At 40.3% G+C, this 123,827-nt stretch overlaps 3 protein-coding genes and 1 long non-coding RNA gene across 14 annotated transcripts in view; 1 reads left to right on the top strand and 3 right to left on the bottom strand.

Annotated features, from left to right (window-relative positions):
- CDKL5 (cyclin dependent kinase like 5) overlaps positions 1-643 on the bottom strand; it is a 131,861-nt gene extending 131,218 nt beyond the window's left edge. For both annotated transcript variants that reach the window (XM_017812288.1, XM_017812289.1), the window contains exon 1: positions 579-643. The gene's annotated coding sequence lies outside the window, so the exon portion shown is untranslated. The remainder of the gene's footprint in view (positions 1-578) is intronic.
- Positions 644-24,465: 23,822 nt separating this feature from the next.
- On the bottom strand, positions 24,466-30,737 carry LOC108496019. The gene is made up of 3 exons (XR_001874289.1): positions 30,628-30,737; positions 25,377-25,473; positions 24,466-24,590 (listed from the first exon to the last, which is right to left on the bottom strand). It is a non-coding gene; the product is annotated as an uncharacterized LOC108496019 (long non-coding RNA).
- On the top strand, positions 29,829-99,885 carry SCML2 (sex comb on midleg-like 2 (Drosophila)). Of its 7 annotated transcripts, none has more exons than XM_017812347.1 (15): positions 29,829-29,915; positions 43,128-43,235; positions 47,946-48,014; positions 54,655-54,725; positions 58,854-59,088; positions 63,137-63,225; positions 64,644-64,887; positions 76,744-76,994; positions 81,719-81,854; positions 83,664-83,867; positions 88,237-88,419; positions 89,472-89,585; positions 95,336-95,617; positions 96,304-96,467; positions 97,949-99,885. In XM_017812347.1, the coding sequence occupies exons 2-15, from the start codon at positions 43,214-43,216 to the stop codon at positions 98,072-98,074; spliced, it is 2,190 nt and encodes a 729-aa protein (XP_017667836.1). In that variant the 5' UTR covers positions 29,829-29,915; positions 43,128-43,213; the 3' UTR covers positions 98,075-99,885. The 7 variants fall into 7 exon arrangements, with proteins under 7 accessions (XP_017667836.1, XP_017667838.1, XP_017667837.1 ...); XM_017812349.1 differs by lacking the exon at positions 29,829-29,915 and adding an exon at positions 30,255-30,350; XM_017812348.1 differs by lacking the exon at positions 29,829-29,915 and adding an exon at positions 30,741-30,825.
- Positions 99,886-113,361: 13,476 nt separating this feature from the next.
- The window catches only part of RAI2 (retinoic acid induced 2), a 48,174-nt gene continuing 37,708 nt past the window's right edge, over positions 113,362-123,827 (bottom strand). For all 4 annotated transcript variants that reach the window (XM_017812372.1, XM_017812374.1, XM_017812373.1 and 1 more), the window contains exon 2: positions 113,362-116,128. In XM_017812372.1, coding sequence (XP_017667861.1) covers positions 114,341-116,023 — 1,683 coding nt within the window. In that variant the 5' untranslated portion in view covers positions 116,024-116,128 and the 3' untranslated portion in view covers positions 113,362-114,340. The remainder of the gene's footprint in view (positions 116,129-123,827) is intronic.

The raw sequence follows: 123,827 nt of genomic DNA, 5'->3' as shown, positions 1-123,827 counted from the left end.
ACAAAAAAAAAAAATAAAAAAAAAACACAAAAACAAACAAACAAAAAAAAAAAACCAAAAAAAAACCCCAAACCAACCAGAGAAATACGCTCCCCTCTAAATCATAATAATCTAAAGAGCACCTTTTTTAAAAAAAATCCCTCAGCCCTTCCAGCCAGACGGGAGAGGGGATCAGAGAGGAAGAGGGGAGAGCTCGTGCAAGACAAGGCACTCGGGCGGAATCCCACGGGTAGAACCCCACGAGCGGCCGCCCCGGGGCACCCCCGTGGAACCACCCCCGGCTCTGCCCCTGCCGAGACCCCGCCGGGCACCGCCGCCTCGCCCCCGGCCCCCCGGGCGCACCTGGGCTGGGAGCGGAGCGGGGCGCACACACCACCCGGCCCCGGCGGGATCGGGGGAGGGCGGGCGGGGAGAGAAGCGCGGCTGGCCGGGGAGCAGCGGGGACGGACGCGGAGCCGAGCGAAGGGGGCGAGGCGCGGGGCTGCCTCGCCGCAGCAGCGGCAAGAGCCCGGCAGGCGGGCGGTGACAGGTGAGGGCGGTGGAGGGCACGGGGCGACCCCCCGGCGCGACTCGCCTACCTGCGCTCCGGCGCTGCCGCTGCTCCCGCTGCGCCCGGCGGCGCCTCCCCACCCGCCACCGCCCCCTCGCTCCGCTCCGCGCCCCCGCCGCCACCGCCCCTCCCAGCACCGCCCAGCCGGCCCCGCCCCCCGCCCGCACTGACGTGTCCTCCCGCCAGTAGCAGAGCAGCCAGCCGGCCCCGGGCCACGCCCATGTCCTCTCAGCCAATAGAAGGCGGCCGTCAGCTCTTGTTCCCGCCCCCCGCGGCACCGCCCGGGCCGGGCCGGTTCGGTTGAGGCGCAGCGGGCGCGGTGGGCGGCGGGGTCGCGGCCGAGGGGCTGGCGGCACGTCCGGCCGCGGGCGTGAGGTATAGAGGTGCACCGCCGCAGGTGGAGGGGCGGAGGTCAGCTCCCGGCAGCAGGGCACGGCACGGCATGGCCGTGAAGGATATGTCCCTCCCTGACAGGGAGGTGGCTTCTCGTGCGGGGGATTCCGCGGAACGGATGGGCGCGTTCTTTATTTTTTTTTTTTATTATTTTTTTTCCCATTTTTTGGCATGGAAACCGGTCCCCGCCCCCGGCACGCAGGGCCGTTAGTCACCCGAGTGCGGGGCGGGGAGGCGGGAGAAGCGCCGTGGGAGCCGCCGCTGCTGCTTTTGCTGGATGGGTGGAGGGAAGAGCAGCGGGGATGTTAAAATCCAGTGACTCCTTTCTTTTGTTTTTTTTTCCTCAGATCAGCTCCTGACACGGTGAAAATCCGTCCAGCACTCAAGCCATTTCTCCATCCTCTTTTTTACAAAACCACAATCTGGGCTTGCAGATTCTGTTGCTGGTGGCTGTGAGGCTTTCACCTTTCGGCTTCGCTCACACAAATTAAAATTACAGTTTAAAACTAAAGCCACTTTCAGGCAAACATCGAATGTCAGATGCACCACGGCAAAATGTAGTTCTGGGTGCTTGAACTTGGCTCCCGTTTTCTTGGTATGCTTCAATGGTTATTTAAATTTGAAAGATATTATGAAGCCCACTGGACATAACAGGACACAGAACTCAGCAATGGTTGAGTATTGCTAATCTAACACTAACCAAAAGTATGTTTTTTCTGTAAGGATATAAACCTTAAAAAAAACCTGCATAGACAGATAACAGAGCATGAAAATCAGGCATCTCATTTTCATTTGTTGTTCCACACAGAATGCTTCATGAGCCTTGGGGCACTGAAGTGTTTTAGTTTGGATCAGGGAGGCACTTTTGAAGTAACTGCTGTCATCATCTCTGCTAACAGTGCTGTAATTCAGAGTGTAGAGTGGTATTGGAGTGCATGAAGTAGATCTCTTTTGTATGAAGCTAAACTAATGCATTCCAGCCACAAATGGGCACTGGGTGGGACTCAAACTGAACTAGTCAAACAGTAGGAATCCTTGAACTGTGTACAGCTTGAAGATCAGGCTTTCAGCACCAACTGCTGCACTCTACAGGTCTTCTGTTAGACCTTGGTGCTTGCCTGTGTAGTTGAAGATTTGGAGCTTTTTAGTTCAGAAGGAAGATCCCAGAGGGTTTCTAATGTAACATCTAAAAGACCTGACTCATGGTTCACAGCAGACAGTCAAACCGATGCTTAAAAACTTTGATGCTTAAAAGTCTGCCAAAACTCCCAGTTTGTATATGGATCTTCCCATATTCTTGTGTCAGGAGTACATCACATCGTCCCTAGCAATAAGGATAACTTGAACTGAGTTCAAAATCTGACGCTGTTGTCTAAAGGGTAAAAAAATGTGCTGCCAATGTTGCTATTTCAGATATTGTCAATGGCTTTGTGGTCCCTAATTATCCCCCTATACCTGCAACTGATTCCACGATAGAAGGCAGTGGTGCTACAAGTTAAAAATAAATGACTGGGCAATGCTTTAATGCTTAAAAATAACTGTATTAACTTCTGATAACATATGGTAGCAATTAAAACAATTTTTTTCTGTTAGTGTATCTTGTCATTTTAATATGAGGCCATATTGCAAGCAATGTAGCAGATGTTGAATTTTTGTGAGAAGGCATAGACAGAACCACTGTGGTGGCAAAATCAGAGATGAGGGTTTTTTTGTTATAATGTACACAAAATAAATTACCTTTTCCTACAGTGCTTCTCACAGGTAACCAGTTTCATGCCCTAATATGACATAATTACTCTTTTTACTGAGATCTGTCTTCTTTTGGAAGGGGTGTGTGAGAGAAATTTCTTATTTGGTAGGTAAGATAGAATGCTTTATTATAAACTTTAATCTTGGGCTTTGCAAAGCCTTTACATGCCTGAAATCAAACATAATAGCTCACTTGTGTTCTAGGTTACTTCTGTATTCATTATAATATTTTTTGCCCTCATCTTGTGGTTGTACAGAAATGTTAGAACAGCAGATTTTTGGTTACTGTGTCCAAAAGTTTAGGGCTAATTTCACTCAACTATAAAGATGGAATTTTCTAATGTGAACTCTTCAAATCAGGAATGGATGTGGAGGCCAGGCGCTTTTATTCTGACACTCACATCATGGTCTATTATAGAGATTTTTTTTTTGGAAGCCTAGGCTAGACTCCACCAAGTCACTAAAACAAAATATAGGAAAAAAATATGATTTTCCAGGTGAAACAAGCATTTATGACTGAATATAAACAAGCAGCAGGTCTCATTCATAACACGATATCTTTTTTAAAAGACATTTTTCCTGTAAAAAAGAGGGGAAATGCCCAAGTTACCCAAAGGCCACCTGAGTGTTTTTTCTGGGGACTCCTAATGGGGTTGTGATGAATTGACCAGGGCCAGAGACAAACACTTGCAGGCAGCAGCTGGATTGTCTTGGCTTCCTTTTTTTTGGTCCCACAAACAAGCTGGCTCTGTGTCAGGCTGGCCCTCCAGTGCAGATCAGAGTAGTCTGATCCGTTCTGCTGGAAACGGCGTGAAGTGCCAAGTCCTGCACTCAGCTTCTGTGGGAGCGCCTGTGAGTCACCGCATCAGCTCGGCCCACGGGCAGCTCACGGGCAGCTCCTGGTTTGGTGTCCAGCCCATGTCACATGGCCTGGAAGGAAAGAGCTGATCACCCACTGCATCCGTATTAACCACTGACACTAAGAACCAAGTAGGAATAAGTTTGATGTAAACATCAGTGGAAGTGGATGGCGAAGTTTAGTGAGGTATAAATGTATATACGTGGGGCAAGATACTATCGTGGCATTTTAGAAGAGCCTTGAAACATGCAAAAATCAATGGGAGTTTTACTAAGCTTAAAAGTGCAGAAATTGGCACATGGGTAGAAGCAGATTATTCATTTCTTGTTTCTTGCAGTGATATTTCATTACTTACAGAAGAAAAGAAAACAGGAAATAGTCAATAGATATTGTTTCTTTCCTAGGGTCTTGAGAGAAAACAATGTAACAAAAGGGAACAATGCTGGTTTAATTATTATTCTCTACAAACTGGCTGTTGCTTTCCCAGGAACCAAGCTCTCAGTTGAGCAATCAGTAATTTAAAAATAATTTTATTGTGAATTTCCTATACAGTGTTGCATATTTAATACATACAATAAAGGCTGACAGCCACAATTCTCAGGTGGTAGAGTCTGCTATAACTGCACTGACATCCCTTTATAAAACTTCTCCTAAAATGTATCTTTTAAAATGTGTAATTTACTGCCACTGTCCGAGTTTCACTCGGCCCCGGCAGATGAACCTCAGGATTAAAGGGTGGGCTCAGTTCAGCGCAAGCTGTGTCTCACCTAAAAAATCCACTGCGCAGGCTCAAAGGGTTAATGACCTTTCCAAATCTTCGCTCGCGAAGACTGGCCATTATATTATTATTATTATAAAATTTGCAACTATCACTCTTGAATGGGATCATTTAATTTTGAAGATTGGGCCTATGGTCAAAGAGTTAAGGCTTTATTCCTTCCTGCACAATCATTTCCATGCAAGGACTACAAACCAATACTTTCTTAATCTATTTGTTAGGTGATGCAACCATCCTTCACCGAAATGGCAAGTGGTTCACTCCACAAGATTTCCCTGGCATGGGTATTTGGGGGCGTGTGTGTGTGAGTAAAGATGAGGATTTTCTGCACATCCCCACTACAGAACTGCAAACTGCTCTGCCCAGCCCTTCCAAGAGTGGGAAAGTAACAGAAGAAATACTGCTTGATCTGTAAGAAATAGTTTTACTGTCTTATTTAAAAAGACTTGTTTAGGCTATGAAAAGTACCTACTCTCTGCCTCTTAGTTTAAAAATAGGCTTTCTGTGCTTCTTAACCACCTGCTATGTTCTCCTCATGCATTACCACTGCCCTTTCTGCTGGCTTCCTAAACTAATGTGGGTAGATTGCAAGATAGACATTCTGCTTTTACAGAGCCAGGACTCAGCCTAATTATAACTTGCAAGTTCAGGATGTGACTGTTTTGACTTGCAGAAGCAAAGATGAATAACTGAGTTGTAGGCATTGAATTTGTTTAGATACTGCGAACTTGGTCCACTTGTTACTGTAATTTATTGTACTTACGACAGTGCTGATACCTGATGAAAACGACCTATGTGTGCAAGCCATAATTTGCATCGTATTTTCTAATGAAGTAAATTGACTTTTAGCAAAGTAAAAACACTTCTGCTTTTCTTTTGTGAAAATCAGTGTTTTTATTACTTCTCTATGACAAGAAAATAGTACACAGTATAATGTTAAAAAATATTTCTTTCCAGACTACAGTAATTTAGACAATCTGGCATTTCAAAGAGCCATACATCTTTATTTCAATAATAATGACCAGTTATGGTTAATGGATTTCATTCATCCTAATATCTCTTACTGTGTGTAATAGGCACCTTCAGCATGCACCTAGGTACCTTTGCCCGTGAGGTATTTCATCCTTGAGCATAATTTATAGGTTTATGTCAGCATTTGGTTGGAACAAGACAGGGGGTAAGATGACATGTTTGCAGGGTGGCTTTCTGCTGCAGTAGTCTGTGTGTTAAGCTCTTGAGGGCAATTCCTGCTTGTACAGACCCTTCAACGCTCCAGTCCTCACCCTCATCTCAGAAAAATGGTACTGACATATATCATTATAGTCTCACATATCACATCATTTTCCACCTATTTTTTCCCCATGAGGCTCTAGTGTCTCTTGTAATGATGTCACAATGAGAACAGATTAGATAGGATAGCTCTCATATTTTTCTAGTTCATAGCTAGGCTTCATGAACAAAGATTTGGGAAAGGCCCTATCCACATTTGTTACAGGCACGCTGGTGGCTAATAAGGCCAATAGGAGATAGACATGTCCAGTTGCAAAAGGTACAGCAGAAAGACTCCTTAGGTGGTATATTCTGCAAGACATGGTTCTTTCTGCGTTGTCTTTTCTCCTTGAGAGTGATCCTGTGTGCGTTCTCAAAGGAAGCAGCAGTGTTATAGATGGTGTGTCTCCAGGCCTCCCGATTTGAGGCCAGAGTAGACCAGTTATGTTGATCAATGTGGCCAAGGCTGAGATGTTGTTTCAGGGGATCCTTGTATCTTCTCTTCGGGGCTCCTCTCATGCGGCAGCCAGTGGCAAGTTCACCATAGAGCAGGATCTTAGGGAGGCAGTGATCCTTCATCCTTGAGATGTGTCCTGCCCAATGCAGCTGTGTTCTCAGCAAATTTTTCTAGTGATTATTTTCTTAAAATCAGTTTTGTTTTCAGAACATTTGTAACTTTCTCTAAACAGTTTTCCAAAGTAGGCCCCTTTCATTATATTCAAATACTCTACTTTCCTTCACTGTCTGACTTCTCCTTCATACGCGTTTCTCTCTTGGTTGCATTTAAACTACTTAATTACTATTGTTTTCTGCTATACCAGCAGTATCCCTCATTTGGGGCTCTTTTAACCTAATTTTTAAGAGATGTTTCCATATGAAAGAAGAATCACCCTTTCTCTCGAGAAGAAATAGAATTTGTTAACTGTTTTACTAAGCCAAGCCTAATTGAGCTCGTGCCACTACATTTAGCATCTGTGTACAGAATCCAAAACCTCTATGTAATATATGTAATATTGCATCTAGGCTGACATCCCTCTAAATGTAATCTTCATTTAAATAAAAATATAACTTGCTTTCAATGTATTTTTAATAAGGGGAAAGTGTTTTTGTAGCCTGACATACAGAAGATTATGTTCTAAAATCTGATTTTAAATATAGCAGAGAAAGAGGGGTTGGACAACAATATCAACCCAGTTGAGATGTTACAATTCTACTTACTGTAACATTATCATCACAATTGTTCTTAAAAAGAATCTTGCTCTTGGAGAGAATTCTTATTTAGGTGGATCAGATGTCATATAAACACAAAATAATAGGATGATCCCTGTCCCCCAGAACCTTATAATTCAAGAGATAATGGTGAGAGAGTATTGGGAAAGGATGAAGTAGTTCACACACGTGATAGACAGTTGGCTAGACTTATCCAAATTTGTAGCATTGTGGCAGAGGTGAACCTCAAACAAAGATTTTTAAGGAAAATACTTAAGTGGCTCTGTTAAGAAAATATGAGAAATGCAGCAAGAGCATGTGGGAGCATATGGGAGATAACATGGAGGTGTGCATGCCTGAACTTTTAACAAGCAAATGATGCTTATCATCCTGGGTAGAGTGAATGGAAGAGCTTGAGAGATTATATGGGGGGGATAAATTGCAAAAGGACTTGAAAATGAAAGCAGTGTATCCTAATGCTGTAAAGATGGGGAGAACAGAGGGGGTTGTAAGAGAGGAAGATTTAGAATTTACCATCTCCCTGAATGATGATGAATTATTAAGGTAGTCCATGGCAAGGGTAAGGAAACAGATGTTGCAGCAATAAATGTATGGCATAATGAAAATTCGAATGGATTTAAAGTATGCAGATATATGCAAAAAGCCTTCTACTAGAAATGTTGGAAAGAAGTCTTGTTAGGATTACAGCATAATTTGACTGTGAGAAAAAAGATAGAGGTGGAAGGTGCAAGTGGCAGGCTAGATATGATTTGTCATGGTGACTGTGAAGGAGATGCAACTGAAAGTGCTGTTTAAAACACACTGTTCTTGGGGTCATGTCCCTGGAGAACAAATCTGAGCCAAATTTTGTGAGACTTTCCTTTGGATAAAAACAGGCAGATCTGCAGTGAAGAGATGAATATTCAAAATAATAACTAAATCATACTAGGGTTCAATTGTCATAAATGCTGGAGGTGGGTCTTGAAAGAATTCCACATGGCATGAAGTGCTAATGGATAGATACACAGAGGGAAAACAAAGAAAAACAACAGTCGTGGAAACTTAAGGAGGACAAGGTTTCAGTGATGCATTATTATTTTTCAACTTTAGGTCAGTTCAATAAGAGACAAAGGTAAGAGCAGATTATGTTGTGTCCAAGGGGAGAAGGCTCATTTACAGAGGTTCTGGGATGAAGCTGGAGAAGACGTAAGTTTAATGAGCTTGGAGATGGGAAACAGGAGCAGAGCTGGTGAGAAAAGGGGATCAGAAAAAGAGTGGTTTTGGTGGGAGCGTGAGAACCGAAGTAGGAGTGAACAACAGTTTGCTCAAGATGGAAGAACTGAGGCAAACGGAGTTGGAAAAGAGAAAATCTGAAGATGTGACAAGGAAGAAGGAAAGGAGTTACAGAAAGGGAAGTGATGGAAAGCAGATGCTTTCATGTAGAAGACATTGGTGACATCCCAATGTGGAGAGTGAAGGAGATGCAGGAGCAGAGTAAAAGGGAGGATGATTCAGGGTAGCAAAAAACGTACTTGTGATGACAGATGTTCTTCAGCTGGAGAATGGAGAATTACTTAACTAGGAAACCAGAAAAAACAAAGATGGATAAAACAAACTTGCAGTGGAAAAAAGGGGTGAAGAGAAGCAAGTAGAAAATTAACAACAATCCTTGAGATAGAAAGAGAAAGGAGAAAAGAAATGTGGGAAAAGTGAAGGGAAACAAATACTGAGAATTACCGATCATCTGAAAATTGTGATGAGATTGATTGACAAAGCATGAGGGAGAGAAGACAATCTCAACTATGAGGCTGCAAGTTATATGATCATTGTTTAAAAGGGAGGAACTCAGCATCAGAGATTCAAGAATATGGCTGATGAAAATCAGTGCAAGACAGTAAGCTTTGGCATATGCTGAGCTGAAGGAGGAATGCCCACTGAACACATAGTGGAGATGTGGGGGTCTTCAGCAAGGGGACTGAGTGAATCAGGAAAGGTTTACATGGCATACAGTGAAAATAAAATAATGCCTTGACTTGAAATCAAAGGACAAGGTTGAAGAGAACTACATGGAGAGCAGACAAAAAGAAAATGATAGGAGGAAGTGAGAAAGGTTGTATTTAATGCTGCTAAGAATGGAGAAAGACTATAAGAGATGTAGCCAGGGAGAAGCATGGGCAGGGAAAGAGAAGCAGCCCAGTCTGACTGCCATGAAATTAAGCCTGGGGGGTAGAAATGAACGGAAAAGAGAAACTTCTGAAAGAGAGAAGAGAAACAAAAGGATCCAGGACTTGGTGAGGCTGAAGGGAATGATGTATGAAGAAGTCATGGAAGACAGGGGTTTTTCACAGAGACAAAGAGAGTAGGAGGAAAGAAGGGTGTGGGTGTGAAATTTGAAGCTGTGAAACAAGACAGGTAGAAGTAGTAAAAAAGGAAGATGTAGCATAAGACAAAATTCTGTTTAGCCATCTTAGCAGAAAGTGGCCTTAAAGCAGAGTCCCTCAAAACATTTTTCTATTTTCTTTCCAGACATCGTCTACAAATAGTAGCTCAGATGTGTGGGCTTTTCTCTGGAGAGAGCAGAGGGAAATGAACTATGGATTCCTACTCTCTCCTCTTCAGTATGTTCATTAGTCTGGTGGAAAGGCTGATAGAAACTATATTTAATGAAGTATTAGATGATTCATTTAGCTGAGAGAAGCGATAGATGTTAATACTGTTATTCCTAAACAAGTTTAGATGTTTCTGTTTCATCAGATTTGGCAGATCTGTTAGGATGACGTCCGTACTAATGCATAATATGAACTTCAGCTTGAATGCAGCCTAAATGGCTGAGATCAGGTTTATCTCAGCAGTCTGCCCTGGAGGGCTCTGCTGCTTGATAATGGTGTGATAAAGTATTTAATTCTTATGGACTTCCCTGTTTCTCCAGAGAAAAATTCTTCCACTGTGAGCTCTGTTTGGAAGTGGATACCTTTTTTTTCCTGGACACAGGCCTTGCTGTGCTTCTGTCACCTGGAGTTTGGGTTTATGGAGAGAACACTCCATAAGACCATGCCCAGAGATCAAAAAGGAGCTTCCCCACATGAGCATAGAACACCCACCAACAGAGTGAGTTCCTCCTAATGTTCCCGGCAGGCAGCTTTGGCTCCTGTGAAATTCAAAGTGTGTTTTTTTACATGCAGAGCTTTGGGATGGGATCCATCTTGCTTGACTACACCACTCAGTCCTTGTAATAACTGAGCAGTTGAGGCTTTTCAGGCGAAGGGCTTCTGCTCTCACCTCGATTGGGGAAAGGTCTGCTGGTCTCATACTTCGGGTACTCACGACAGTGCTCTCGACCAGCATCAGCATTTCAGTCATAATGTCTACAAAAGAGCTTGAAGCTACAAAGCCTGTTTCTGAGATAAGCTTTCTCCTTCCTGTTTTTGAAAAGGGATTTGGTTGTTAGGCTTGGGAAGCCACAGCAGACTGCGGTTCTGATTTGTTTTCTAGGAATGACTAAGAAAGGAGGAGTTTGTACGCACTGACTACATTCTGATGACTCTGTTAGCAACCGCATTTCTTTAACTGTACATGAGCTTGCTGAAAGTATGTTTTTAATCTTGTAAAACCCTCCTCGGTTTCTGATGTTGCTTCTCACATACATTCTGTTATTTTCTATTTTTAGCTTCAGTCCTTCTGTGTTTGACATCCAGGCATTTCCAGGAATATTTTTATATGGATATTTTTTAACTTAGTAACATATTACTTTCATATATTTTAATTGTTGGCTAATGTCTTAAGATTTCTTGTTTTGAGTAAAACCCCTTGACCCTGGTTAAAACCAACATTTTGTTTTACTATATAAGCAACCAAGCCATCTTAGAAGTGAAATACATTAAATCAGAAAAATTAAAAACTAATTTGGTAGAGATTTTGCTTTCAAGTTATAGCAAGGAATGCAGAGAGAGTTCAAATCTTGATCAGAATAATGCATATGTGGCATTAAGGACATGGAAGCTGCATCAGAAAAAAGGTTGTGATTTGAATCCCCAGAAGCAACATGAATGAGGTACATGAAAGCTGATTTTGGTTCAGAATGATGATTGTCCCAGATTAGCTTCCCTGATGTGATTTCAGCTGCATCCAACCATGACAGTGAATAGTTTCTCATGTTTGGTCCCCAACCAAAAGAAAAAAAAGCATAAGACAAAAATTTGGATGTGAGGTCTGATACTCGGAGCTGCTGAAAATCTGAAAACTAAGGCTTCAGTTCTCCATTGTGGACCACTCCCCAGTGAAACTAATATTCTTTTCTCCAAAACTGTGTTGGAACTAGTTATCCTGTACTGCAGTGACATCTACTGAAGGAAAGCAACAAAAGTCTCGGGAAAGCAGCACTGGCCTCTTAAACATAATACAAACATCAGAGATTTAATATACTTTTAAATACTGAGGGGTTTCATATTTTTCCTTTGGATGTTTCAGAGCTATTATTATCTGATTGTTATTCAGCACCCATCATCACAATGTTTCCAGACTTTAAACACATACCTAACTAATGTATTCTGCGACATGTTTTGTATGCAAATATTTAATTCCTGAAAGACTGGGTTTAATTTTAGTCCTTTCTTCATTTGAGAATGGAAGTGATTTTTTTTTTTTCTCACTGAAGGAGGGGAGAGATTAGAATTTAGGGGCCTGGCAAGCATACAAAGTGTTCAGACAGAGCTGGCTGCAACCCGGGTGCTGCAGCAGGTGGAAAAAGGTGGAAAGGACAAAGAAAATTGTCACTTCTGCAATTAAGGTGAACTGCTTGTATTTTTATTACATTTAGGTAGAGCATATTTGATTTTGTGTTTTCTTTATACTCTCCTCTTGCCAGCAAGCGCTGTTTTATGCCGGAACTGAAACAGAACCCCTGCTTTTACTGACTAATGACTTGTGTTACGTACAGCTGCTTGTAGGGAAGATCTGCCTTATTTGCTGACAAAGCTTTGTGGTCTGTAGCTGCCTTATCTAGATACTTCCATCTCTGTCTTCCAGGGAACTGGATTATGAGATTTAACCTTCTGGTAACTGGCAGCAGTGGATGAAGGTCTCAGGAGGAATATGGTATTCATGCCTGCACCTCCATTCTTCTGAAGCAGATAACATTTTATCTTTTTTAGCTGCAAGATCTTCCTTGAGGGGATACTTCCAAGCAGAATAAACCCCATAATTGTATGCATGTGCCAAAGTATCAATGAGCTAGATAAAAAAGCATAATGTAGCTGCAAAATATTTTTTATTGAGAATACTGTTGTTTAAAAAAGACCTGAAAATACCAGTGGGATGGTTTTATGGTTTTGCTCTCTCCTGCATTTTTTTTGGTCTCCCAGCATGCAACATTTCCAGCCTATAATTAAAACAGTTGCTGATATTTGCATTTTCATGAAAGGAGCCTCTTCTAATATACCACTCTTAAATCTCCTATTTGATATCGAGTGAAATTGAATTTCAAGGCTTTACTCTTTGCAGATCATTTAACTCTTAATGGCTTTTTATCCTAAATCTATCTCTGCTTCTGTCTGAGCATGTGTGCCTCCCTCCCCATCTCTCTGGTCTCTCTTCCTCATTATTTGTTCACCTTTAAGCCATTCCAAAGCTATTGGAAAGACAGATTGCAAAGACAGAAGCCTGAATCTTGCTATTATGTTCTACAACTCTGGCATGAGTTCCTACACATTTCTATTAGAAATATTTCTGGAACTGAAAACCCAGTGAGGGAAAAAATGGGCTTCAGGCTGATTATTAGTTAAATAGGTCTGTATGGCACTATTTGCACATGGGGATCATATTTATGGATTTAGATGAACAGTGGAAGAATAGTGCTTGACACTTTTTTCTTGGAAGTGCTGAACTTAAGGACATGCATAAAATTAAAATACAGTATATATGCTAAGTGTTAGGTACTTTGTGTAAGGCATCCCTTAGAAAAGTGATAGCTAGCAGTAAAGAATGTCTAGCAAGTGGAACTTTCTGTTGATTCTCCCATTCCCTTCCATATCTTTCCTTTTCCTGACAGAAACAGATGGAATTTTATTTTCTCACAATTACTATGAACTGAAACTAACAGCTCCCAAATTGGCAGTGAGGAGGTGGAAAGGTGTGGAAAAAAATAAAAACATGCAAATCCTCTGTAACAGTCTGAACAGTGAAATATGGAAATAAAAGTTGTCAATCAATTAACTATGACTGGCCAGTGGCTTGCAGATTACACCCAATATATGTAATAACCCATCAGTTCTTCAAATAATTTGTGTATATTAAATAAGAACACAATTCTGTTGTCCTTATACTGATGATTAGACCTTCCAAACTACTACGCAAAAGAGGAGCACTGGCATTTTTTTTACCTACTGATGAGGTCTGCAAAGGGGGCTTTTTTCAGCTTTGAAATTGTTGTTTAAGCATGACCTATATGGAAGCCATTGACTTAGAACATTTCCTTTAGGTTCTTCTTTGCCCAGTTTCCTCTTTCTTTCCTCAGTTTCCTCTTTTCCAAAATTTAATTTTTTTTTTACCATTATCTTATTTTTTTTTAATTGTAGTATTTAATCACAAGAGAGGTCACAATGGTAATAAACTCAGTTTAAAATCTTCACTCCACTTACCATATGGGCATCTTCTGAGAAAGCAGCCACTTGACTTTCTTGCAGGCTAGTTCTGGAGATAGTCTGGATGTGCCCCTGGTACTGGCCATGATGTGATTGTCTGCCACATGCCTCAGGAGTCACACAAGGATTTTTTATCCTACAGCTACCCTTAATTTTGAGAAACAAGACTTTCTACACTGAACAGATTAAATCACTTAACCTCTAAGCAGGCTATATGGAAAGATGAGGAAATTAATATTCAGAGAAGTAGAAGCTACTGAGATGCCATTTTATAAACCTTGACTGTGGCGCCTGGGAGGAAGGCCTGATCCAATGCTCGGTTTTGTTCCTGAGGAGGATCTCATGGGAGAAAATGCACATCACCTGAGCCAGAATGAGGGTTCCCCTTCAGTATGAACACAGTGAGGATATTCTCTCAGGCAAAGAGCAGTAAAGATATTTTCTGCAAGGGAAAGAAAAAAGATGGGGTATATTTCAAGCTCACTTTTGTCTTTGCTACAGAACCAAGATTCATGTTGGTCTTGAGTACTGTCTGTGCGCTGCTCTAAGATCAGTAAATTTTTTGGGTAGGATGGACTTTGCCATACTGATATTGCCAATACCAACCTGTTATTTCAAGAGATGGAGCATTCTTGGTAGTGTTTGTATTGATAATAAACCTCTCTAGAGTTGATTATTAGTGCCAAGTGATCAGAATTGCTGCTTCTGGTCTGACATATGTGTATCCCTTCTTTTTTGCTCCCACACATGCATGATTGAGATTATCTAACACTTAGCTGAGGCTGCTGTATAAAGCAATAGTCTCAGAAACTGTCAGTGATTCCTTCTCATCACCAAGGAAGCTGAAATACAGAGGTTGCTGATGGTTACACACCTTCAGCTTAAGTAGAGCTTCCGGGAATATGACTGTGATGCATGGGATAAAAGATGTTGAGTACACTAAAATTATTCAGCTACACATTTTCTGCCAAGTAGACCCTGAAAATTCTGGGAGAAATGCCAAAGTGACGCTAGTAAATGAATGTTTCTGAGCCATCTTGTCCTTGACTGCAGGAAAACAGAAGTGTTGGATCAGAATAATTTTTACAAAGTTACCCACTCTTTGTTTTGTTTCTCTTTGTATGGAGTCATGTTAAATAATGGCTAAAAATCTTTAGAGTCATTTTGATAGTGCCCTTCTCATGGAAAACTGCATGTTGGATAAAGCTTTTAGCTATGCAGTTTCCATAGATTGACTTTATTTTTTTTATGGATACCTCCTACCATTATCATATGCATTTTCCTGGGTCTCCTGGGTTTGCATTGTTTTGCTGATTCACTGCATAAAACACATAAAAAATTCTTGGTAACCTTGCAAACACAGTCAGCCTGATTTACATTCCTTATAGTGTGTATTCATTTCATGGAAGGTCCAGCTTCAGTCTGCCTAAGTGTATGCACCTGGGAAAGGTCTGACCCAAAACATATCCAATACTTCCTTCTTGAGCATTTGTTTAGCAGGATTCTGCACTGTGTGTTGTCTTGTATTTTGGACTTTTGTATCTGTGCCCAAAGGCAGTGGCTGTTAGCATTTCTGCCATGCTGGCTCCTTTATACAGAACTCGCCTCTGAAATATGGCTTGTTTCATTCGCCCAGATACTTTTCTTTACCTAAAAAAATTAAAAATTACTGCCACAATTACATTATGATTGTTTGAATTAAATTCTTTGTTCCTGGTAATTTTCATGAGATTGGAATGTTTCTAGATAATGATATATTCTTGCCAAGCCCTTTTCAGCACCTTAAGTCTCTAGTATTATTTTGACAATATTATTATTATTGCAATTCTAGAGCTTTCTTTTCTGTTTAGCATAGCCAATATGGAGAAATTTATGCCATTTTATGTCTGTCATTTCCCCCTACATTGTAACAGGAAGATTTCTTTCTATTTTATTTCAATCATACGCTGATTGATGCTTCTGATGCTCTCTTTCATGCCTTACTTTTAGTAATTGTGATTGCACCTTCAATGGAACATTCATTTCACATTTGCTTCTTCATGTAGAAAAATAATCTTAAAAGCTGTTAAAGAAAGATTGTCCAAAATTAAATTTTTTTAGTTAATTTTTTAAACATTTTCTGATTTTTCTAATTTTTTACCCCTGTGAGAACTCAAGTAGGCAAATCCAGTACATACTAAAATATTAAGCATTTTTATTCTGTAATATATTACTATATGCATAGAGGGAAGGGAGGTACTGAGCACACAGGCATTCAGGAGGTGCTGAATAAGTAAGAGTCAGTCAGCCTGTAGTCCCACTTAATGTGTGCAATGCTGGATTTAAAGGCATAGTTAAGAATTCTGGATTACATACAACATTAAGAGCTCTGAACAGGTATATCTTTGTCTGGGGTTTGCAGATTTATTTGTTTATGCTGCATACAATGCTCTGAGTTGAAAAAAAACCATTTGCTTACTAGTAGCTCCAGAAATGGAGACACTGCTGCAGTACAGAGCCAAACGTAGGGTACTGTCTTCTGCTGAGGCTCTGCTGATGGCAGCTTTAAAATCCATGTAGAATTAGGAGATAGCAAAAGAAACACTGTTGCATGATAGCTTCATCAGGTTGTTTTTTGGAAAAGCAGGCTTGGTATTGTGAAGGAGACCAGCTTCCTCCTATCTGACTCCTCCGGTGCACAGGGCAACAGGGATGTGCAAAGAGCCTCTGTAAACCACAAAAGATAGCACCAAAGAAATGCTCCTGTAATCAGTGACTGATGTAATTAGCTTTCTTCCTAGTGGAAATAGCCAACAAAGCCTCAAGGAAACCATGAAGCATCTTGATAAAATAAGTATTGATATATATGAAAATCTACTATGGCACATAAACTTCAAATGCAGCTAAAAGAAAAAAAAAGGAAAACCACATATAAATGCATCTTTTTTTTTTTTTTAATGGGCTTATACTTATATTGAAGGTAGGTTGAGGGTGGGGTCACCAGGACCTGTAACATCATGCAGGCTGATATTATGTGGAAGTTGTTCAGAGCAATGTGATTTGGATTCAGTGTTATTTGAAGCGATGTTAACACAGTCCTGACTCACAAGAGAGAGAAAATTAATTTGATCTGGATCCCATTATTCTCCCTGAGAATATATCTTTGTTGGAATATGTTTTTGATAAAATTCAGTATCTGATTTTCACATCCTAGTTTACAGTCAGATTTACAGATTTGCAGTCCTAGTTTACCTCCTATTTTTAAAAAATGTAGAGCTTTGGAGGGGCTAAGCTAAAGCTTGGGGGCTTTCCAAAGCTGCAAAACAAAGCCAGCAGTTACTTTCTTTTTCTGTTCAGTCTGCTGCTTTTTCCTTCTGCTGGAGCATACACCATCTCACAAGAGTTTGTAGCCCAGTCTTCAGATTTGGTGTTTACCTCCCTGTTTCCTGCATAACTACTTTGCCATTTCTGAAGTAAGGCAATTTCATGTCCTACTGCTATATTTTCTTAAGATCATTGTTTCCTAAAGCTACTGAAGCACTGAAAATGAGCACAAAAGGGCAGATTTCATTTAAGGGCATTACATGAGTTTAATTATAACCAAAATAAGAGAAACTGACACTTCTTTGCATCATCTCTATGCAGTAGTCATTTCTCCAAATGCCTTGGGCATCTTGCAATGTCAGTTTATTAAACTTGACTCAACAAAGAATTCTAGGAAATGATTTCGCAAAGGATATTTTATTACTGAGTTAGCATTAAGAATCATAAAAAGATAAAGGTTTCTGACTTTGTATATTAAAATAAACTGAGTTTAGAGTCTCTTCAGTAGTGAAAACTTTCTATCTTCAAAAGGAGTTTCCTGTGACTAGGACTCGATAGTGTAGTGATACATGATGGGGATAGTGCAATGGCATTTCTGTTTTCTCATCTCACAATCTCTTGGGTGTTACTCTCTTCTTGTCCTTCAATATCACTCCTTCAGGTATTTACATTGGCTCAGAAAAGTCAACCAAACAAATTACATCTATATGCTATTCCATGGTGAGCATGGAGGCATAAAACACTTCCAGCTTCAGCTGGAAGCATAAAATACCCCAAAGTGTGGGTTCAGGTCCATAAGAAAAATTGATCATAGTTCTCATGGTTTCTACAGGCTAATGTCCTGGCACACTTCCAGCATGTGTGAGATTTTACAAATGTATTTNCTTTCAGCCAAAAAATTATGAATTAAGAGGGTCCTGTAACTTCGCTGCTGCTGTGGTGTGTCTGAACAGAGCACCACCACAGCTAGCTGGCCATAGCCAAGAGTGGCAGATGGAATGAATATCGAAATGTTGCCATAAACTGCAACGGTTGACTGTGAACGCAGGTCAGGGCCCTATTCTGCACGTGGAAACATGCCACTTTGTAAATTAAAAACAAAAAAAGTGGAGGTTTTTAATCTTCAAATTATTTAGGTGATAATATTCACTAGTTAGTACATGGCTGGGGACTGGGAAGGGAGTGAAATGTTTTTAAAATAACAATATTTTAAAATAATAATCTTTACCTAAATAATAAATTACAATCTTTATGTTAAATAATAATCTTTTAAAAATCCAAAATAACTGAGTTTTTCATTGCTACTAAGTAGTTGTAAGTAGGACATTAGTAATTTGCTATTTGTTTACAAGGGCAGTCTGGTAGAAAGATAACTTTTAGCTCAATTAAGAGAAGCAAAAAAAAAAAACCCTAAAAAACTACAAGCCTCAAATAAAGTCTGTCCATACAATAGTATGACATTAGCTAAGTAATCCATGTCCTGTCAGTGTATTACCTCAACTTGTTCTTCACTTGTCACAGGTAGTAAAAAGGGTCTTTGTCTTGTGCAAATAAAAAGACATTTGAGCATTTCTAAGTAAAACTTGGACAGAAGAAATATTTGCTTGAGACAAACAACTGTTTTGTGACAGAACTATTTCGGGTGAAAAGAATGTAAAAATCTAAGCAATGTGTCTGTGGTGTATAAATAAATGCCCTGTAATTGTCTTTGCTAAAAGTGGAGGTAATGGTGTTGAAACAATAGACTCCATTGAAAAATGAAATCCTGTAAAGTGATAAATGAGTAGGGTCAGCTGAACTATTTGAAGGTAAATCACTTTTCTTTCCTTAGCTACTGGCATCTTTAATCTGAGAAAGAAGACATCCAGAAGTTAACTCTATGTGTTCCACGGGGATAGGAGAAGACCTATAACAGGTATGGGATCACACCTGCCACTTCACTTAGTGGCAACCCCTCCATTACACTGCCTCTTGACTGGATTAGATAATTCCTAGCACAAAAATGTCCAACCTGTGTTCAGACATGCTCAGCTCCTGCTAAGACAGTTTCATACAGATGACTGGCAAGACTGATGAGGCCAATGCATTTCTGACCAGCTTGTGGCCAAGGGGCTAATGCTTCACATTCTTTCTAAGAGGATGAGGTCCTTTAAACAGGTAATGGGCAAAACTCCACTTGTATACACAAAAAATTGCCAGATCAGTGGTCCCACCTTGCAGTTGGAGGTTCCATCTGAAAAGGAGAGTGCTGACCAGGAGGTAGTTACAGTTTAGGGGTGCTTTGACTACTCACACAACTCACACAGATTGCTGTAACAGGCAACAGCTGCCAACAGCCTCCAACAGGCTGCATGCATCAGGTAATGCCACCAGGAGCAGAGCACTGATTTAGCAATGCAAAAGTAGTATCGTATTGCATCTTATTTCATGTTAGCTTACACCATGTATTCATGCCATACTTCCTCCATTTCTCAGTTTCCATTGCACCTTCCAGCCATTCTCAAGTCTGATCTCTCCCATCCCACTCCAATTTTATATATACTTTATATATAGAAAACACTCTTTGTGTTATATTGTATATCTATCTATCTATCTATCTGGTACCTACACATCTATATAGCACTGCTGTTGTCCCAGGCAGCAGCAGTATCCTGCTGTAAAGAATTCTCCTCTCAAGCACTTAAGTCAGCAGCAGAGCTCAAGGATCCTTATTGCATGTGTAGAAACAATTCACTCGTGACGGGAACATCAACCTCTACACCAACAACTGGGTGCAAGTGCAGAGGGCTTCATTTGAAAGGCTTTGGGCTCTGTCTCTGTGCTTATATACTCCTTCCTTTGAAGGCATGAGAATTTTTCCATTAGAGCTTACTTAAAGTTATTTTGGGAATAACTTCACAAGCAACTGAACAAGAATAAAGATTGAGAAAGCTATTAATGCCAAGCATGTAAGAACTTACACCCTTGGCAAAAAAATTGAACTACTAGAAAGAAAAAATACTATGTTCTGATAATTCAGATATTTGATATCTTACTTTTCATGCAACTCATTCTTTTTACATCTCTGGTGTTTCCATTAGAAATATGATTCTCCTTCCCTGCCTCCTGTTCAGCTGGTATTTTGGTCATGACAGTTTTTCATCTTTAGGAACAAAGGAATTTTTGTACTTTATAAGATCAGAAGTCCCATGACTTGCCTCTGACAATGACAACATAAATGATTGTATAAAAAGTACAAGCAATTGTTACAGGCAAAAAAAAAAAAGAATTTTCTTTCTTAGCCTTACCAGCTGTCTGCTACAAAATAAAAAACCTGAAGGGATGTTCCCTATTTAAAATTATCTCTATTATTATCATTATAAGACAGACAGGACTATTCTAATCTCTACAGGTCTATCCCTTTGTAATATCCTCTTAACTGTTGGTAACAGCAATGTTATATTGTGGTAAGGAGTTTCACAGATTTTTCTATTTTAGATCTTCACATTTTCTGATATTCAAGTTCAGTGTTATGTTCTTATGCTTGTGATAAAAAGACTATATGACTTTGCATTCTTTGTATTTCTCTATTTTTTTAAATATTTATTTATTTCCCCTCACTCATCTTGACATTAAACAGCCCCATGTATTTGGGCTTTCCTTGTATAAAAGTCTCAAGAGAATTTCTAATTTGTTTCATCATCTGTTTTTGAAATAGTTTTGTTTGCATTGTTTTGAGGTGGAAAGAATAAACCAAAACACAGTAGATAATATACAGCTAATTTAAATAATGCTTGTATACTGTCAGTGTTATTTTCAATATTCCTTATAGACTGTTCTTGATAAAGATCCTTTTATGCAGATGCTTCCGAAGTGTAGCAGGATTTGCCTTAGGGACCAGTAGCATCTTTGACCCTTTCTTAGGGTTGAGGCAGGGAAAGTAGTCCTAAGAAGTTCCTGAGAAGTATCTCTTTGTTCTGCCTAAGAGTGAGTGCATATTATTTTAGCAGTGCCACCATTTATTTCAAAACTCTCTGAATGTACTATTTAACTTGACTTGTTCTTCACTTCATCCTGCTGTTTCAATACCTCTCCCTCTGATTCCTCAGTCTTCATCTTTACTACCTGGACATAGAATAGAAATGGTGTAGGGCTATTCTGGCATTTTCTTACTGTTTCTTTCCTCCTTGATACCTGAACTTTACTCATCCCCTCATATTTTTAACAAAGAAGATTTACTTTTTTTTTTTTTATGTAACATATGGGAAAATGTTGTTAAAATTGAAAGCTAACTAAAATAGTTGAAATGCTTCATTTTCTTCACCCAAAAGCTGAAAGCTGTAAAGTGGTATATATATGGGAACATTTTTTTTTGTATCTTTGTGAAAAAATAGTTCAACTGCCATAACATCATTTCTTATACTAACAAATTATGTATTTGTTCTAAATATTTAATAGTAATGTTTTGACACAGAGAAAGTAAAAACCCCATTACCTCTATGTACTGCTGTTTTGGTGTTGTCTGTTATTAATTCAAACAGTTGCCTTGGTAAAAATAATACTTACTTACAAATATTAATAAGGACGCTCCATTTGGGACTCTTATTCTGCTTCAGAGCTTTTGACATTCCCTTATCCTTCCTTGCTTGATCTTGTTGCTGTGCAGATGAGGTGCAGCTCCACAGGAGGACAGGGATGGGTGGCAGGAGATGACCACTCTTGCCTTGCAGAAGGGGAAAGACAGAGGTGCAAGCAGAAGCTGCTTGTGTTCATGGTCCTTGTCCTACCCCCTTTCCCTGGACATCTGCCTTTTTGCTCTCCCTTCACTCTCTCCAGCAGCCAGAGTACACCCTGGGCCCTTCTGCGCTTGGTGGGGCTCCAGCACCAGGAAGCTGAGAAAAGCTGTGCCTTGCAGAGATGCCCGCACTACCACAGTGCTCGTGGTGTTCTGAAGGTGGGTGCTGAGGACCCTCGTGGGCAGAAGGATCTATTCTTAATAAAGCCAAATAAACTAAACTACAAATAAATTAATAAATAAATGATTGAGAAACTGAACAAGTAAAACGGCACTTTATGCGTTCTACTTAAACCAAGCTATGCTGTTTACACAGACCAGTGTTTTAAGGAAAGCAGAAGTCACTGGCGTTTGTGAGGTGAGGCTGAGAGCTGCAAACAAACTGCCTCTGTCATCATTTGAAAACATAACGCTGACAGATCTCTGCCTTGGCGGTAGCACTAAACAGGATTAACCACTTTGGCATCTCAGGTTTCATTGCGCTGAAATAGAAATAAGTGCTGATCACACAAAGAATGGCATTTGTCATATTATTCATGCCTGTGGTGGCCTCAGGGTGTACATGGTTGGTCACATCATGCCAAACAATGTATAACTTGAAACTAAACTTTCAAGAGTGCTTTAATGGTGTTACTATCAGTTAATTGTTCTTTTGTTTTTAGGGTACTAATGGAAAGAGATAGCAACCTGGCTCAAACATCCTGATATACTCAGCTTCAAGAAAAGCACCATTCTGGTTTTATTCTTATGCAGCACATTTATTTAGCAGTTAGCCTTTCACCCATCCATGGCACTCCCTATCATCTGCATTCCATCTGGGGCATGCTCACCAAGGTGTGTAGCACAAGCAGGACTTACACAGCCATCATTTAGAGGCCTAATTCATTTGATGGTGGATTTGAGATCCCGTTGCCAGCTGGGGCGGCTCCTTTCCATGATTCCCCCAGGTCACTGTTGCTGCCCTGCCTCAAAGGCAGCCCAGGTGGTGGCCAGCTTGTGCTTCTGGCCCGCATCCCCTTTCCTCTTGCCAGCTGGACTCTTCCTTGCTACCGTGCTTGCTCAATGTCTTGACCTCCTTCTGCCCACCCTCCCCACCAGTAGAGCTAAGGGGCCACAGGAGGCTGTCAGTAGGTGCTGGCAGGTCAAGGAGACAAAAGAAAATGTCAGGGAACTATTGACAGCAACTGGCAAATCCCATGGCAGAAGTGCTCAGTTTGGTAGTATCACAGAAACTGTACTGGATTTGGAAGCAGTGGGACCATGGGGTCCAAAGGCTCAGTATGAGAGAGAGTCACCCCTCACATGTGTCAGTATGACCATGTCAGATTGCTTAAAAATAGTGGGGGACAACAGTGCATTTGCTTTAATTTTTCATTTTCTCAAAGCTTTCCCACAGCAGGAAGAGCTGGATTTTTTTTTTTGTTAATCACTCAGATAGCTGTCAAACCTTGCCACACAGACCTTCTGCTGCGTGCCTGGGACTGAGTTCGGCACTGATGGCCCCAGACAGCTGGATAAGTACCAGCAGCAGAGACATGGAAGCCTTTGCACCAACTGTTGAGTTCAAGGGTAGGGATTACAGGCACTTCATCTTTTTTGCTCTCTCTCTTAGGGATGAGGGTGCTCTATTTTTCTTGAACTTCTTTTTCACTTTTAAAGAGCATCCAAAGGAGAAATGTTAGCACATTAAAGGAGAATTTGATTTTGCTTGCCAAAATATGAAGCTGGAATCAGAATAGTTCTTCTGTGGCAACTGAAGAGCTCAACCATTCATTACCCTATCTAGACTTCAGTAAAGCATTTGACACCACAGCATCCTCCTAAAAAAACTGGCTTGGACGGGTGGATGCTTCAATGGGTAAAAAACCTGTTTGGAATGGCCAAGCCCAGAGAGTTGTGGTGAATGGAGCTAAATCCAGTTGGCAGCCGGTCACTAGCGTTTTCCCCAGGGAACAGTTTTGGGGCTGGTCCTAATAAACATCTTTATCAAAGATCTGGATGTGGGGATTGAGGCCACTCTTGGTGAATTTGCAGATGGGAGTTGGACGGGAGTGTTGGTCCGCTTGAGGGTAAGAAAGCTCTCCAGAGAGACCTGGACAAACTCAATCAATGGGCTAGGGACAGTTGCGGGAGGTTCAACAATGCGAAGTGCTGGGTCCTGCACTTGGGTCACAGCAACCCCAGGCAGCACTACAGCCTGGGGGAGGAGTGGCTTGAGAACTGCCCAGCAGAAAGGGACTTAGGGGTGCTGGTTGACAGGCAGCTAAACATGAGCCAACAATGTGCCTGGGTGTCCAAGAAGGCCAGTGGCATCTTAGCCTGTATCAAGAATAGTGTAGCATGACTAGGGAAGTGATTGTCCCACTGTACTGGGCACTGGTGAGGCTGCACCTTGAATACTGTGTTCAGTTCTGGGCCCCTCACTTTAAAAAGGACATTGAGGTGCTGGAGTGTGTCCAGAGAAGAGCAAGAAGGCTTCTGAAGGGTCTAGAAAACATGTCTTATGAGGAACAGCTGCGGGAGCTGGGCTTGTTTAGTCTAGAGAAGAGGAGCCTCAGAGGGGACCTCATTGCTTTCTACAACCACCTGAAAGGTGATTGTAGTGAGGTGGGAGCTGATCTTTTCTACTGTGCCTACAGTGAGAGGACCAGAGGAAATGGCCTTAAGCTGAGATAGGGGAGATTGAGATTAGATATTAGAAAAAAAAATTTCACTGTTAGGGTGGTTAGGCACTGAAATAGGTTGCCCAGCAAGGTAGTGAAGCCACTATCCCTGGAGGTGTTCAAGGCATCTGAATCTGGTGCTGAGTGATATGGTTTAGGGGTTTAGGAGTTACTTGAAGATCTCTTCCCACCTTGATGATTCTATAATTATAACCCGGAAGTAGCAGTTTTGCTTCCTGATTCCATGCTTTATTTCAAATCCCATGTGTAAATCCATTTCATAAAATGTTTTGTGCCATTTTATTAATGAGTTTTAGCCTAGCTGGAAAGCTCCCTATGACTCCCTCTCAGTAGTTCTGATTCACTAAAATTGTCTCTGGTAAAGGGATGATTTTTCTGCCATTCCTAGATGCAAACAAACAAACAAACAAACAAAAAGCCAAACAAGGTTGATATTTTAACTGTCAAAATGGGATATTTGGAGCTAAGAGTTCTGAAAACATTTGATTCACATAATTTCAGTTCAAACACAATGCAATTTATGTGAAAACGAAGAAAGAAAGGGTCAAAATCAGGTATTTAGAAATACTGAAACAAACCATTTCTATTTACAGAAATGGTTTTACTTGGTCAGTTTACTAACATGTTGAGGATTTTGATATTTCAGCTATAGAAAAAATACCACTTCAAATTTAATCTTTTTTTGGTATTACAAATCTATTGCAGGCTTTTGTCCCCAAGATTTTAGGAGTAAACATTTTTTTTCTCCTTTTTGTTTGTCACTGTGCAGAGAGTGCTCACTTTAAATAATACAAATACAAAAAATCTGTTTCCCCTTGCTGAGGCAATTTTAATCACTATTCACCCAATGGCAAAAGCTTACCCATAGCTTAAATCTGTCTTACCTGAAATTGGTTTCTCCCTGCTTTTCCCCTACAAATCAATTTTTAACTAATACAGCCAAATATTTTAACAGGTTGTGTGGCAAATATTCTGTTCCCACTTGTTTCTGTGTTCCTGTACCTCAGAGAAGCTATTTTCAGGTTTGCAGCTATGCAAATGAAAGTAACATAACTTTTTTTCTTTCAGTGTTACCAGTTCCTACATGAATGTCTAAACATCTTATGTATATACTGTAATATTATAGCATTAAATGAAACTGCTTTAGAATGACTGAATGTTTTTACTTACTCTAGTCACAGTGAATGTTCTTTACACTTGTCATCTGAAATTATTCCTGCTCTTAATCTACACAGTTTAAAAACTGTGAAGGAGGTGATGGCATTTTCTACAAGCCAGCATGAAAGAAAGAAAAAATTTACAGAAGATGTTATTAAAAGCATATGTCATTGTCACACTTCAGGCCTTGAAAGACTTCTGAGGCTGTTCTGGAAAAGGTAAACTTCATTCTTGGGAAAGAACACAATGTTAACTTGCTGTCAGATAAAAATTTACAGTATTGGTTGAATTCACATAAACCGAATGTGAAGGCAGACCTATTTATGTCTAAATTATGGCTCTCTGCAGGTAGTGAAGCTGCACATCCTCTCATGTATCTGCAATATACTTGGTCTCATAGGACAATCATATTGGGACAGCTTGAAAGAAGGAGGATTCAGAAAATAGAAAAGCAGTTTAAAATTCTTATTGAAACAATTTATTTTTGGAAGATAGTGGTATGCACATTGCAGAAACAACAAAATGCTTTCCCTAAGGAAGCTGATACTTTCCAATGGCCTTAAAGAAAGCTTACATTCATTGAGTTGGGTTGTTGGCAGAGGCCATGGGAGGTGGCTGAGTCCACCTGCTGCCTGAGGGCCACTCTACCTGTGCCAGCTCTGACCAATGGTGCCCAGCTCTTCTTGAAGAGTCTGAGCTGGAAGGCTGCACAAAAACACAGCCAATCTTCTTCCCTATCCTTACCATTTTTATTTTCTACTATTCTTGCTTTGTTTTAAACCTGACCCATCCTTGATCCATCCAATATGGAACTGTAGAGCAAATTAATCCTTTTCTCTTCACAACAGTCCTCCATATATCTGATATACATTCATATCAGTACTACATAGATATGTATGCTATTTCCACTTCTTCCACTTCCCCCCTTCAACCTAAATCCCTGTTGATTTTTTTAAGTTCCTTCTTAAGTCATGTTTTATAGACATATGATCATTCAGATTGTTCTCTTCTGCTCTCTTAATGGGCTACATATTTACTGAAGTCAGATAGACCATGGCTACTGAGTTTTCCTAGGGCCATGTAAATCAGGATGTTTCACAAAGAGTCTGTGCTTCTTTTTTTGTATTGTTTCATGTGGTTTAACTTTCTCACTGTAGCTCTCTGACATTGTCCCCTTTGTATAGATTGTGATTCACATAACAACAGAACTTTTTCTTCTTTTTTTTTTTTTTTTGGTCACATATTTGAAGCTTTTTTCACTGCAGAACACCCAGTAGTTCCTCCTTTCCTGTTTGTGTAGCTGATCATATCTGCCTCCGCCCAGTAGTGTGCACTTATCCCTGTTGAATAGAACCCTCCTTTTTCCAGACCAAATCACTAGTGTGCGAAAATCATTCTAAATCCTACATCTGTCCTCCAGCATGCTAAAGCCTCCCAGTTTGGTATAATCTCCAGTTATGTAAACATGTTTTCTGAACCATCGCTGAGTTCATTACCATCCTTCTGACGAGGCGCTTGTACCACCTTCCTAAATAACTTAATCTACATTATTTTCACTGTTTACTGAAAGAGTATCATATGAAACCATGTCAAAAAATCTTACTAAAGGGACATCCAACATGACCTTCAGTGTTTCTCCTCCACTGATGATTCCTCTTACTTTGTTGCAGGAGAGATTAGATTTGACATTTTTGTTCTTGACAAAGCTGTGTTGGCTGTTACTTGTTGTGTTACAACTGCTTAAGCATAGCTTGTTTAGTTGCTCCAGTATCTTTAAATAAATTGGTATATATAATTTCCTATTTCCTTCTTTCCTTTCAACAATACTGTTTGTTCCTTTCTGTCCTGTAATATTCCTTCACTGTGTGTAATCTACAATAACCACTAGTAAGTGAGATTTTATTATCCAGTCCTTTAAATCCAGCTGACAGGAAAGCAGCAAATTTTGTTTGAATAATTTCTCACTTGGTCTTTTTATAGTATAATATGAAATCTGCTTGTTTTCCCCATTATCAATGATGCCTAATATATACATATATAAAAATAAAAATTAGATGCAAAAATGTTGAGAAATTTGGCTTTCTCAGTGTTGTCTGCTAAAAACTTTTCAGTTCTGCTTGATACTGGCATAATCACTTGCCTCGTTTTTTCTGGCAATGTACTTGAAATTATTTCATGTAAGCCCAAATATCCCAAAATTACTAGTTGTGTTTCATTTCCTGCTGCCTTTTCTGACTTTATTCCTGCATGATTAGGCTACACTTTTGTAATTCTCCCAAGTAACCCAACCCAGCTTCTTTCCTGGATGCTTCATTCCTATTTGAGGTTCAGAAAGAGCTTGTGACAGCCAGGATGATCTTTTACTCTGCCCTTACCTCTTCTGCACAGAGAGTTCACTTACTTATACTCCTAATGTTATTTCTTTGAGGAAGTGCCAGTTCTCTTAAACATTTTTTTTGCCTGCATCAACCTCTCAGAACATCATATTGACACATTGCATGAGTTCATTGAAGCCTACCTCTATGAAATGTCTTGCTTTTGTTTTGATGTTGTTACTTCTTTCTAAAATCACAGAATCTCCCTCCAAAAAACTGTGAAGCCATACATATATGTATACATATACACATATATTTATACATACATACTTATATATACATGCATACACACGTGTCTATCTCTCTCTTTGTGAAGAACATTGAGAACTTACAAAATGCCTAGTTTTTCTGACCCAAATATTTCAGTTTAATATCTACAAAAGAAAAATGAAAAATGATGAGTGAGCCATCAGAAAACAAGCTCATAATTCTGCTGGAAAATTGTTAGCTGGGCTTCCTGATTTCAGCCTCCTGGGGCAAGCAAGAATAGTAGAAAATAAAAATGGTAAGGATAGGGAAGAAGATTGGCTGTGTTTTTGTGCAGCCTTCCAGCTCAGACTCTTCAAGAAGAGCTGGGCATCATTGGTCAGAGCTGGCACAGGCAGAGTGGCCCTCAGGCAGCAGGTGGACTCAGGTACAGGTCTGCAGCAGTTCATCTGACAGGCTCTGCAGCAACAGAGTGGTGTCCCACTGGCTCACAGGGAACAGATTCCTCAGACGCTATACCTAGCACTGGCTTGGGCTTAAAGAATAACTTTAAAATATGTTTTCGTTTCCTCTGTGTTTCACAGGGACTTATTCTGTGACACTTGGAACATTTCTGTATCCATCTCTATGATGAACATAATCTCTCCTTTTTCTGCAGAAGTTCCATATGACAGAAAGGGGAAAATATTTCAAATTAAGCAGCATTCATCTGCATTGGCGATGAGCATAACACACTTCACTATAAAGATTTTCTGTAAGCATATTTCACTATTTCTCTTGTGTATTTTTAATCACTTCAATTAGCATAGTTTTACTTGTTTCTCTCATGTTTTCAAAATATTAAATATTTATAATTACGGCAAGGGCTCATTTTCCTTGTTTCTAAAGAACCATTTACTGCTTATGGGAGTGCTTAACATAAATTGTTAGTAGTGACTTGCAGTATATGCAGGATACTAAAATGGGCTGTAAGAATTCCAATTTCATGTAGAAGAATTAGAGGGGGTTTGGTTATATATTTGAGCTTTCTTTTTTGTGTGTTTGGTTTGGTTTTTTGTTCATTAAAAGAACTCTTAGAATCGCATTCTCATGACCTTAGATTAATTTAGAACTTAAAATTTCACTTTTCAAGTCATGTTAAATAGTGAAGTTGAAACTTGGGCACAAAATCCCCTTAAGGTTGGTAGTATTTAAGTTATGATTTTTTTACCAGTTATGCCTACATACCACTTGGGGTCTGAATTATAATACCCGAAGCTTACACAATGGGAATACCCCCTCCTAAAAATCTAAGGAGGCACTTCTTGGCTATTATACAGTTTTTATAAGCGTGGATCTCTGCAAAATAATTGTGTAAAATTTCCCAGGTGAATATGCACCAATTTTAACGCGCATTATACACGCTGATTATATACAATTGTGCACGTACATTGCGATCCTTGTGCACCATAACGCGGGGCACTGTCCCGGTCCGTGCACACGGACGGTGCCGGCGGCACTGCAGCGCCTGACACTGGCTGCCTCAGGTTTCCCTGCAGAAACCCCTGCCGTCGATCCCTCACACACCGAAGTCTCGCACAGAAACACCTGCCAGGGAGTGATTTTCTCCCCTCACAAGGCGGTCCTGCTCCTCGGGCGCAGGAGCCCGCGCCGACCTCGACCCTCCTATCGAGCGGCCCCCCGCAGGTCCCGCTCGTTCGCTTCTGCCGCCGCAGGTGCGGGCGCGGGGCGGGACGCTGCGGCTGCCGCGAAACCCCGACCGCCGCTCCCCGCTCCCCCTGCGGCGCCGCCCCTGTCGCTGCCGCCGCCGCTGCCCCGCCGGGCGGGCGGAAGGGGGGCGGTGGGGGGGAGGCCCCGCGCCCCCGGTGCCGCTGCCGGGCATGCGCCGTGCCCCCGGAACATGGCGGCGGCGTGAGGCGGCCGACGGCAGCAGCGGCTTGACAGGACCCGCGTCCCGCCCGCCCGCCCAGTGAGTGGCGGCGGCGGCGCTGCCCGCTCCCCGCGGCAGGCAGGGGGAGGGAGGAGCGGGGAGAGAAAGGGAGGCGAGGCGGCGGTCGCGCCCCTTCCCGGGACTCGCACCGCGACCTCCGCCCGCCGTGGCCGCGCCGGGCGCCGCGGTCCCGGGAGCCCCCGGGTGCCCCTCCCCGCCAGCCCCGCTGCGCTGGAGGCGGCACCGGGTCCGACCGCGGCTGCACCGCGCTCTGGCACCGCGTCCAGGCCTTTCTGCGCTGCCCGCTCCCCTCCTCGGAGGGTCCCGCCGCCCCCCGCCCGCGGGGACCCGCCGGTAGCCGCGGCAGGAGCGGCTTCCCGGGCGACAGGAGCGGGGCGGCTGTGCCTCCCGGCACCAACAAAGCGCCTCCCTCTCTATCGGGGTGGCCGCGAGTCCCGGACAGCGGGAGTCCCGGTGAGCAAGGGCAGTGCGGGAGGTCCCGGAGCCGGCGGTGCCGCCTTGGCGGGGCTGCATCGGGGCCGGCGGCGTTTGACAGGAGCGTGGGCAGGACACGCCTCCCCCGGCCGGGGCGGCCCCGCTGTCTCCCCCGCGGCGGCGGCTCCGCGCCCTCCGGGCCCGGGCGGCGGGGCTGCCCCTGTCCCGCTCCCGCCGTGGCCCCTGGTGCTGGGAAAGGGGCGTCCTCCAGAAAAACTGGATGCGCGTTAAAAATGATACAATTCGGGGCGCGCACCTGTGTTTGTTGAGGAGGCCGGGGGTGCCGCTTGGAGACAGCGCGGTGGTCGGGTGGGGGCACTTGCGCGTTGCGATGCGCTGCGGCGATCTTCCCGTTTTCTTGAGGGTTAAACTGCGTATGTGGCAAATACTGGTTAACGACTTCGAGAGAGTGTGTTGCACGGGGAGTCATATTTTGGATGTTCCGAAGAAAGTGGTTTAAGTATAGAAAATTCTGTTCTTACAGTGTCGTGCATCATCGCTGTCTTAGCTGTTGTGACAAACTACAGAATATATTGCAGTGCTGTAGTAATTAAATCAATATTCAAGTTAAATTTTATGCTTAATTATTCTTAACACGCTTTAAGTGTTACTGCAATTTCAAGTTGAAGTCTTTCCCTACAGTTATTTTCTGTTTCTCACTGATTATTTAGGCTATAGGAGATAGCAAAAAATAATTCTAAAACCTAAAAGGTTTAGAAGAGGTGAAATACTGATATCTTAGTGAGTTCTACTAATGTAAACTTCACTTGTGACTCATGCGTATTCTAACTATTGTAGCTGTGGTGATTAAAACTTAAAAAGCATAGAATGTAGATAGGACAGTAGGTTTTCAGAGCATGCCGCATCTGACTTGTAAACAGCTCTTCAAGTCTGACTGGTTGTGAATCTTTTCGTATTCAGAGTAGCAGTCTTAAACTTCTGCATTTTTAAAGCATTCATGCTGCTCTTTACTCTTGGGAAGTGGCAGAGAAAAGCAGTTGGTGAAGCTCGGGTCAGTAACAACTGCAGAACTGGTGCAGGTGGAACAGGAGTGACAGGAGGGCATTCACTGTGTCACAGTTGGGTTTTAAGCTGTCATGTAAAGTTATGGAATAAATAGGGGAGTGACCGTGTTGGGGTGTACCAGTTTTTCACAGGCCATCAGCAAGTGCTGCTCAGTCTGCAGCAACCAACAGCCCATGTGAGTGATCTCGCTGGTGGTGCGTCCAGGGCAATTACTTGTACAGCCAGGCTGTGCGCTTGGGGGCAGGGGGAGCTGGTTTTCTCACTTAGGGTATCATAAAATGTAAGTACTATTTAAGGATGATATTACTTGAATTGATATAAAGAAAAACACATTGGAGACGCTTCTGTTAGTATTTTATTTATGGGAAGTTTCACAGTAATGCAAGCGGGAGGCAGCAGGAAACAGCGTATGGTGAAACTGAGGTTGAGACTGGGAAGTGCTTGTGTGGCTTTTAACTTTAACATGATCTGGTCTTGAATATCAAAGTAGCATTTACTGGTTTTGTTTAAAACTCAGCTAATGGAGTTGGTGTTCTAGTTTTCTATTTGGTGTAAATAGGCAGCAATATTTGTGTAATATCTTTCAGGTTGCTTGGTATTTTATATTTTTATAGTAATGTTCGGATTCAGCAAACACAAATGCTGGCTTTTCATGATGTGTTATAGCTGCAAGTATAAACTACTTTCACACCAATTAGAAGCTGTGTAGATGCATAAATGGAACATAATTAGATTGTTCTTAACATTTGGACATGTGTAAGTATTGATCTTGATGTAGGAATTTTGGGGAAGAAACAATGATAGTCCTTTTAAATATTTTTCCTTAGATTTTGTATATTCCTACTTTAAATGTGCAGATGCTTTTTATTTTTCCCTTCGCTGTGACTGCCCTTGCTGTGCCCAGATAGTATGCTGTCATAATGTAGAGGCATTGTTTTCTGGAGTAGCTGCTCGAGTTCAAAAGAGGCATTTTGCTAGTGTGAAATTTGTAGTACTGAGAAAGTATTAATTCCATTACGTGTCTAAAATCAGTGTGTATAAAACAATGATGCGGCTTTACTTAAGAGAGAATGGGTGTCTTTCATTGTTTTCTTAGTATTCCAATGGGATTATGAGCTGTGATCAAGTCCTCTTTACTCCCTTTACTGAGTGAATGTATGAGGAGAAATGAAGTGTTCTCAGTAATTATCCCCTGGTATGAAATAGTGTCACTAACAGGAAACGCCCTTTGCCATTAACTGTCCAGGACAGTGATGCTGGTTTTCTTATTTGTCTGGATGCACCTACCTCAAACAAGGTTGGGTGAAATACATAGTTGTTCTTGCATGTTTTAAGGTAATCTTTAGAAATACCATTTGACAGTCTACTGTGATATTGTCTAATTGTAGATACAGAACAGGTAGGGACCAGCAAACTGCTTCAAGGAGTCTACACAAGGGAGGTTGTTAACCAACTTTGTGACCTCCACATCTGCAGGGCATTTAAAGTTCTGTTCGTTCCCATTTGAAAGAAGTAGCCTCAGGCACTCAGCCTTAGTGCCCTTCTTCCAGAGATTAAAATCTTAAATGTGAAGGACTATACAATTTGTATTCTTTAAAGTGTAAGACACGCAACATAAATTGCCCAGAACTCTGAGATTTTTCTAGCGTGTGGGAAGAGCAGAAAAACCTGTATAAAGTTGTCACGGCTTAATAGTGCAGTGTGTAAATATAAAGTGATGGAAATGTTAAATGGAAAATTATTTTTGCTTGAATGTTACAGGTGTTTTCATTATATGTAGTAGTCCTGGTATTTTTGCAAATCCTTCTGATTTACATTTTGGCTCAATGTAACTTGAAGTCCCAGAATATTTGTTAACATTGTAATACAATTTGGTGAATAATTTTTTATTACTGTGATTTGTGATTTTTGTATATGAGGGTGCTGTTCCTAATACAATTTGTACTGTTTCTTTGGAGACTTCTTTTAAGGTCCAAGTGATCTATAATTCAGTGGTAGAAGCTTTAGTATTAGTTATATGCAGTTAAGTTTATTTTTGCATTGTAACAGTGACTGATAATGGTGTATGCGAACAGCTTTACTTATGATGTCTAAGCGGAGAGGCAATTAATTTGTTTGAGATATAGCCTCTACAAAGTGAGACAGTTAAGTCCCTAAGTGAGCTGTAGCTTTTTTTTCTTAAGGGTATGTTTCTGTGTAAGTACTATTTTTGTACCTTCATGCACCTGCCAGCTGACTTGACCTGTGTGGGCAGTGAGGCTGAGGGTGTGTTTCCAGCTCCTGCCGCCCCTTGCTCCTGCTGCAGTGCTGGGCATGGAGCAGCAACAGATGATTTGGTGAGTGACCAGCTCAGTCCAGGTGTGTTTGTGTAAACTCCCCACATTGCCTAAAACTTGTATTCTGTATCTGTGATCTCTTCAAGTAGATTATTGTCTTTTGGGATGGGAAGAGTGTCTTCAGGTACCTGAGCCAACACTGAGCAGGCTCCCCTTTTATCTGCAGCAGGTATATACACAAAGAGTAACTGGTGCATAAGTGGTGATGATGACCCTCAGAGGTACTTTTATCTCTTCCTTGTTAGTCTTTCTGCTTCCTCAACAAGGACAGAGATCTGGAGGAAAGTCAAGAGCTGCTTCACAACCATTCAGAAAGCAGCAGCTGTCTTTATCAGCCACCTTATCTCTTTTATTTGGGCTTGCTCTGATAATTTCTTTTGTATACAATGGACGTTGGGCACAGGTGTACACAACTGAACCATTTGTAGCTGAGGGGATATAACATGCTATACCATTAGCAGTGTGTGTATGCAGGGATGTACTGTGTGTTTACCCTTAGCAACTCTCCTCTCAAATTCCCTGTCACAAAAAGTAATAGCTTTAGTTTCTATGTTCTTGGGATATGACCAAAAATTTATTATTTTCTTATCTTGGATCTAAATGAAGTACACAGTTCCTTATGGTGATATGTTACATGTCTCTTTTATTTCAGCAGTGTAGATTCAAGACCGGTTCATAGTTCTGCACTTTAGCTGAGACACCTGCTTTGTGGGTAGTGGTTGATCGCTTTGGATCCAAATTGGTGCAATACCTAGTGTGCGCTTACTGTGGTTCTTTCATGTGCTCTCTTCCTGCTTTTCTGAATTACTTACAGAGACTAATATCAAAGTCTCTCTGAAATACTAAACCTTTAACAGAATTTTAGTGTGCTTTGATTTGTTTTAGCAGGGTGATAGCCTTTCTGCTCCACAGGGAATATACCATCTAGATACCTTATGTCCAGACTAATCCTAAAGTACATTTTCCTTTTTGGCTTTGTAAGAGTATTGCTGTATGCAGCTTAAGCGTGAGCAGTATTTTGGGCTGATTTTTATTTTTAACCAATAAATGGTATGTATTCTCCCCATTTGTATGTTATCATTGAAAACCAAGTAAGACATTGCATTAAAGGTAGATGGGTTGTTTAAATCTTTTGATTCTAGGCCTTCAGCTTCACAAATCAGGTCAAATTCTATTTAAGATACCAAGGGAATTCAGTCTTTTCATAAAAGTGACGAACTTCTTTGACGGAAATCTATCTGAGTCAGTTGTCTTCTCAAGGTAATACGATATTCCTTTTAGTGTAGGGCAAAGATGGGGTTGAGCCTTTCATCCTCTGTAGCATACATTAGTTCAGGGAGCAGCTGAAGTTTATAAAACCTATAAGAGAGTAGCACCATTATAATGAGGTGCATACCTAAAATGAAGCATGTACCATTATTTATGTACTGTGTGGAATCTATCAGAGATTAATGCAGGAAGTTTCAGTGGAAGGAGTACAATTCTTGGGGCACTTTTAAAAGCCCACTTAAAAAGAATAGTTTGTAAAAGTGAGTCTTGTGCATGGAGGAATGTGAGCTGCTAAATTTGGTGGAACTCTTATAGTCACTATCGTTTGTCAGAGGCTCAGAGATTAAAAGGGCTGCCACATGTTTGATGGCACCTCCCATTCCAAACCTCTTGTATGTGTACCCTGCACTGGAGGGCTATAAAGAGGCAGACAGTGGTTTTCTGGGAAGGTCAGAGGATATGAATTGGTTTTAATCCCAAAATGAGCAGTGTTGTAGTTAGATGGAAAACTTTGAATGTGGCATGTAGGTTTTTTTCAGCTTGTTGTAGGTAAATACTGCCTAGTCTGAATATTCCCTAGTGCTCAATGGCGTAAGCACTGGGTGGAGGAGGGAGAGGGAGTTGCCTCCAGAAGGGTGATCTCCTGAAGTAGCAGAAAGGGGGATGCTCTGCCTCTGTCCTGGTCTGGGCAGTGGCAGCTGTGTAGTCATGCTGAGGAAGGGGTGGAGGAGGTTGCCCTGTAGCTGCTTGCTTCACTTGTAGGTGGGGTTTTATTATCTATAATTGTTGTCATGGGAAATGGGAGAGAGACAGATTTGCTGTGAATGTGCCTGATGCTTTGAGTCTTTCGTCTTCTTTCATTTTTGAAGAGTGAAGCAAATAGTGCAGCTGAGTATTTGCAGCTGTCTAGTTCTTTGAGCATTTAGGAATTGTGTCTTTTATGACCTGTTAGTGCTTTGTTAGCTGCAGAAATGTCCAGCAGCACTGAATGGTGCTTAGGAATGGCACATGGTGTGATTCTCAGGGTTGTCCTGTGCAAGGCCAGGAGCTGAACTTTGATGATCCTTGTGAGTCCCTTCCAACTCATGATATTCTATGATTCTACGATAAAGTTTGTCCAAATAGATGGACAAATATTTTTGTTGGCAACTGCATAAAGATCCCTTGTGTAAGGGGACTGAAGAAGGCTTTTGGCACCAGCAACAGGTGAGCCCAGTGCGGGGATGTGCGTGTGCCTGGAAACTGCAAGCAGCTCTCTGGGCTTGTCTTTCTTCAGAAAAATTGTCTGGAAAGGGAAGCTATCAGGAAATTGCTAAAGGGCTTATTTAGTTTTGGTTGGTTTGTTTTTGTTCCCTGACTGGACACCAGTACATGGGATCAGTGTAGTTATTTCATTATATAAGCCAGGGTACACCGTGGAGTGTTGCAGCAGTGGAAAAATGTGGTGAGGCAAGTTGTGTCTTTGTTAATGTACAGTGGCATGGCACCTCAGCAAGCATTATGTTGTTTGGATTCTCACGTGGGGAGAGAGAGACAGATACTTTATGCACTGGAAGAGGATGGCAGCAGAAGTATGTTGCTGCTGGCATTGAGTACAAGCAAGGGGAGCCAAAAATGTTGTTCTGAAACAAGCCAACTTCACCTGGGGTGCTGGCAGCAGTTGGCTCTTATGCAGAAATGCCCCAAGGCTGTTCTTCATACCTTTAATGAAAAAAATAAATTGTGCATGCTGTTTGACTTCTACAGATTTCTGCATCAGACTAGAAGTGTTTGTGTTTCTCTGGATACACTGTTGTGAGTAAAAAATCTGGACTGCAGGAATGGGTTTGCTGACTATGCACTATGTGGATAGAGCTCCATGTGATCATATCTGAAACCAAGCTTCCACAGTTCCTTTTCCAGTTTGGAGACCGTGTAGAAGTGAGGAAGCCAAAGTTGCCTAAAACAGTGAAAAATCCCTTTTCTGCCATCCCACCCCTGCTTGTCTTTCTCCCCCTTTTCCCCTTATGTATACACACACTATGTGACTGCTGCTGGTGGTGTTGCTTGTCTGCTAAAGACAAGCGCAGAAAAGCTATATAGGGATCTCTAGCATCTGGGCATCTCTTACTGTGTTTGCAACAGCAATTTCTTTTCTCCCCTACCTGCTGTATTTACACTGTGCTAAAATTATGCTCAATGCCTCGCAGAACAAATAGTTTGAGACCCCTCTGTGTCAAGGGAGGCTGAGCAGAAGGCAGAGGAGATGTGTCTGGGTATAGAGAGAATATCATGCAGGTATGTAGCTCTTACCCAGTGCTAATCATACAAAATTATGTTGGTTTTTTTTTTTGTGCATAGTTTAATTAGTTTGCTTTATGAAAGAAATTTGAGTTAGACATTTGGACAAAGCCAGGTTGAATAATGATGATGAATGTTTTCAGGAAGAGTATTCCAGGCTTGAAGGAGGAAGTGGAAAACAGCACAGAGGTTTCAGTGTGAATTCGCCAAAATGTTTAAACAAATTGTCAAAGTCTTGTGCTACTGTAAATATGTACTAGTAAACTCCTGAAACTGGCAGCTTTACTTAAGACAGAAATGTAAGCTGTATTTTTTTATTTATTTGAATATAACAGTGAAATACCTTTCATGTGGTAAGACTGGCATTTTAGGAATATTTAAAGCTGTTAATGGTCAGTCAGCCGCTTTGCTGAACTGCTGACTTCACACATACCATTTCCTTTTTCAGGTTTTTACAACCCCACATCTTCTGACTTTTAAAGGAGGATAGGGAGGGAGGGAAGGAGGAGAAAAGCTATTTTCATTTTTTGCTGGTAGCCATAGAGCAGCTCTAAACTACAGTTTTTAAAATTACTCTCAGTTTAGTAAATGTTAAATCTACGTGACAAAAATTGTTTCTGTTTTGTGTTGATACAAACTCTGCTGTTTAACTTGGAGACCTTAGTTCTCTGATGTTCTCATTTATAAGTATTATTTCTTATTTTAGGAATTTTTGGGACAAGTCTTTGGTCTAAACCTTGTTAATGTTGCTTTTCAAATATACAATGCTTTACTCTGTACTGAATAACACACTTAATAGGGTTTGAGAGTTTAGAGAGATTTTTGTAGTCTTGAAATGTATGACTTACTGTAATTACAGTTGCTCATATTCTTAAGCAGATCGTAAACTTACCTGGTGAGAGAGCAGAACATTTACAGGCAATATTTTACTACTGACAGCTTAAAAGTTTGTTTATGCTAATCACTTCATAAATAGTGAGCAGTACACTGCTGGTGACTTTCAGAGCATTTTTGCAAGTGCAGAAAATTTCTTCTTGCTGTTAAAGCAAATGACATTACAAAAATATATTTGTAAGGCACTAAGTACCCACTCTCTTCCTTTAACAACTTAAGAAATATTCAAGCTTAGTTGTTCTAATGATATATATGACTAGCTAATATTTGTTGTTCTGAGAGCTTGTAAATTTGACAAAAGTCTATCTGTCCTAGCTCTATTTTTATTAACTAGAAGAGGGTTTTAGATATAGCGGTTTATTAGAAGCTCTGCTATATGAAAATCTGGAAGTTTAATTTCCTTTCCTTGAAAGAATCTCTTTTTTTTTTTTTTTACACGAGGAATGTGAACTTAAAGGGATTCCAACTTGGATCAAATTTCTTGTCAGAACACTGACTGATTATATATTTGTGTGTATAAATGAAAGAAGACCCCATCTTAAATGTTTCAAAATCATAAATGATTTCAAATACATACTGAATTTACAACTTACAACTACAAAGCTTGTGTTACATTTTGTGAAGTTCTGATTCATTTGTGTTTTTTTCTTTTAGCCTTTGAGATCTTACTCTTTTTTAATGATGCCACAGTATGCTCTAAGAGGTGTGAAGTGATTATCTGTATTACAGAAATAAGGAAGTAGATACTGTTTTGTCTTGAAGTGTACCAGATGAGTTTACACGCTGGGTAACTTGCTGGAGAGTAAATTTTCAAGTATTGGAAATTTGAAACCAATGTATTTTATTAAAAACCTCCTTTTAAGTCTTACTCTCTTTGTCTCTTTTCAGTCCCTTAAAGACTTGTGAAAATGGTATGAAGTAGAGATTTTAATTAAGAGACAACAGATGAATAGATGATTATGTTTAAGAAAAGGGTATTCCAGATTAATGATGGATAACTTTGAAGTAATGCAGTGAAACCACATTTGTTTGGGAAGCAACTGGTGCCTGTGGGTGCTTGTTACCCATGTGTGGAAGCTGGAGTGGGAACTGTGGTTGCCAGATTGTGTGTTGTTCCAAGGAAAGGCTGCATAAGTCCTTTTCTTGAAGGCCTCTGCAGTGCTGGCAGTAACAAACAGCAGGAAGGAGGTGAGGAGCAATGGGAGCGTGGCCAGCAGTTGTAACTGCTGTCTCTTGTGTTTCTAAAGGTAACAGCACGTGAACACTGGCAAGTATAACTCCTTGTTCATATTAAGCCTGAAAAATATCTGCCTTTATTTCAAGCTAAAATTAAGAACTTCACTGATGCTTCAGAGTGAATGTTCTGATAGATTCCTCCTCTGTGCTGTGTACCTGTGTAAAAGAACAGCCTCAGTCCTTATCCAGCCGAGACTACCCATTGACAGCTGTCCATTCCACAAGTGACGTCACCAAGAATGAGGTCTGAGTTACTGCATTTGTACCAGTGGTAGGGTCAAAAAAGCTAACAGGCTCTAAAACTGGTGTCTCTTGTCTTACCTCTCGAAAAGAGATGCAGAGTCATTGACAGAAAAACTTTAACCTTTTGGTAGGGAATAAACCCACAATCTCCTAGGGGATTAGGCTTCTTTTAAATGTTATGTTTATCTTCATAATTATGTGCTGTGTATTTTTATGAGCAAACATGCTGTCAAGATAAACTTGCACTGGGAAGCCCTAAATATACATGATTTTTTTTCAGGACATTCGGCTTATTTGAGTGCCTGGCTTACAGTGAAAAGGATAATGGCGATGCATGGCAGGCAAAACAGAGCAAGTTAGATGCTTTCTGTAGAATACTAGCTTCTTTGAAATGCAGCAATACATGTCCTTTGGGTAATTCTTTCAAAATAAAAAGAGCAAAGTTAGTCAGGAAAAATGTTTTCCATCCTGTTTTCTGACACCTAGTATTATGTACTAGCAATGCAGAGAGAGCAAAGGCTTAGGCTTGTCTGCTAATATATGGCTTTCTGACAAAGGACTTGCACAGTGGGAGGTGGCTAATAGAAGTGATTAACAATAAAAACTTCAGTAAGGAATTAAAGGCAGATGAATGCATTCCATCTGATTTTTAAAAAAGTAACTGGTGTAAGGGGTGTTAACCAGAGAAAGACTAAAACTTGGTTTACAGGATGAATTGAGATGTGATGTAAATAATACACTTCATGAGTGTTGAGGTCTTTTACATGCTCTTTGGATTGAAGATATTTTGATAATGAATCCAATATTAGCCTGGGTTCATGGATTGTTTTCCACTTGCCTTTTCAGTTTCCATAATTTACAGCGAATGGGTTCTCAATGGATTCTGTACTGACAGTCCCTAAATGTTTTGGCCATTTTCTGTCCATGACTGACAACCTCTGTGCTTAGCTTGGTCTTTGTAACTTTGGTTTTCATTCTGCTCCTTTGTACACCTTCAAGCCATTGCACTGCAGCCTTGCCATTGCATTTCTTTGTTTGCTCATATCTTCCTGACCTTGTTTTGTTTAGTTTTTCCTTTAATTTCTAGAAGCTGCTACGTAAATTTCTTAACCTGTCTTTCTCACTCAGCTTGCTTGTACAAGAATGCCTTGAGCTCTGTCCTTGCTGTGTAATTTTACCAAAATGTCCCCTGGAGGTGTTGCCCTGTATTTTCTGGTGGTTTTCTTCTCTTCTGTGGTGGATGTGGTGTGAGTTGATCCAGGCTGGTGATGGTGAGCGCGACAGAAGAAAACTTTGTCTTGGTTAGCAAAGGACATAACTGCCTTATTTATGGTTTACCAGTTAATTATGTGAGGTGATGGAAAGTTGTTCCTTGGTCTGCCCCTGCAAAAGAAGTTACACTTTGTTTCAGGCTGACCATGCTCTGTTTTGGAGGTAACTGGTTTTCATTTTGCGGTAGTTCAGCAGCATGTAGTGGTTGTTAGATGGAGGCTCAGAAATACCGTTCTGGGATGTTTCTGTGACAAACAGCACAATCTATGCGCTAATTTAATAGCAGCTCTAAATTGAATACTTAGGTGTAACTGAGTTTTAAGTAGCACCTCTTCAAACCAGCAATATATTGTGTTCCTGCAGTTGGGTTTACCTCGTTTCAAACAGCACTTTCAGAACTTTCAGTTGTCTTATATTTTTAACAGGCTGGTGGGCATGCTGTAAAACAGCCTATCTGGTACAACACAAGCTAATGAAAAGCTGGAATCCTTTTTATGTCCTGACAGACGCTCCGGTTGTGCTAAACTTGATGACTATCACTGCAGGGTTGGAATCTTTATTACTGCACCAAGTGCAATCTGGTACTTGGAACAAAAAGATAAAAACCATTCACTGTTTTAAAGTAATCTGTAAAAACAGTTACTTTGACTCTGCATCACCTTTCATGATTTATTACTTGCAGTGGAAAAGCTTTGAATTTTTGGGGGAGTCTATGAAAGTATCAAGTATTTCAAATTCATTTGATGGCTTAAAAGGATTTCTGTTCTTAATCCTGATGATCACTTACGGTATGAATGCTATTGTGTAGCAAAACCTGCTCATTTTATGGTAGTATTCAGTTTTATTTATAACTGCTTTCAAGTCTCAATCTTGAGAATTTTTGTAGTAAGTGTCCAGAATGTTCACACACAACACACACACACACAAAATGAATTCTTAGGTCCCTGGTATTTTAACAAAACATATTTAATTAGTTTTAGCCATGAGACTTGCACTGTATAAAGTTTTCATCATGCAGTCCATCAGCACAGTGTGCAAGTTCCTTGAAGTTTCACTAAAAGTCACAGTTTCAGGAAAATACTCAATTGTATGATGCCTCTCTTGTTAGATGTAATACATATGAGTATTTTATTTTTTTCGCATGTGAATAAAAGATTCAAGAAATCCCAAGTAGATAGCCTCCTTTTTAACTATTACATCTTTCCAGCATTATGTAAAAGAAATATCTTCTAAAAATGTTACCTTTGAGAAAATTAATTTTGGAAAAAGTATACACACATTTAAATTTAAAAAAAAATCTCAGACTTTTGATGATGTCAGTTTTAAACCTCATGGGTGTTCCTTGGAAGGAAATGAATATATATATATATAAGAATATAATTCAGAAATTTGAATGTATTTTTATCCATTATTACTTGAAAAGTTAGTGGAAAAAATAATAAATTTGCTTGCTTTGTTGCTTCAAGGCTAAATGCTTCAAATGAGTTTGACTTGGACACAGTCAAAGTTCAAAAACCTAGGTGCTGGAGTAGAAAATCACAGTACACACACACACACACAAAGTTTGGTTTTGCTGTTTTACACTAGATCAACTAATCTGTCCCTTCTGGTTTCCAAACCCTACAAGAATCTAGCTGATGCTTTTATCTACAGTTAGCATTTCCCTAACAAGTTCTCTGTGCTGTGTTACAAGTTGTGCTGGGCAGGGGTGTCAGTGAGCACTTGGGCCTTTGTGTAAATTTTTTAGATCAGTGTTTTTTTCCCTCTTCAGCTGTAGTTGTGGAAGATAGTGTGTTTTACCCAGAGATGTTTAAGTTGATGATTGTTTAACTGTGCAAGTGAGGCAGGGTGAGTAGGTTACATATAATAGTCTTTCTTCCCTTTTTCAGTGATGTTTCTTGGGGGAAAAAAGGAATAATGCACATTTTATATCTTTGTATTAAAAACCCACAGAAAATGCAGATCATTATAGAATGAACTGTCTAAAACAACAAAATGAAAGGTAGAATGTGGTACCCTTGCTCCTTGTATGTAACTGATGTTTACATGTTACTCTTTACACATAGTTTGTTAAACATTTGCAACTTAAAACCAGCAAGATAATTATACATCAATACAAAAAAAATCATCCTTTCCGAAAATAGAAAACCCAAGTGCCAACAACAGCCTCCCCCTAACTTGTTGTATTACTGCTCCACAGGAAACTGTTGTGCTGAAAGGAAGAATTAACTGGTCTTTCAACTTCAGCCTTTTTATTGTGAGAGGGAAGATCACAGAAGTGTTACCATGGGGAGAACAGCAGTTAAAGGTAAGGCCTGGTAGCTTTAATACAAGAGAATGAAAATACAGAACGTGCTAAATTCTCTTTTTGAAGCCAGTGGGATATTAGTTGACAATTACTATACTGTTAGATTAAAAAGTCAGTTTGTGATATGTACTGAATACAAGTAAGTTCAAACTTCACATTGTTGTACAGTAACTATGCTAAATTTGGCTGTCCTGCAAATTCAGCCAAAGCTATTCTATCCTGTGGCAGCTTTGAAACAATTGTTCTCCTCTGAAATTGAAGAATGTGTCTAGATGTGCTATTAATGAACATGGAGGGCTTTATTCTGTAACTGCATGTAATTTAGCAGGACAATAACTGAGTAGTACAAGGAATCAACTTTTATCAAGATGATTGGCATTAGCAGCTGTTTCTGGGAGATAAAATGAACATTTTAAAAGAAATTCATCCACAAATACAGAGTGTACCACAGAGACGTGATTTCTGCTGTGTCATGTCTGAAGATGTTAGTTGTGAATTGTGTGCTAAAATAAAGAGTAAGACTTAAGAAGAAATGAGTGTTTGGGCTGGTAAAACAAAGAGAATGTGAAGAGAGAAAGACTCACTGTCTGAAACTAGGTTGCTGCTGCTTTCAAAGCTTTCAGATTGGTAGTCCTCCCTCATAAAAGGCTGCTAACATTTTTGTACTTTCCTTGAGCTTTCCACCTTCAGCCCAAGGTGCTTTATGTGCTTGTGTGTTCCCTTGGTAAATAGTTGTCTTTTGCTATAATATATGTTCTGTAATGGCAGGAGTCATCCGTTTCATTGTTGCACCAGAAGTTTATGGAGGAGGTCTATCCCCTTCTCTTGTAGGTTTTCTGCATGGCTGTTGTCTAAATATACTGAGAGACTCCCTGTTCCAGGCAGATAAGATAAGAATCCCACTAGGGAGACACAAAAAGAAGGGAAAGGAGAAATTTCGTATTCACTCTGTCTTGATATCCTTAACTGTGTGCACTGAGGCTTGGTGAAGGGCAGCTAAAAGGTGCTCATAACCCTGTGTGGTAGGGAGTGCGAAGAAGGCCCCTTCCTGAGCAATAGTAAGGTTTACTAAAGCTCATCTGAAGGTGAGTAACTGCATGGCACAGGAAGAGCAAAAGTTTCAGTCATCCAAAGGTATTCTCATCCATCGGGAAGAGACAAGGGGTTTCTTTGAGCAAAGTGTTATCCTGTCATGTTTTGAGCACCCAGCAGAGTTGAAGACTTTAAGGGGGTTGAGAGATAGCTGCAGAAACCTTGAAAGCATGACTGTGAACTTTTTCCTCACATTGCAACAAGCAAATAGCAAGTCTTAGAAGATAGCACATGCATGCCTCCTCATGTAGCACACCATTCTGTGATAAAAACTATTACTGTCAAGAGACATGATGCTTGCCATCACTCAGACAAAGCAATCATCTTGTTTTTTGACAGGTTAATTCTTCTAGAAAGAAGCATTGCAGAGTTTCAAAGCATCTCAGGCTAGAAGCTGGAGTTTAACACAGGAGTTTATAGGAGGAAATATGCATTGGTTGCCAGGATTATCTTTACCAGAGCTTTACCACTGCCTTCTCTGATTCTTTTTTTTTGGTATTCACAAATCAGTCAAGATAGCTTTGTCTTTTTCTTCTTTGTTTTTAATTTCTTGCATGATAGATGTGGTTGCTCTTGACTGTCTTCTGTTGAGTAATCTTATCAGCAGAATTCTGTGGTTACAGATAGGGTGGGAGTTATGTAAACAGATGGAATTTTGCATCGGTAAACAGAAAGCACTATGTTAAATAATCCGAACTCTAATCTTGGTTTGTATCTAAAGGTTTAGCTTGTGAAGTGCACTGTAGAAAAAAAATTAGTTGGTGAACAACAGAATGTGTTGCTTTTATAATTTCAGTATATGTTGTACTCTGATCTTGCTACCTAGAAGAAAGCAATCTTTCATGAGGTATTTAGCCTGTATGTGTTATAGTTTAAATATATTTAGTTACATAGCAAATATATAAACTCTGTGTACTTATATGTATTACTTTATTTTTAAAACTTTCTTTGAAATTGATATCCCATTCTTTGTTGTTTTTTTAAAGAGAGCCGAGTATCATTTGGTTAAGTCCACAGCAGCAGCATTTCATTCTAACTCTTGTTTGGGTAAATGATCTGAAACATACTGTGCTTTATATTGGAAAGTAAACTGAAACTCATCTCTTCAGAAATGAACTTTGTGAACAGAAGAGGATAGATAATGAATTAAACTGACCTATTTTTTTTGTCACAATGAGCTTCAAGACTCTAGAACTAATAAGTCTCCCCTGTCTCCAGTTTATGTGTAAAGTTCCTATTTTCAAGTCTGTTTTTCAGGTTTCAAGGAATTAGTCATTGAATGTGGCTAGGAGATGAATTTGGAAGGAGATGAAAACAAAATAACTGTACCTGTAGAAGTATTTTCCTCTTTCATAATCTCATTTTTGAGGTTCGATCTCAAAGTTTGACCAAGCTGAGGATCATGTGTGGAGGGAGTCATCTTCAGCCTAGTGATTTGATATAATAGTCTTCTGTCTCATTTTTTTTTCCATGATCTTTGGAAACTAAATTCACTAGAATATAGAATATCAAAATTTCAAATGCAGACTGGCATGCATTAAAGAAAAAAAAAAGAAAAAGCATGTGTTTATATTTATAAAATTGAATTTCAATAAAATTTTATTGTTGCTTTTGAAAATAAACCATGGTTTTTTATCCACCCTAACTGCTGACATTGGAAAAGGCACACCTGACCAAGGCATAATAGCAATTGTGAAGTATAGACTGGGCAGAACTTTTCTGTGGTGGTAGTAGATACAGGGTGTCTCATGTAGAATCAGGTAGGTAATTTTTCCTGCTAGCAGCTTTTCATCTGCTCAGACAAAACACTCCAGCTTTGTAATGGTGTTCCCAATTTCCCACTGAAGGTTGGAATGCATAAAAGCAGGGGGAGTTTTTGAAAGCAGTCTTGGCTTTATTCAGACATATTTTTGGATGCTTCTGCATGTGCTGGGTGAGATTTACTTGAGCATTTTAAAGAGCAAATTTCTGGCCATCAAAAACAAGTGATAGTGACAATGCTTTGTGTTTACTGTGAATGAAAATGCCTCCACCTCAAATGAACTAGATGGTTAAATTGCTGTTGAGAAATCCAGTTCTCATTAATATAATCATCTCCTCTTGTTCTTGTAGTTTTCCAGTGGCTGATAAGAAAACTGTGTTGCGAAGAGTGTTTTGTTTCAGCTTTCATATTTGCTGTGGTATTTTTGAGATAGGCACTAAACTTAAGTGGTACAGAGAATAAATAATTCGTGTGGTGATTGTCAGCAAGAGCACATGTGGTGTCCAGGCTGCAGTTTTTCACATTCTTCCACCTGTTCTTGATGTCTCTCATCATAAAAGGCTGTCATCTTGTTTGAAATCTGGCACTCTGTGCTTTCAAGCTTTGGGTGTTCACAGGAAGCAGTTATTAGTTCTCTTATTTCAATGGAGTCCCACATGAGAGACTTACTGATTTCCTCTTTGGAAATAGGTGTATTGGGAAGTTATTTATTCTGTAAGCTTGATAGCCTGATGTTTGCAATAGTCCCATGACTGTTTTTGGGAAAACCTGACTAACTGAGGTTATAGAACATGGCAAAAGGCTCTGCTGTTGCTTGCTGCTGCTCAGTAGAATTAGTTCTAACACTCTCCCTTCTCAGATTCCCACAGGTAGTTGTAGGGTGTCCGTTTGAGTGGCTTAAGGCCTACTTCTGAGGAATTATTTGGGTTAAAGCTTATGGGCACCATCCTGAATAATTTCAACAGTTCCATCTGAAGTTGACCTCCATAAGGATTTTTTTCCATGAACCTATCCAGTAAAAAATGTTCCAAAGCAAACTTCTTTTTCAAAAAAAAAAGCATTGCCCGCTTGGTGTCATATTTGAATTGTGCTTGAGTCCATGAGTGTCAAAAGCAGGTCACCAAACCAACATATATTAAAGACTAAAAGGAATGAGTGGACTGTCTCCTTCAGTCTTCTGAGCTGCCCAGTTCCACTGTGTCTCTCATACGTGCTGAAATCCTTCAGAAATGAAATATGACCGACTCCTTTCTGAATGAGTGTAGAGATGAATCATAGGGAAGGTAGATTCTTCTGGATGATTCTTTTAAATAACCAGCATGTGCAGTGAGATAGCTGCTTTGAATATTCAAGAATTTAATATTGAGAATATTGAGTATTCAAGAATCTAAATATAGAATGGAATCTTTAACTCAGAAATATGCTTTTGGGGTGGGTTTATTTTTTTTTCCCTTTGTTTCTCAGTTCAAAGTGATCTATACAAGATTTATAAAGATATCCAATGATCTTAAGGATCTCAAATTGTGTGTGGTTTGAGTAAAACTATTAAAAATTAGGACAGGGTTACTGTCTGTAGAGCTAATACTACATGTTCTGCAACTACATTTATTCTGATAATGTGATATAAAGTAATCAGAAGCTCTGCTTTTTTATGGTGTACTTCTCAGGATATTTTGAAAGGAAAATAGTGCAGTGAATAAATTTAGAGTACCCTTTGATTGTGCACTGAAATGAATAAAAGAACGTCAGTATTTGGAACAAGATATTCTGTATTGTTTGAAAGCATTCTGTGTTATGCTGGACATTGTTATGATGTGAATATTACATTTATTATGTAACGGAATCTTGTCTTTTAGATTCAAAGAATATTAAAAAAGAGAAAGATGGAAAGAATCAGCAGGCAAACAACCCGTCTTTAAAAAGTGGTAGGTATTGCAGCTGACAGGTTATTAGTTAAGGTACCCTAAAAGAAAAAGTGTGTGTTGGGATCATACTATTTCCTGAGGCCTTTTTTTTTTTTTTGGCACTCTCTTGTGTTATTATTGGTGGGTAGTTAAAAACATACCATTGCTTTTGTCTAACTCTGTTAGGAAAGTATGTTTTGGTATAGAAGATGGTAGTTGAAACTGCTTGACTTGAGCTTGATTATTTTACTAGCCAAGACAAGTACTCTTTGTATGTATGATAAAAGATGCTGTGTAAACATTAATATTGTTAGACCATTACTCATTTGCTGTTCTTCTCATCATGTATTTCTCAGTTTCATGCCTTATCTGCTGAAGTTATTTTCTCTTTCCTTAATATGTTTGCTGGTGCCAAAGAAGGAATTTTTGGTTTGATAGGCTGAGTTTTTAGGATCGCTAACTGGATTAAATTGCCTGGGATTCTAATTTTACTTTAAAGAAATTATTTGAAAACAGAATTTGTGTTTTCATACTAAATTGAGGAAACTACACACTTGCCAGAAATAATCCAGATTCTTACTGAACTTAACCTCTGCTGTCCTCAACAGGTGCTATAAGGCAGCATATACATGAGACTACTGTCAGTTTAGCTTTTGTGGGCTGCAGTGAGAGGACAGCAGCACCCTTTTACATATCCTTTGTATGTTCATGATGGTTGCTCAAATTTGGGACATTAGGAAATGTCATGAGTACTATTGACCTAAGTACAAAATCTCTTCAGGAGTTCTCGGAAAAATGTCACAGAGTTATTTAAACTCTTGCTCTGCTCACATTTCTGTGCCCTCTGACTCCTGAGAGATGATCTGGTTCAGGACTTTTCTTAGGTACTGGTGGAGAAGTTCCTTAGGAGTAGCATAGTCACTGAACAAACATGCTGAGATACCAACACAGTAGCTAGGTAGTTGAGGTGGTGACATCATATAAAAGATACAATGCCTTGTTACCACCAGCCATAGTAGAGCCTTCTGCTGTTCCATTTACCAGACCTAATTTTTTTGTTTATTGGGGTTCTAGCAGTCGCAGAATAGGCAAGGTTGGAAGGGACCGCTAGAAGTCATCTTAGTCCTGCAAGCAGAGTCCCCGAGAGTGCATTACTCAGGATTGTGTCTAGATGACTCTTGAATATCTCCTGAGAAGGAGACTCCACAACTTCTCTGGGCAACCTGTCATCTTTGTTATTTGTCCCTGTTACTTTGAGACAGAAAAGGAATCATATTTGTGTCTTTTTGCCTCTTCTGCAGTGTAAAAGGAGCTCCAGTCAAACTGGACTCAGCGTATCTGTGTTTTAAAATAATGTCGTCTGACATGACAGACGGAGCCCCATAGGGTACCCCCCCACCAGCAATACGCTTTTCATATGTGGATAAGATAACCATATTTCATGAGTCACTGGAAAATGTCCCTGCCACCTCCTGCAGCAGAGAGCAAAGTGTTGAAAAAGCTTTGTGGAGAAGCAGTGCTAAGCAGGCAAACCTTATTCAGTCATCTGTGTTCTTCCACTTGGGCTACATGTTAATCGACTGTCTGGGCACTGAACTTACGCATGAAACCTGGGCTCAACTCTGTCAAACAGAGAAGAGTGCCTTGCAAAATCTCTGATTTTCTACAGATGAGAAGATAATTTTTATCCAGTGTTGTTGCTTTTTGGTGGCAAGGAAGCAGAACAAGCCTCTTGATGCTGGATGAAGAAAAATGCCTTTCAATGCCTTGGGCTAACATCCAGGAAGTCTCCAGAGTTCCCAGGGAGATGTGTGATAAGAAAAGTTGAAGAGGAGGGGAAACACAGAGATACAGGTGAAAAAATAGACCAAAGTGAGTAGAGAAAGACATGAGGATGAGAAAAATTCTAACTGAATGATCACAACATATAGAAGAAGGTACAAGGTATAAAGTGATGTATGACATGCCTTACACTTAAACTACTGTATTTGCAAGAGTATGTAAATGAGAATTAGAAGGAAATCTCATCTTTGAAGAAGAGAGATTGTGGGATGAAGACTAGAAAAGATACTTCTCTATGTCCAAAGTCTCAGATGCATGCCAAGGGAACGTTGGGGTGATATGAGAAGACATGAGGTGCTCCATCTGTCCAAACAGTGTTTAGGCTGTAGTGATACTGTATTAAACTAACCTAAATAAACCAGGACCTTAAATTCTGCCAATCTACAAGTGACGCTTAACTCATAGTTTAAATCTTCAATTTAAATTTTGAAAAACTTTTGACTTACACTAAAGTGAAGCATTATGTACAGTGGAACACAGGGAGCACTTCAGCAAACTGGCATTCACATATTGTGGCAGCAGGTGTCACACCTCTGAGGGTGCTGAGGTAGTTGACTGATGTCACTGTGAGGCTTCTTGCTCATTTTGGAGAGGTCATAGTGATTGAGGAGGTTTCATGATGAAAAGGTAAAACAGTATGCCCACTATCAAGAAGGACAATAATGGAGCACCTGGGGAATTGCAGGCTGGTATGCCTGATACAAGTCTTTAGGAAGACTGTGGAGAAAACCCTCCAGGAAGTCATTTCCAAGCAAATAAAGGACAAAGATGGAGTTATGAACAGCTGAGATGGATTTGCCAGGTGTGAACCATACATGACTGATTACCTTCTGTTGTGATTCTGTAAACAAGGGGAGAGCAGTGGATGTCATTCATCTCTACTTCAGCAAAGCTTTCTGTACAGTTTGTGTAGTGTCCTTTCAGCCAAACTGGTGAGATGTGCTTTGGATAGGTCGATGAAAAATTGACTGGGCTGCCAGGCAGTGCAAGGTCCATCTGGCAGCTGGTAGCTCGTGGCATTTCTTAGAGGCCAAGGCTAGAGCTGATGCTGTTTTACACTTTGCTGTTGGATGGGATGTTGGGACAGAACACACTGTCAAGCCAGTTTGTGGGCGGCATCTCATGGGGAGGGGTAGACTGTACGCTGGAAGGCAGAACTGCTCTTCGTATGTACTTGCCCATGCTAAGGGAACTGAATGACAGGAGCCCCCTGGGATTCAAAGGTGAATGGAGAGTCCCTCCCTGCCTCGGGCAGACCGGAGCCCTGCAGCAGCCTAGGAGGGAAGCTGGCTGCCTGGAAAGGAATTTAGCTTGAAAGGCCCTAGAACCCTGGCAGGCGGAGAGCTGAGTGTGGATCAGCAGTGTGCTCTTGTGGTGAAAGATGACAACTGCATAGGGATCCTGTCGGCAGGACTGCAGGCAGCAGGCAGAGAGGAGGGATTCGCTGCTTTGTGGTATTTCAGAGACTACATCTGGAGAACTATGTTCACTTTTGAGCTGCGCAGTACAAGGAAGGCACTGCTATACTGGAGCAGGCTGGCTGACTGTCCACCAAAAACAGTGAAGGTGCTGGAATGCAAGGTGTAAGCAAAAAAAATGATATGGAAACCAGAAAATGTTTTTTTCTGCCAAAAGAAGAGAAAGCTTGCGGGAGATGGTCTTGCTGTCTTCACATACCTGACAGGCAGCTGTAGAGAGGGCACAGCCAGGCTTTTCTGAGGTGCAGTGGAAGGAGAAGTGACAAATAACTGGCTGGAGCATAAGAAATTCCTCCTTGATGGAAGGAAAAAAATCTTCACATTGAAGCTGATGGAACCCTGGAGGAGCAGGAGGCTGAACTAGAGACCTCCTGGGGTCCCTTTTAGCTTGAGTTACTTTAGGATTGGCAGGTTTGACAAGAAGTGATAGGGTATTGGTACAGCACTGCAGAGAGCAATGGGTCATTTCAAGTAATGAAGGCAAGTATGGTATAAACAGTTTCCTTAATTTTTAAATTAATCAGACTTTTTGCCCATGCCGCTTATTTTGAATCACTGTTTTAGAGCCTCCCTCCTGTGTTGACTATAAACTAATTTTTTTTTTTTAAATAAAATTTCTGTTGTGTTCTTTTTTTTTTTTGATGTGGGTTTTTGTTTGTTTGTTTGTTTTTTTCCCCCCCCCCCCCGTTTCCAGTATATGCTGATTTGTTCTTCAATGTAAAATTTCCTTCTCTCTCATTTACACTTTGCTGATAGGTTATAAAGTTGTGCTTGTTGCATAACAAGTTTTTCTTGAGCTGTTTAATTCAGCCTGCAGATTTGAGTGTGAGGTGCATGTTAAATCATTTAGTGCGAGCTGATTTTTTTAAGAATTTCTAGTTGTCGGAAGCTGCATGTTTTCAGGGGCTTCAGAATTAGAAATATATATATATATACAGCTGCTTCTTTACCTCTGCACACTGAGAATACAGAGAAGCTTTTGTGTAGATATTTTTTTCAATGTGATTGTCTTTTTAGAGATGCATCTTACATGTTGCAAACATTCATACGTCTCCTATTTCTATGACTGCAGTAATTAAATGATAATTAGCACCATCTCTGAGAGCTTGGCTCCAATTTAATGCAGTGTATCTTCGCAGGTGGAGAGGTTCTAATTTTAACTCCAGGACATTTCTGCTTGATACAAGAGCTTTTGATAGCCAGGATTTAAAGCAAAGAGCCAGGCAATCTTTTTTTACTCTTGGCTTTATCTGCAGCTGGCTGCTTGTGTTGCTGTACATGTCTTTCTAGTAGATGTTCCCTGGAAGAAATAAGACTGTTTCCCTCTGTATTTTTGGGTCATTCCACCAAATTTACAGTCCTGTTATAACAACTGAGATTATTTGAGATATGCTGGTATATAATTTTTTTTGGAGGAGGTGATTGGGGGTTTCTCCTGGTAAAAGGTGCTGTCTCTGATCTGTATTTATACACTCCTTAACACAGAGAGGTTCTGATTCATGATTACAGCTTTTACATCATGTTAGCTCTGAGACAGCTAGGACACAGCTAACATATTCTTTTTGCTAGATTTAATTTTATTGAGTTAGGTAGTTTGTTAAGGCAAACTGATTAAAAACCAAAATTTTTAAATTTTTTTTGTAAATCAGAAGGCAACCTGAAGTGGCAACTTTATTATTAAGCTCCAAGAAGAACTTCTGTAAGATGAAACCTTCCTAGAAGTTTATCATCTTTAGTTTTTGTACCCTCCTTGGCTTATTAATGAGAAGAGCAACAAATCTGGAGGCTACTTTTTGGAGAAAGCTCTGAAGAGCCATTTCTGCCTTCCTGAAATACAAATATCTAACATATGCTGAGGTTAACATACCCTGCCTTTTCTAAGTAATACAATATCAGTGTTACTGTATAAATATATGAATAAAATTTTCATTCCAAAATAGGCAGACTTCCAAGATGTTGTATGGAAATGTCTTTGTTACCAGCCTACATATACTACAGACCAACAAATTAACAGTTTTTGAGATTTCACTGAATTGCTGCTGACTTATCACGTAGCTAACAGTCATATGGCTTCTGCAGTGCCAAGGACAAATCATTTGTACACCTTTGAGTGTTATGCTGAAAAAAGAGGATCTTGTCAGGCCAAGGGGACAGTCTAAATGCTGTGCTAATGGAGACACACTGCACTTGAGCCACCATGCATCTTTCAGAGAAGCAGTGTGTGAGTGCTGAAAAATGCTGCCGTTTTCTGATTGTTTCTTTGCTGCTTCTCTCTTCTTGAAAATTGCAGGGATGTGTTTAAGTGTCTGTGCCCAGTGGTGGTTTTGGAAGGGTTACTGGCAAGCCCTGTGTGGGCTCTTGGTCGTCACCAAGGATTTTGCTATGGGCTGTGTGAATGACTGTTGCTGAGCCGCTGGGTGGCATCACAGCATCATTTTGAGGTTTAGGAGTAATTTGTTATTCAGGAACATCAGAAAGATGTCGGCTGCCCAAACAAGAAAAATAAGCAAAATAACTCAGATAATTTAGTAACAAAAATATTAGCTGTGCTATTGAAGCATTTATCTTCCACTTTATATTAATTTAATTAATGCTTGCTTGTATCTTTGATGTTAGTACTTCATGTTTTTCCATTCATGCAAAACTGATAACACTGATTAAATCAAATGCAGAGTACACTTGCCCATGCTCATAAACAATGCCACTCTTAACACTGGAAAAAACCCCATGATTCTGTTTCTTAATGTTTACCTATAATTGCTGTAATACTTAATATTCTACAAAGAGAAACCTTTATCAGACTTCAGATGAAAAGAGGCAAAGATGCCGTTGGAAGGCTTTTTGCTTTCGAGTGGACTGGAGATAGTGTTCATAATATACATTTCAACAGAATCTGTGTGTGTGTTTTTCAATGTGTATCATCCCAGTACTCATATGAAGTTATAACAATCCTGCTGTTAGGGGAACTAAGATACAGAAAGGCTAACGTGATTTATACACGGATGCTCAGGAGGATCCTTATGCAGAGATTTGAATCTAAGTATCCTAACTTGTATATTTTTGTATGTGGACCACAAAAAAAAATAATTTGGGAAGATTTATATTAATTTTGCCTATTGTATGATCACCCCTGTGAATTAATGGTACTCTTGAAGCTCTTTTGAAGGTTGTATGTATTTCAAAGGTAGAGTTTCCATTTGAGAGTAATCCTATTCTTGAAAAAAAAGGTATTCTACAAGATAGTTGGGTTATTTTGTCCCTTTCTTTCCCCAACTCCCCTTTTAATTTAAGTTCCATTTTAAAACTGTGTATATGGTCTTTTTTTATCTTGTGTCTTCCAGAACAGTTTAATTGGGATGACTATCTGAAAGAGACTGAATCAGTAGCTGCCCCTCTACATTGTTTCAGACAGGTATGCCAGATACAGTTTTGCAAGTGTGTGTGTATGTATACATGTTACAGGGTGATCCTGGAGCAACTTTTATGGTTAGACTTCCTATTTGACTCCTTTTGATCTCTAGTTATCAGTAGCTTACAGTTTGGGCAGATGAGAGCTACGGAAGTTTTTCATTCTTGGTTTCCGCCTCAAGCCAAACTTTAAGGATTCCATTAAAATTGTATCTTTGGACTCTGTTTTTCTTTAAAAAAAAGACTAGTTAATGAAAACAGATAGTCTTATCAGAGTTAAAAAATATTTTCTACCTTTTTCAGTAATCTTAGAGGTACCATGGTTTTAGTGAGAATTAAAAATTTTGCTGATTGTCAGAGAGCCTTTCCTCTGCCTCATTTCTGAAAGATTCCTTTCAATTCTGTCTAGCTACAAGATATGTGTTTAGCAGAGTTTAGTCACCACTTCTTTCCTGGATCTCTCAAATATGTTTAATTTTGTCTCTTTCTGAGCAGAGTGCTTTTTACTAAGGAGTAACACATATTGAAGTTAAAAAAAAAAATCAAGGGAATATATGGGAATACAAAGGAAATACTGGATTTATAACAAAGGGTGTTTAATGTACTATTTTATATCTTACACTGTAGCCTACAAGTCTGATTCCCCCCCCGCCTGATGGTTTGGTATGTATTTGCAGGTGCAATTTAAGTGTACCATCTTGTGTAAGCTGATGACCTCCAGTTATTCAGCCCTCTGGAGGCTGAGTCGATCTCTGCAGGCATCTTTCTCTCTGTATAGGGAGTCAAGGCTGGTGTTTTCCCAAGCTGAGGAGTATCTTGTCTGTGTAATAGGATGTGGTTTGGTCTGTATGCCCTCGTTGTGTTAGGAAGATAGTTGCTGAAGGAATTGGATAGTTCAGGTTGATAGAAGTGTAATAGGTGTGACAAGCAGTGCATGTCTAGTTTAGTGGCTTGGGCACGTTCTGAAAGTGTCTTCTAGGGTGTGTTGGTAGTCCAGTTGTACTGTACATGATACTGGCCTGCAGTGGGAGACCAAATAAAAAGCAACATGAATGGATTAGTCTGAGGAGGGGAGGAACCGTCACTCAGTGAATCTAAAGTAGTTGCAGGAGTGGAGAATAAGGAGAGAGAAACACAGGTGGTAGCATTTCCTCGTGCTAAATCTTGAATCTCAGCTTGCTCCTTGCAGATGAGGATAAAGGGCAAAGAGCCCCTTGCATGCTTCTTTCAATGAGACATGGCTAAGAGGAGTGGTGTCGATAACTCTGTGTGAGTGGAGCTTCAGAAATTTGTGTCACAGTATGTGTTTTACACAGTGGATACCAGCTCAAGGCAGAGACCTCAAACTCTGCTTGGATAGAGGCAGAGGGTGGTAGCATATCCCTGGATCATCCTGAGGTTAATGCCATACTCACAGACCATAAACCACAGTGTATGCTCCTAAGAAATGTAGCTACTGCAGGAAGCTGCTCAGAAGCCTTTCTGTGTGCCTTTCTTGCATCTCCCTCTTCCCTAATAATGCTCAAGAAGTCCAAACTGAACAACCAAATAACACCTTATATAGAGATGCTTAGGTGACATGCACTGACCGAGGTGAATCAAAGTGGCCTGGATTGCTTAAGGAGTGTGTGGGTTGGAAAGATGAGCTTTAATTTATGTGCATAGCAAAATTCAAAACAATTTACATATGCAGATTTTCAGTTTTTCTAAGAGTCGACCTTTAAGTAGAAAGTGATATGCAATGTTGATTAGTGCATAGCTCGATCCTCTCTCTACATAATGTTTGCAGATTTTAAACCTAAAGTGCTTGTGCTTTGTGTAGGACTAATTTGATTTTTATTGGGTTACACGTGAATTTTACGTGTCATTATCTATATAACGCAAATAAATACACTGCTGTGGCCAGCCAGAAAATAAAGAGCAGAGAGAAACTCAATTTGACATTTATATCCAGAATTTGTGACTTGTGGGAATTCTAAAAGTTTAAATTTTATAGTAATTAAAAATGACCTGGGGAACAATAAATTAAAGCCTCTACCATAATTTAAGATACAGGCACAGACAGCTAATGGAAATTGATTAAAGTATTTATCTTAATTTAGAAGGTATTTTATCTGTTGCTTTAAGTTGTTTTTAATTACTACTTAAAATTTCAGTGGATTTCACATCCCATTTGCTTGCCCTGAAACTTTTTTTGAAGCAGTTGAAAATTTTAAATGTAAAAGCTCAGTCCCTTGTGATTTGAGCAGAACTTTAAACAAGGCTGTTACTGAGTGGGGTTTTGTTATTTTTCTGTAAGGGCAAACTAGCATGGAAGAGTTACCTTTTTAGTAGAATGCCTTGAGTTATTGGTATTTAAACAAGCTCACCTTTTCCGCAAATAAATAAACAAACTCCCCAATTTCTCAATTTCTGTTGCTTTTCCTGGTAGTAGAAAATAACAGCTTGACAAGCAATATCCTGAAATTGAATTGCCCTTTAAATTTAATATGCTCAGGCTCCCCTTTCAGACAGCCTGCTGTCTGAGTGCAGCAGGTGCTGCACTCAGCATTCACTGAATGTTGCTTGCCGCTGGGTTTTGAACTCGGGCTCCTCCAGGGCTCCTGCTGTCGATCTAGGGTGTGTTGTAAATAGTGCACCTGCACAACACAGCAAGTAGAGGAAGGTGTATTTCAAACATTCAAATGTGATGGAGAAAAAATATCACCAATACTTGTTGCAGGAGCAGGTTTGTTCAGTCTTTTCCTGTGTCCCCAGACAGATAAGCGCACCTGTATCTGCTTACTATGGGATCCTTGCCTGACCTGCTCAGGTGGGCAGGAGAAGGGGACATAGGAATCCTGTGAGTGTGAATGCCCATGGTTTTGGGTATTCTACCTTCCTACTGTGTTAGAAGTCAGATTATGTTAGTCTGTATGGGATAGCTACTGGGTTTAAATGTCATGGAAAAGGCTGCTTACATTGGTGTCTGCATTCAAAAACAACTTTGTACTGAAGGATTGCAGAAAAGAGCTTTCAGCGTGATAGGAGAATAGTCATCATCTCCTAAGAGAAACTTCAGTGCTTGACTTACTTATCTCATTGAAAGGATGCTGAGAAAAGGTCGGGTTGCTCTCTGTAAATACACTGTAGATTTTGTTGTTATTTGCAAAAGTGCAAATAGAATTTAAATTATAGTGTTGGGAAACATTCCATTCATAAATTTAGGAGACATCTAAAGAGAATTAGTGAGAAGCATTAAATCCTTGTTCAATACAGAGTTTTGAACATTGTTAGGTGATGTCATTGCCTACAATTCCACAGAAGGCAAATAATCAGACTGTGATCCAGTCAATCTCTACCAGTAGTGTTGATACATGAGTAAAAACTATTCTTTTTTGTTCATCTTTAGCGTGTGACAAAAAGTTCTGCACAAAGACCAAGTGGCATTTGTCACATTTTTTCCCTGTGCTAATTAAATTGGCATTTCATTGTATGTTATTGATTATATTCAGTTCTCTAGGAATAAGCACAAGCTGCAGCTTTTGTCTTAGCATAGAAGTTTTATATGACTTTAGAACTGTTTTTTCTTTCTGTAAAATATTAGCACTAACTCATTTTTCTCTCTTCTTTCTTTGTATTGTAAGCTTTTTTTGATGCAGAAACTCTTACCTTGAGCTTTTGTAGTGCCTAGGACAGTAGGGTCCAAATTTTCTTTATATCTCCAAAGTAATATTACAGTGAGGATAACTATTTCTTTTTAATTGAAAAATAATAAACCTTGTTGGTGGGGGGGTTTTTTTGTGTGTGTTGGTTTGTGTTTTGGTTTTTGTTTTTTTTTGAGTTGAATGTCATGTTTCCCGATGTCCTTGTTTTCCATTCACTTAAAGTATTAGTCACGGCTCCCCGTCTTTATGTTCATATCTTCATCAGATATTACCCTTCTTAGTGGGCTTATCAGTCATGTTTATGCAGTTGGTAGGTTATCCAGCTGCCTTTTGTGACTTGCTGCTAAACACTTGAAGTTCAAAAGTTTCTTCGTATTTATCACTTATATGATACATTTGGATGGATGAAAGCTGTATATTGAACTGACTGGTAAATTTAACAATGCTAACATCAATAAGAAAAAGTCTTTTACCTTTTACTGTAGTCTAGAATTCCACCTACGAACGATTTCAAAGTTGGTATGAAACTGGAAGCCCGTGATCCTCGCAATGTTACCTCAGTTTGTATAGCTACAGTCATTGGAATCACTGGTGCCAGGCTAAGGTTGCGGCTGGATGGAAGTGACAACAAAAATGACTTTTGGAGGCTTGTGGATTCCTCAGACATACAACCCATTGGGACCTGTGAAAAGAAAGGGGGCATGCTCCAGCCTCCGCTGGGTAAGAAACAAAGCTTCTGAATGAATGCGTGTGGAGGATTGCTTTCATGACATTGAATTTACCTTTTTGCTTGACTATTCAATAGTATTAACATTTCGCCAAACCATTATTTAATTGAAAAAGAGGTAAGCAAACTACTTCAGGCTAGTTGAATTGTGACTTTTTTTTATTTTTTGATTCTTCTGATATAAGAATGAGCGTTTTTGTTGGTTTTGTGGGGGGGGATTTTGTTGGTTGGTTGTTGTTTTTTTTTTTAATAGTCCCTTAATATTAAATGGGAGTGTCTGACAACTTTCTTAATAATAAGATACAGAGCCATGTGCCCATTCTGTAAATATTCCCTCACATGTAACCTGCCTTACAAGTGTACAGTGTTTTGTTGCACGATGCCATGTGTGCTCATGTTGGGAGCCCTTGGAAAGAGCTGGGGGAACTTGCCCCTATATTCTTCTTCATCAGCGCATCCAATCAGCCGAGGAGAGGGCACTGGCTGCTACCGGCCCCGGAAGCCTTGGCAGGGCTGCTGGAGGCACGTCCCTGCAGGGCAGTTGGAATATTTCCTCAGGCACTGAGTGAATTGGTTGTGTTCTGGGAAAGGCAGCACAGGGTTGGTTTAGTGTGGAATTGCAACGTTCTGCTCTGAGGTAGGAAAAGTAGCACTCCAGAGCTCTAGCAAACTGCGGTCTTGTATTGCATGTCATTCTCATCACCTCAAATGGACACACGTCCTGGGGTGTCAGATCAGTTTGTCATAGCTAGTTTGTGAGCGCAACAAAACACTTGTGAGGAAGGTGTAGCTTTCTTATGCTTAAAAATAGCATGCAGAATTTCTTTTGCCTTCCATGAGCAATATGGGTAACAACACAGTGTGTTTCCCCAAACGGAGAAATAGGGCTTGGGCTTAGTCTTATTGAGGGAGTTTATTAAATAGGGAACTGTACAAAGGAATTCCTCACTAGCTGATGAAGAGTCGAAGTTAACTTTGAATAAACTACTAGGAGTAGTAAAGCGTGACGTTGCCTTTCTTTGCTGTGATTAACCTGTATGTTTAGATCTGCATTCTTGTACTGTATTTGTTATAGCTTAAACTTCTACATGTGGAAGTCTTTAAAGATTTCACATTGGTCTGAAAATAGTTTTGCTTTTAAGAAGGAGGAAAATTAATGGCCGAAATTTACCTGAACACTCTGTCACCTGTTACCCCGTTCTGTAATTTTTAGAAGATGCGAGAAATAATGATCTTAATATAAGACATTAACTGCGTGCAGAAATGAGTGGCTGATGGATTCCATCTTGTAGTTATGAACCTACTTCTGGTTTGGTGTCATCAGTAATTCTTACAGATTTCTCATCAGATGTTTAGTGAGGATAGGCATTATTTCTCTTAGTAACCTCTCAGAAACTTGTCATCCCAGTTTATTAGCAACTTCTAGTTCTTCTGTTTGAAAAACAAAGTAAAAAGTCTCATTTCACTACAGCATGAAACTTGATTTGCTTGTAGAGAGACAGACAGAGGAGCAGTTGACATAACCATTAAGGTACTTCACAGAGATTATAGGGGTAGATTTTTGTGCTGTTGTGTTCCTTTGAGAACACAAGAAAAGCAATGCAATCAGGGTGCCAGTCTAGAAAAATATTATTAGGATAGATACAGTTTAAGCCCAGAAGGGCTTTTTTTTTCCCCTTCTTTCCTGTGGATATATAGAGGTTTTGAATGAAAACACTGAAAATTCTTGATGTTGGGGGAAAAGATTTTATTTTTTTTTTTGAGGAGTTTCTGAGTTTAACCTCTCTAAAGTTCTTGATATAACCTTGTAGAATGAATGAAGTGATACCAGTATGGAAAAGGGAAGAGTACACCAGTTCCTTCAGCTGCACATATGTACAGTGTTAGATATATGGCTTCAGGAACATGGCGCTTTTTAAAATGTGTTTCTGAACCAGTCTGATGAATAAAACAACTCCAGTTATGTATAATGGGGGCAGTCAATTCGTTAAGAAGTGAAAGTTTCCACAGTCATCAGTAGAAAGGTTGATGCCTTCTCCTCAGATACTGTTTCTTACTCCTATTTGATCAGGCTGTTTGTGCAGCACCTCACAAGCGGTTGTTTTCCTGCACCCAGGCATGTAAGCTTACCTGCCCACTGAACAATTGCTGGTTATTCAGAAAAGAATGTGAGTGCTATTATTTTGTTCCTCCTGCCCTAGATTTTTCTAGAGATAGGCTGAATTCCAGCAATCAAACATTCTGGCATACCTAGATAAATTTTTGAAAAAGCCTTTTTGGCACTTGTTCAGCATCCTGTTCCTGGGCAAAGCTGGGAGCTAATTGGGTGTATAATTACCTCCTGTTAGACATTTAAGCAACTGATTTTTTTTTTTTCTGAGTAGTAGGGAACCTTCTGGATACTAATGTTCTGCTTCTATCATAATAACTAGATAAAACAGTTCCTCCTACCTGATTTTTACATGGGTTTAATTATGCATGTTACATAAAGTTTTTGAGAAAGTGATTATTGTAACAAAGGGCTCCCTTTCCAGCCTCTGTTTTCCATAGGTGAGCGTTTTGTTGTTGAGATCTTAATGTTCTGAACAAATTATAATGCAGATAGCATTTTCTTTGGTTTTACCAGGACAACTTTAAGGCCAAATGAAATTAATTGAAACTTTTATTTAGTTGTCATTCCTCTGTCTTGCTTGTATCTGTTTTCTGGCAAGCTAGCTGGGAATATTGCGTTTCAGTAACCACACATGTTTAGGTTGTATAAAGACTCTGGTATGAAACCAGACCTAAAAATCAGCTCAGCAGTCTTCAAATTATGACACCATTTATCACATACGAGCTTTATGTTAATTTGAGTGTTGCATAGGTGGTTCCAACATGAAAACTGTTTATTCAATGGAAGGTAGCTTAAAGCTATGAGCTAAAGAACCATTATAGCATATAATCCAATTTTAGATGAGTAAATGATTTAACTTATCAAGAATTGCAGATATGTTCTGCCTTTCGATTTAGTTTTTTAGGAGAATTGTTGAGGCTCAGCTGTGAGGGAACTTAGTTCCTGGCAGATTCTGGTACTATTTGCTTTATGGAAAAAATTCCAATTTGCTCTGTTATGTCTATTTTTCTGTAGAACTATGCCAGACATATAACTGCTAAAGATACAGGAAAAAAATGTCCACTATGTCTGTTATCTTACTCATTACTTTAAAACATTTATTTGGAAAGCACAGAAAGCAAAAGGATTTTTTTGGGGTTTTTGTTTGTCTTTTTAACTGAAAAGTAGTTGATTATGAGGAAGGATTATGTGGAATGAGAATGTTTTCAGCCAAACCTTTTTTCTGCTTAATAAGGTTGTTCATCTGAACATACTTGATTGTTGTTTGTGCTTTTTATTCACTTGTTAATGAAGAATAATAAAGTAGAAAGATCTTCTGATTTATGTTTTCCAATATGATACACATACTCGTTAAAATAATTGTATTTTTTCTTCACTCTTAGGCATTCTTTGGTTTTTATGGCTATTTATGTATTTATTTTAATGGGGGAGGGAGAAGAAACCAATTGTTCTTTTTTTTTTTTTTTGTCTGTGGCCTGGTAAAAGAATGACAAGATGCTCAAAAATAAAAAGGTGTCTCCTCAATAAATGAGCTGGAACAGAGGATGTTGTTTTAGAATGAGAGGAAAAAAGCAGACCTGAAGAGAAAGCGAAGATGCTTGGGCTGGGGAAGTTCTTTTGGTCAGGAACTGTGTGGGACAACCTTATGAACTACTGTGCTAGAACTTGCATGTCCTTAAATCCTAGAAGTTTATCTATAATATCCCTTCGTATGATGAGCGATTCTGCAGGCAAGTGACTCAGAGTGCAAATGCACTGCACAGCTTTCTGTACCAAAAGTGACCGTGTTCATTCCTTCTTGGCTGCTTTTATTTTGGCCAAGTCTAAAATAGAGGGAATGAGGCATTAGTAAAACAGACATTATATCCTTCTCCTCCTATTGTGTTTTACAAACTGAAAGTAGGGCTTTTTATTTGTTTGTTACTCAGGGTTCCAGATGAATGCATCATCTTGGCCAACGTTTCTCTTAAGAACTCTCAATGGAGCTGAAATGGCACCTGCAGCATTCTTTAGGAAGGTAAGAAGAAAAGCATTTCTAGTAAACAACTTCCTATCAGTTGGTCCATGGTTACATTTTTTAGTGACAATGCCAAGATATTACCCTGTTTTCTGCAGCACAGACAGGGAAGACAAGACTATTATTTAAAATTACTTTGGACTGGATTGACAAGCTACAGAGCTAGACAGAAAGCATTCCACTACTAGTCCATTGAGATGGGCATTTCTTTTCCGTCTTTTCTACTTTGAGCTGAGACTGAGATGTGTTATTTAGAAATATTGCTTTTGCTCATTTTTTGTCTCACAGATTTTAAATATAATGCATATCACGTTTCTTAGCAGCACTGTACTTGTGATTGTGCACAGGAGTTAAAAAAAAATAATGGGGAATGAGAGCTGTTGAAATACAGTGGTACTTGGAAGGGTTTTGTTAAACATTTTCCTTGGGCACATATCATTTAAAATGTAGCAAGAAGTAGTTGAAAATAGCAGTTTTTTCAACATGACTCTTGAGTAAGTTACCGTAAAACAGGAGAAACTATATAAAAACAACAGTAATATTAAAATGACTTGTTGGTTCAATTTTTTGTTGAGGTGATAAAACCCTGCTGTCACATTGAGTGTCTTCATTTTGGATTCTGAGAGTGATATTGACAACTATGGCAGCAAATCAAACAGTTGAGTTCGGACCTGCAATCATATCACTTGGTGTTAACTTGGTGTTAACTTCATATAATTATAATTTGTTAAGATTATATAAATTTTCTGAGGTGTGATGAGCCATGCTTCTCTGGGCTAACACATCTGAGATGGGTTTGAATAATAAGGTTCTTGAGGTGGCGATTGGTGTTCCATTGGATCACAGCTCCTGCTCTGGAGGTACACATATGCTGGTCGCATAGGCTTGATTTTTGTTTTTCTTTTGTCCACTTGGAATTGGTCTAAGGCCAACTAAGTTAGCAGATGCCTATAAATAATGTCCAATGCTAATGAATTTTTCATGGATTAATTGAGAGGTAAAGCTTTTACCAGACAATTATCATTCCCCAGAAATATCCATGCTCTGCAAACATCCTATTCTTTATTAGCATGTAATAATTTCATTTTAGTGTCTTTGCTGTCTTGCTGCCCAGACATAATGTATTGGGTGCAAACAATTGCTTATGTAAATACTTTTAGCAGGGTCTTTCTGTCATGGAGAATTTTGCTAATTATTCCAGCTATCTCTGTGGGAATAGAATCTAGATTTTTGTAATACAGAAGAGCAAAGGCAAAATTGCAATATGTATAAGTTTCTTTGAATGTCTGCTATAACTTTTTGAAAATAGTGAGTATAAGTAGTAAGGATGTTGAGGAAAAATAAACAGTTGTTTTCTTTTTTTTTTTCTTATTTTAAGAGGCCATGGAAATACAGATATTCTGCTCTTATTTTTGTAGGAACCACCAAAACCTGTGCCAAACTGCTTTAAAGTTGGAATGAAACTTGAAGCTATAGACAGAAAGAACCCATATTTGATTTGCCCAGCAACCATTGGAGATGTTAAAGGAGATGAAGTTTTTGTTACATTCGATGGCTGGAGAGGAGCATTTGACTATTGGTGCAGATGTGATTCTCGAGATATTTTCCCAGTTGGATGGTGTAGCTTGACAGGAGATGCATTACAACCACCAGGGAACGATGGTAAGATGACTAATAATATTGCTTAATTATTTTTCTCCTCAATTACAGCAGGATTTTAAAAACCAGCTGGCTGTATGCAGATAACACTGAAGATTTGATTTGTGAGTAGCTGACGAGCATGAAATGTTGTTGAATTTTCTTTATGTAGTTTAAAGCTAATAGGAATTGCTGGGAAACAGTTTTTGCCTGTTCATAGTAAATTGGGAACATATTTATGTAATACTATCAGGAGGACTTCTGATGATCTCTAATTTTTGTGTGCTTGTGAAAAATCTTGGATTTAGACTGGATTTGCTGTTTGTGTTATTGATAAACTCTCCAGTTTGATGATACTAATATATTGGCTGCCACAGCACTTTATATTAAGCTAACTGCTAAGAAAGTAAAGTAGTCTCTCCTTCTGTAATGATTTAAGGTCTAAACTACGTATTTATTGTTTCTTCCTTCATACTTAAAAAATTCTGTCTTGAAGCTGCCTATTCTGAATGCTTTGTCATCCTCTTGCCTTTAAGGATGTTTGTCGATTGGGTCATAATGTCCCTTTAATGAATGACCACTGTGCTTTGTAACATACAGCTGTCTGCCTTTGAAAGGAGGGAGATGGCATCAAGAGGGATATCCCTGAATATAATCCCTTTACTACTCTGGGGACCACTTGTCAGGTTTCTGTAGTGTAAGGCTTTTCTGTCAAACTGTTTGAGCTTTTTCTATCCTCATCCCATAAAATTTGTCAGGAAGAGAGATTTTTAAGAGGGGAAACATATTTTAATTAATTACTTTAATATCATTAACCAGAAAAATTTGTTTTCAGTGAGAATTTTCACAACTGGTGTTAGGTGAGTAAGAAACAAGTACACTGGTGTCACAGAACTCCCACTGGAAGTACCAAAGGAGTAGAAGTAGGAAGGCAAGAAATCAGTCGTGTTTTCTGCCCTTTCCATCCCCATTGTTTTTCTCAGTCTTTTGCCAGCAAATCAAGAACTCTATGGACAATCTAACTGAAATTAGTTAAGGGCACCTCTGCATCCTTGCCCTCACCTGCCTGTCTGTAGTTACTGCCAGTGTTCATAGTACCTGGAACCGAGTTTAGTCCGTTTTGGCGGATTTCAGCAAGGGAGCAACTCTGTGTGTAGCTGTACTGTCCAGGATGATCTGCTGGTGCAAACCTGCAGTGAGAGGGAAAGGCAAAGTCAGGTGAGGATGACGTACATTCGATCAGAAGTCATCTAATAGGTACCAAGCTGACCTCAGTCTTCATGTTGCAGTGCTCCCAGTCTCTGAAGTGTCTTTCTCAGCTTCTTCAGAGGGTTGACCTTGTCTTGAGAGATCATGAATGAGTTGTCTTATTATGATAAGTTAATTATTTCTTTAACGTGTAGGTGACTATGCACTAACTAGAACAGATTGCCCAGAGAGGTTGTAGAGTCTCCCTCACTGGAGATGTTCAAGAGCCATCCTGTGCTGTGTGCTCTGGGATGACCCTGCTTGAGCAGGGAACTTGGACCAGATGACCCACTGTGGTTCCTTCCAGCCTTACCCATTCTGTGGTATACAAAAGGGACTGTGTAAATAAGTGGCATAGAATTTTTAGAAGGTATTTTTGTGACAGTTCAGATTGCTCAGTCCAATTTCATCTTCTGGAAAGAAGTATTATTAAATTGTTTAGTCTACTCTAGTTTCACTACTGAAAAGCCAGCATTACTTTGAGGTAATATGTATAGAATTTTTCTTGCCTGATTAGTGCTTGATAGAGCTCAAAGAATTGTTCGACAATTAGTAAAGCTGATTATGTAATCCAGTTGTTCAGGTAATAAACCAAACAAAATTCTTGAGTATGTTCAAATTTGCTGAAGACTTGAAATACCTACCCAGGTAGGATACTATTGCTTTGTTATGGAAAACGAAAACACTTTAGGCATAAATAAAACCTTAAGTAAGATTCTTACAGACTTGTAGTCAAAACTGAGAAATTTGGACATGTGATAGAAACTGAGTGCAGAGAGGTGCAGGCTGGAGATTTTGTATTTTTGCTTATAAAAGTGAGTACAAAGTTAACTGCAGTTTTACTGAAATTGTGTGCTCCTTTTTTCACCAATCTGAGCATAAATAATTTGTTATATCTATTTTGTTTTGTGTGCTTATTTTTTGTGCTGTTTGTGGATGTTATGCAGACTTGTCGATTTTACATAGCTAGATGAAATATTTTTTGTTCTCAGGTTATGTTTTTCGCTGTTATTTGATTGCTTTTGAGCCACTGAAGAACTGTAATGATAGTCCTTTACTGAGATGTAAGTAATAGCTTCAAGAAGAGTGTAATCAAGTCATTTCAATTCAGTAACATGATAATGTTGTCAGGATTCTTCATTAAGTCACATTAATATTGACTACTCCTGTTAAGGAAGAAAGTATGACAGATACTATATTGCAGGGATTCACTTGGAATATTGCAGTATTATTCTGGTCTGGAATTTTTTCCTGCAGGTTACTTTAGTATTTCTGCCTTAAATTTCCTTAATAGAAAGTGAAAAATAATTGACTGAGAGTGGCTTAAATGTCAGAGTGAATATGAGAAATATTCTTGATTTTTGTAACTACCTTTCCTGAAAACATTAAGTGTATTAAATGACTACTTAAAGAGCTTAAAAAAATACAAAAGCCTCAGATTTTAGGGAACAAGCAAAGCCAATGTCCTGCAATCTAAGTATGAATGTGATAAAGGATGTTTTAAATTTCATCCATACCTGGGACAACAATTTCCTGCCATGAGATATATTTTGGGGTCTAATTTAACCCTTAGAAAGAGAGATGAAATGCAGCAAGAGGGACAATATGAAAATTAGGAAAGATTTTATTTTATTTAGGTTACTGTCTTAGCCTTTTAGGATGCCCAGAGAGAACGTAGGACGTCTGCCTTGGGAGGTGTTTAGACACCAGCTTCTTGGATGTGGGCGAGTTTATTCAGACCAGATTACGTGGTATATTTGCTCTTCATAGCTGTATCTTCTGTAACTCTCATTGGTATTAGACAGATAAGCTCATGAACTAAGACACAGTTAGTAGAAGATAATGTAGAGAAGTTGTTTTAGACCAACTCTTGATAGCATTCAGGCCTTAAACTTTGTGTTTGTGTTTTGTCTTTGGTCCTTACCAGAAGACATGACTTAAGTGGACCTGGCTGGATGTCAGGATATGTGTACAGTGGTATAAAATGTAGCATTCAGTATTTATACTGTTAGAAGCTGTGCTTAGCTAATGTTGTAGTTTGTTTCACTAGACATATCTCCGATAGTAGTAATTTGTTGTATATGGTTTAATTCACTGCTTGATGTTGGCTTGACCTACTGCCTCAAGGTTAATAAAAGGATGCAGTTGATTATTTTTTCTGTGTCTCTTGATCACTTATGTGCTTTTAGAGATGACTTGTCACCGATAAATATTGTTGTGAACTATAGCAGGTGAAAGAGTTTGACATGATAATATCTATGCTGGACCAGTCCGAAGGTTCTAGCAGGCTTTCTTCAGCACTGGCTGAAGAAAAGCATAGGCACATAGGAGAGAAGTTTGCAGAATTATTCCTAGTATCTGTCCCTCTATAACTCAGCACCTTCCAAGCCCAGAATAATGCTTTTATGCTGAGTACCTCCCAGAGGAGTTTAATCTAATCTGTTCAATTATATGTTGGAGCCATCTGAACCTCTGACACTTAAAACATCCTGTAGTAAGGAGTTCTCTACTTGAGTGTATGTTCTGTGGAAAAGGAGATATTCCTGTTTCTTGCTCGTACTTCAATTTGTTGTCATTGGTTTCTTGTACTGAAATAGCTTCTTGTACTTCCGCTACTTGTACAGGAAGATTTTGCTTTTGTTGTTCTGGGATTAGTTTTATTCCCCTGGTCACTTTTGTTCTTCTCTACTGTTTCCTTTTCAGCTATGGCATTTTTGAGCCACTGGAACCAGAAATGCACAAGGTATTGAAACTTAGGGACATAGTGGTGGCTTCTGTTAGGTTTTCTGTTCCTTCCATAGTTACTTGTGAATTGGTATTTGCGGTTTTTGGACTACTACTGAGCAATGAACTGATATAATGTGCTTCCTTGAATGAGTATGAATGCAAAAAAACATAGTCTTGTTGCTCTAGTATTACCTGCTGCATTTGGTCATTCTGAAATTCAGTCATCTCTTGGGTCCATATAACTTCTGCTTTTCATATGCTTTAAGAAGGCTTTTAAAGTTTGATATCTTTTGCATCGTTTTTTTTATTCACTCTTTTTCTAGGCCAAATGTATTGTGCTTTTCTGTTTAACCAGAATAGATTGTAATTTTTACTTTACTCAGTTGAATAATAGAAAGCTATGCCTAAGAATACTCTTGTATTGCTCTGTAGCTAGTTGTGTCTGAGGCTTATGATTGAAGTACGTGGCAGATGACTGGAGATTTTCAGAACAATTTCTATTTGCTATTTCTGTAGAAATTTATTTTACTGTTTAGTTATTATATGCAAATGGCAGTTACTTAGGCAACCCACCTCTTTTGTTTATAATGGAAGTAAACTCTTTTCCATAAAAGAGAAAAAACAAAAGAACAACTGGGGACAAGTCATGACTGATTTTAATATAAAGTAGTATCCATCACTAAGATGTGAGCAACCTCTGGAGAGGGATCAGTTTCTATATATTCATGATCCCCACAGCCTTATGAAGCTGGATCTTTGAAGGATGAAGGTGATGCAAGAACTCATAAAGGAGGAACTGCTCTCTGTGCTCTACAGGAGAAAAATTTGGGGGACCAAAGGAAGACAATGAAGTAATTAAAAAAAAAAAGTGATACACTGTAACTTTTATCCTTAGTCATATTCCTCTTTCCCTCTCTGTCTCCCACTCTTCCACATCCTGTGTTCCCTCATTGCTTTTCTCCCAATTCAGTCCATTTATTGTCAGTGAGAGCAATCTTCTTTCATTACGCTAATCAGCCTGTGATGTTAAAGGTCTCCTTCAAAAGCTGTCTGCAGCAATGAGAATAGCACAGGCTCAAGCAGAGATTTAAAAGTATCTCATTCCCAAATCTTTTTTTGTGAAGCCTAGCCATGATGATGATGATGATGATGATGATGATTTGTCTATTTTATGAATTCTTAGTTTAGTTTTATTTAATTTTCAGTTCATGTTCTCAATGCTTACTTTGGTAGATTTTACCAAGCTAGATACTGGAGATGGTCTTCTCTGTTACTGATGAAATTATGTGAAAATAGCTGTGCTGTATTTTCAGCTGAGTTGCACATGATTGTTGCACATGATTGTGCAACATCAATATAAACCTAAGTAAGTACTGCCCTGTTTGCAGATGAAACAAAAGAAGTGCTAAAACTTCAGACAGAGCTAGTTAGGTCTGTGAAAAGACTACGTTGTTTGGAGTAGGCAAAAAAATCAGATAAGCATGGTAATTAAGTTTCATAAAAGAAAAAAAAAGGTGAAATGGTACAATTCCATACTACTGGAGGTTTCATTTTTCTGTCAGTGCAGCCAGCTTCTCTTCATGAGCAGGTCACAGTAGTTAAGTCAGGCACATACAGTAAGCAGATTTATGCTGTCTTCAGAATTGTACATGAAAAACTCCTCAGTGCTTCAGGCTAAAATCTGATTTGCCACATTCTCTCAAATGTTAAGCTTTTTTATTTGGTATTAATGTTTCTTGACATCCTGCAGCAAGGCCTGGATGGTGCTGCTACAGTGCAGTAATCACTTAAATAAAGGTTTTGCCTTTCCCAAAGCTGTGACCTTACTGTACGTCTGGTTCCCTTACCATCTTACCATGTTTATTTATAAGGTAGTTGTAATTTTCTTGTAAATTGGAAGTACTCCAACACATGTATTTTTGACTGCTGCGTGGAATTTTTTTTTTTATTTGCACTTGTTCAGGTCTTATACTTCAGGTATTTCAGTATACTCAGAGCAGAAAGTTGTACTACTGTACAGACCTCTTACCTGCAGCTCGAGTAATACAAGACCCTACTTATATGGAAACTAAGCAGTAAAGAGTTAGTAAGTTACTTGTGCCAAACCCCACAGCAAGTGGTTGTGAGTGTATTTTTTCCAAATCTGTGTTAGTACATATAAGTTGTGCCCAGAGTATCAGTGCTGTCATTCAGATACTGAGACAAAACAAATTGTGGCACTGCGCTATCCATGCTATATTTTTTTTCTTCCTCTGAAGCTTGTTGCATTTTATTATTTCATTTTGGGCTCACCTTTCATACTGCTTATGGTGTTTGGGGAAAAATAATGGCAAAACCAGGGCAGAATCAGTAATGATGGGGTAAAAAATCAGTTTGTTAAATTTGTACCTGAGTGTAGGCTTGGGCTTTGCTAGTCTTGTTGCTAGATTCATCATCAGCACACTGAAACTCTCTTCAGGTAACTCAAGTTTGTGCTGCTTTAATAGTTTATGAGGTGTTTACTAGTTCTCTTCCTTGTTTTTCTTCTCAGATTTTTATCAACAAAATACAGGGGATTTTTTTTTTTTTAGTTAGGTTTGGTTTGGGTTGGGTTTTTTTGCTGATGTGGTTGCAGTGGCAGTGCTTGTTGATGGGTGAGACTAGAAAGGTCTTGGTTTCTGGGCACTAGCTGAGAGACTTTTGCAGGAATTTTTCTTTTGTTTTGCTTGTACCCCCTACTCCCACACATCCCTTGCCCCAGCTGAGCTATTAAAAGTGGGGTTTTTTGAAAGTGTTATGTGTTAATTTGGCTAGCAGTGGGTTTTGATGCACCTTAAATGATATTTTTGCTAGTCAATTCTCTAGTGGGTCTGTCTTGCCTGTCTCTTGAAAATATGGGAGACTAGGGCTAGGGATGAGGGACTGAAGGTGCTACAATGCTGCCTGGCAAAGTCAGGAGGAGAGAAATGCTTTTCCTTTCCTCCAGTTTTGTCTTGTGTTGCTTGGAGCCCTCCATTTCACCTTTCAAGGCTGTGAAAGGCTAAAAATTTGTGCAGAAAATAGCAAGAGATTTTTTTGCTTTCTTTTATTATACTGGCAGTAGAAACTAAAATCTAGAAAGAGGAAAATTGCATGTTGTACTGTCCATGTCTTGCCAAGGTGGATGTTGGAGTTTCCAAGTGCAGTGTTGCTTTTTAGATAGCAAAATAATTACTTTTAACTGATTTTGTATCATAGCAACATATCAATTAGTATCTTGCAGCTACCTCTTAATCAGAAGTAATCCAAACACAGATAGAAAGAGGTGGAATGTATTACAGATATTTATGCTTTTGTATGGCTCTCTTGTTCAATTGAGACATAAGGACATAAATTTTTATAATCCTTGGCAATAAGCTGTTTTGAAAAATTGCTAATCTTTTCCACTTCCTTTGCCAGTTGTCAAAACTATCATGATAATAACTTACAGTATTAAAGAAGGTTAATTTTATAGTTAAAATTCCAGGCTAGAACTCGGGAGATATATTTCCATTACTTCTGCTGTGGAATGCTCACATGGATTTAGGGTAAATTGCTTAATCTCTTTGCCTCATTTTCTTCAGCTGTAGATGAGAGAAGGACCTAGTTTTTATATTCTCAGAAGAACGTTGGATTTGTGTATCAGTGGGGGCATAGGAACAATGCTACAGTACAAATAGAATAATTTCCATCTCGAAAGAAAACCTAGTTTAAACAGTGAACTGCTGTTTTTACTGTCCTAATTGGCACCTTCACCTCAGGTAGCAATGCTGTGTTTACAGAATGTACAGCAAAGAGAGCCCCTATATTGCTTTGTGTAATTTCACTTGAGCTTTTTTAAGTCTTGTCTTGTAATTGCTGTTCGGTGACACTAACTGAACAGTAGATTTATAATGTTTAAATATTACAAATCTGAACCTTTTTTCCCCTGCTTTGCATAAAAACATGGAGTGAAACTGTCACTGTGGATTATTTGAGGGAATTTTAGTAATTAGAATTGCATGAGAATTCAGGCTTCTGAGCTGTCATCTGTTCCATTCCCTTCCCTTCCCAAGTACTAGAGGTTTCAGTAACTTCAGATTTCACAGTTGCCTTAAATATCTGACTTATTCTGGCAAGAGATCTTGGAGATAATATTCTGGGGTCAAATTTTGCAGACCTGCCTGTGTCTGGGCAGTTTTTTTGCTTCTGTGAAGTAGAATTTGGCCCTCATGTGAAGTCTAATCTGTCATGTCCTTCTCATGCAAATGAGCTCAGTTGACTGCAGTGGATCTGCTTGTCCTAACTAGGGCTGAGTTGCAGCCACACATCTTTAGGCTGTGAGTTCCAGGATACAGGATTTGCGGTTTCTCTTATGTACACTGGACACAAAGTTTGTAGGTGTTGGCATTCTCACAGAACTGCTTGGGGGGGAAAAAAGAAGAATATTTTGAAAGAGAAGTGATTGAAAGTATGAAAGCTGTTTGTGAGTTGCACGAAGGTAGTCACCTATAGCCCACACAAACATGGCAGTATAACTAGAGGTCTGTGAACTTTGAAAATGCTGTTTAGTTGCTAACGTTACTATGGTGAAGTATGTCTGTATAGTGTGGTCTCTGCTGTTTGGTTATTGAGAGTGCCAGTACAGGTTTTGGGTGTAAATAAGACACTTAGGAAGGAAAGCTGTGCATCCCACTCCATAAACTGGAGCAGTGGATATTTGTGTAGAAGAGCAACATGACACAAATGCTTGATTTTGTTTGTGCAAATGAGAAGGCCTTTGTGATGCAAAGCAGCATCCTGAAAAGGCAAATGTGCTTTTTTGGTTGTAAATATCCCAACTAAATACTGCAGTAATTGCAAGCAGAGCTTGGCATTTTTCCTCTCTATTCTCTTCATCGTTATATTTTAACAAGTTCTCATGAGACTATTAAAATGTCTTAGTTTTTGGAACATGTGGCCATGTGGGGATAACTCTGTCTACAGATGCAGTGGGTTGGCAGCTTGATTTTGCATGTCTTTTCATTTCCCTCCAGATCCTGTGACCCGGTGTAACCTTTGGTCTCCCTCTGAAGGCCGGGCTGAAGGAAGTATGAGCAGGTGACTGATGATCACTGTCAATACAGCCTGCAGACAATATGGGAATTACTTTAGCAGTCTCCCACTCCCTTGCGCTCCCCCCATCCTCTCTTAAATCAACAAATGCAAATAGCAGCCTCCTTATTTGCTGCTATCTCGAGGAGGCTGTCCAGGCAGCATGGGCTTTGTTGCAGTCCTGCCTATTGAAAAAAGCAGCTTCAGCCCTAGGCAGAAGGAAAAATACCGGTGGGACCTGATTTCCCCCCCCTTAATGGTTAATGCTGCTAATATTTGCTCCTCTGGCGTACACAGGTAGGAAGATGCTGAGATAAGGTAGTACTTGATGCGTGTGGTTCAATAGTGCAACCTAAAGTGGTTGGAGCTGATTGCATTGTTACTCTTTGTCCAGTAAATGTCCTTCTGGAAGGGAATAGGGATTGTCCAGTGTCCCAAAACTCATACCTGTGGTCCTAGAACCTGTTGACTTGAAAGTAGCTATGTATTTAACATTATCTGTGTCTTTACTATGCGAGAACAGGAATGCATTTGCTAGATTTCAGCATAGACAGAGGCACAAAGAATTTGTTAAACATCTCTTTACAAGGTCATGATTGTTTTGTTAAATGCATAGTTGTGTGGCAAAAGTAAATAGCTGCATTTTATATTGTAAGCAAATACAGGGCACAATATGTATTACTGCATTGTACAGCATATAGTTGATATTGTTTTGCTTTCCAGACATACAGCTTAACATGAGTTGCCATTCAGGGACATAAAAGTAATGCTGTGCCAGCATTTGGTTAAAATTCTGTTCATCTTATTTTAAGCTGTCATTGCATATGAAAATACATTTTGGTATACATAAATAAAAGGAAAGTGATCGCTTCGCACATCCAGAAGGTGGTCCTTCTCAGATACCTAGGAAATATCATGTCTGTATTTGATGTGTTAGGATTGCAACCAGAGATTTCTTCTGAACTGCCATTTAGGAATATTAGATTAATAACCGAATCAGGCAAATAGCAGTGTATGTAAATGATCCTACAGCTCTAGAAATGGGTGTCAGGAGTACTTGTATTTTATAAGAAGTCTGGGCACAGTGTGTATTTCATCTTACTGTGACATTTTCTATTGCAAATACTTAATAACAGTTAACTCCTGAGTAAAAATATGGAGTTAAAGTAACAGTTGTAAAGCTAGGTGCTGGACTGTTGAGTATCACTCAGAGAGCTAGACATTAAAACTGTTACTCAGTCTTTATATGTGTTATTTTCTTGAGATCTCATTTCAAATTTATCTTTGTGTTTTATTTTGTGTTTTCCTTTGTTACCGGAAAGCCTCAACATAGTTATCTTTTCGGAGAAGAAATATTCCAAAATCACAAAAATCCAGAAGTAGCAGCCCCGTGTGCTCCACTTCCAGTCTGCATTAGTGCTTTGGATCAGGCACTGGTGACTGACGTAGTTAAAGCTTGCTTGAACCCTAATTTGCAATACTTCAAAGTTATGTCACATTAGGTTCATAGTATTTAAGGTTATGGTAAATCACTTGAGTTTCACCATCAGTGAGATGCAAAAGGCTGTGGTAGGAGCAGTGTGATACTAGAAAGCTAATTTTGAGCGTAAAGGCTTAAATATGTTGTGTGTTTCTTTATCATACTTCTCAACAAGGGTGGTTTGATGTCACAAAATTTCCTATTTTCATCTTCTTACCTGCTCTGCAACTTGTAAAATCTATCTGCCTGCCAGCAAGCAGGTCAACAAAATGGAATATTTATTGGCCTTCTGGACTTAGTATTTGCTTTTTTTTGGCCACAGGTGCCACTATAGCATGGTGTGGCACGTCTTTTCAGTGAGGATATGTCCTTATATGAAGGTTCTGTTTGGCATCCTTTTAGTGTTTTAATCTGTCCGTTGGGTTGGAAATAGATAAAATAAAATCATCATTGTTATTTCAGAGAAGAGTGAATTGGATGGAAAAGACTCTTAACTAGGAAGTTCAATTCAGTGAAATCTGATCACATCCTGCAGCTTCACACCAGATTATAATACATATTGGATCATATGCATATTGGATCATATCCAAGTGGATATCTATTGGGATCCCATATTGAATTTGTATTGGGATGGGAGATTCACTCATTTCATGGGAGAAAACCACTTCAATGTAAAGAATGAATAAAAATGATACTTTGTGTTTGATTTTTGGATGTCCTTCTTCCAAATGCTTTGAGGCAGAAAAATCTGGGTCTAGTTATGTAAACTTAACTTTCTAAACTGGCATCTCAGAGAAATGCTCATTAATGACTTTTTACCTGTCATCAGTTTTCGTTGTCAGTGGGCTGATTTTTTTTGCCGCTCAGAATTGTTTTGTAGTGCCCTGGAAGTTGTTGGCATGTCTTGCAATTGTGAAACGGCTCTTAGAGGAAAGGGGATATATTACAGGCTGTATAGTTTTTAGCCTTCTTCATGAAGGCCTTCTTGATGAATGGCACTTTATAAATATCATAATTAAATTATGGGAAGCATTTATAAGGTGAGTGGATTAATTATTTTTGGGTTTTTTTTTGTTATTTTTTTTTCGTTATTTTTTTTTCCAATTCTTATTTGAACGTTTTTCTCTTAGGAAAGTTCCTCTGAAAGAATGGGTACAAAGAGTTCTCTCTTTGGCTTCAATAGAGTTACATAGTTTCATGCCAACCACTTAAGTTCAAAATACAAAGTATATTTATTTTACAATGTAAATTGTGCAGTACACTTTTCTTTTTTTAAGCCTTTGTTAGAAAAGTTGCTTTCCATTGTTCATTTTGAGGTTTTCCCCCCCTTCCCTTTTGTTTTTGTTTTTCCTCAGTTTCCATTACAAAGAGCAGTGCAAAAATCCAATCTTCCCCTTCCAAAGTGACCCGGCGTTCAATGCAGTCTCCACAGAAATCTGCTCCAGTACCAGCACAGCGAGGCAGGAAACCAGGTCGGGGCAAACCCCCTGGACAGTCTGCAGTTCCCAAGAAGGGCCGGTCTCCTAAAAATATTCCCCTGACAAAAAGCACCTCTCATACTGAAAATCTTAAAACAAGGAAAAAAAGTTTAAAACCTGGAAAAAAGGTTAGTCCTTATCTACTACTTTACTTTGTACTGCAAAATTTTGGAGTGAGTTTTTTATTATTATTATTATTAAATTTTCTGTCTTCTCTTCAGCCTTCAGGGCTTTACTGTTTTCAGCAACTGATTACAAGAAAAAATCTAGAATAGCTATCCTGGAATATTTCAGTGTAAGAGTCTGTGGATTATTTTATTCCCAAACAAGATTACTAAATTATTTATGGGTGAGTAGTTGGTGTTGAAAAATGCTATTCTGGAATAGCCATTCCCAGTAAAATTGCAAGAGCCAGGAAAGCCTTTAAGCTTTTTAGTCCGAGTTAGTTTGTTACTGAACCATATATATAGCGTGTGTAATTTTTTTATTTTTTTGTTTTGTTTTGGGTTAGAAACAAAAGAACAGTGAGGGCTTTGTTGCATAATTTAGGCTTCTTAAGCATACAGCTGGATTTGCCAAATGAATCTCGTGGATACACCCTAATCCGGGAGATACTACTAGCATGAAGCACAAAGCTTCTTTCAGGCAAAACATTTCTCTAGGTGTGGGCCTAATTCTGCCCTGGTCTGAAAGACATGATGCCTTTCTGCCTTTGTCCCTGCCAAGCTGAGTCAGATCTGAGTGTTGGCAGCTGCCTCCAGCTTCACCTGCAGTGGAGCTGTTTGATCAGGTACACATTGACACTGCTGTACCCTCACCCCACTTCCCGCTCCCATGTGGTACCAGTGCTGGTGGGTAACCTGTCTGAGTGAGATAGTTCAGGGAGCTCAACTGGTAGACAACTAGCACAACATCCGTCCCTCTTATTTCCTTCTTTGTCTGCTCCACCCCAAAAAAGCACAAGTGCTACAGCTGCTGCAAGGAAGAATAGGATCACAGCAGGACAGATTTCAGGCAATTTGGATTGCTGTGGAAGTACGATCTATTTTCTGAGGCTTGCTCATGCACAGCAGGCTGTCAAAGAGGAGTAGCAATCCTGCAGTGTCTTTCCTCAGGCAATCTACTCCTTCTTCCTTTGCATTAGCACTAGTGGGAGGTGGGGGACACTGTTGGATTTTTTTTTTGTGTTCGTTACCCACTCCCCTCCAAAGATTAAAAGAGTAGAAGTTTTGCGGCTTTTCTCCTTCACTCTATATCAGTGTGGGCTGTGGGATCTATTGCTAGTGATGTGTGGAAAGGGGTGAAGTAATGGCACAGGTGGGAATTCTCCCTTCAGTGACAGTGCTGATCAGTGTCAAGTGCTAGTGAAGTAACATTATTAGAGCGTAACCAGAACTCTCTAGTACAAAACTGGAAGCAGCACTTTGTTGAAATGATGACCACAAGATAAGAAATGATCTTGGGGACCAGAAATTGAAAGCTGAGCACTGTCTTCTCTGCTGCCTGCCCCTTCCAGTCAGACATCCAAACTGGTAGGCAACTGATGGGATTGGTCTCCAGTTTTGTTTGTCTCTTGCTTGGTGTATGAAAGTGCACAGAGGCACAGATTAAAGAGGAGAAGGGTGCTTCCGTTCAGCATTAGCTAGTGGGTGGCGTGTTCTCCACAAGTCTGGGGAGGTTTTAAAGTACAGCATTGAACACAGGACTGTCAAATCTTAAGGTCTTACTCAGGTATGGCAGGATGCGCACTTTCACGTATGAAGTTTGTTCTCTCTCTCATTAAAAAGAAATCGAGAGGCTTTATCTATCTTTTGAAACAATAGTTGGAGATATCTTGCCCTTAGAAGAGGCTTCTGGGCTCAGACTGGATGTCTCAAAGTGTCTGCTTGGAGCACTGCATTTGACACCTGATCTGTGTGAGGTACCTGGGGGAACTGATGGAGAATGGGGGTTTACTGCTGACACTCCCTGTCTTGGGGCAGTGAATCTGAGATGCATAGTGAAATCTGTGCACTGCTGATTTCCTCTGGCAACAGAGTTGGTTTCGCAAAATCTAAGTTTTGATGTATCTAATTTGGGAGTTTTACTACATTAACTTTTGCATCAAAAACTTGAAAAATTAGCTCCTTTTGAGAATTCACAGAAAGTTGTTATTGCTTTGGTACATGGTTAAATTGCCAAGATGTTATACATCTGTGCAAGCTTTTCTTTGGACTGTTACACCTGTTGGCATAAGGGTAAAGAGGTGAAATGCAGCTTTGTGGGAATTGTGCACAGAGTGTATCTGACATGGAGTGCCATACAGCCTGTATACCTCACAGGACATATGCAAATGGTATGTGCCTAGAGATTTGAAAGTGATTTTTTTTCTTTTTTTTTTTCTTTCTCCCCCAAGACTGATCCAAAAAAACTCCTCCAGATTTTAGACTGAATAATTGTGCTTCAGGTGTGAGCTGGCTGTGTGATAGTTCAAAACCTCTGTATTTAGAGAGATTGGTCTATGCCTGTTACTCTGTAGTTGTTTGAATTTCTTTGCCCTTTTAGGTTTGTTATGCTGCAATGTTTATCACTGTGCAGATATTAACTTTTATTGCACAGCTAGGAATGTTGAGCCCTTGCGTCATTTTTCTCCTTTATTTAAATTTTTTTCTAAGCTGCCCTACAAGCAGGAGATGCATGATGGATTTTGTTTTCCATTTGTTTCTCACAGTTTGCACTGTATGTTTTTACTCTGTCATAATGAAGAAGAAACCTCTTTACATCTCTTTCATTATATTTTAAAAGTACATTTGCATAACAGTGCAAAGAATTCCTTTCAGAATTTCTTGAGGAAACACCTTGGTCTGAGTATGCGTAACAGCCCTAAATTCAACCTCACAAAAAGAGTTTTTAAGCGTCAGGGTAAAGCCAGTGGTTGAAGTTGGCCCAGTGGTACCAGACTCTGAGCAGTGCTCTCTGCAGGCAGACAGAAGTGGCAGGGACCAGCCAGCAACAGCCAGACCAAGGAAACGTGCTGAGCCCTGCTGGGAACATGGCCTGCCTTGTGAAACACCATGGCATTGGGCACACAGCTTGCTGCTCCTCAGTGTGGGATACAAAATGAGAGCCTCAGCTGAGCAACTGTAATGTGCTATGTTTTCTTCTGAGGGAGAAGGTAGGAGATGTCTGGCTGGCCTCACCACACTTGTATGTTAGTATGGAGAGCAGATGGTTCCTCTTAGTTTAGTGTTTGTATTTTGTTTTCATGGCTATATTTTTCCCGATTTCCTCATCGTTCTCCTTGACTTGACCACCCATATTTTCCAGCATGGTGATGGACAACTGCCGCCCCTGCTCCAGGGGCCCTTCAGGAATATTAGATTTCAGATCAAAAGCTCAATCTTCCCAAGTCCATTTTTGTTCCCTGTATTAAGGATGGAGAGAGACCTTTCTGTCACCCAGTGTGAAGATACTTAGGCAATTCCTGACAAGTAATACATCACTGCTTGGTTTTGTATCTAACCTGTGCCACCTCATCTCGTTCACAATGCAATGCCAAACCTTGGCAGTCTATTCCTTATGTAGTGATTCCACCAGTGCCATATTGCTAAGCACTTCTCGAGTGAAACCTATCTTCTCTGAACTATAAGAGGACCATAATTTTTCTTCAAAGTGCCCTGGATTTCAGAAGGAAGTTAATTGATTCTTTATAGATGCTGTGAAGAAGTTAAGCACCGCTTTTTTTAGGGAAGTGTATGTTTTGATTGCTTTCTATATTGTTTTTAATACATTATTTGGAAAATATGCTGCTTCTAAAAGTGTGAAGGATGAATACTGCTAAATGGAAGAGGGCTTAGCCTTCCTTAGGGACTTGACTGAATTTTTATTTTACTATTTATCAGTTTTAACAGTAAATCCTTACCATATGACCACAAGTCTCTGCTGCCTTCAGCAGTGTCAAGACCTTGACTAATCTCTTATATTCTTAATTTTTACTAGGTGAGAGAATGAGAATTTTATCTGTTCTCATGTGAGAATAAGTAGTGAAGGGAGAAGTGATCAACTCTAATTTATTCTTTCTTTAATTTTCATGTATTTTCATAGTATGTCAAACCACATTAAAAAGGTCTTTCTTGTGCACATCTCTTTTCTAAAGCCCAGTCCAAACCAAATTACAAAAATATTCTCCTTTTCTCAGGTGGAAAAGATAATGCACACTGACCAATTTCGAAATCTCTGTGCTGCAAATGGTGGTTGTCTGTCATATGATAAGATTCAAATAAGTTTGGTTTGGGAACGGGAAAGGTTTTGGCAACAACATGACTGGATTGTAATGACAGGTTTATTTGATATCTTTCATGAAGCACCTATTCCTGAAAGCAGTTACTTGAGAATTCCAGCTCCTTCAGAACAAGTTGAGGGAAAATGCAGGTTCGCTGTGATGTTGATGTTCAGATGTGACTCAGGTTTTTTATAGCAATATATACACAGCGCAACTAACTTACTTGAGTTGTGATAAACCCAGGTGATTGGAAGGGCATGGACAGGAAAATAATCCAAAACACTTCTGTGCTTTGTAACACTTAGAAGAGTTCATAAATTTGTATAGAAAGCTTGCTCTTTTCCCACTTTTTAGATAAAGATGGGTTCCTTTATAAGTCATTTATCTTCTACTTCGTTACTAAAGTAGCTGTAAATGCAAACTGACAGTTTCTGATCTTCCCTTCCACAACTTTACCTTCTTTCCTGTGTGTGACACTTGTGTAATAAGGAACCACACAGATTCATTAAGATGGTAACTGATAGCAGAAAGGTTTTGCAGACTCTTTAAAAACGTTAAACATTTTGACTTTGTTTTTTTTTCTCTAAACAGAAAAAAATCTTGCCAGAAAAACCAACTCCTGCATCTCCTTCTCCTCAGTCATCTCCTGAGGGGGACAATGGAACTACACAGATACATAAAGATGGATTTAGTTTGTCTGGTGCAACTGCAGCAGTTATATCCACAGGTAAAAGACAAAGAAAAAAATGTTTGAAATGGCTTCCATGTCAAAGAAAATAATAGTGTCATTTTATGGCAAATGTGCTACAAACTTATTACTAAATCATTTTCCAACTACCTTATTTTTTAAAGATATTTGTAGGAACCAGAGTTAGTTTGCAGAACTAGTATTTTGATGCCTGCATTACAGCAATAAGTGCTGGGGCACAGGGGCTTTTGATAGATCTGCTAGACCTGACAGTTTGTTCCTGTCTGAAGAAGGAAACTGTACAGTTCTTTCATGTCTGTCCCACTGCCTAATGTATGAAATAGGAGTAGATGTAGCAATGATATTCTGATATCATGCAGGCTGTACTGTAATATAACAAAATGGAGATTTTATCTTTGTATACCCTTACATGAAAAGAAACAACTCTGTTAAAACCCAGTAAAGGGAATCAGAGGGAATACATTCTTCTTTCCTCATGTTTGAAATGCATTTTGAAAAGAGTTGGCAGAAAAGAAATAAGTTAGTAAATGAACTAACCCATTGAGGAACTGGTAACTCTGTTGTGAAGCAATTTTTGTGTTGTCACATGAAATCTCGGATCTTCCTAAAAATGCCATAAATTATGCTAATTTTGTTTGGGATGCCTTTTTACATTTAAAACCTGTTTTTACAATTGAAGTTGTCAGGCTCTTCTCACTCCCAATTTCAGTCATGGATGAGGAGAAAACATGTACTTTTTTCCTAGGAAAATAAACCTTTTGGAAGGCAGTTGTTGTTGAGCCCAGACAGAAGATGCTATAGAAACTATTTTTGTTGATTTGTAGCTTTGATTATTTGTACAAATAGGTTTCCTCCAATTTGCAGACATCAGAGAGTAAACAGATATGGATGAGGACTCTTGTGGAAGTACTTCAGTTTCAAAAGTCCTGGTTTTTATCTAAGTGCAAGTCATACTACAGTTCAGAAAATGTCAGTCTTTTGTGTAATAGAATGTTTAGATTGTTTAATCACCACAGAGGCACATTTCTTTATTAAGCTGTAATAATGTCTTGGGTACAATTTTTGTCATGTGATAGTGAAGTTGAACAAGAAAAAAAAATCATCAGTTGCATCTTTTTCCCATGTTTTTCTGCCTTGGAAGTCTCTTTGGAAGACAATTTCACATTGTTTCTTTAAAAAGTGTTTTCAAAAGTCCTGTATGGTTTTTTTTGTGCTAAGCTTACAGTGTTTCTAGAGAAGTGTTTATTTTATTTAGCAGAGAAGGCCGTGTTACAGTGTGGGAATCACGTGTGAGAGGTTTGGATCTTCTGAAGGTACAGGCCTTCAGTAGCCATTGTGTGTGTATGATGGCCCTGTGTGCATGTATATGTTAGTGCCATATGAGTGTTTCAGAATGAGCATCAGTGGTAGGTATATAACATAGGGTTCTCTTTGTTGCAACTTCTTAAACAGGAAAAAATTTAGACAGTAACTTGGTCAGACCAGCTTTTTAGAATTGTGTCTTAGTCATTTAGAGTATCTGCCAGTAATTCATACTTTATTGGAACTAGTGTATGAGCAGAGATATCAAAATACGAGTCTTGTTACATTAGTGAGGTAGAGAAGGGCTTCAGAGAACAGGAAGAAAAAGTGGGTTTAGTACTCAGGCAGGAGAACCTCGGCGGAAGAGCACTTTCTGCATGCTCTGAAAGCATGTGTGCATGTTCAGCTTCTTGAGTTGACCAGCACATCTTTTCCTCGAGATTAAAACTAAAATGACACTTTGCAGTTCTAACTTGGAAACGTGTCTTGGTTTCTTGGCAGTAAATATGGCTTGTACCTTTTCAGTGTGTGTTTATGTCAACAAACATGGAAATTCTGGGCCTCACCTGGATAAGAAGAAGGTTCAGCAGCTTCCAGACCACTTTGGACCAGGTCCTGTCAATGTGGTACTTCAGCAGGCTGTACAGGCTTGTGTGGATTGTGCCTATCAAGCCAAAACAGTCTTTGGATTTCTGAAATCTGGCCATCACGGAGGGGAAATGATAACTGGTATGTGAAGATGCTTGGTTTCTTCTGTTTCTTCACTCGGTTGTGAACTTGAGGCAGGGCAGAAGAACTGAAGAACTACAATGAATTTATATCACTTTTGTAACTATGTAAACACAGGCAAGAACATATACTTGTGAACTCCTTCACTACTGGTGGTGAGTGATCTATCTCACTCTGGATTCAGAGTGATTTGAATAATTCTTTAAGTTAGAATTTAGCAATAGCAGTGTTAAATTCCATATGCACGGTTAGGCTCTTATACTAAGCAGAGCTTGTGCACCTCATTTAGCAGCTGTAGCTAAATGTTTGTAAAGTAAACTCAGTACAAGTGAAGTAATCAGCTCTATTAATTCAAGTCATTTGCATAATCTTATCCGTACTTGGTGTTCTTAATGCATTAACCAAGTGAGTGACAAGTCTCAAACTAATCTGTTTAGCTTCCAGGCAAGTGATTCCACATGTTAAAGTTGCTGCTGCTTCTCTTACCCCCTTCCCCAGAACTGCAGCACGATCTTCATCCACCTATGTCCCCTAATATGGAATAGGTTTATTTCTATTACATTTTGATGGCAGGTCTGTAGATAAATTATCTTTATATCTCAAACTGAATAGCTGCTCTTGACTTTTTTTTCCTTCTAGGCTAGGAAATATTCTATATAGCAGTTAGCACATCAATTCATAATTCCATCACTGGTGATAAAAAGACTTTGCATGACTTTAATCTCTTTAGATTAACACCAGATGTGAAAGATGATTAGTGGAATAGAGGTTCAGTTAAATACTCATAAAGATGTTGCTGCATAACAATATTTAAAAAGCAGCACCCCAACCTGTGTACAGCAGAACTACAGTAATCTTGCTTAGGCATCCCCATGAGTTTGTTCACAAAATGGATGCTGCTTCTCAGCTGTGTAGTGAAGGTTTAATGGCATTGTATATGTGTGGTTTTGAAACTGATACTGTTTTATTTTTGCAATACCATGAAAGTTTTTTATATTATTAACTCCTTGTTGTACCTAATTCAGACAAGTCAATTTTCTACAGCAAAATGCACCGAGATGTTCATTGCCAGTATTCTGTTTGTGATTGTTTATCATGAAGGACTAAATCATAGGCCAGTGGTGACTCTGGGCTGTGACTGAGTAGTTGAAAATAAGTATTTCAAATAGCAGAAAGAAATTTCAGATTTCTCATGAAGTTGTGGATTGTTTACATTCAAAAATTCTTCACAAAAAGGAAGTATTGTTCTGCATCTGGCTTCACCCCAAGGCCTGTATTCAGAGAAATCAGCTCTGTAGCCCTGTATTTGAGGAACCTGGTGATGTAGACTGCTCCTGAAGTAGAGTCCTGGTCCAGGTGATAGTGAGCCACAAGATCCCAGGGGGTTTCTGGTGTTCTTGAGCTCTTGCCTTCTCATTGGCTTGTCAAACAGGTTGCTGAGAAGCAGGTGACCAAACAGTCTCTGTCACTGTATCAAAAGTTTGTGTGTTATATTTTGTGAACCACAAAAGATGACTTAGATTAATGTAGCACATTGGAGGTATATGTGTGCATGAACAGCAAGGAAGAAGAGGAAAGCAAGAGTAGAATAAAATAAGGAATTACAGAATGAAATTTTAAGAGTATTTGCTTGTAGCTTTTCTTGATTTAAAGTGGTTTTGGTGGGTGGTTTGTTGTTCACGTTTTGTTTAGGTTTTTTTTTTAGACAAGAAAAAAGGATGTTGCAGCAGAAAACAAGAAAAGAAATCTAAATCTTTTGGGGAACTGATGCTTTCATGGCAAGTTTTATACCTGCTGTAGGAGGAAACTGTACTGATGAGGACATGGATAAAATAATCTTGCTAGAATTTGTGGAATAATTAGGGGGTTCTTTCAGTTCAGCTGCCAAGGAAAATAATTGTTTTGAATAAAATTGAATTTAGAATTTTTCCATCTTTTCTTACTCAAACAAAGGCACAAACCCTTTTATTTTTGCTTGATGCATAAGGTTTCAATTCAGGCAAATATAACTGAAAGGAAATTAAAAGCTTGATTAGCAAGCCCATTATGGTGGTGGTGTCAGCCCCTTTTTTCTCCCTGTAGTACAGACACTATGGTGCTTGGTGGGATGAAATAGATTGAGGGTCAGATAAATTTTCTCAAGACAGAATTAAAATCAGACTCTTGGATAAGTTTCATCACTATCAGAAAAACACATTTTTTGATAGTTTAACTCTCAGTCTTTCTTCTGTCTCGAATGTGGTATTTAAAACATACCCAATGGAAGGTAAAGAAATGAGTATGACTCCTGGGGGCTGGGACTGCACACACAAGCTCCAGTCCCTGTTTATATATCATTAAAGGTTGAGGTTATTTCACCTCAAAAGTACTCTTTTTAATTTTTTTCCCCTAGCATTTGTCTGGGAAGAAAGATGCTCATATTGTCCCCAAGCAGAGCAGACAGTTGAGCCTGTGGGTCTAGATCACACACCCTTGGTTGGAGTTTTTATGGTTCCCCTGAGGTGTTCAGAGTACAGGGGAGCTGTGTTTGCACTGAATATTTATTTGTGGATTTTCCCCATGGAATGTTTTGCTGGGACACTCACAATGCCTCAGCTGTTTCTTGCTTTATCCTCCTGACAACTTTTAAATAACATTATTCTTTCCAATACTTCTTTCAAAATGAGAAATTAAGGGATATAGAATAAGTCATTTCTCCAAAGTCATATAGGAAGATCCATTAAGCTATTATAAAGCATTTTAAATTTCTGCTGTAGCTGACTACTACCTTGCAGTAAATTTGTCAGGAGGTCAGGCTGTGCTAGGTCTCACAGCCCATTTGCTCTCCAGAACTGGTTGAGTTCCAAGCAAAAATTTGCCTTTGGAGACCCCTTCCCCAAACAGGATGTAGAGGACCTTGTGTCTGAGCCACATGTGGGACTGTTAATCATTAACATTTCATTTGAACATTGGAGCCTGGAAAAATCCGACAGGCCATGGAAACACTTTTGTCCTGTAGTACTGACTCTTAAACTTCAAGCACTTGCATTGGTCAGTCTGTCATGAAAGCAGATGGGAGAGGGAGCATGTTGTTGATGCTAGCTGGTTAACTTGCATTAACTCTAATCAGAAGCTTCCTTGCATCAACAGTGTAAGTAATTGACACTTCAGATTTCCTAAGGAAGCCTAAAATATGCTAGGCTTGGGCATTTTCTTTGGTTTTGTGTATATTATCTGTCTCTTTTGCAACACGATATGGAAATATTCCTTAATTCAGATCTGTGAATAAAGGCTTTCATGTCATTTCTGGCTTTTTAAAATTTTTTTAATGCATCTGCTACCGACAAAATGTGATCCTTTAATGCTCTGCTTATCATTTGGAAACTTATGTTAACAACAGAAACTGCATGACAGGCTGAAAACCAAGAAGACAAATTGATGCATAAACCTGGTGTTCGTGCCGCTTCTTTTCAGTGCTTAGTTTAAGTTACAAGTTTGTTCCTGCTTTGTTGTAAAGTCTTTCTAATCAGAAGTAACTAAAAGTTTCAGCTGATGTAATGGTAATTATTTATCCATATATTGGTAGTATTGAGCCTTTTCAAAACCTTACTAATTTGCACAAAAAAGGAAAAATATCAGCTGCCACACTGTGTTTGAGGGGCAAGGAAGGAGATCAGCCAGGAAAAAACATAAGGCACATGTCCTGGCTCCTTGTAATCACTCGGTTTAAAAGACTACAGATTCTTTTGTGGCTGTTGTGGTGTCTCTGCCACCTAGCTTTTGTTGAAATAAGTGAGAGCTTGACCACTGTAGTGCTGACAGCAGCATAGATTTCTCTAGTGATAAAATAAATGGCAAAAGTTTCCGTAGTGAAAATTTCAGTGGTAATGGATGCCAGCACATTACCACAAGTATGCTCCCTTCAGTTAGAAACTGAGAAAAAAAATGTTAAAATTGTTTGTTTCATTCCTTCTTTTTTTAAAAAAAGAAAAAAAATTGTTTGGGCTTTTTTTTTTTTTAGCAAATATTTTAAAGGGTCTTTTGTGTGCTATCTCCTGCAAATAGGTGGTGGAAAGCTTACTGTTTTATAAGCAAGTAGCAGAAATTACACAAAGTTTTGGTGGTGAGGAAATAGCTGCAAGTTTTGTTATACTAGTGTGAATCCCAAATTATTTTATTAAAACTAGTTCCTATAGAGCAAATTTAAACTGACATGGATCCAATGGAAGGTACAATCAGTCCTTTGGATGTGAATTTTTTAAACTATTGGAATTATTTACTCCTCTCATGTCTTGTGTGGTTTAAATCAAATCTGGATGTCTTCTCCTTTAAGTTAATGATGGTATTTTACTATACTTTACGATGTGTGATGTAATCTTCTTATTCACAGCTTCCTTTGATGGGGAAAAGCATGCCATCAATCTTCCTTCTGTAAACAGTGCATCATTTGTCCTGCGCTTCTTGGAGAAGCTCTGCCACAGCCTGCAGTGTGATAATCTCTTCAGTAGCCAGCCTTTCAGCCCTTACATGGGATGTGCACATAGTCCTACAGAGTATGATAGGAACAAGCCAGGTATTGTTAATCACTTGCTACTTTCAAGTGCTGGTATTTTTGAGAAATGCGGTGAAATTATGAATTATAAAATGTAAATTTTTAGTCTTTCTAGGATGCGAATGGCTTGAAATTAATACACTTCAGTTCTTAGTGGATTGGTTCCACTGTGGTAGTGCTTTGACGGAAGGGATAGCTTATACCACATGGGTGTAAATAATTTTGTTCAGCGAACTCCTCCTTGTAGGCAAACCAGAAAACATATGTACTTTACCACTGTGATACCATTAAAAAGACAAGCTCAAAACTTCACATTTTATTTGTTAAAAATTATGTTTGGATCATAAAATAAACTTACTGAAAGATACTTGCTGCCTATGAGAAGGGGCTTGCCCTGAAAGGCAATTCAGTCTAACCCTTCCAATATTAGGAAAAGGTTCTTTTCTCTTTATTCTCCTTACTTAGTGGTGACTCCAAAAATTTTACATTCTGCTATGTACGATCCGGTCTTCTAGTAGAAAAGGTGGATTTTGCAGGTGGCTGCTTGTGAAATTTTCTGTGAGTCCAGTATCTTTGCTGCTTCAGGAACATAGAGTGGAGAGGAAATGACTTGCCCAACATCTCCCAACAGATTGTTTGCAGGATGTGTTGTTACAAGTCCCAGATCAAGAGTCACCAGGAGCCATAGCTGAGATGGCCTTGTTGTCAGGGCAATTTCAGGAGATTCATATTGGGAGCGAAGCTTCCTCTCAGCTGTCTGGTAGTTGAGTCTGTTTTCTGGGTGCTGCTTTAGAAAATATGGGGTTTTTTCATCTTTCCAATGGAGGAATTAAATTTATAATCCTATCTGTCATGTGCAAGTCATTAGTTTTAACTCTTTTCAGAAAAATAAGTAGACAGGGTCAAGGTAATTCAACTTAGAAAGCTCGTATTGAAATGACTGAGGCTGTGTGACACAAGAAACTGAGCTGTAACCTGGTGACTGGCTGATGTCTGTCTTTGCTTTTGTCCCCGGACTTTGCCCATGAGCAGCTTTATGCTGGAATAATACATGGTGACTTTCCTCTTCACAGCCAAAGAAGAAATACCTGAAAACAGGAATGCTAAACGATACTCTCAGGACTCTCCACCATATACTGCTCCTCTTTCCCCTAAACTTCCCAGAAAGGATGCTCATCCATCTGAAGGTAATTACATTATGTCGGGATTATATATGAGGATTATTTATGGTTTCAGTATTTCCAGTCAAAAAGGACTGAGTACAACATATGTGTCTGGTTTGTCTCTAGCCTTTGACAGGTCAGGGTGAAAGTATGTTAATTATTGATCACTGGCACAGATTTTGCACTTAGGGAAGATCTACTGCAAGTCACAGCAGTGCTTCTCCTAAACCCGCAGCCTTTTCTGCGAAGGGGCTCAGGCACATAGGTGACAGATGAAGCCTCCTACTTCGTGTATGGCTGAAAACCAATTGCCTTGAAATGGGTTAGGAGATAAATTGGAAGCAACTCTTAACTCTAGGCAGAGGTCATTAAGTGAGTAAGGGTGCAGCTTGATGATACAATTTAGCAGAGTTTATGGCTAGCTGCCTGGGAAAGTTGTGCTGCTCCTGCTTTCCTTGCCTCCTTGTCCCCGCATTGAGTCCTAGCCCACCCCTACTCCCTCTCTCTGGCTGATTAGTGTGCTGAACCGTTGAACAAAAGCACAGAAAACATTCTGGTTAAGAGTCTTGCAGTTTACTTCTCTGGAGTGACTCACTGTGGACTCAGGTGAGCATAGGGAAGGGTTGAATCCAAGGCAGCTGTGGCCAGGGTAGTGGCATAGTCTTCCTGTGGCAGCTGACTGTTAGGTTGATGTTGTTCACTAATAAATAGCACTTTTTTCTTGTGCTGCAATTGAACTGCAGTAACTGAGCATATGTCTAATTTTAGTCTGCCTCAGATGTGAAGTAAAGCCTCTAGGTTTAAACCTCAGAGAGAGAGACACAGCAAAATGCTTTTTTACTCTGTATTTGCTACTTAACTTGGTCAGCTGTGATAAATTGATGATATTGACTCATCCCATCTGATACATACTTTCTCTTGCTACAAGATATTTGAACATTGTTTTTTGAAATATGACGGGGATGAGGTTTTTTCCTTCTTTTTCTTTTTTCCCCCCTTTTTTATGTGATCCTGAAGTGATTTTGTATCTATCAGCATGAGTGGGGGCAGAATAATCTCTTCTGTTAAAGCAAAAAAGGATATAAAATTAAAATGTTCCAAATGATATCTTATTTAAAATGGTACCTCTTATTATTTTGTATATATGTAGCATATTCACATATTTGTATTTCCTGCAGCTGTTATTATATACAATTCTGCATTGATTATCGATTTCTGTGTCTTTCAAAAAGAAGCACTGGCTTAATTCCAGAGATACATTGTACACCTAAGTCAGATATTTCTGGTAGGTAACATAATAAGTGTAGAGCACTTAATTATGCTCAAATGAAGTTGTTTCATTTGGAGCAAAACAAATGTTTAAGTTTATCTTGCTAGAAATCTTTCTCAAAGTAAACATGAGTGCACATTGTGCTTCTTAATCCTTGTTTGTAATGGATCTCTTTTACAGAGGAAGTCTTTAAAATACATTTTAAGATCAGTACTTCATTGTAAAGTGCAGTTACTTGGATAAAAAACAATTAAAATAAGTGTTTTTCCATGGTTTCAAAAGTTTGAATTTGTGCTTTCTGCATTTCAAGAGGCAGAGTGTTCTCTAGTGTTGTGTGTTTTCCATTAGAGCAATGTCCTCCACTGAAAATCTGGAGGCAATTTTATAGCGGTCAGTCATGGGTTGGTTAGCAAGAAAGATCTGCCCCCAAAAATTTCTTATTCCATTGATGTTGTCTTAAAATAGTTGTTTCGAAATATCATTTGAAGGTGAAATGGAATAATTGTGGGAAATGGGTCTTTCAAACAGCTCGTTTTCCCTCTGATCTGCTCAGGGATATGTTTTGCAGATTTTACTGCCTTTCTTGCTCCTTAACAATTTCTTCTTTAAGTTATGAAAGATAAAGGAGGAGGGAGTGGAGAATAAGTCAGACTCCCTACCCCTGAAAACAGAGTGTTCTTACTACTGTGTCTGATTACATCATTTTGTTGTGTATGAGACAGAACAACTGGCTTCTAATTCTCAGAAGAACTTCAAGAAAACAAGACATCCAATTCCTGCTAAGGCCTTCAGTGCTTAAACAGTATACTGTCATCCTTACATTTGAAACATAAGGCCTCTTATTGGCCTTTTATTAAATCTGTGCAGAGATCAGGCATTCTGCAGTGGAACCTCCCACCTCTTTCTTGAGCGCTGTTATTCACAACTGCTCAAAATGTCGAGGTAGGAGGAATGTGTCACTCCATGGATTGCAAAGCTCCATTTGCTGGATGTTTGTAGAGCAGCTAGATGGATGGAACAGAAGGTGGATTGGACACTATAGTTGCCGAACGCCTTCCCTAAAAAATGATGGGAAATACGCCACCTTTCCCACCTTGTGTATGTGAGAGTTTACAGTAAGATAAATTCAAATGCGGGTATCTTAGGGCAAAAAAGCAGAGTTGATCTTTCCCAGACCTATTTATTATTTTTTACTTTAGGGTATAAAACATCAGAAAGAAGTCTGGGATATAATTGAAATAAATATAATTAAATTCTTTTGAAATACAGTCAATTTTTTTAATCTTTTGTCTTCAGAAATCTTGATAAAGATTATGTGAAACAATTATTTCTCAAAAAAAATCCTATGTTTGGACTCCTGCTTGTTTGCTATGAAAGCTACAAAAATAGTTTTGCTGTAATTGTTTAAAATATCACCTCTGCTTTTTGGCTTTGGACTGAGATTTCTGTTAGTGATTTCATTCTCTACAGCTCTAATTTTCCCTTGGTTGGCTAGCTTTTAATTTTATAGTGCTCATCATTGACTACATCTCTTAAAATCTTTCCGAAATTCTATGGAATGATAGCTTCTGTTTCTAATTTTTATAAGTTGCTGTAACTACTTCTGAGAAATATGAGTTAATTTTCCTGTTTGTTTTTTTGAAAATTTTACTAGCTTCTTCTTTGCTTTTGTGATTGAAGTTTGACAAACTATAAAGTTTTGCAGTGGTTATTTTAGAATTATTTATATGAAAGAGAAGGACTTGTGTCCATAAAAGCTTTTTTTATTTGACAAGTATTGAATTTAGTAAATGATGTTACACTGTCTCTTAGACAAGGAGTCCAGGTAGGCTGGGCACTCTTTAAGATGGAAATCTTAAAGGTGCAGGAGCAGGCTGTCTCCAAATGCTGGAAGACAAATGCTGGAAAAAGACTGGCCTGGCTGAACATAGAGCTTTGGCGTTAACTCAGGAAAAAAAGGAGAGTTTATGACCTGTGGAAGAAGGGACAGGAAAATTAGGAGGACTACAAGGATGCTGTGAGGTTATTCAAGGAGAAAATTAGAAGGGGCAAAGCCCAGATAAAACTTCACCTGGCTACTGCTGTAAAAGACAAGAAAATTTTTTTCTTATTTTTCTCATCAATCAAAGGAGGGCTAAGGGGAATCTCCAGCCTTTATTGTATGTGGAGGGAAACAGAGTGACAAAGGTTGAGGAAAAGGCTGAAGTACTTCATGCCTCCTTTGCCTTGGTCTTTAATAATAAGATCAGTTGTTCTCCATGTACCCAGCCTCCTGGAAGACAGCTGGACAACCTTCATGAGCTGGAAGACAGCGAGAACCTAAACAATTCTGTGATTCAACCTAAACAGTTTCAACCTAAACAATTCTATGGTTCTATAATCCTGGGGGAAATTGGACTGAGGTCAGGACCTGACACACCACTGAAGACATGCACAAGCCAATGGGGCCATATGGGATCTACCCAGGGTACTGAGGGAGTTGGTGGAAGTGCTCCCTGAGCCACTTCCGCCTTTTTGCTCTCTACAACTATGTGAAAGAAGGTTGTGGGGAGGTGGGGAGTGCTATCTTCTCCCAGGTAACAAGAGAGAGGATGAGAGGAAATGGCCTCAAGTTGCACATGGGAAAGTTTAGATTGAATATTAGGAAAAATTTCTTCACCAAAAAGGTTGTCAAGCATCAGAACAGGCTGCCTGGGCTGTGTCATCATCTCTGGAGGTATTTAAAAGGCACGTAGATGTGGCACTCATGGACTTAGTTTAGTGGTGAACACGGTGGTGCTGGGTTAATGGTAGGACTTGATGATCTTAGTGATCTTGTCCAACCTAAATGATTCTGTGACTGTGATCTTGCCTTACTGAATTCACTAAGTAGGGAGCTGGCTCTGTGAATGCCTTTATCCCCTCCCAGGATTATGCTGGCTGAGGACCAAAATACACTTAACAGTTCTTCACTGCACTCCACGTTTAAACAGGATTCAGCAGAGAACCTAAGACCTCATGAACCAAGTTGAAAGCATGCTTGAGAAGCTTGATGTTTCTTTTAGGAAAATACTCTTCCTTTATTTTTAATTCAGGATTTGCCCAAGAAGTTCTTGAAAGTTTTCATATAAGAGGGTAGTAAAAAGGTTATTTCATGAACTTGTTTCGCAGAATATACCAGTTCTTATTCCAAAGAATATGCTGCTTCACTAGCATATGTTTTATAACTTCACTAGAGTAATTTTCAAGATGGTAGTGTGGGGCTTACACTTCTGTGAACCTGTTAGCTATATTTTTCCAGCTCTTAACTCTCCTGCCAAAGCAGCATTTGTTTCATACAGATTTGTACATTGTGGTTCCAACTTCATTCTCATGCTGTTGCTTGGCCTGATGCAAACAGAGAGGAGTATGTATGATTGATAGAGAATGGAGTGGTGGTCTTGTTGATTTGGGATTTTTTTTTTCCCCTCACATAGCATGCTTCTCCCAAACAGACCTGAATTGGGTTGAACAGGAGTGGAGTTTTCAGTAATCAAGCAAACCTGGCTCCTCTCTCATGCCACAGGGGAAAGGATCTGCTGAACTTAGCTAATCTGCTTAGAAACAGTATTGAGAGGCTCTAAAAATTCACAAGTCTTCTGAGTGGATGTTGTTTGCCTTTTGCAGACTAAAAATTAGCTGATAAATTGTAAGAACCAGAATATTGTTATACTCCCTTCATGAGATCTGATGTTTTTTGAGGTTTTTTTTGCTTGCTCCATGTGTTCAGTAATTTACATGTACCTTTAACTTTCCAGAGTCTGCGCTTACAGACTCTGAGACCCCTCCCTGTCCAAAGAACTAAGGGTCTGTAGGTACAGCACTGTGGTCAAAAACATGTTACATTAGTGTGCTGTACAGGGCACTCACAGCCTTCTATGCCTTTCCCTGTAACCTTTTCCCTTTTTAACAATGGTGCCTGTGTCTGAACCTTTTGGGATCCATAGATAACAGTTGTCCACTTGTTTTGTTTATGAAGTTAGTGCCTCCCTCTGCTGTTTAGAGCAATTTAGACAATTATTAGCTAACATGAGTTTTTTATTTGTATTAAAAATGTCTTGCAAAATAACTGTTACATAATATTAATGGTTAGCTTCTTAAGAATATGTTTTAAAAATAATGAAAATTCTTGACTAAAATTATTTGATGTATCAGTATTAACACTAGACAATTTTATAAAAAAAATTCCTTTGTCACTTCCCTGTTCATAGGATTCAATAAATACAACTGAAATGATTTATGAAGGCTGTCTCAAAGTTGACATATTAAATATTTTGCTACAAAAAAAAAAGTTTTAAAAATACAGTAAGAGACCACTGATTACTTAAGGAGAAGGGGAAACTTTCAAAAGCAGTGATTGCCTCACAGGGGATTGGTTAACAAGCTTACAATCTGTCAGTGTCTTCAAGAGAACATAGCAAGGTCTTAAATAATAAAGGTATAACGTCCATCACTTTGAACATATTGATATTTCCTTTTTGTGTAGCAGAAACTTTGCCTATAGAGGAAAACAGCACTTCCAAAGAACACCGATTTTCTGAGGACTCTATGGATTCTGCACTTAATTCTGTAAATCTGTCAAGCCCAACCTGTCGAAATTCCACAGAGTACCGTACGGCAGGAAGTGCTGCATATTACAGAAATTCCCATCAACCAGCAACTGCTACCTCAAATTCAGCCCCAATCCTGCGCAGTCTGTCTTTGAGCTCTGCTGGGAGCAGCAGTTACTGTGAAGTCAGTAGGAATCGAATACAGAGGCGAATTGAAGGTATGCAATTATACAAAACCTTCCAAAGTATGTAACTGCTTTTACTAACATACAAAGTTATGAATAAAGAACTTCTTTGCCATAGGAAAGCTTGCATATGGAGTGAAACGTGCTGTTGCCAAGCATGTCAGGCTTGCTAATGTAACTGCAAATGCAGAACTTAAGCCTGTTAGAACTAATAGTGCTGTGCAGGCTGAGGCGGGTCTTGCCTGCTGCACCTTCCTCTTGCTGCTGTTACAGAACCTGCAGCAAGCCAGACCAGACAGGGCCTATATGCATATCACTTCCTGAGCGTCTTATCAGCTATTGCCATGTTGCTGAAATACAGGGATAGGGTTTCCTACTGTCTCTCCCTCTGTCTGCACAGCTTAAATTGACTTTACCACATTCCCAGTCAATAGCGTCTTGGGACCCAGGAGCCAAGTACAAGTCAAACTAATCCCTCTAGGTATGTCACAGTGCTAATGTTTGTGCTGCTGTAAATACTTGCAGTTATAGAAGGCATTTAAAAACAAAAGGAACAATTCACTATCAGGAAAATAAAGCATCTTTCATTTTAATATATTGCAAAGAGCACGTAATAAAAGCCAAAAGTTAATATTGAAGTGTCTTACCTGAAATGAAATGTGTTATCCCTGTATAGACAAGTGATACTTTTTCCTTTCACAATATTTTTATATTAAAAGCTGCAAGTTCCACAACTGGACCGGATTTGAATTCACTAAAAAGGGAACCTTCAAGAATATTGAATAAGGACCCTTCCACCTGGTCAATAGAGGAAGTGGTGCGTTTTGTGAAAGAAGCTGATCCACAGGCACTGGCTCCACATGCAGAACTCTTTAGGAGACATGTATGATGCATATCCATTCCTTTCTAGTAGATTGTGTGTCACACTAATGTCTTAAAACATAGCTTTCGTGTCTATCACTCTACTTACACTTGAAGGTAGAATAGACTCTACGTGTATATTAGAGGGAGGCTGAAAATTATTTTTCCACCTGAAATTCCTCCTGCAGTATATTTTCTCTGTGTTCCAGTCTTGTTAGACTAAAGTAAATAGCCAGTGCTTTCCAGCATATATGGAATAATGCCTATACTGGAAGTACCCAAGTTCTAATGGCCAACGTCCCTGGTATCTCAAGAGAAAATGGTATTCCCATGTACAGTACGGGGCATTTGGCCCCCCTGTTTTAGAGATTTAACGTCCCAAAGTAGAGATGCTGTTATCCCTTGTTAGCTAGAACACTTGGTCATTAATACTAGAATTCAGAGAATCAATTGAAATGTTGAATTCATCTGTTTGGAAAAACAATGCACAGGTTTTCATAAGGTCTGACTAGATGTTATCTTTAGAGAAAGAAACTGTGTCAGTTTGTGCTGGTTTTGATCTCCCTTGTACCTTCTTGCTGTACTTTTCTATGTCAGGTTGCTCAGCAAAGAGCTGCTTTCTTAATTCATTGTATATATGGCCCTCCAAAAAGAGGTTGGCTTTCTCTGTAGTAGTATTTCACCCATGTTCTGTACCATCTGCTACTAACAGTTAAATCTCTGAGTAAGCTGGATTGGAAGGAAAACTCAAAATAACTTTTAATAGAGATTCCTGTCTTATGTTTTATTCTTAGTTGTATAACAACGGTAAATGTCACTTGTTTTGTCAGGTTTATGTTTAAAAAAATAAGACAGAGTGGTCCTCTTTATGGTGTTTTATGAAACTAATTGCCTGTCTACAGTATGTAATGATACTAAGAGCTTAGGACTGTCATATTTCAGCAGCTTCTCAGTCAGGCTGTTAAAATCTGACTAAGTTGTCCTTGGTCTTGATCCTAACAATCTCTCTGGTTCGACATGGACATAGATCTGTCTTATTTCACAGATTTAGATGGTCTATAACCCCTTCCTCTGTGTGACTGTTTGCATGCACATGCCAAAATCCTCCCACAGCTGTGTTCAAGGTTCAGTGCAAGGCCTCAGCGCTTGGATCATTTAATCTCTAACTGCACAGACCTTCCTTTGCAGCTTCTTTTTTTCCCCCTCGACCCGCTCGCTTTTTTCTTCCCAGTCAGGACCTAATTTTGAGGGCTGTTTGGTCAGTTTCTCTTATTTACTATATTTTTCTTTCTTTAACAACTCCAATACCTTACTCATACATTAAAAAATGCTAAAATAAATTAAATTTCAGTGGTCATCTGTAACTATAAAGTTATACTAAGTTACTGTTTTATATATAGTAGACATTTTTTTACGACAGTATAAAGAAATATAATGTACTTTCCAGTTTTACCATGCAACTTGTTAAAGTTATATGTTGTGTTTATTCTCTTCCTTCTGCAGGAAATTGATGGGAAGGCACTGCTCTTACTCAGGAGTGATATGATAGTGAAATATATGGGACTGAAGCTGGGGCCTGCCCTTAAGTTGTGCTACCACATTGAACGACTTAAACAAGGAAAGTACTAGACCGTGGAGATACCACAAATGTGTGTGTTTGTATCACACTAAGCTCTCAGGTTCACAGCCATCCCCTTTGTTTGAAACTGTTTTGCTGATATAAATAGTCTTTATTTTTTGAAAGTGCTCTCAAAATGTTAAAAAGACATTCAGGATAAAAGGGGGGGGGAGTGATTTGTATTTCATCCTGGTATTTTTGTGAACTATTTCAGAAAGTTGGCAGGCAAGGACAGTTGATCATACTGGGTGTGGGCAGGTCGGGTAACAGCGCTCTCCTAATCCTGAAAAGTGTGTTCTGTGTTACAGGCTTCAGCCAATGTGTTCATATTCAGAACCAAAACAGCTGAATCCCAAAGGGAAATAATAAAATAAACTGGCTTCAGGTGTTTAAAATTTTTACAGTGGTGGCTGTAAACTTTTATATTGCAAGAAAAACTTGAAATAGAAGATCTCATCTCTGTAGTGAATACTCTGTCTGGTCTTCCAGAAGAGAGGAAGGGTTATGGAAGAGAGGGCTTAATACAAATATAAGCTTTTATAAAGTGTGATTATCAGTCCTTCAGTAAGTTATGAGGACAAATACATGGTATATTGTCAATTTATGCAGGCAATAAATATTTCTGTTTCATGGAACGGCATATTGGCTGTGTAAACAGCCATTTCTGGGAGGAACTGATTTCAATGGAACAATGCATCCACATCATAAACATTCCATCTTTTTGCTCAGTTTGGCATGGATATGTGTGTTCATGCTTTTTATATGTACCTGTGTATGTGTCAGGGAAATACATACTATATATATATAAAAATACATACACAGTGTACATACGTATTCAGTTTTTAATATGTACTTTGCACTGTGCCAGAGAGAACTGTACAATTTCTTGTTGTTTTTTTTTTTACCAGTAAATTTAGCTGTGTATTACTTTCTTTAGCACCTGTTTAATTTGTTCTTGGAGTCAGAAGGTGACAAACAATCAAAAGGTGTCTTTATTCATACAGGTGAGATCCCTGTACTATGCAATATTCCTGAATATTCATCCCTTAAATCTGAGCCATATATTCTGATATATTTTTGGAAAGACACATTGGTTACTATGTTTTGGGTTTATATTTCCTGTAAGGAAGTGCTATTATGTAACTGATAAACCTTTTTTTAGGGGGTAAAATTGGTGCTGTTTGTTTAAGCTGCAAGAATGAGTGGTGATAATAAAACAGTTTGTTGTCACTGCTATTGTATTATACATCAGGGAGAAGAAAATATACTTTCTGTGTAGGAAACTGAATGTAATAGTGAAACCATATATAATAGTAAAGTGATAAAAACTGTTTGTTAGGGAAGGTGTAGTCCTCAAATGCTAGGGTTTATTGTATTTCTTAATGCCTTTTTATATGAAAGCATATAGTATAAATGTATTTTTTACAAATTCCTTTTTTGAAAATGCCTTGCTTTACTAGTAGTCTGATACTCATCAGGTTTCAACAGAGATACCGCTGCAAAATAGTGAATTTGGTGACTCACAAGTCTAAGTATTTCGTTAGTTTAAGTGACTACAATGCAATTTTAATTCAGCAAGTCATTTGGACTTTGAGAATTGTTTTTCTTATTACATCATTAGACATTTGACACTAAAGTTTATCTATATCAATTTGTTTTGCATATCTTTTGTGGCGCATGTGTGCTTAGACAAATAGTACAGGCATGCTCTTTGTAGTGAGAAAAGTCAGAGCATTCATTGAAGAAACAGAATATTTTCTCTTTATGTTAGAAAAATACTGACTTAACTTCCGTATGGATACACCAACAATTATGTCTTAAGGAAAACATCATGCCCCACATGTTCAATATATTGTTTATACATATATATAATTGTATACTATTTCTTCCACACTTTATTATGCTGAATTTGGGTTCTTCAGCATAAAAAGATCACATATAGTTTAAGTGGAAGTAATTGACTGAAAACAGTTTTCATTTTCTACGTTGCCCTTGGCATAAAAAAAACAAAGATGTTTAAATTTTCTGTTTGGCCTTTATGGAATGACATTTTTGTACATGGCACTATTATGGGTATAAATATTTGTTCAAGGCTTTGTGTGCACCTATGTGCACCGGGAATACTGTGATTTGCTGTACCAGAATTTCTCCGCGTGCTATAGCATGAGGTTCAAGCATTCAGAGTGTTACAGCAGAATATATTTTTTATTCTTTATTTTCAATGGGATGTTCCTATCTAGCAAGAAAAATAAAATAGTTTGTTCATTGTTGTAACTGTCCGTTTTGTTTGATGTCGTGTCTGTGTGTGAGCGCTGTTTGCGTAGGCAAGGGTAGCTATCTTATCTGGCAGTTTTGGACAGATTGTGGAAACATCTGATGTAAGGAAGTTTTAATCAAAAGGGTAAAATCATTCCAACATTGTTCATCTGAAGTGAATAATGTTTGAACTTGTCTGTGCTTTCAAAACAACAACTTACTGAGTTATTCAACTGTTCGTTTTTGTATATCTTATTGCAACTTGCAGAATTCTCATATAACCAGTGAGGGGAAGAGACTGCTAAAAACTGTCCTGCGTTCAGGTAAAGACATGAAATGTATTAAGTCAAAGCAGTTAATGGCAAGAGGTTTGAACTTCATACACTTCAAGCTTTCTTATTTCTATGATGCAGAAATCTCTTGTTTCAGTGTCTGTTCGCAGGGATCAGCCTGCGCTTGAGAAGTAACTTAGACTGGGTTAATGATAACCTCACATCCTTCACAGGCAAATGATGGAAATTGGAAGTTGGCAGTGAAAATAGCCCAGAGGCATTTTGTGTCTGATCTCTCTCCAGAGATACTCGGTAGTGGATTTGATATACTCAGTGTGTATTTGATAGAGAACATGATGTAGTCCCTTTGTTTCTCCAAGTTGCTTTTCTGTCAACATGGATTCATCTGCTTATCTGGTTCTGTATCTTTCAGGCATCTTGGAAGACAGTACCATGACTCTTTAATTTGAAATTAAAATACTGCTGCCTGGGAGGACTAGCAGCTCTAAAAATTCTTGTTGCAGAAGACCTGTGCAATATTGGAATTAAAGAATGCTGTATGATAGGCTGTGGCAGTATACATATTGTAGGACTTTTTTACACATATGTAGGAATGACAGTGAAAGGCAGCAGCATCATGTTATGAATGTTGGCTTGGAGGATAGAGCATCTTCCCCTTTTTTGTTTGCTTTTCATAAAGGCACACCATTTTTTACTTCAGGTGGTAGACACGGGGGCAAAGATGTTCATCTCATTGTATTTGTAGAAATCTTCTTCCTTTTCAGTCAGGAATATAATTTGCGAAAAGCAGTATTAACCTTCTCTGTAGCTCTGACAGTTTTGTGTGAGTCAGTGGGTGTGATTGTGTAAGCCATGAATGTGATATGAAAATTTTACATTTGAGTATCTCGAGTACTTCTGTAGGAGAAAAATCAAGCCCTGGGTAGGGATGACTAAAATCTTGAACTTTTGAACCCAGTCAGATAAAAGTTTCATAAGTGTTTCTTTGTGCTTGTCTGTAATTGAAGGTGAAATTCAGATAATTGAAACACTGTTAAATGAATAGTTTACCTTCTGCTTAATTCTGAGGGCTCCAGTCACCATTTCCCATTCACGTATTATTCCAGTGGGGCAGCTTAGGGTCATGTTTTCCTTTAAATATGAGTAACTAATAAAAATCTATTTGTATATATGTATATGTGAGCCTATAATGTAAATAATTTTAAATTTCAGTGGCCTGACATCCAGAACCAAGCAGTCAGAGCAGCCTGTATCCAGCCAACTTAAAACAGAGTTGTCACTGTTTAGGACAAATTGTGTTACCCTATTTATCTGCTGTTTTCAACTGGAGCTTACAGTTTTGAGGGTTTTTTTTCTGTTCTGCATTATCAAAGATTGTCTTAAATCTGGTGTTTTTTTCTAGACCACTTAGAAAACTTTGTGTGGTTCTCTAATACTCTGAAACTGTGTAATTTTTAAAAGTCTTTGCCATAAGACTTAAAATAGTAACTGATATTAATGAGTGTATAGAAAGCAATGCTACAAGGAAAACCGAAACCACTGCTCAGAATGAATGTTTTTTAATTAAATATAGCAGATTTTGTATCTACAGCTTTTTGTATTTCTAGATTTGTCTTGTATATGTGCTATTCTAATTAAAAGTTGAGGAGTGTATCACAGAATTAAGGACTAGTTGAGGCTGAAAGGGACCTCTGGAAGTCATCTGGTTTAACCCCCTGGTCAAGCAGGGCCACCTAGAGCTGGTTGCCCCAGACTGTGGCCAGATGGCTTTTGAGTATCTCCAAGGATGGAGATTACATGACCTCCCTGGACAGCCTGTGCCAGGGCTTGGTCACCCTCACAATGAAAAAGTGCTTCCTGATGTTCAAAGGGAACCTCCTGTGCTTCAGTTTGTGCCCGTTGCCTCTGGTTCTGCCACTAGGCACCAGTTTAAAGATCCTGGCTCCATCCTCTGCACTCTCCCTTCAGGTATTTCTGTGCACCGATGAGATTCCCCCTGAGCCTTTCCTTCTCCCAGCTGAACTGTTTAAGCTCTCTCAGCCTTTCCTCACAGGAGAGATGCTCTAGCCCATCATCTTTGTGGCTTGTGGTCAACTTGGTGTCCACCAGGACATCCCAGGTCCTTTTCTGCCAAGTTGCTTCCCAGATGGGCAGCCTTCAGCATGTACTGGTGCCTGGAGTTGTCCCCAGGTGCAGGGCTTTGCACTTCCCCTTGCTGAACTTCATGAGGCTCCTGTCAGCCCATTCCTCCCACATATTGATGTCCCTCTGGATGGCAGCACAGCCTTCTGATGTGACAGCCACTCCTGCTGGTTTTGTGTAATCTGCAGACTTGCTGAGGATAAGCTCTGCCCATCACCCAGGCCATTGGTGAAGAAGGACTGGAGCCAGTAGTGATTCCTGGGGTACCTCACCAGTTCCTGACCTCTGACTGTACTTTGTGCCACTGATCATCATCCTCTGGGCACAGCCATTCAACCAGTTTTCTATGCCCCTGTCTGCTCATCCAGCCTACACATCAACAGCTTGTCTGTGAGGATCTTCTGACTGTGTACTTCCCTTTGCCACCTCTTCACCAACTTGACTTTTATTTCCCCAGCTCCACTCACATGATAACCACTAGTGTCAGTCTTAACAGATACATTGTTTGCCATGGCTGCATCCAACTCAAACTGAATTCAGGGGAGACAGATAACACAGTAGCCAAGGGATAATTTGAGCAACGTGCCCAGTCAAGGTCTAACTCCAGTCATGTTTAAAAGAAAGTAGGTTTTCTGGTAACTGTGAAAATACAACTGTGAGTCAATTATTTTATTCCATAAATAGTGGACAGCCCAGGGTGCATTGAGCTCTCCTGCACAGCAGCAGGCAGCATACCAGGATCTCCCCTTGAGTAGGGAGACCTCTCAAGGTTACTCCTCAAGATTGAGAAGTTCCTTGCTGCAACAGATTTGTTGGTAAGTGTATAGAAGCATGCTAAACTTTGAAATCTTAACTAAGTGATGTAAAGGATTGATTGTACACATATAATCCTTTAGACATAAATAATTGATCAAGTCTAGGACTGAGTCTGGATCCATCGTCACCTAAACTCTCCTCTGAGAAGGAGTTTAGGATGCAAGTGGCATCTTTCTGAACCTCATGACTCAATGGGAGGGTCTCCCTGACAGTGTTGTCTGACTCTGTCCTCTATGCAGTAAATAGTCAGGTGTACTTTGCTATTACATCTTGTTAAGTCATTCTCACTTTTTTGATAAAACTTTCTTAAATCTCTGGTTTATACCAATGAAAATATTGCCACTTCTCTCTTACGAGTGAAGTGTGTCGCTGTACCCGACAAGTCTTATGGAAGACAGTGTCAAAGGCCTTCCTGAAGTCTGGGTAGACAATATCCACTGTTCACCCCTCATCTACCAGGCTGCTGGTCATTTTATCATGGAAACTTAGCAAGTTGGTCAAGGATGACTTCCTCTTGGTGAAGCCATGCTTGCTATTTGTGATGAGCATCATCTTGTTCCTTGTGCCTGAAAATGGTTTCCAGGATAGCTGCTCCATCAGTTTCCCAGGGGTGGAGGTGAGGCTGACTGGCCTGTAAGTTCCCTGGGTCCTCCTCCTTGCTCTGTTTGAAGATGAGTGACATCTCCTTTCATTCCATCTTCAGGCACTTCTTCTACTCACTACGATTAGTCAGAAATTATGGAGAGTGGCCTCACTTTGCCATCCGCCAGCTCCCTCAGCACTCATGGCTGCATCACATCAGGCCCCTTAGACTTAAGTTTGTTCAGTTTACTAAGGGATTCCCTGACCCAGTCCTTTTCCACTAAGGGTCTACTGGTTTTGCTTCAGTCTTTCCCTTTGGTCTCTGGGACCCGGGATTCCTGAAGGCTGGTCTTGCTAGGAAAGGCTGAGGCCGAGCTGATATTCAGTACTTCAGCATTTTCCATGTCCTGTGTAACAAGGTTCCCTATCTCATTCATCGGTGGGCCCACATTTTCCCCAGTCTTCCTTTTGTCACCTATAAAGTGCAGTCTATTTTAATGCAGGATCATGTAAAGAAACGCGTTTTAAAAGTGGCTGTCAGTATTTTTCCCTTTGATTGGCTAGCTTAGTTATATAATAGAGTAAAATGAATGAAGAGGTGTGAACCTCTTCTAAGTAATGAGCCTCTTCATCTCTCTGCTGCTCTTTCTGCTGAGTCGAAGCTGTGTAGAGTTAGACTGGCTTGGTTTAAGGAGGAGGGAAAAAGAAAAAAGTGAGATCCCCCTGAGATCAATTTCAAAGGTCATATATTCCTCCTCTCTATTTTTATTACATGTAAAACTATGGGAGTGAGTAAAAAGTGCTCATTTGGAACTGCCTAAGAGTGATGCAGGGAGGCAGAAGCTGATTTCATGTCCATTTTAGTGGTGAAACGATTGCGGCTTTTTTTTTTTTCAAGCCTTGATTATAATCTTTTTCTCTGTAAAGCTTACTGACTAGCCCATAATCCTGAGATTGTGTTCCCCAACTGTCAGTGTTCTGTTGTTTCAAAGGTCATGCAGAGCCATTTTGAGACTTGTTAAAATCTGAGCAGTCTGTTGTAAACTCACTGTGTTGTGAGTCTACAACTATATCTATATATAGCATTTTATATGTATTTTAATTTTTTTTTAAAGTGTGAATCTCAGGGTTGTTTTGGTTTTTTTTAAATAGCAAAATATTTTGCTACGTTCTCCTCTGATGATTTGTCCTAAATAAATCTTCGTTATTGTGGCTGTATAGATGATGGGAATTCTATGTGTTCTTAAAATATGCCATTACGGTGATCCAGTGGGCTTTTAAATTCCTCACTTACATAATCATCCATTGCTGTTCTAGCAGATCATTTTGATTAGTTGTAATTTGCTCCATTTGAATCAGAATTAGCTTTCACCAGCTCCAGAATCTCCCAGTCCTGCTGTACAAGCTGAGGAGTCCTGCACAAGCTACTTCTCCTCATAGCTTTATGGACCACTGCTAATTTTATTTCAGCTTTCATTGTCTGCAGGGGAACTGTTTAGCACTGATAGCAACGGCCTCACCTCTTTACTTCTTTTCTTTTTGAATACATGAAGCCATTTTCATACACAGAGATTCACTTTTCAGCCTCCAAAATCAAAGCCCTTACAGGACAAACGGTACAAGCAAACAGATTCCAGCACAAGGGGAAAAGGTTATTGCATCCCATGTTGTCTGCAGAGACAAATGTGAACAGATGTACAGCTTGAAGATGGCAGAAACCCTTGCTGCCAATGGCTCCTTTCTAGTTATGACAGCTGAAAGAAAATGAATACTTTACAAAACCACCATGACAATTCCCATTACCCTGCGTTGGCTGTCCCAGCAGTGAAATCAAGAGCTGGAAAGACAAAGACTCGTCTCCCCATCCAAGGTGGAAGTGAGGCAATTGGCAAGGCAGTGGGAAAAACCTTAATGAATGGTGGTACACTTTAGAAGGTCTGGTGTTCAAATGCAAGAGGTCATGATTTCACTTACTTTTCCCCTTTCTTATGTTTAGTTTTTTTTCAGTTGTTATGGAGGCACTGTTTCCCTAAGGACTGTGCTAATGCTGTCTAGATTGCCAAGAATGGGGTTTTCAAACAGGTCTGAACTCTTCCTCCCTCGACTTCCACCTCTCCAAATCAGTCCAAACCTCCAGAACAGGTCTTCCTCTTATTGGAGACCATTTTGACGGAAGGATCTTTCCATGTGCTTCTTACTCCTGCATGTTTTGAAAAATAAGAGAAGGGCTTTGCAGCTCACTTGCTTTATTTCTGATGTAAGTACCAACTGTTGCTACTGATTTCAACCCTTGCCTGGGCATGTAGGTGGTACTCTGTTAGGAACAGATGCCTCTCACTGGGCAATGTTACTCAAGGTGTGACCTACATAGTGCTTTTCTGTCTGTCAGTCTGTCTTTTTAAAATAGTGAGCAGGGAGAAATTAATAAATAAATGTTTAGTTTTAGTGTGCCCTTGGTTTATGTTCATCCTTTAGAGGTGAGGTACTAGATATGTCATTGTAAGGTACTGGGACATAATTGGTTCTTAGGCTCAATGGGTAATTGGGGGGGGCTGGGGGTTTTGTTGGTTGGTTGGTTTCGGTTTGGGGTTTTTTTGTTGGTTTGTGGTGTTTGTTTTTTGTTTTGTTTTGTTTTTTTTTTATCTGACTGCTCTCAGCTGTTTGTTTACTTTCAAGAGAGCAGCTCAGCTGAAGGGAGCACATTACTTTCATATGTCTTTGCACTCACCATAGTATATTAATTGCAATTGCCTGGGTGGTGTTTGACTACAGGAAATGAACAGGTTGGGGAAAGTTTAAATGTTTTGAAAGAAAACAGAAATGCAAGCCTGGGATGAGTGATAGGGTTTGTGTGCAATAAACACGGGAAGGAAAATATATGAAGAATGAAGTAATGGAAAATTAGGAACGAGAAAACCAGGTGGATATACCAAGTTAAGCTGTTTCAGATTCAGATGCACTGACTGTTGAGTCATGACTTGTGTCTTTGACTGTTTGTGTTAAGCTGAGATTTTAAAGGGGAAAGTTAGGAATGAACATTTTTGAACCATATCAGGTGTGTGAAGTCTTTTATCTTGACATGATTTTATCTGAAAACATGGGCTGAATCCTTGTAATTCCCAACCCAATTCTTGGCACATGCACTCTGTCCTTAAATTGTTTCTTCTTCATTGAATGAAGTGCTGCTACCAATTCCCTCTCAGTATGGTTTCTTTTAACACAAGACCATTTTAGTCAATGGAGGTCTTCCTTACTGAGTTGAGGGTATGAGAAATCTGACCAGATACCAACATCTGCTTTACAAAGAGATGAACAGCTCTCTTGACTCTAATGGTTTTATTAACCAGTATCTATCATAGGACTCTCAATACACCTTTCAACTTAAGTATGTGAGCTAATTCCTCACCTATATTGCTGGTTTTTTGCAAGTAAGCTGGAACAACCCCATTACTTGAGTCCTTCATTGAAAGACCTAGTTGGCATTGAGAAGGAAATAATAGAATCAGCCAGGTTGGAAAGGACCTGTAAGATCATCAAGTCAAACCCCTGATCCAACACTGCTGTGGTTACCAGACCATGGCACTAAGTGCCACATCCAGTCTCATCTTAAAAACCTTCAGGGACAGAGAATCCACCACTTCCCTGGGCAGCCCATTCCAGTGTCTGATTACCCTCTCTGTAAAGAATTTCTTCCTAATGTCCAACCTAAACCTCCCCTGGCAGAGCTTAAGCCCATGCCCTCTTGTCTTACTGATAGTTGCCTGGGAGAAGAGACTGACGCCCACCTGGCTACAACCTCCTTTCAGCAGTTGTAGAGAGTGATGAGGTCTCCCCTGAGCCTCCTCTTCTCCAGGCTGAACAGCCCCAGCTCCCTCAGCCTTTCCTCATACGACTTGTGCTCGAGTCCCTTCACCAGCTTTGTTGCTCTTCTCTGTTCAGGTCCACATTATACTAACCAAGAAATGTTGACCAGGTCCCGTGTTCTACCACACAAGAGGTCTTGCTTGAAAGTCCAGTTGTCCAGAATATCTAGTGAAAAAAATACCCATAGAGAATATTTTTGTTTTCTTAGATCTTGGTTGTTGCACAGATTGCTGTGGCAAAAAGCAGACATCAGCACTTAAATATTCTGTTGGTGTTTTTTAACCCTACTCTGACCCCTATGCCCACAAATACAGGTGGTGCTGGGTGAGTGTGGCAGATGCATCATCGGGCTTTAAGATAGAGTGTGGTGGCTTTGTGCCATCATGGCTGAGCTGTAGAGAGTCTCTGAAGGCCAGGGACATGCTGTCTTATGCTGGACTGTGCTCTGTGACCAAGCTTTCAAAGTACTTATTTTAAAACATTTATTTAAAAAATGAAAAAAATCCACCTATTACCTTTATGAATGTAGGTATGTTGTTTTTTGTGTTTTTTTGTTTTCAGTTGTCAAAAAATGACTTTTTGTGTGTATCAGAAACCTCAAAAATTAATAGCTTTCCCATTCTTGTTGATTGGACTTTTAGGGGTTTGCTTGGGGTACATAAGCTTCAGAAAGAAGAACCTCTTTGTTTTGTGTCCGGTGGCACACCCTTGGTCTGAGATGCTAGACTAGGACAAAACATTGCCTTCAGTTCCTAAGCAAAGAAAGATGGGAACTCCATTGATGAGGATGTGGTGGGAAGGATGATATTGAAGCAATGCAGAAAATGTGACCGTTTTGAGACAGCTGTGGGCTAAGGAACGTCAGTAATCCCAGGAGCGGGGGGGGGGGAACGGGACAATGCAAGGCTGATGCAGAGATGCAATGTGTCTGTTACCAGCATTTCACTGGAAACATACTTCCAAACAGTGAAAACTGATGTTCCACTTGGAAAATAGTCCTCCTTTCCAGATATTTGATGACATTGTACCCTGCTGTTTGCACTTTTAATTTTCCTATCTTAGTTTGAAAGAATCCTAATAATTTCAGTACTGGGATATTATCCTATTATTCTAGGAGAACTTGAGTTATATGGGCACAAACCAGTGCTAAATATTTTAGTGCTTAGTAATATTTCTCTTCAAACATGAAGAAATGTTTCAGATGGTTCAACAACAGAATGGATTTTCCTAACACGGTTGCTATACCCTGATTTGAACAACTGTGAAAAATGTGTTTTCTCCACTAAAATTAGAGGATTTGCTTGTGTAAGACTACCTCACAGCACTCTGAATTGCAAACTTCAACATTAAGAGTATGTGGTATAATCTAAGAGAAATGCAACCTTAAATAAGAGGAGGGAGACGCATTGGGACAAAAGTGAAAGGTGAGTGAAAAAAGCAAATTGCACTAATTAACACCATTCATGTCACTATGTCAGGCTGACTGCATTTGGGAAAGCAGGAACAGATCCCAGGCAGAGGAAAGTAAGGTCTTTGACTGAGCCCTTCAGCATGTTTTTATAAACTTGAGCACAAAAAGAAACCAAAACATCTGGCACCAGGATATTATGCAATGTTGTTTTATGCTGTTTTCATTGTCTAATATTCTTCATGAGAACTGTTAACGAGTTGCTTATTGTTGTCAGATCGCTGTCCCGAGGTGCCTCTGTGAAAGTGAAGTGGCACAGACTTCCCTGAATCGCACCCTGAGGTGCTCAGTGGACACTTCTGTGCCAGCCAGTTTCCCCTGAAACCTTCCAGGTGCAAGTGTGTGAAGCTGATCCTTGAGCCCCAACAGGTCAAAACCCTGCAGGGATGTGCAAGGTGGTGTAATCATGCTGCTACTCTGGAATGGCTGAGCAGAAAATGGGTAAAAGTGGTTAAAAAAGTTGGCAGTGATCAGGAGACATACTGGCATATCAATTTGATAGCAGATAGGAGCATGGGTGGTATAAGAGCATAGGTCACACACGTTACTTTGAGCCTGTGAGAGGCAGAAATGGCTACCTTTGCTTTTCTCCTTCCTTTTGCTGCCACTCTTCCCTGTCCTGTGCTGTCAGGGCAGGAGCAGGAGCGAGAAGGCTGTTCTGCCTTGTGTGCTCCACATGTGTGTGGTTTGATGTATGGTCTCCCCCAGCCCTCACTTCTTGGCTTCCTTCAGCCCAAGAGAGCAAGAGACTCTCCCCATGCTCAGTGCTCACCATCTCTGAGTGGCCCAGGAGCCTTGTCTGAAGCTGACACCTTCCTTTTCTCTGTCTGCCATCAGATCATGGCCAAGGGCCAGCATTTTGGTTCTCCCTTTTGTTCTCTCGCTGGCTCCTTGCTGACTTCAATAAAGGTGAGATGCTAACAGGCCTGGGGTTTGATCTTGTCTCAGCTTCCAATGCCTTTCCTCTCCCTATTCTCCACCCTTTCCTTGCTCTCATAACTGTCTGTGTCTTACCCGAGTGCTTGGTGTTCTCCCAACCTAGAAACTGTTTAGTCCAGGTAAGTTCCCTGGCTGAGAAGCTGCTCATTCTTCTTTAGGATTAATTTAATTTGGTAACAGCTAACTCCATGTGCTGAAACCTTAGCTGTGCACCCCTGGTCCTGGAGCTATGGCTTGGGCAGCACAGGGGAAGGGAACCAGCTGTCCTGTGGAGGAAAGCTCTTGGTAGGAAAGCTAGTACACTGGAGCTTTCCTGCCCGTGAGGCTGCCATGCACTATGACCTTCATGTGAGATACACAGCCCTGCTCCCTTCCTTGGATTCAATTTCTGGATACCTGCAAAGCCCCTGCCTGACAGGGGTAAGAGAGCAGAGGGGAAGGTAACACACCCCTGCAACCCTCTCCCCTCTCACCCCCTAATAAAAGCCCACACCCAAAGGCCAACTCACAGGAAGCTTGGGGCCAACAAGGGGCTGCCCTTGAGGGCACAGTTCCTCTCTCCCTTTCTCTCTCCCCCTTGCATATACCCATCATTGTAAAACATCGTCCTCTTACCATTACAGCTTAATGACTTTCCCTTCAACTTCACTAGAGGTATTAATGTCTCCATTAACAGCCACCAGAAATGGAAGCTCCATATATCACGAGTGCAGCTCAGTGTCCTTCTCATACAGAAGTTTCATAAGCAGTTAAAATGTAGCCCTGTAGAAAATTAATGGCCCAATATACAAAATCTGTAATTGCTGCTAGAGGCGAGGAGGAGGAGGTGGTGGAAGTCTTCAATCTTGGTGTAATTAAGTATCTTGTTCTGTGGCTGCTTCTCCCCTATGCTGACGGGATATAGGACTTGTGCTTCACACACAAGGGATGGTGGGAGGCAAATGGTCCCTTACTTAGCATCGTTTGCCCGACAGAGTTAAGCAGCAGGAGAGGTGCTGGTGTGTGGCTCCTCTTCCCATGGCCCAGCCTTGACGGCTGTGGTTACATGAAAGGGGGGTAGCAGGGTAGGGAGTGGGAGCTCCCTGAAGCCTTCCCAGGAAGATGCTGCTCAGACTATCCCCTGTGGCACTGCAGATTAAGCAATGGAAAAGCCAGGTGGTGGGGTGTGCAAGCCCAGTCTACTCTGCTCATCCATTTCTAGTGGTGTGGCTCCAGCCTGTGTTGCTGTGTGGTATTGGGGACATTGGTGGCAACCAGCAGTGCGAGGGAGCTTGCCCATTCTGGAGGTGGCCCCGTAAAGTCAGGGAGGCTGGTCCTGGGGTGGCAGAGCGGGGTGCTAGGATAATTGGAGCCTGATCTGGTTTTCCTCAGCCCTGTTTCAGAGGGAGGAGGTTGTAGTTACTCTTTCAAGGGTCTGGGGCAAGATGCAGCCACGTGGCTGCTGGTCTAGTCTGCTGTTACCGATACCAGTTGGCTTTAAACTCAATTAGTTGCCCCTAGGCACTGGGTGTTTTGACAGTGCTTGTATGGGCTTATAATGTCATAAAACCTGATTTAGCCTAATTTGTTGTCAGCATTTCTGGAGCTTGTGGTCTAAATTCAGTTAAACCAGACCACTGTGTGCAGAGTGGGCTGGGAGGCAGCTTCAGCATTGATGTTCCCATTAAAGGCCTGTGAGGGAGAGGAGGGGACACCTGCGGCCAATGTCACTGATGGGCACTGCTCTGCCTGTCCCAGGTGCCCTGTGACCGGCAGGAGGGGCAGTGGTGGACACCCTCCCTCTGCCTGCTGAGGATGCTGCAGTGAATGATACTCACACAAGGATGGCAAGGATTTGGGGCAGTTGGTGCAGCAGATGCAACCACCAGAGTGAGAAGCACATACTTGTTTAAAAAAAAAAATTAGAAAAGTATCCCAGAAACTTCTTTTGAGCTTGCATCTGTCAACTGCAAAATAGAAATGACAGCAGCTAATGCTGTGACTGCCTTATTTTTAAATAATCTGGTGTAGCCCTGGGGGAAAATCATATTTTCAGAAGGTTTTTGACACTCTAGAAGGGGCCCAGCTGAAACAAACAGGGACAGTGACAACTGGGATGGCCATCTCAAGGGATGTTGAAATCCTCAGCCTTTGCACTGCAATAACCAGATGACACATTTCATCAGTATTGGAAGAAGCAAAATAAAGTAGTAGAGTATTTTCAATTAAGAAAAAAGATATTTTTAAAAAAATACAGTCAGATGACTAAACATTAATGAATCTATCAACACTTCACGCTTTTCTGAACATTGTCAGTTCTGCCTCCTCTGGGAAAATAAAAGGCTTTAAAAATACTTAAAAAGCAAGAGTTTGACAGCATTTATGCTATGGTTATGTGAAAGTCCTTCACTTCTGTATTAAGCAAGAGGGCAGTGATCCTTCAGCCCAGGAAAAGAGAAACAGCATGCCTTTCCTAACCTCCTAGTGCAGATGCATTTTCCAAATACTGAATTAATGTCTGCTGGCATCAAAACTTGAAACAGATTTTGGCATGACACTGGTGCCTAAGGATGTGATTAGACTTCAGACCCTGATGCCAGTTCTTTGGGCAACTTCTCATTGTATGAACAACTGCAGAAACCTTTGGGAAGAGGAGTCTTGGAAGTAGATTGGATGCAGATAGGCAAAGGAAGGCACAGCTTGTGACAGCATCCAGCTGATGGGTTTACAATGGCTTTTTTTATTTAGACAGTCTTGGTGCAGTGCTGGGAACTGCAATTTGAAATTATTTTAAAAAAATCTTTTCTACAGGTATAGCCACAAAAAAGGCAGTGCCCACCAAAGATTGTTCTGCTCTCACATTTGTCTTTCTGTCAGGATGGGTTTTTACAAGTGAGCCATGTGAACTTCAAAGCCAATAGACAGTAATGCATTTCCAGCTCATTTCCATACACAAGTGCAAAACCGTAACCTAGCAGAACTTTTATTTTAATTGTACATTCACATTTCTCCATTGATGTGGGCGGCTTGTACACTGCCGAGTGATAAAGTTACACAGCTCTGCTCTTTTCGTGCATTGATTTCAGCCATCAAAGAAACTTAGAAAACTAACAATAAACAACTTTTCCATATATCTGTAGTCAGGCTGGGAAAAATTATGGGATTTTCTTTTTCCTTCCCTTCCTGCCCCCTGGCAACCAAATTCCCCTGACTTTTAGGCTTTTCTGTTTTAAATGACTGATAACATTACTTAATATTTAAGATGGTTTCTGATGGGTCTCTCGCAATGAACCTGGCTTAGGTGCACACTAGGCTGTGCTGCTCTCACTCCTCTGGTAGCTCGTTTGGGTGCATCGTTAGCAGCTGTTGTGACGTGCTCTTCGACAGTGCTGCGGGACAATATAATTTTTCTTAGCCTGCTATTTTTTCCTAACATTTTAGGTTCATCACAAGTCAGTTGCGGTGCTTTACAGTTTACAGATCTTTTTTTGCACAACCTTCTCTGTAGACTGAAAGCCATTCCGAAATGACAAAAAAATGCCGCAACCAATTAGCACGTACAAACATTTATTTTGAAATTTTCATTCTGACTGTTATGAAGAATTACATCATCAAAGCACTTCATGGCAGTGAAAATAGCTCTTACCCCTCTGACTCATCCATTACTCCATTAAAGCTGCAAAATGTGCAATCTGCTTGAAAAATAGGTTGCTTTTTATTCAGTTTCCCATGAAAAGTCAAAATTTGTAACAAAAAAAAGGAAAAAAACAAACCAGCCCAGCTTATAGGGACTCTACATCTGATCCTCTCCCCCTTCCCCCAAAAATAACTTACAAAGATAGTTTAAAGTTTTAAATGAGTTTAAAACCAAGTGCATCTTTTTTATTATTTTTTTTTCTTCTTCTCATAATAATCTTAAAATTCTAAAAACCCATAATTTACTTTCTTGGAAAAAAGGCAGCGAGCCGTTGCTTCTTGATTGGAAGAATATGTATCTCCGGTGAGTTCATTTTCTTTAGCTTTACGCTCCTGTTTTTGATGGGTTTCCTGAGGGCCTCGGCGCTGTCCCGGGACTCGGGTGGGCTCTTCACATCATAGCACTGCAGCACCGAGTCCTGGGGCAGGTCCCTTTTGAAGGAAAAGTTTTTGGTGGAGACCCCCGACAGGCCCTTGATCTTGCCGCAGAAGATGGTGGGCACGGCATCCTTGACGGAGACGATGACTTTGGCTGTCTGCGAGGTGCTGACGATTTCGATGTTGTTGCCGGCCTTGGGCTCGCAGCCCGCCCTGCCCGCCTGTTCCACCAGCCACTTCTGTGGCTGCCGCAGCAGCTCGGCCGTGCTGCTGCCCGGCGCCCTGCCCTCCGCCTTGCCCGCCACCTCTGGGGGCTTGCAGGGGGTGAAGGGGGCAGCCGGGCCGGGAAGCTTGTCCGGCATGGGGTGGGCACTGCCCTCAGTGGTGGTGGTGGGGCCAGGGCCAGCTGCCTCCCCGTGGGGCCCCCCTGGCTTGCGACACGAGGCGAGGGACAGGTCCAGGGCCCCGTCCTCTGGCGGTGGTGGTGGTGGTGGTGGTGGTGGCAGCGTGGCCTCGCTGGCCCGAAGCGCAGGCGGCCCTTTCATGGAGAGGTCCAAGGCCTCATTCTCACCACCCATCTTGATGACAGTGTGACGGCTCAGCTGGGGAAACTCTCGTGGGTGGAGGAGTTCAAAGGGCTTTGTCTCCTCCTTCTCCAAGGGGGTCTGGGTGCCCTTGCAGGAGTGAGGGGTGAAGAGTGGTGGCTTGGGTGGGTCAGGGGCTGCCTTGGCCTCGGTGCCGTGGGGCACAGGGATGGGGACAGGGATGGGGATGGGGACAGGGACAGGCAGGGGCACAATGACGGGGTAGGGCACCAGCAGTGTGGCAGGGGGCACCAGTGGGGAGAGGGGTGAGCTGAAGGCCTGGGGTGGGAGAGTGGCGTAGTCAGGGGGTGGCTGACAGGGGGCAGAGCCCAGGGCACCCTGTGAGGGAAACAGGTCCTGAAGGACGGCAGCAAACCCCGGTGTCTGAAAGACGGGGGGCAGGACGGACTCTTGAGTTTGGCCAGAGGGCTTGGGATCCAGGAGCTGGGGCTGCCCAACAGGGGTGGTGGTGCCGGGGAAAAGGCCAGTGTGCAAGGGGCTGGCAGGGCAGGCAGCCCCCGGGGGCAGCACCAGGGGTGAGTTCAGGTGCTGGAAGACATGCTGCTCCAGGAGGACGGGCAGCGGGACGGGGCCCTGGGTGGTCATGACGTAGGGGGTGGCAGCATTGGTGGCTGGCATCTGTGGGGCGGCGCTGCCGGCAACCTGCAGGTGGATGGGTAGGACAACAGGGCTGTCCCCCAGGCAGATGGGCTGCAGCACAGTGGCCGCCACCTTCAGAGCCACCCCACTCTGCGACTCGGCCGGAGGCGTCAGGATGGAGGGTGCAGGAACTGTCACCAGCGGGGAAAGGGCTTTCTTCATCAGGTCGGCCGAGTTGATGTTCCAGGCCTCTGCTGTGATCAACTGGGCCACCCCATTCTCCAGCTTGTTGTTGGCCATTGCCGAGGGTGAGTTGGTGACATCCATGGGCAGGTTTGGGGCATCCTTGTACAGCTCCTCCATGTTGCAGGGCTTCTTGGGCTCTGCTGGCGCCACCTCTACATCGCTGTCAGTGGGACCTGTGGCAGCTCCGCGCTGCCAGGAGCATCAGCACCGACATAATTTGGCCTGCAAGCCAAAAAACATATTTTAGGCACCACATAAATCTCCTCCCTAAAATAATATTTGCAATTGCCTTTAAAGACCCCGTCACCAAAGAAAAGCCGTTAAGTGTTTCCATGCTTCAGGCTAACGTATGTATAAGACTGCACTATATATACAGAGATGCTGGATATACATACATCCGTGAGTGTTGTGCAAAGAGTTTTGAGGAACTTATATTTAGCCATAAACACAGATAATTTAAAAGGCCTCGAGGAATGCCTGCAGCCAAAAAAACCCTCCCAGTACACAGCCTGAAACAAGGACTCGGGATGCCCATTCCACGTTTTTAAACAAAGCTTCACCTAATGACATTGCACGGCAGAGCTCAGTGACAGCATGTTGTTTTAACTCAACAGAAGCCCCCAAAACAAGTATTTCTAAGAATATTCCGCCACTGGCAAAGGCTACTTGATTACCCTTCAGTACTTGTCCCTTTTTCATTCTGCTGGGATTTACTGAAGGCAAGCAGGCAAGCTGCACAGTGCATACAGCACCTCCGAAACTGCCGTGTACAGGACCTGAAAGGAGCATGACCAGGTAACAACAAAGCAAAACCAATCCAAACCCCAGTGTTCACCGTGCCACAGAGCTAGATACAGTAACATGAACCAGGCACCTGATTCATTAAAGACCTGAAGAATAACACCAAAAAAAAAAAAAAGGCAACTTCAAATTTATTTTGACAGCCCAAGTCTTTATATCAACAAACCAAATGGCAATTAAAAAAGGGCAGAGATGGTTCTGTTCATGATTATGGTGAAATTTGCAGCCTGTTTCCCCTAAAGATTATCACTTCCCTCCCCTTGGGAAAAAAAACCAAAACAAACCAGCAAATTAATGGTGCTGCACATCCACTGTAGTGGGTTTCTGTGGCTGGGTTTTGGTAGCAGGGGGCTACAGGGGTGGCTTCTGTTAGAAGCTGCTAGAAGCTTCCCCTATCCCGTGGAGCCAATGCCAGCCGGCTCCAGGACGGACTTCCTGCCGCTGGCCAAGGCTGAGCCAATTAGGAGTAATAGTAACACCTCTGTGATAACATATTTAAGAAAAGAAGATTGTTCCGCAGAAGAAATTCCAGCCAGGGAAGAGTGGAGTGAGAACATGTGAACAACAATGTAGACACCAAGGTCAGTGCAGAAGGAGGGGCAGGAGGTGCTCCAGGCACCGGAGCTGAGGCCCTGCAACCTGTGGTGCAGACCATGGTGGGGCAGCTGTGCCCCTGCAGCCCATGGAGGACCATCGGGGTGCAGAGACCCACCTGCAGCCCATGGAGGAGCCCATGCTGGAGCAGGTGGATGCATGAAGGAGGCTGTGACCCCATGGGAGGCCCAAGATGGAGCGGGATCCTGCCGAGACCTACAGCCTGTGGAGAGGGAAGCCCACGCTGGAGCAGGTTTTTCCTGGGTAGGACTTGTGGCCCCTGTGGGGGACCCACGTTGGTACAGCTCATTCCTGAAGGACTGCACCCCATGGAGAAGTGACCCACGGGACAGCAGTTTGGGAAGAGCTGCTGCCTGAAGGATGGACTCATGCTGGAGAAGTCCATCAAGGACTGTCTCCTGTGGGAGGGACCCCATGGGAGCAGGGGAAGGTCTCCTCTCCCTGAGCAGTGGCAGAAACAACAACTGACTGTAACCCCCACTCCCTGTCCCCCTGCACCGCTGAGGGGGAGGAGGCAGAACACAGAAGGAAGGAGGGGTGGGGGAAGGTGTTTTTAAGACTGTTGTATTTTCTTTGGCTCTTATCCTGTTAGTAATAATTATAATTATTTTCCCACTTTGAGTCTTGTTTTGCCCGTGAAGGTAATCAGTTACTGACCTCTCCCAGCTCTTATCTCTCATGATATTCTTAGCTGTTTTTTTTCTCTCTCTCCTCTGTCCAGTTGCAGAGGGGAGAGTGAGAGAGTGGCTTTAGTGGGTACCTGGTATCTGGCCAGGGTCAACCCACTACGGTTTTTTTGGTGGCCTGTACGGGGAAGTCATGAAGATTTTGAGATAAGGATAGTATTGGGAGAGGTAACGGGCAAAACAAGCATTGAACAATGTCAGAGAATAAAATGATCGTGGGGAATTTTTGCTGTAATTGTGGTAAAGGTACAAGGAGTGGATTTTGTGTAAATTGTCCACTTAAGTTTGGTGTTATGATGATGTTATTTTTATTTCTGGTGGGGAGAATTTTCGTTACATTCTTGTTTTGGTAGGTTGTTATTTTATTTATGTAAGGGAAGGTTGTGTGATGAATGTGGAATTTAAAATTCTTAAATATGTGATTCACAGAGGCGAGGGGTGGAATGTCCAGGGTCAACCTACTACATCCATTTATTTAGAAGGCTAAATAATTTCTGCCCTGTGAGCTGGTGCCAGCAGATTTTGGCTGATGCCTGGCCGCTTCACCTGGTGCTGCCCATGCCTCCTCCGAAGTGTGCAGTGAATCCTGCTGAAGTAATAATCACCATGGAAACTTGTCCAGTTTCAACTCCGTTACCATGGGAAAGCACTGGCGCACCCCAAATCTACATTTTTCACCTGTACACGGCTGAATTCTTCTCTGTGATGGCAAATCGTGTGCCATTACTTGGCTACTCAGGCCCGTGGGAGTGAGGCACCTCCCCCTGCAGGCACCCTGGCTTTGGGATGACAGGAGATGACAGGGAGGGCAACACCACTCCAAAACTGGATTCATAGAGAGTCCCAGCTCGGGGATGTGCCTGTGAGAGCATGCAAATAGCTCCATGGCTCTGGTGCTTACAGAAATTATTTGCTTGTGCAGATGTTTGTAAGACCAACAAACCTGCAAAGGGGACAGGGAAAAAGGAAAAAAAAAAACAAACTCCACAAACAGAGGCTAAAAAATGTCCAAGGCAGGGAAGCGGGAAATCTAAGTCTCTCCTGAGATTTGTAAATCCTTGGATTTGGCAGTAAGATCCTATGGTGAGCACAAGACTACCTACAGCAGAAATGCCAGGAGTTGATAGTAGAGGCTGGCTGCGTAAAATGCTAATAATTTATCAGGCACATTTGAGTTCTTAAAAAAGGATTTTAAAAAGTAAACAGATAAGTCATTTCTTTTCCTCTCCTGCTGCTGGCTTAAGGAGAATAATTCTGGATTTTTCTCATCTCCTGAAATGTTCTGCAGAAAACATTCACAAATATAGGGTTGAAGGGTTTTTTTGTTTGTTTCCTTTTTTCAAGCCTTGGCTGACACAGATTACAGGGAGGCAGAGACGGCCAAGCATGGGAAAACAGGAGCAAAAATAAAATCCTTTTCCAGAAAGTGACAAGAATCAGTATAAAAAGCATGGTGCCAGTGTTGTTTTGAAAAAAAAGAAGAGCGATTGTTTCTAAAAATAAAGACAATGAGGAGACAGCTCAGCAGATTCAAGCTGAAAAAAAATAGACATCGTCATTTCTATTAAGGAATTAAAAAGCCATTGTCTACTGCTCTTATATAATCTCTGCCTCCCTGTTTTTCAAATGACCATTTTAAACCCCTGGGTCTCTGCAGCACACACCAGCATCTTTGCTCCTCCAGCTGCTGCAGCACAGCCGAGTATTTTGCACGACAATGTCTCTTCCCAATGTTTCTGTTTGCTTGGGAAGCATGAGATCACGGTGTTTTCACAGAGAATTAATGATCTGGCAGAGACAGGAAATTCCCCTGGCAAACCCATTTCACGTTGAGAAACAGAAAAATTAAGATGAAAATTATGCTGTGTAAGAGACTTGAGGGATTAGCCTGCTGTATGGACCCATGGAGAGAGAGAGACAGATCACTGCTTAAGATGAAAGTATAAAACATAATAAAATCTCCCCATTGCTGCTTTAAAAGGCGACAAGGCTGGAGGCAGAGGGAATATCGAGATGAGGAGAAGAAGAGCTCATCTATCACCATCAGACACCTTGAAGAAATGCCTGTGGGCTTGGCTGGTTTTTTTAAAGCATAGTCAAATATTGTTTTCCACACTGAATCCTATATGTTCCTGGGAACTATAAATATACATTGTTGAACTCTTGGTCCTACACTACCTCTGGGAGGGCCCCATGGTGCAAGGGAAAGGAGACAAGAAAGGTGAGGCATAGCCCTTGATCCAGGTTTATGGGTTTGGGGTGGGGGTTTTTCCTCCTCTCACCTTTCTTATGTGGAATTGTATCTTCCAGTACACCTGCTTCTTGAGCATGTTATCATTACAGAAAAAAAATTAACATACATATATATTTATATATATATATATATATACACACACAAAAACACACTTAAAAATATTTCCCAATCCTGCCCTCAACCTGCAGCTTGGCAGTAGCTGGCTGCCAGATACAGTGGAGTCCCAGCACAACTTGCCTCTGGCTCCCTGTAAAGCAATTTTCAGTTTCATTTGGGAGGGAATCTCAGGGCTCCTAAACACCTGTTCGGCTAAACACCTATTATCAAGGTCGGTAACCAGATAGAGTGAAAAGGACCCAAGTCCTCAACCCTCAAGTGAGGAAACCTTTGAAGATAAGAGACAGGCTGAAGTTGTCCAAAGAGGTGTTTCCTAGTTCCTGCACTCCTTTTTTATATACTCCTTACATCAGGTACACAGTACAAAACCTTAAATCAACATGGAAGTGACTGAAACTAAACTTAATTTTTAGTACTGGTATTAATAATGATAGCTACACTATATTTCTCCTTTAATAAAAATTAACTTGAAGTATGTGCTAGGTTTCGGGGTTTTTTGGGAGTCTTTTAAAATTGCTGCTTTACTACACATAAATGACTCAGTTATCCAGTTTTTAAAATAAGTTTCACATCCCTAATATACATGAAAGAAGGTAATATAATCCAGTGAAAGTGCCTTAAGTTTCCTTTGTCTACCATACCTCAGTGCTGGAAAATCAATTAATTTCACTTTCCCAACTTATCTATTTTATATTTAATTTGATGTTTGTTTTAATTGAAAAGAAGCTTGCAATACTGAAATGAGCCCTACTGTAAATAAGCCAAGCTTTCCTATTGAGTGCTGATAAGAGTTAAGTTCATGGCACTATGCAATGATGTGTGTAACTGTACAGGAAATGGTATCTTAGCTATATAAAAATGCCATGAAAGGCTAGTGATCACTCTAGCTTATTTTTTTATCTCCTGCTGATGGCTGTGCAACAGACTTTTCTCAGGGCTGCTGGGTGCCTTCCTGTGGGGCAACAGCATGGCACCAGACACAGATACCCCTGTGCTCTGCTTGCTCATCCATACCATGGCTTGTACCTCACTATCTACACAGAACTCAAATTATACTGTGCACGCTACGATGCTCCCTTAGTGGGATGCCTAGTGCAGTATCGCCTGGAAAAATAGGGTTTTCCTTCAGTATAAACACAGTAACAAACAGAAAATTAGAAATCTGACTTAATTGGGCAGCTTGGGGACAAAATTATGGTTGGATTTGGACTTCAATGTTTTCCCAAAACTCACTGCTTAATGTCACTGATCCTCCTCCCAGAAGCAACGTTTTATTTTTGCTCTGCAGAAGGCCATTAACAAGGGCTGTGGTGAGAGCAGCCCTGACAGGGACGTCTCACCTTCAGGAGGCCAGCAGAGCTGCCAAGCACCTCCATGGCCTGCACCTGACCAGAGCATCATACTGGGTCCTGCACGGCCCAGTCCTCATCAGGCTGCTCCTGCCACCGCATGGCAGCACATCCCATCACCCTTGATGCACCACGAAACCACACGCCCAACCTGTGCCCTACTGGCCCACGGGTTTCTGAAGGAGCTCAGGGTTGGGCCTGCTCACCCTCAGCTGTCTCAGCAGCCGAAGCTCAACCCATGTTTCTGCATCCTTTTGCTGTAAATACGCAAGTGGGCCATGAAGACACATACTGACACAGACCAACCAGCAACAAATTGTCTTCCATCCTACAAATTTTGGTCTCTATAGTTTCAGCCATACACAAAGGCTTCACCATATTATTAGTGATGTTTTGTTGCTAGAATAGAAAAAATGTATTTAAATGAACTGAGCTTTCATATACTAAATAAATGGAACTGTTACTATGCAAATAACACATGGGTGGGCTCTCCCATACATGCAAACCACAGATGAGTTCAGCAGTGTTTGCCTCCCATATTTCCCATTGATTCATCTATTCATCCAGGTACCTGGGACTGCCAATGCTGGCTACCCCATATACCCTTTTAGTAGTGTAAACCTCAAGCACCAAAGGGCAAAGGAATGACCAACTCAGAGATAATGGTGAACTTACCTCCTCCTTGTGTTGTACCATTTGTGGTGCTGCATTCGATACCTCCCCAACACATCAGCTGAGTGCAGAGGCACTGGGAGGGACAGTGGGCCCTGTTCCCCTTCTGCTTGCAGAAGAGCTCTCCAAGGTAGGGCCAGGCAGAGCAAAGGAGACCTACAGGACATTTCCTAAGGCAAGCAGCCTTTCACCCACTGCCTCTAGAAAAGGGACTCAGTGACTCCTCTTGGTCATCACAAAAGGGGAATCACAGGGGATGCACTTCTCTGTCTGCTCCAAGGGGCACCAGGGAAGCATCCTGGTTTAGCCCTACCCTCTTCTGCCTCATTCCCTTGACGCAAACACCCAGCAATGCCCTGTTAAGATTTAGGAGGCACCATTCAAAATCAACTGAGGACAAGCAGAGAAAGGCACTTGAAAGAAAGATGGGCAGGATTCATTCTGGTATCAAGAAGAGAGAGAAGGGAAGGCTACACTGGGTATGAAAGTGTGCCAGTATGAAAGCTACACCCACAGACATTTCTGCTCACCACTCTGCACAACCTCTTCTGCTCACCATGCACCTACGCACTGCCCAATGTTACTTCTCACTCTATGGAAGCTACACCACGGAGGATGAGCTGGACACTGCCAAGGAACAGTTAAAATAAGCATCTCATCAGACAACTTCAAGAGACACCAGAGAAATAACAAGACTCCAATGCAGCTCATGCAACAGGTACTCTTATTTTCCACCACTGCATTATGGTTCCTTCCAGGAGGAAAAGCTATTTGTGTCAAGGCTTCTATCCAGGCTGTTAAGCCCTGGGGGAATGAGAGGGAAAGGAAATCATTACAGCAGTGCAAAATAGCACGTTATAGATGGGACACTGACAATATGTATACACTGCTTCGGCACACAGCATGATCGTTCTCAAATGCAGGGACTTGACTAACTGATCCTACTCTGGTCTTTTAAATAGTTCAGTTGAATAAATACCATGGCAGTCTGCCTATTGCACAGGCTAATCACCTGCAAAGAGCATGTTAGAGTCATATATTTGCTAACTATATTGCTGTTGTCAACAGCCTGTAGTTAGCAATCCATTCCAGGGAGGAGAGAACTCACTTTTTTCTCATTTAAAAACAAATCAGAACAATTGAAAAAACCAATCCTGTCATGGGCCTGAAACCAGTGTCTTTACTCCCAAGGGCAATATATACAAGACAGACAATAAATGCTGTGGAAGGAACAGAACATTTGCCTGACAAATTTCAACCTGCAGTGAATTTTTATATCCAATTTGAAAGCCTCACAAAACCCCTTATATTGGCAGTGGAAACTGTGACATATGCCAAGCGTAAGGGAGACTGCAGTTGCCACTGTACTGTCAGAGGCCTTTTCCCTTCCCTTCCCTTCCCTTCCCTTCCCTTCCCTTCCCTTCCCT

The sequence above is a fragment of the Lepidothrix coronata genome, unplaced genomic scaffold, assembly GCF_001604755.1.
Source record: "Lepidothrix coronata isolate B3197 unplaced genomic scaffold, Lepidothrix_coronata-1.0 Scaffold35, whole genome shotgun sequence".
Classification (NCBI taxonomy): domain Eukaryota; kingdom Metazoa; phylum Chordata; class Aves; order Passeriformes; family Pipridae; genus Lepidothrix; species Lepidothrix coronata.
The sequence above is the reverse complement of the archived record's forward strand: the minus strand, read 5'-3'. Positions and strand labels throughout refer to the sequence as shown.

Excerpts from the sequence above, each read along its gene's own strand:
- SCML2 (XM_017812347.1), top strand. The coding sequence starts at position 43,214 with ATGGGGAGAACAGCAGTTAAAG. Across the intron at positions 88,420-89,471 it reads GTATGATAGGAACAAGCCAG|CCAAAGAAGAAATACCTGAA; the intron begins GTATTGTTAATC and ends TCCTCTTCACAG. Across the intron at positions 96,468-97,948 it reads CAGAACTCTTTAGGAGACAT|GAAATTGATGGGAAGGCACT; the intron begins GTATGATGCATA and ends TTCCTTCTGCAG.